This window comes from Pelobates fuscus, chromosome 12, assembly GCF_036172605.1.
Source record: "Pelobates fuscus isolate aPelFus1 chromosome 12, aPelFus1.pri, whole genome shotgun sequence".
In the NCBI taxonomy this organism is placed as follows: domain Eukaryota; kingdom Metazoa; phylum Chordata; class Amphibia; order Anura; family Pelobatidae; genus Pelobates; species Pelobates fuscus.
In genome coordinates, this window is record NC_086328.1 from 125,880,652 (window position 1) to 125,989,758 (window position 109,107).

Sequence of the window (109,107 nt, forward strand, 5' to 3'; positions counted from 1 at the left end):
CGCCGCAAGTTTATGGCTTGCGCCAAACAAATCCGGCCATCCATCACAGTTTTGTTTTATTATTGTTTATAATTTAATATAGTTGTGGACATGCTGTGTAAGCAGCAAACGTGAAGCATATAACAAAGAGAGATTATAGTCTGAAGAGTGCTCGTCTCAAACCTTATTTGGGGAGCATACTCAGATCTGCTTAATTGGAGGCAGTGGTCAGAAAGAAAACGGGATGTGGTGGAAATTAACAAGGGATGTTGGTGAATGATAGCAAGAAATGTCAAAGAGCCAAGTATCTTCTGTACGTTTAGATAGTGTATCAGTCTGGTTTTGTTCCTTGTGTACAGTTGTTTGAAAGGGATTTGTGCACGTTTCCTAGATTATTGTAGCTGTGTTGTTCTGAATAGACTGTAACCCGTTATGCTCACATATAAACCTATGTTGTAGACAGTAGACCAGATCAATGGTACTGGTTCAGTGACTGCTCTTTGAGTCCGTTTTACCTGGACGCTGTATTATTTTGTGTACTTGTAGTATTTTCTGCTAGTCTATTTGTTTTTGCTGCAGATTGGGGTTTTAATGAGAGATTATTGCCCATGATTACGCTAGGGTTCTTTACATTTGTAAAGATAGTCCAACTGTCTCATTGATTCACACTAACCAGAAAAGTAGATGTCCTGTAGCTACAGTATCAGAGAATGGTTGCAAAGTAGCAGTTTGGGTAGGATTGGGAAGCTCCTGACCCGGTGTATTAGGAAGTTGTCTGCCTATAGCAGTATATCGAGGGATTGGACAGCTTTTGGTTCAGTGTATTTATTGTGGTCCATGCAGAGGTAGGAAACATTCATCACTACAGATGTTGTGGACTAGATCTCCAACAATGCTCTTACAGCAACGATGCTAGCAAAGCATCATGGGAGACGTAGTCCACAATAACTGGGTGCCGAAGGTTGCCTACCCCTGCACTAGTGGATCAAGACCTTAAGCATTGCTATTTCCGTTATATTGAAACATAAATGTGGCATCACCTGGTACATATATGTATTCACTAACTCCAAAACCCACAGGGTTCTAAAGTGAGAGAAGCCGAACTGGAAGCAAAGCTGAATTATAGAAAATTTCCAGTTCTGCTATTTTGCCCTTAAATTTGAAATTCAAATGGTATTGACTTTGAATTCTCCCTTTAGTGAATAACCTGCTTGTGATGTAGGAGAAGCCTGGGATGTAATTGACAAGTCTGCTGATTGGATCATTGTATGTCCTACGAAACCCAGTTACACCAGATAAAACATGTTAAAATAGGGACTCTTGAGGATTCTCAGATTTCAAGCCACCAAAGCGGTTTCTGTTTTCTTATCGAAGCTCTGGGAATAGGAGGCTTTTTCTAGAAGAGGAATTCATGAAGAGCAATCACACATAATCTATCAAACCATTCATCTTTTTTCTTAAAGCGAGTCTAGTGAAGGTAATATTAATCACTATTGTTTGGACCGTCTATGGAAGCAGTGGATACGTAGAGCAAATGAGCTTTTGTTTGAGGCTAAACAGTGGAGAAAACACTAGTTTTCCTGGCACTATAGCTACACCCTCTGTCAAGGCCCCTCACCCCCTTACCCTCCCCCCCCCCCCCCGGTCCTTTACCCCGTGGTCACTTACCTGGGTCCAGCTCCACCTCTGCTCCACCCCTGGTGACATCAGCCGGCGGGGGAGAACTAATGCGCATGGCCGTGCTCACATTAGGATTTCCCCATAGGAAAAGTTGCTTATTAACCCAGAAGTCCCTCTAGTGGCTGTTCGGTAGACAGCCACTAGAGGTGGAGTTAACCCTGGAAGGTAATTATTGCAGTTTAGAAGAACTGGGAGTTTGCACTCAGACCACTTCAATGAGCTGAAGTGGTCTGGGTGCTTGCAGTGTCCCTTTAAGACCTAGTTAACAAAGGCACATCTTACATACAGTCAGTTGTCATGCTGTGAAAATGAACACAATTAAGTACGAGATAAAGACACACTGAAGATCCTTTTTGGGGGGAGAGAAACCGAAGCAATATGTATATTAGTGGAGATATTTTTTGTTTGTTTCTTTAAAAAGCGTTCTCTGGCATTATTCACTATGCTCTCCCCCCATTTAAAACCTGCAAAGAAAAGCAATAATTCCCTTTAATCCAGGGCTGGGCGAAGTTCCCGGCGCTGCTCTCAATGCATCCATCCACTGTCATCCCTGCCTTCGGGAGGTCCAATAAAATACTTCTCAAAATGAAGCATATGATTTGGACAATTTCACTGGCCCAGAGCGCATGCAGGTAGCGAGGGAAGGGAGTGAGAGAGTGGGGTAGAAAATAAAGAACTGGCAATAGAGGGAGGCTGGGGGAAACAAGGTGCGAACCAGCTTCCTGCAAGGGAGAATCTTAATATGGCTGTTGCTAGCACGCAGTGCGCGCTGATGACCTGTATTTTGGCTGCGAAGAGGGTTCTGGGCTGCCTAGTAACTTGTGCTGGGAGTGCAACTTGTGTCCAGAAGAAAAGTGAATCTATCTGGCTGTACAGAGCTTCAAGCAGAACCACTGTACATACAGACTCCTACTACTGTGACCCCTTCTCAAAAGAGATTGCAGTAACCCTTTAATGACTAATCCCTTTTTGTTACAGGATAATAGTAAATACAGGTTTGATGGGCTGAATCAGCATATCACCTCTGGTTTCAGGGCAAAAATATACCATAAAAGAATTACCCCAAAAAAGTTTACTTCCGACTGCACTGCAGTAAATGCACTAAAACCCAACCATGCCACCGAGCAGCAAATGAAGAAGAGGATAAAGGCGAAAGAAAATCCTAATCAGAAGGAAACAGGAGAAACCCAAGGAAAGGTGGCCTGCAGTTTCTTCAAAGTGACAAGTACCACAGTGGCTACTGAACTGTAGCAAAATGAAAATTGAATTGCAAAATTTAGGCTAATGTGGCCAAGCAAATTTAGAGAATTTTTCCAAATGACCTCTTTTGTCCTAAAATAGTAAATTCATTACAATTCATAGTGTTGTTTACCAAAAGAGAATTCAAAATAAATGTAAAATTTGAGGCCAGAGTAGCCAATCTGAAAGCATAACCAACTAACAGATTTTTCTTTTCCAGTTCAGCTATGTGAACCTTAAATTTGATATTCACTTTGAATTCTCGCGTTAGTGTATAACCTTGACTTCTAAATTAACCATTTCAAGTTTTTTCGGGAATCAAAAAGCTCCAATACTATGGTCTGCCGACAACTGGAGCTGTAAATTGAACGACCGGTGAAGTTAGATCATAGAAAGTGGCCTGGATATGTAGAATACTTAGCGAGGGGGGGGAGGGGCGGTTCATATAGTCTATAGTGTAACGTATGCAAACATAAATCATTTTCCTGAATTGTGCAAATGCTACATGACAATAAAGATGTGTGTAAGAATACCAAAGTACCTAATGCTTTCTCCAAATGTTTATGCAATTTCAGTGTATGTATATCCGTGTGTGTGTGTGTGTGTGTGTGTGTGTGCAATCTAAGTTCTCTCTCCCCAATTATTTCTCACTAGGCCCCGATTCCCCCACCCTAGTCACCCCACTCTCTATCTATCCTATCCCTCTATAATCACGTTTATAACGCCAATTACATTTTCCTATCACCCCTATTTTTTCTCCCCATCATCTCTCAGATTACCCACCTCATCATGGCATCATTTTGCTACAAAATGTGACCCAGTGTGTCCTGCTGGCCACATCTTTTTTTTTTTACAGTGCAATCAGAGCAATCCTTGCGGGTTGAGACATATCATCACAAACATAAATGGTGCATCGACAGATATTTATGGTGCATGTCGAGAATACTGCACATTTATATCTGGTGACATCTTTGACGTAGGACTTTCCACTCTTTTTCCGATGTGAAAATTACGTTGTGCATCATTCTGGCCTCAAGATTCACATGACCACTTTTCTTGTACCCAATATGACGCAGGCATGGCATTAACATCACTCTGATGATGCAAAATACTAGAGCTTTATATACTCACTCCAACATGAGAACTGCACACAGTTGTGGTCTCTAGTAGCTCAAATGTGCATTTGTTAGTGTCTTGATTATTCTGGTTGTCGACTTTGGCTTGTATTCCGAATATTAGGACTTTTCCAACACTGACCTCGGCTGGTTCATGCTCTCTGTTATTTTGTAGTTCCTTGAACTCTGCTTGTCTTGTGGCCATTCCACTTCTGGTTTACACATTAGCCCAGTCACACATTACTCTTTCTAAGTGCTGCAAAATCCTGACAGTCTCTCTCAGTAAAACATCATCTCGTTAGTCATCCTTAAAGCAGTTCTGTCACTTTTGGGGATCTTTGCATATTTTGCAAACACCCCTGATGGTGACATCACCGCTTCCGGTGAGGTGGGCCAGGGTGCACAAAGGTTCCTGCAAAGGTGCACTGAGGTCTATGGAGGTTCCCGCAAGAGATCAAGTCTCACAATTACGAGAGGCAAAGCCGGAGTCCCACAGCAGCCTCTAGTTATAGCTGTCAAAACGGAACAGAGGAAGCTCCACCTATTGTCAAGTGTTGTCAACCTCTGATGTTTACCAACTTTAAATACAAATAAAATAAATGTATTTGTCCTGAATAAAAATTCCATGCTTCGTATGAGAGAAGCCTACACCAAGATCAAATTATGTAAACAGAAGCCAGTTTGACTTCCAAGAGCTCACAGTACTTGCCAATTCAAGGTCTGTTGTGAAATCTGTAATGTAGCCAGTAAAAATCAAGTCTTTCTCGTCATCTTTAATTTGGTAACAGATTAATTTCAATCAAACAAACGAACTAACAAACAGGAAATAAAAACATACATAATCAAAACATAATGCTAAAATCATTGTGCAAATAACAGTCCGATGGCTTTATCCCTTAAAGGCCAATAACATTCTTTAGCGTCACCACAACCTGGCTCCTAAAACTTTATTCCACTATGGGATTTCTAGCTTTTTGGCATCACCAACTCTGTCAATAAATCAGTGGGATTTTCAGTTTCAGAATTGGAAACCTGAAGACTAGATTGTAATGAAGGCATAGACTTTCACTGGCACTTAAAGGGGTAATGTGTGTTTGGCCTTTTTTTTGACAGAAAAAGAAAAAAAGAAAAAGTCAAGCTTACCTTTATAAAACTTGCAGCGTCTTCTGATATTACTGCATGTGATGTGCACATACACAATGTTCTAACTGACTGCCTTTGATTTCAATTACCCTCCTAGCATAGAAAGGAGGCAAAGAACACTAGACATATTTCCAATACCTGCTCTACAGTGTATTTCAAAAGGTTTGTACTGACAGTAGCAAAACACAACTGTAAAATAGGCATTTCTTGTTCCATAATCTAGCTACATTTTTCTAATACGATATGAGGTCAGTGCAGAGCTAAAGGGATACGATCAGTGCCAGGAATACAAAGCTGTATTCCTGCAACTATTGCTCCCTCTGCCTCCCCCTCCCCCCTCCCTTGCACCACCCACCCCTGCTTTAAAAAAAAGGGTAAACCATTTATTTACTTACCTTATCCCAGCTAGGATGCTCCGCCCCTCTGTCCCGTGGAGTCGGTGCTAATGCGCACACATTAGACTTCCCCATAGTAAAGTATTAAATCAATGCTTTCCTATGGGGGAAAATCCGACGCTGGATGTCCGGTCCAAAGGTCCGTTTCGATCGTGGAAGCACCTCCTGTGGCTGTCTGTGAGAGAGCCACTGGAGGCAGACTTAGTGCTGTAATGCAAACATTGTAGTTATTCCAGTTTCTCTGGAACTGCAATGTTCAACAGTGCAGCACTATGTGCGATAGGGACACTGCACCCAGACCACTTCAATTAGCGTTAAGAGAATCTTCTATGGTAGTGATATTCTGTAAAAGTGCAAAGAGCACGTAAAGTGTTTGGGGAAAGGTTTACAAATCCCTTCCCTAAAAGTATCATAGGGAGGCCAAAGAGGAAAAACAATATGTGGGGGAAATGGTTCTACTTACGTAAAATGTAATAAAACTCAGTAGCACAATGACTGAGTGGGTAATTCGCAAAGGCATTTATTCACTAAAAAACAGCTACTTGGGCTGAACTACATAGAACCAGCTACAGTCCTGCTTCAGCTTAAAGTGCATGTGTTACCTTCAGGAAATAAAGGGGGGGGGATTTATCAAACGGTCCTGTTCTAAACTTGAAGCGATCACCATGGAAACCAATATAATCAGCAGGTAAATTCCAACGGCAATTACTCCACCTGTACGAATTTGTACTGCTTTTCTGATCAAAGCATCTTAATAAATCTCCTCCTAAGCCTCGATATGCTCACTTTTTAATGACTAAACTTCAATGGTTTGTTTTTTTTCCCATTCAAATAGCCTAACAGATTGGAGAAATATTGTAAGGGTTAATTAGCAACCATCCTTCTTCCTTTTTGTGAACACGGCAACGGGGCTGCCCTTCTTAACTACGTTTTAGCTTCAATCTAGAGTTCTGCTGACAGTAATGGCATTTAATACGGCAGCATTTATTTTCTACCTAAACGGCTGCTGTTGCAATAGACGTTATTTGGTTTTCGATGTGAATGCTGTGTTGTAGTATTTAGTAAATAAATCCCATTGTTTCAACATTTGAAGCCGCTGCCTAATCCGATTCCCGTTTCAAGACCTTCTTTCATAAAAAAAGATTCCTGGGATTTTAATAGAATCTGGACTAATAATATTATCCTCTAACAGTCCTATGACTCGTTAGAAGTCATATCACTTGGTCCTTAACCCCTTAAGGACACATGACGTGTCTGACACGTCATGATTCCCTTTTATTCCAGAAGTTTGGTCCTTAAGGGGTTAAACAATCAAAATGCCAACACAGAAGGCACAGCCTAATTTCAAGTTAGCAGATCTACCTATAGCTTCTGATGCTAAATAAGCAGGCATTGGGTCTACAAACATCAGATGGTTATGGCATCGATTGATAAAGGGTTAACAATCTACAGCCTACTCTATAAAAAGTCAGCCAGTGCAGGTACTAAAATATGTACAGGTAATCTTAGGAATCCATAAACTTTGTAGGGATTCTCCCAAGCCGAGGTGCTTTGCTCTTACTGCAGTACTGGACACCTAAAAGAATCACAATTATATTATCATTCCAGTTCAACCAGACTAAATGTTTCCGAAGTTGTGTCCTCTGGCCACAACACTGCTGTTGCTTGTGTCAAGGTGATTGCTAGCATTTTAAGTGAATTCTTGGTGGGTGTCAGTTTTCTGAAACCAGCGCAAAGTTTAAAGAACAAGATAAAGATTCGTTCTGATTAATTGGTAACAATGGATATCTGACCCTTTTCCTTGGAAGAAAGCTCTGACTCATTTTGTATCTCAGGGTCCACCGGCAGGTAACTAGAAACTAGTGTTGGAAGGCAAAGACTCAGAGAGATTGAAATAGGTTACTGCAGACTTGTGATCATCCGATATCTTGATTTACACTGCATTATGCTACATCCAGGAGAGCATGGCTTCAGTCTTGTAAGTATTGCATTGTTGTGTTGCCAAGGAAACTCCTGACTGCAAGTTTCAATTTCACATGTTTCTGGTTGATCCCAAATTAAAAAAATAAAAATACTAAAATCATTGTTTAAAACGGAATCTCTAGAGAGAGCGTTTGGGGAGGGTGAAGGCATGGACGAAATTAGGTCTGTTCTTCCCCCATATCGGAGACATGATGGTACCCCACAGGCTGAGACTTCTGCCGTAACAGTACCCCGAGGAGCAGAACAACGAGAAGAAGAAGGATTGATCCACAGGCTACCAGACCGGTGATAACCTCTGCAGAAGAAGACAAGAAAGAGGTGTCAGGTTTCCATATAAATTCCATGTTTTCTTATTAGATCTCTTCAGCCTGGCGCAGTGCCTCTAACTTGCTGCATCGTTGCTGTCATTGCTGCACTGCCGGGTTGAAGAGATCTGATTTTGCTCTCAGTTAATTTACCTTCCTTTAAAATCAGCCTAGCTCTTAATTAGTTGCCAGAACACTGGTTCATGGTTTGGGTATTGTTTCAATGTCTAGCTGTTTTCTCCCTTTGTGCCAGAGGCCTGTTTCCTCGAGGCCTGTTCCCTAATTCCTTAGGCCTGCCTTGTATCCTGTATCCTGAAGGCCTGTTCCCTGATCACTTAGGCCTGCCTAGTACCCTGTATCCTTGAGGCCTGCTCCCTGATTCCTTAGGCCTGACTCTTATCCTGTCTCCTCGAGGCCTGATTTCTTGGGCCTGCCTCGTATCCTTGTAACCTCGAGGCCTGCTTCGTAACCTGTCACCTCGAGGCCCGCCTTGTAACCTGGCACTTCGAAGCCTGCCTCGTAACCTGAAACCTTGAGGCCCACCTCGTATCCTATCACCTCGGGGCCTGCCTCGTATCCTTGTAACCTCGAGGCCTGCTTCGTAACCTGTCACCTCGAGGCCCGCCTTGTAACCTGAAACCTTGAGGCCCGCCTCGTATCCTATCACCTCGGGGCCTGCCTTGTATCCTGACATCTTGAAGCCCGCCTCATACCCTGTCACCTCGAGAACTGTCTTGTACCCTGTCACCTTGAAGCCTGCTCCCTGATTTTATATGCCTGCCTTGTATATGGTCTCCTCAAGGACTGCTCCCTGAGACCTACCAATATCGTGAACCTTTCTGCTTGTCTCCATTCTGATTTTTGTTCCATTTGATAAAAAAAAGTTTTATTTATAATTTGGTAGTGACATTTGCTTGCTTTTGTGTTCTCAACGTTAATATATGTTTCACTTTATCTCACTGTGTTGTGTCCCTATATAAGGTTCCACCTTAACTTTCATTGCAGAGATACTGTATTAGCACCCCCTTCAGACCAATCTCTGACAAGAGGTTGAAATGCTGTTGGTTCTGTTTCCAACTCTCTGGCATTATATACCAGTGAGGGCTAACTCTAAGCATTGAAATTACAATTGAGAACAATTCCCACAATGCCCTGCCAGCCATTTACTTGCACAGCATTGTAAGAAATGTATAGTATCTCAAACAAGTATAGTGCCACAGGATAGACATCACTGGTGTATACAGAGCATAAAACAGAGTATAAAAATGGAAACCATCTGCACAGCATTTTCTAATTTACACCTCTTTATTTCCTTATTCGCATCAAATTATCACTCACTGTGCCTCTTCTATCATTTAAATCACATTTCTTTTTCTTTTTGATTCAAAAAGTTGCTTTTACCAGGTTCCAAAAGATAAAAAAAAAACAAAAAAAAAACCACAAAAGTGCCTTTTTCTTTCTGCCAAATTTTCAGACAGGTAAAAGGTGTGACTGTATAAAGCATGCAGTAGCAGATTATACAGAAGAAAATGTTGACTGCATACATAATGTCTATTCTAGAGGCCTGCTTAATGAAATCCTCTCCTCATAGCTCATTTTTTAAATATTTTTTTCAATGAAGGGACTTCTACGCTTGAGCACGGGACATGTCAGATGCTCCAGTCACCGACACTCATTTACTGCTGAGATAGATAATATAAATAATATAAAAAGAAGAGCCTATCAAGGCCCTAATTACTAATGCCATTTAAAGACTCTTGTTGCTGATTGGTTGATGTCAGCACACACCTCCAGGAGATAGTGCTAAGCAGCATTTAGTAGGGAATACAGAGCATGAATCCCAAACCGGTACTGTTTCACTGGATGTCAAAGAATTGGACACAAAATATTCAGTGTTCTATAATTAATGAAAGGGCAAAGACCTGGTACAGGGAGGTAGCTAATCCTTTATGAGGCTGCTTTATGATTAAATAAGCAAATGTTTTGCTGCCTTAAGAGACCAGCTGCGCTGCTTCCTCAACTCGTTTTTGTACACTCACTTGTATCGTGGGTTGTACTGGCAACCTGACATTCTTGATACCAATCTTCGGTTACGACTTGCTGGAGCAATCGCTGGAAATCCTGGAACGGACAGGTCTGGTTACAGCCAGGGAGCGTCAAAGGGTAAGGTGCCTTTCCACTTTCATTCCTAAAGTACATCTCCACCGTGAGGTTCCTGGGAAGAACGAAAAAAGAAGTGAGTTTAGTGTGGCTAGATGAACTGTGACATGAAATTGAAATGAACATATGAGAGAACTGGCAGAATTAGAGCAGGATGAAAAGGAGGGGAAGCAAGGATACCAGCAGAATGTAAATGGGTATTACTAGGAGAGCGGCAATGGGAGGAGGTAGTCTGATCACAAGATAAACACAGATAGTAATATATAGAAAGAACGGCTGACTACACACTGCTAGATCGATTTCAGGTATTGTACCGGAGGATTGGAGGAAGGCAGATGTTGTTCCTATACTTAAAAAGGGTTCAAAATCCTTGCCTTGAAATTATAGACCTGTGAGTTTAACTTCTGTGACTGGGAAAATATTTGTGAAGGGCTATTAAGGGATAATATTCAGGAATTCATTGGGAAGAACTGTGTTATTAGCAATAATCAGCATGGTTTTATGAAACATAGGTCATGTCAAACTAACCTAATAGCATTCTACGAGGAAGTAAGTAGAAGTATAGATCAGGGTGTTGCAGTGGATGTGATCTACTTGGATTTTGCCAAGGCATTTGATACGGTTCCTCACAATAGGTTAGTGGTCAAACTCAAAGAAATTGGTCTAGATGAATATTCATGTTCTTGGGTAGAACATTGGCTTAAGGATAGAGTACAGCGAGTTGTCATAAGTGGTACATTTTCAAGCTGGACAAAAGTGTCCCTCAGGGTTCTGTTTTGGGACCGCTTCTATTTAACATATTTATAAATGATCTTGAAATGGGCATTGAAAGCCATGTATCAGTGTTTGCAGATGACACACAACTTTGTAAAGTAATAAAATGTGAGCAGGATATTGCCTTGCTGCAGAGGGATTTGGATAGATTGGGGGACTGGGCACTAAAATGGCAGATGGAATTTAACGTAGAAAAATGTAAAGTTATGCACTTCGGGGCTAAGAATGCACAAGCAATTTACACCCTAAATGGTAGTGAACTAGGGATAACCACACACGAGAAGGATTTGGGAATTGTTATAGACAACAAATTGGGTAGCAATATGCAATGTCAATCTGCCGTTGCTAAGGCCAGTAAGGTTTTGTCATGTATAGATAGGGGCATAAATTCTCGAGATGAAAATATAATTTTGCCTCTTTATAAATCGCTGGTAAGACCACACATTGAATACGCTGTGCAATTTTGGGCACCTGTTCTAAAGAAAGATATCATGGCACTAGAAAAAGTGCAGAGATGAGCTACAAAATTGATAAAAGGAATGGAGCAATTTAATTATGAAGAAAGGTTAAAAAATGTAAATCTCTTCAGTTTGGAAAAACGGTGCCTGAGAGGGGATATGATAACATTATACAAATATATTCGGGGCCAGTACAAACCATTATCTGGAAATCTATTCATAAACAGGGCTGTACATAGGACACGAGGTCACACATTTAGGCTTGAAGAAAGGAGATTTCATCTAAGGCAAAGAAAAGGTTTTTTTACAGTAAGAGCAATAATGATATGGAATTCTTTGACTGAAGAGGTGGTTTTGTCAGAGTCTATACAGATGTTTAAACTGCAATTGGATAAATACTTGCAAAAACACAACATACAGGGATATAATTTTTAATTAGTGGGGTAATAGCTGCTTGATCCAAGGAGACATCTGACTGCTACTTTGGGGTCAAGAAGGAATTTTTTCCTAGTTTGTTGCAAAATTGGAAGCGCTTCATACTGGGTTTTTTGCCTTCTTTTGGATAAACAGCAAAAGCATATGTGAGGAAGGCTGAACTTGATGGATGCAAGTCTCTTTTCAGCTATGTAACTATGTAATAGAGGAACCAGGGATTAGAGGAAGTGTAAAGACTGAAAAGAGAAGAATATTTAGCAATAAGTGTCACATTGTATTTATGAATATAAGATGAAGGAAAACCGGAATAAGGAAAGATGTGACCAAAAAGGACCACGAGAAAGGTGGAGGGAAGGAGACAAGAAACTACAGCAGGACCTTGGGAAACGGAAACAGCAACCTAATAGATCCATACCCAGGGCTTTCCTCATACAGTTCAATGATATGGCAGGCAGCGTATGGAGACTGCTTTCCATTGTAGACATTCAGAGCCATATGCAACGCTCCGAGAGTGGTGTCATGCTAGGGAAATGGACAGGGGAGAAGAAGCAACATGAACATTACTCGGTCACAGTTTCAGCCAAAGCACTAAAGCACTAAAGAGGTACTGACCCATCGAAAATAACAACAGGAAACATGCTATATTGTATTCCAGTGATAAAGTACATACAATTCCATAGAAAGGGGCTTATATTGGTTTATACTTGTCCTTGCATTGTCTGGTTATTGGCCATAACTTGCATTTTAACTGTATTCTGATTGGCTGGAAACAAACAACCAACCAAATAGCCAATCCAAACACGTCTCTGATGAGACCCTATTTTGGAAGCAAGCTCGCCATGTTATAATTTGTAACCATTTTCGCATGCTTGGAACCTCAAGGCTTAACTTTTATCCAATTCGAAATTGGTTTGCTTACCTCTGTCCCTTTGTATTCTCCTATAATTACATCAAAGTAAACTTGAAATAAAAAAAAAAAAGGAAATCCAAATAAAATGACTGAATTCCTGTGTTTCTGCTGTCTTTACCTGTAGCTTTGATTACTTGATGTCCCTTAAACGTAGGGCTAAATGCAGGTTTGCCCCCAACGTGCATTTATAAACTGGTATCTGTCTAGGTTACTTATTAAACTGTGAACTTACCAAGGAATTGGGAATTTAAGGCCACAATAGCTGTGCTAGATACATAGGGGAGATTTTTTTTACAAAATCAGCTATTTTGGCCTTAAATTTCCAATACCCTGATAAATGTCCAACAATATATTGAATACCCCTATGTGTGTTTTTTTTTCCCATTTCTATTAAAGCAGTGACAATCACATGAATAATACTCAATGAGTGAGGGCATAATGTAAAGGAGATTGTCTAGTCATTGAGCTGGGTCAGTTCATGCACCCGCTTGTGGAGACACCTACTGCTGAATATGCGATGAGTTTCAGTTCATTAGAAGGGTTGTGTAGTATAGCTGACATATTCTTCAGAATCTGGCCCACCAAAACACCTGCACAAAAAACAGTGTGAGCATGAACCCAATGTAATATATCCTGAAACATTTTATCTCAAATTCACCATTATTGCAAACTAGTCCATTGCTTCTCTAAGAGGTCTGAGATTTATTAAAGGACCACTATAGTGCCAGGAAAACAAACTAGTTTTCCTGACACTAAAGGTTTTTAGGTCCCCCCCCCCCCCCCCCCACCCTCAGGGTCCCACTCCCGCTAGGCTAAAGGGGTTAAAACCTCTTCAGCCACTTACTTTTCTCCAGCGCCGGGCTCCCTCTGTGCTGGGGAACTCTCCTCCTCCTGCCGACGTCAGATCCGAATGCGCATGCGCGGCAAGAGCCGCGCACACATTCAAACCACCCATAGGAAAGCATTACTCAATGCTTTCCTATTGACGTCAGCGTCTTCTCACTGTGATTTTCACAGTGAGAAGCGCGGAAGCGCCTCTAGCGGTTGTCAGTGAGACACCCACTAGAGGCTGGATTAACCCTCAGTGTAACAAGGCAGTTTCTCTGAAACTGCTATGTTTTCAGCTGCAGGGTTAAAACTAGAGGGACCTGGCATCCAGACCACTTCATTGAGCTGAAGTGGTCTGGGTGCCTATAGTGGTACTTTAACCCCTTCACGACTGCGGAAGATTCAGGACAGTCATCGGAAAAATCCCCTTGAGGACCGTTGACGGTCCTGAACCGTCATAACAGAAATCTTTACTCACCCGGTCGCCGTTGTTCCCCTGGCGGCGTACGGCGTTGCTCACAATTTGGGGAGCCAGGCAGTCTCCCTGCGGCAAATTAGGACCCCGTGGCCACGTGATCACTCAATAGAGCGGTCACATGGCCACAATAGGTTGACAATAGGCTGACAGGCAGTCTCCCTGCATGTGTAAAAAAAAATAAAAAAATATTGTTAATGTTAATAAAAAATATAATTATATATTTGTGTATATATATGATATATAGACATATATTATATCTATATAATATATATATATATATATATATATATATATATATATATATATATAATGTCATAATAAGTGTATTTTTATATTAATATATGTATATTAATATAAAAATACACTTATAATTAAATTACACACGTATATATATATATTAAAAATATATATAATAACAATATATATTGTATATATATTATTATAAAATACAATAAGTAAATTAAAATAAAAAAAAATAAAATAATTAAGATGAAAAAAATTATATATCTATCTGAAATTTTATTCTAACTGTATTTTGATATTAATATATATATATATTTATATCAAAATACACTTAGAATGAAATTATATATACATCTATGTATATATAAATAAATCAAAATAATACGAAATATATATATATATCTCTATCTATATCCATATACAAAATTACATAAATAATTTCATAAATATACACGTAGACTTCAAATATATAAATATGCATATATATTTAAATTCTATGTGCGTATTTATGTAATATTTTTACATAATTAAGTAATTTTATTGATTGCAATTTGAGGGACCTGCCTGAGAACCCAGGCCAAAAGTCCAGAGAATTGAATTTGCTAGAAATGTATTTAACCCTGCAACTTTCTATGACACCCTAAAACCTGTACATGGGGGGGTACTGTTTTATTCGGGAGACTTCGCTGAACACAAATATTAGTGATTCAAAGCAGTAAAACATATCACATGGATGATATTGTCAGTGAAAGTGAATTTTTTTTTCACACACAAACGGTACTTTCACTAATGATATAAGGCTTAAACAGCCTTATATTAATAAAAAAATACACTTAGTATGACGTTATATATAAGATATATATATATATATATATATACACACACACACACACACATTTTTTAAAATTTATTAATTTTATTTTAAAACTTTTGAAATCTTTTTTCACCAGCAGGGGGACTGCCTGTCAGTTCAGGCAGTCCTCCTGCAGGCAGTACTTTGGACGCCTATTGTGGCCATGTGACCGCTGTTTCAGAGCGATCACATGGCCCGCGGAGACCTAATTTGCCGAGTGGGGGCTGTCTGGGCTTTCAGACAGTCCCTCCAGAATGAGAGGAACGCCGATCGCCGGCCGTAGAACGGCCAAGATCGGGTAAGAAATTAGGAATTGCCACGGACGTGCCCAGTACGTCCGTGGTCACTAAGGGGTTAATTACATACAGGAGGGTCTAGCAAGCTATTAATAGAGCAGGAGAGTATAAATTCTAAATTAATCAGAATTTGCAATAAAGGAAGTGTAAACATTAGATGACTTATTACAGGAAGTGTTTAGGAAGGCTGTGCGAGTCACATGCTGCGAGGTGTCCCTAACACAAAAAAAAAATTGATTTAACCTCTAAATGGCATAGAAGTGAGCAGTGAGACTGCAGGGGCATGATGTATACACCAAAATTGCTTCATTAAGCTAAAGTTGTTTCGTTGACCATAGTTCAGTTGATGAATTAAAATCCCATAGAATGTAGACTACAGAAAAAGAGTAGTATGTAGATAGAGTGTACTGAAGGTTGTGATAAGAATGGCAATCTCATTCTCAGTCTTGAATGCAGGAAACAGAATGAGATTTTGATCTACATAGACACAGTTTTATTTGCTTACAAGTAGTGAGCTACAACTGGAGAAGATTAGTTAGGGAAAGATCAAGGGCAGCAAGCATGCTAAAGTATACGTATATGCTAAATAAAGAAAGGAGGAACTAGTTATGAGTACATTTTATCTTAAAGACGTATAGAGTTTACAGGTGTTTGGATACAGTTAGATATGTTAACAGCATAGTGCCCCATGGTTCTTGGATCTCTTGCCCTGTATCTGTCAGGATTACTGTTTGATCCAACACGTAGAACTGTACAGCACGGATGACAAATAAGTAACGTATTACCGATCCTTAGAATGGCCGGATTTAACGTACAAAGAATAGTCAAAAATACTAGCCAAGGTCAGGGAACACAGAAAGGGACGCAGCGATGAGGAAAGCCAGGAGTCAGGATACCAGAATATAGAGAAGTCAATAAACAAAGCCAAAGTCAAAAACCAGGTAGAAAACTATAAACAGGAACGCGCTCTCGGACAACCACAAGGGAAACCACGACAGGGCACTGAGCAGGATGAGATTTGGGCCTAAATACCCCTCCTCTAGATCTGATAGGCTGTAACCGGCCTTTGACCCCAAAGTCAGTTACCAGGTTTCATTTGCATAATTGCTGCTCGGCATTAACCCTTCTGTGGATTAGGTTGCTGCTCGGCACAACTTTTCCTATGTGGACAGTAAATGTCATTAACCACATTTTTATAAGCGGATGAATACGTGACAGTATCAGAATAAGGATGGATTCAGGCAGATAGTCTACTTACCTCCCTGCAGACGAGCTTTTTGAACCCGATCGCGGATTCCAAAGAGGAATCTGAAGCTGAAATCCTTTAAGTCACTTAGTCGAGCCAGGACATCAGGAGTTGCCCAAACAGGGAGGCTTAGGTTGTGCGTTTTCTAAGTGGAAAAGGCCCAAAATAGTGAAAAGTTAAAAACAAGTAAGAACAGGAATAATTTAAACTGAAATTGCAGTTAAATCATGTAGAACAAACTAAACTCACCATTTGTTTAATATAGTAAATGTTTAAAATATAATATATTCTATTTAAATATATTAAATTTAATATATCAGATATTGCATTTATTTAATATAATGCACAAGGAACACAATGTACAGAATCTCTGCCTGTTCTAGTGATCTATGGGGTGCTTGATTGGGCTTTAAATAACAGCTATAGCTTCTCAAACTAGGAGAAGAATTTATTGCCAATCACACTGACCTACTGACACACAGCTTAATGGCCCTTTAAATTATGGGGTTTTTTTTTTCCTACTTTTATTTTTTGGGGGTGAGGAAGGGTGTTGATCAAACAACAATGAAAAAACATTTGTAAGGCACAAAAAATAGTTTAATATGATTGCTTATATATAGTTTCAGTTACAGGGTATCAAATAAAGCGTGATTGATTTTATAATAGCATACGATAGGCAGCGTAAATCAAACTGAGGAATGCAATATCCTTGGCGGGATTGGAACAACGTCATTAAAAAAAACTGGATAGGAGATCCCCAGAGACTTGTACCGTATTTAATTAATCTGCCCTTGCTCACAGAGCTGATATATCTTCTTCGTATAAGAAATAGTTCCATCACATGGCTGCATCCCGTCAATGAGCCCGTGGGATCATTGAATCCAGCCCATTTCTCTGTTTTATTACTGACCTCACAGAAGAGGGTATCAGAAATGCTCCACACTGATTCCAGGGAGTAGTCAGATAACCCGGTCTCATTTGCTACCATCTGAAGGAACTCCTGCAGCAGAGGTAACAAAGTGTCAAGGTGACAGCACAGGGATTGAGGTAAACTGGCAAAAGTGGAGCTCATGCACCAGAAAAGTGGAGAAGAACAACTGCAACAAATATTCTGCTTACTTTGTTGTCCTTTGTTTTTTGGATGTACTCTGGAGAAAGACGCGTTTCTTCCTGCAGCTTCAGGTACTTAGGGCAAGGGAGCAGAGGGTACTTCAACAGCTAAAACAGAATCCATTAAAAAAGGGTCAACAAAAGACGATGTGCTGTACAGACAGACCCCCTAGAATGATACGCCTCCCCACTTACATGGTCTTGAGACTCGGGCAAGGTGTGCACTGGGATCGGCTGCCATGATATGTTGGGGTTGAAGACCTGGGAACCTGCAGGAGGGTACAGACCTGCAAGGTTAGCTTCGGCGCTCATCAGCGTACGGTCCACGTCTGTGCTCCGTACATAGATCTGAGGAGACAAGTGTGAGAAACGGATAGCTGAATCCGATACACAATCAGCAGTAAAGTAAATGGTAAAAAAAAAAAAAGGTCCCATGCTGTTTAATTGAAAACAAGGTGATCAACACTTGTTCCAATGTCATCTTTAAAACAAAACTTCATAAGTATTAATAATTTCAAAAAAGGTGTCTCCAGATTGTCAGGCTTGGATGTGGACATCTGCAAAAAGAACTGAGAAAGGAGAGACTCTCTGCATTTAGTAAATAAAATGTATCCGCTAAGTGTCAAAATCCAAGCGTACAGAAAAAAGAAACATCATAACACATATATTAAAATACAGTTTATTGTACTAAATAAAATGACTTCCCAATGCTTTAATTTTACTGTCATGTCATTTTTGTGGGAGCATTTATTGTACAGCAAATTGTAATTTTTTTCCATGGTAGTTTTTCTGGTTTTTAATGCGAACGCTGTAAAATCAGATACAGAAAGATCTCTTATATACTGAGAATACCAACTTGGGCCTCCATTTATTTTTTTGAATCAGAATCAGAAATTATTACAATCCGTTAGAAAAACCTTTCAAATGATTTATCTAATGAAATTCCCGAGATTGATCTACACAAATTATATTGTGGCCTCGGTTTGGTAAACGCAGTAATGTGCCATACAAATCAGGCTTTGATTTTGGCACAACTTGTCATAGCAGAACACTATATTTACTATGTATGTTTGGGATATTATTTGTCTTTTAAAACGATCCAGTTACTACAGAAGTGGAATAAAAGAGGGACAGTGGTGGAAAATAGCTGATGACTTTAGTAATCAGCAGAATTGTTTGTAATATGTTTGTGTTAGTTCGGTAAAGAAAACAAAATGCTTTGTTTATAGAAAAAAAAAAAAAAAAAAAACACATTTATGGAAAACTTTCTGGGCAGCTTTACTAGGGCATCGTTAGCCAGCCTCAAATAAGAGCTCCGGGCTGACTAATGTGGATTCTGTGTATATTTGTTATTTATTGCCAGACATAGCATGTTGGTGACAGACAGACAATGGTGGGCCGTGCCCGCACTGTCCTCCCCAGAGCGCTGCCCCTAACTGACATTGTTTCCCTCTGACATCACTGGTGGAGCATTGGGCCGCAGGGAGAACTTGGCCTCAGGGCTTGGGAGGAATTAGCGTTTTAGCTTCATTCTTTTTTGAGGGGGCTGAAGTAACCCTTTAATTGATAGATGTGTAAGGAAAATAATCGCTTTTGGAGAACTGAATTCCCACTGCCCCCCAGTCTCGCACCTCGTGCCTGTTGTACGACTCATTAAGGAATCCACTGTAACGTTTCCGTAGCTCTTGTCCCAGATCCCAGTGTTGCTTCATCCCAACCTGAAGAGAGAGAGAGAAAATAACGCCATCAGTCAGGCAGAATACTCACAGGGATATTTACTAACGTGAGAATTCAAATTGAATTTAAAGTGATTTTCAAATTTAAGGCCAGTGTAGCCGAACTGACCGCATAGCTGACTGAATTTTATCAGTTCAACTATTTTGATCTAAAATGTGAAATTCACTTTGAATTCTCACGTTAGTGAATCACCGTGTTAGGAAATAAAAGGATGAATTTAGCAATGGATAAAGATGGATCTCAGCGCTACGCAGACCAAACTGTAAGAGATCGAGTAGTCCTGCTATAAAATATCCCAAAATTCTGGCTTTTTGTAGCAATGACAACTGAAAAATGTCAAAGGCACAGCAGCCAAGCAAACTTTGCTTGCTATCTATACGAGACTGAGCTTACATGGGGAACAGCCTTCTATGACTAATAAATAAAATGGGCAGAGCTAAGGCTCGTTGAGAAATAACGGAGAACAAATGGCACAGAGCTGGGCTTGATGGGGTTCTGCTACACATGAGCATTAGTTAAAGAAGAAGAATATGGAGATACATCTTGAAAAGGTCAGAGATGACAGACAGAGCATGGTTCACCATAAGCTGACCATAGGGATCAACTACTATACATGGACCATGGAACCACAAATCGGCTTGGCCCTATTCACCATTCCATTTGGAGAATGAACAGGGGGCTCAAATCAGTAATCTGCCCAGGGCCCTGTTGGTTCCTAATCATTCTCAAGCGATAGACTTCAGACTGAGAGGCGCTGTAGTATAAAATGAAGGGAGCAACATCTAGAACAGGGGTAGGGCAGGCAACCTTCGGCACTCCAGACCAGATGTTGTGGCACAATGCTCTTACAGACATCATTCTGGCAAAGCATCAAGGGACATGTAGTCCACATCTGTAGTGCCGAAGGTTGCCTGCCCCGGATCTAGAGTATGAAAGAAGGCTGCATGTGGAGTGATACAAACAGTTTTACCTGTGTGAGCTGCCCAAAGCCTTGCGGCCAGGCACTCTCCTGATGCACATCTTTGGGATAAGCTTTTACTGGAGATCGGTCACCGTGACGATAGACCTATAACAGACAGAGGAAGGAATGAATGAACCGAGTAAAGAGGACCATACTGATATACCTCAACTCCTATGATTTTCTTCCTGGTGACTAGTTCAACATTAAAAATAGTGGTCTATTTACCAAGCAGAGAATTGCTGTGCTGGGGGAAATTCAGGACCAAAAAAAAAAAAAAAAACCAGCATTTCTAACTCTACTGAAATTATAAAAAAGTATTGACGCAAGCAGTCTGATATTTTAAGAAATATCATTAGTTGGAGCTTGTTTGTGTTTCAAGAACAACGCTCATTTTCTTATTTATATTTTTATGCTATTGGTGATATGCAACATTGATTTGTGAGCCGATGAATGCAGTAGAATTAAGGAAAAACACATTTAACGGTTTAACACTGTGTGTAGTAGTTGTAGTTGCTGGAAATATGGAAAGATATTTTTTATCAGCAGATTTCTGTTGGAAGATCTCACAACCTGTGGCGGCCCTATTCAAATCCACGAAGAAGCAACTTACTGCAATTTTGCCACAAACTGCTTGTGCTCAGCAAGTGTGAGCAGTAAAACGAAGGCTTAGAAACTGACATTTATTTGCCAGAGTTAATATTACAAATACAAAAAAACTTGATACTGCTCCCTATGTCTACTATCTTATAATATGTACTTTTTTTTGGATATGTGTATATAATTCTAAAAACGTTCATTAAAGGGACACTATAGTCCCCTGAACAACTTTAGCTTAATGAAGCAGTTTTGGTGTATAGAACATGCCCCTGCCGCCTCACTGCTCAATCCTCTGCCATTAAGGAGTTAAATCCCTTTGTTTATGAACCCTAGTCACACCTCCCTGCCTGTGACTTGCACAGCCTTCCATAAACACTTCCTGTAAAGAGAGCCCTATTTAGGCTTTCTTTATTGCAAGTTCTGTTTAATTAAGATTTTCTTATCCCCTGCTATGTTAATAACTTGCTAGACCCTGCAAGAGCTGCCTGTATGTGATTAAAGGGAAACTCCAGTGCCAGAAAAACGATCCGTTTTTCTGGCACTGGAGGGTCCCTCTCCCTCCCACCCACCAATCCCCGGTTACTGAAGGGGTGAAAACCCCTTCAGTCACTTACCTGGGACAGCGGCGATGTCCCTCGCCGCTGTCTCCGCCTCTGCGACGCTCCTCCTAGTGATTACGTCGGCCGGTGGGCGAGACTAATCTCGCTCACCGGCCGAGGAGACCTAATGCGCATGCGCGGAAATGCCGCGCATGCGCATTACGTCTCCCCATAGGAAAGCATTGAAAAATCATTTCAATGCTTTCCTATGGGGAATAGAGCGACGCTGGAGGTCCTCACACAGCGTGAGGACGTCCAGCGACGCTCTAGCACAGGAAACCTGTGCTAGAAACAAGGAAGTGACCTCTAGTGGCTGTCTAATAGACAGCCACTAGAGGTGGAGTTAACCCTGCAATGTAAATATTGCAGTTTATGAAAAACTGCAATAATTACAGTTGCAGGGTTAAGGGTAGTGGGAGTTGGCACCCAGACCACTCCAATGACAGGGCCGGATTAACATAGGGGCTGATGGAGCTGCAGCTCCAGGCCCAGGCCCATGCAATAGGCCCATTGGTTTAAAAAAAAAAAAAAAAAAAATTTTTTTTTTTTTTTTTTTTACACACTACTCTTAGGGTTGCCAGGTATTTCTCATGTATTTCTTAGGGTTGCCAGGTATTTCTCAGAAGTATTTCTCAGGTATTTGAGGCTGCCTAGCCGGTGCCGGTATTGCAGTAATACCGGCAATACAAATGTCTGTCTCAGTATAAACATAGATTATTCTGCAATACCAGCGCCGGCCCGTAGGGGTCGCTGTTTGTGTGGAGAGAGGCAGTGATAAGAAGTTACAGCATCTCCCTCCCTGCCTCTCTCTACTCACTGATCCGCGGGGGAGCAGCTCTGCACAGAGAGTCCAGACAGCAGCTCCGAGACATGGGGACGCTGAGACATTGGGACACTGGGGAACATGGGGACCCTGAGCATGGACGTCCGCAGAAATTTTTCGGGGGGGGGCATAATTGTAATGACATCCATGCTTGGCCCCTTTTTGACAGTGTCATGAAAGGGAAGGAGCATAGTCCTTTTCACATAAAGCAAGGATGAATAGCGTTTTCACAACTATGGTGTCAGGAATATATGTTTGTATTCCTGACACTATAGTGTTCCTTTCATCAAATTACAGGAACATTCTGGTCACCATAACAACTTTATCTAAATGAAAATGATGTGATGCAAGGAGGCCCCTGGGTGCTCTTTCTTTGAAGGGGTGAAACCGCTCTCAAATGGTTTACCCCCAAAGGCTTCCTTCAGCTCCAGATCTCCAGGTCGCTCAGTGGTATTCGACTTCTGAAACAGAGTGTCAGGAAGTGCAGATTGACGTTGGGCATGGGTGCCGCTGATTGGCTAGAGTGGTCAGCTGACACTCTAAGCCAATCGCTAGTTCCCGATTCATACAAATGTTTTACGTTTTTATGAATGGGGAGCTACTGATTGGCTTAGAGTGCTAGCTGACCCATCTAGCCAATCAACGGCACCCCTACCCAGCGGCCCTCTGTGTTTCCTGACACTCAGTAAATAAAAGTGAACACATTAACACTGATATTGTTTGTTTTTACCTGGGGAGATGAGAATGTCCAAAGTTTCCCTTCAGATTCTTCCTGCCCCTTCCTGCTCCTTGCTGCCCCTTCCTGCTCCTTGCAGTGCAGACCCTTCCTGCTCCTTGCAGACCCTTCCTGCTTTTTACAGACCCTTCCTACTCCTTTATGCCCCTTCTTTCTCCTTGCTGCCCCTTCCTACTCCTAGCAGACCCTTACTACTCCTTGCTGACCCCTCCTGCCCCTTGCAGACCCTTTGTACTCCTTGCTGACCCCTCCTGCTCCTTGCTGCCTCTTCCTACTCCATGCTGCCCCTTCCTACTCCATGCTGCCCCTTCCTGCTACTTGCAGACCCTTCCTGCTCCTTGCAGACCCTTCCTGCTCCCTCTTCCTACTCCTTGCTGCCTCTTCCTACTCCTTGCTGCCTCTTCCTACTCCTTGCTGACCCCTCTTGCTCCTTGCAGACCCTTCCTACTCCTTGGTGACCCCTCCTGCTCCTTGCAGACCGTCCATACCCCTTCCTGCTGCCCCTTCCTATTCCTTGCTGACCCCTCCTGCCTCTTGCAGACCCTTTCTACTCCTTGCTGACCCCTCCTGCTCCTTGCTGACCCCTCCTGCTCCTTCTACTTTACCCCCCCATCCCTCACTTACCTGCTCTGTAGGCTGCCTCTGTGCTGCTCCCCTGCGGTTTCAGTCATGAGAGAGAGGCAGCAGGAATAAGCTGTAGCTTCCTGCCTTTCTCCATTCACAGCGCCACCTACTGACCAGCGCTGGTATTGCACTGTATTCTCACACTAAAACGAAAGATAGCAGCACAAGCTGAAAAATCCGGGGGGAGGGGGGTACCTCCCTTTAGCCCCCCCATTCGGATGCCCATGACCCTGAGACACTAGGGACACAGTGGCCCCATGTCTCCCAGTGGCCCCTAGTCTGTGTCCCCATGTCTCCCAGCCACTGTCCCTAGTGTCTCAGTGGCCCCATGTCTCCCAGTGTCCCCATGTCTCTAAGTGTCCCCTAGTGTCCTAGTGACATCAGGACACTGGGAGACATGAGGACACAGACTCCAAGGGACACTGGGAGACATGGGGATACACACACTAGGGGACACTGGGCGACATGGGGACACTGAGAGGCATGGAGACACAGAGAGACATGGGGACACTGGGCGACTTTGAGACATAGGAGACATGGCAGTGTTCCCATGTCTCCCAGCCAGTGTCCCTAGTATCTCAGTATCCCCATGTGTCCCTGGTGTCTCTCAGTGTCTGTAGTGTGCCAGTGTCCCTAGTGTCTCAGTGTTCCCTAGACTCCCAAAGTCCCCTAGTCTACCAATGTCTCTGTGTCCCCATGTCTCCTAGTGTCTCAGTGTCCCCTAGTATAAAAGAAAAAATCTCAGGCACTCACTGTGATAGATTTAGGCAGGTTTATTGGACACCGCAACGTTTCGACTTGTACCCAGGTCTTTATCAAGTCTCCAATGTCCCCTATGTATCAGTGTCCCCTATGTATCAGTGTCTCAGTGCCCCATGTCTCTCAGTGCCCCATGTCTCTCAGTGCCCGTAGTGTCTTTGTGCCTGTAGTGTCTCTGTGCCCGTAGTGTCTCTGTGCCCGTAGTGTCTCTGTTCCCGTAGTGTCTCAGTGTCCCCTAGTATAAAAGAAAAAGATCTCAGGCACTCACTGTGATAGCTTTAAGCAGGTTTATTGGACACCGCAACATTTTGACCTGTACCCAGGTTTTTATCAAGTCTCCAGTGTCCCCTATATATCACAGTGTCTCAGTGCCCCATGTCTCCCCGTGCCCCCTCGTGTCTGTCACCCAGTGTCCCCGAGAGTCTCAGATTTCCTAGGTCTCCCAGTGTTCCCTAGTATCTGTTTCCCCATGTCTCCCAGTGTCCCAATGTCTCTCAATGTCCCAATGTCTCCCAATGTCCCCTAGTGACATGGGGACACTGGGAGACATGAGGACACAAACACTAAGGGACTAGGAGACATAGGGACACAGACATTCCCCCTTTTTGTGTATGTTCGCCCTTTCGGCCGTTCTGGTTATGAGATTTGTGTCAGTATCCCACCCTTTTACCGCATCCATAGACTTCCTGCTTTACTGGACACTGCTGTTAGGGGGCATGGGTTTACTTGAAAGATGAAAGCATGAGATTAGCAAAGGGTATGTGTTTTCTCATAGTTGCATCCTATGAGTTTCCCTACAGAATCATCTCCATCAGATACATGACGCTTAGGAGGTAGGACTGTTTTAGTGTTTTTGGTCAATAAGATTTTGTAATTAGGCCCATCATAATTATCAGCACCAGGCCCACTGGGCTCTTAATCCGGCCCTGTCCAATGAGCAGAAGTGGTCTGGGTGCCTGGAGTGTCCCTTTAAAGTTCAATTTAGAGATTGAGATACAATTATTTAAGATAAATTACATCTGTTTGAAAGTGAAACCAGTTTTTTTTTCATGCAGGCTCTGTCAATCATAGCCAGGGGAGGTGTGGCTAGGGCTGCATAAACAGAAACAAAGTGATTTAACTCCTAAATGACAGTGAATTGAGCAGTGAAATTGCAGGGGAATGATCTATACACTAAAACTGCTTTATTTAGCTAAAGTAATTTAAGTGACTATAGTGTTCCTTTAAATAAATGTATAGATAACCATGTGGTTTTATTCTTGCATGAACTATGTGTGTAGTCTGTTTTCTAACCATCAGAAGGTAAGATCTTGCCCTGCAGTCAGAGAACTTGTTGTCACATACCCTAAATGCGTGTCACAGTCACACGTCTTGAGAAAATGGGACTTCTGCAATAAATAGCTGGATAGTTACTCTTAAAACTGAAATGGCTAATTCTGAAATTGCTGTAGAGGATGGTAAACTACACCTGTCACAAGGATCTGTCACTCACTAAGCATGATGGGAAATTTAGTTCCCAAACATTTGCAGTGCCGAAGCTGGCCACGATCACTGCTTCCATCCGGCATAGTAACAGTGTCATATTATCTCTAAAGCCAAATCAAATTAAAGACATGTCTCCTTAAGATTCACATAATTACAAATGCCATCTGTAAATATGTATATAGTGATCGCTGCCAGAAACAGAACCAGTTTAACAACTGTGACTATATATTACGATAGCTTGGCCTATTTAAAATGTAGTTAAAGTTAGGATTGCCACATGTTGGGATTTGAAGCAATATCATTTTAGGAAGTAGCGTCTGCTGCTGTAGCAATAGTCCAGGCTTTAGTGGTAATAAAATGCAGACAATTACTTTTTAACATAATCCCATATATGGTGGCAATAAATTGCTGTTGTGTCTGCATTTATGGATATATGAAACCAGAGAGGCTGCTCTCGCCTAAACATGCAATTATAAGGCAGCTGCTGGGGCCAATTAATACAACACATTCATATGTTTATATACATTTGGGATCCTGTGGCTGTGCACCCCACCCTGTCACAGGTGTCTCATTCCATGGCCCTATATATTGCACCGCAGAGAGTCCCAGGAGGAAGGATCTCCCAAGTAAGTGGGTTAATCTCATAAGAGCAGGCATAAGGTTTTTTTGTTTGTTTGTTTTTTACTAAAAATTGAGAGCAGAGACCTTCCCCCTAGTGCCCATTAGGGCACAGTAATCCAGAACGGTCCCTGCTCAAAAGGGTTATAGTAACCCTTTAACAATGTATGTAACTAAAATGTAAAATAGAAAAAGAACAATGTATCGTATTTACACGATTTCTAAACACATTTATTGTAGTATAAGCTGTAAAAACACATTACTGGGAATTTGATTGCTATGAAGCTCTGTTATACACTCAGGCACACCAATAATATGGAGCTCCTAGAAAAGAGGGACCTTAGGACAGAAAAGAGAGAGCACAATTTGGGCTAAAAATATGGACACTTATGGACATGCATTCTCTTCTACTTCTAAACCGTTAATAGCAGGATACTGTTTTTTAACCCCTTTGTGACGTTATGGCACGCTACTTTGCCCTACAAAAGGAGGGCTTTAACGCCGTTAGGGCATACTCTGGCCCTCCCTCTGGCAGCAATTGAGACACAAATATGAATGTTTTGGAGCAGTAAAATGTATAGTGACAGCGAAAGTGCAGTTTGTGTGAAAAATGCAAAAAAACTAATATGAACACTAACTTTGGCCAGGGTTTGTGACTACGTGGATACTAAAAAAGACTAGACAGACCCCATTTTGAATATCTTTGGTTGTCTACTTTTGCACATGGTTTGCCGTGATGTCGGGAAATCTCATTCCTAAGCTGCCATACGGTCTAAAAAGCAACATAGGCCCAGCAAACTAAAACTGGCAAATGTAATTGTGTAAAAACTGTAATTGACAAGCCTTATATGTGACCCTGTAAATCTCCAAATTACCATGAAACACGTACAAGGAGGGCATCATAGCATATGGATATTTGTATTTTATTGCAGTAAAAGCGGACAGTATTATGACACCCAGCTAAAATGTCATGCAGAAAAATGACATTTAATAACTACAACTTAATTTCTCAAACCTTTTATTTTTTAGATGAAATTATTTTTCATGTACAAATATTTGATGTGAACTGAAAGCCCTATTTCTCCCTTACAAAATCACATAGAATAAGTGTGGGTGCTCTTAGTATGAAAAAGGTAAATTATGGTTGAACAGACATATAGCGCAAATTCCAGATTTTGTTTTGATTCAGAACGTGTAGTATTACCTCCGTTCTTAAGGTGTTAAGATACACATTTACTTTAGTAAATACTGTCACAAGGTGAAAAATCAGAGCTGCGATGGAGGTTTAGTAAATCTGTCCACTTGGAAGATCATCGGTTTGCTGGAGTTACATACGATTCCTGAGAGTTTACCATAATATTCAGACAAAAAGAAGAGGTGGAGGGTGCAACAGGGAACAGAAAGGAACTGGACAAACCCAGATAAAAAATATCCTAATATAATATTGGTATTAAACTTAACATTTAATCAATAAGTTAAAAAAGTCCCACAATGGACTAAGAAACAAGACGTGTTTTTTAGTCCATTGTGGGACTTTTTTAACTTATTGATTAAATGTTACGTTTAATACCAATATTATATTAGGATTTTTTTTTATCTGGATTTGTTTCTTAGTCCATTTTGGGACTTTTTAACTTATTGATTAAATGTTACGTTTTATATCAGCATTATATTAGAATTTTTTATCTGGAGTTGTCCAGTTCCTTTCTGTTCCCTGTTGCACCCTCCATCTCTTCTCGTCTGTACAATTACACCGCAGTTAACCCCCTTTAGGAGGTTATGCAACGTAGGCTCCATCAGCTATTTTCTTTTCAGTTCTTTCCAACGAGATACTATTATATTCAACTTCACAAAACACAGCAAGATTGTTTTCCAAGTAGGAAGATTCACTAAATATCTCTGATTTTTACCTTAAAATACCAGCTAGGTGGAAACCCAAAGTAATATAGTATGTGGTAGCCCATTACTCTCCTGCAACTGTCAAAAATTACCTATTAAGCCCTCAGCGAATACTTTTCTAACATCTTACTTCGTACCCCTACTTCTACCCTTTGTGTCACTACACCCCACTCCCTCTAGAATGTAAGCTCATGGAGCAAGGCCCTCCACCTCTCTGTTCCTGTACGTCCAGTTGTCTGGTTGCAATTACATGTCTGTTAGTCCACCCTTTGTACAGCGCTACGGAATCTGATGGCGCTATATAAATAATATAATAATAATTACATTACTAAAAAAAAATATATATATATACACACACACTTGTATTTCATATTCACTAAGATATAAAGGAAAACAATGTGATGATGTAATTAGAAAACAAATCAGTGCAAGCAGCTCCCAGTTATTAAAGCCTATTGTGATGATTAACCCTAGGAGTCCTCCTGTATAAACCAGCCATTGTTTGCATGGGCTCAATGATCCTCCCCTATTCACCAGGTGGGTCTCCCTTTTTATGCACACCCTCAGACCCCTACTTTGCACTCACTTCCGGGATCCCACTCCATTACTAATGATGGCAGAAGGTACCATACGTCACCGTCACAGGGGGGACTCACTCACCAAGGTAACCAAGCGGAGCTCCCGGGCCTGCGTGCAGGGAGCCGTGACGGCAAGCAGTGCCAGGAGCAGCACGGTCAGGGTCCTCAGCGGGTGGCTGGAAGTCGGGCAGCTCCCGTCCGCCATGGTGTCTGAAAGTGGCCGGCCCCCGGAACTCCTTGCGCGTGTCTCACCTCCCGAGGGACCCGTTTCATTGTGACACCGGAAAGCCGGGGAGTACTAAAATGGCGATTAAAAAGTGTACCAACATGGCGGTCTAAAAATAAAAAAATTAAAAAAATTAATCCAGAAGGGCTAAAAAAAAGTACATATTAATACAGTAATAGCACGCCTGCTTCAGTGTTTATAATGTAATAATGTGAATTCAATAAACAATGTTGGTGAATTTTAATTGCATAAAATGGCTGGTTTGGGAAGAAAATCTAATTCTTGGCTATAGCCACATATTGGCTGTTCTAGGCTGAATTTTGCAATCCATGTATTAGTTCACCACTGTTTACTGAATCAACTCATCAGAGGTAAACACTAAAGAAAATTTCAAGTAAAATAGCTAAACTGAAAACATGTCTGCCTTGATAAGTTTCTTTCTGACAGAATGGAAAAAAGAAACAAAACATTTACATTTTTGTAAAATAAATGAACATTTGATCTCAAGTTGTTATAGTGCCAGGAGGTCACCATCTTACTGACTTCTGACCAGCGGTAGATGGAACCGGGCAGAGTGGACCATTCGTAAACTGTTTAACCCCATCAGGTTAAACAGGATCTTTGGGCACCATAGTAACTTCATTAAGCTAAAGTTGTAATTGTGCTGGAGTGGTCCTTTAAATCAGGGGTGCCCAAAAGGTGAGGGGGTGCCCATGATGCTTGGCGTGCCTTTAGATTGGAAGTTGTAGTTTTAAAACATCTCGGGATCTATGTTTTGGGCACCCTGCTTTAAATCGTCAGATTTTTTTTTTACAGATCCAGTCTAAGTACCAAAGCTCTACTCTAGCCTAGTGTACTGGTTATGATGTAATGTTGCATTGTGCGTGTGACAAAAAAAATGTGTCACTCTCCATCACATAAGCACAAAAAGTAGATTCCTATACAACCGCAACTCCCGTGATGCTTTGGAATGCCTTTTATAGGTGCGATAAATGTAAAACAGACTGGGTCAGTATACAAATATCACAATAATCAGAAGAAGCACTATTAGCGCATCAAAAACCACAAGAGGGAACGGAGTAAAGGAGCTGCCATTTATAGTGTGAAGGAAAGTGGTGTCCAAGTGTTCCAACTTGGAATCCGCAAAATGCCCGCTGTTTCGTGACTATACATTCTAATGCCTCATCATTTTTTCTGCACAAGATAGTGATGCCATTTATTTTGCCTTTATATACCAACCTTTCCAACAGTATTGTGTCCTGTTGTAAATTATGTTGGCGGACAGCACGTTCCTTGGTTCATAATTATTTGTGGAAATACCGTCGCTTGTGTAATGCTTATCCTGTCTTCTAGTATCTCTGACTCCCAAGTTTCTATTTACTTTTCAAGCTTCGGTTACGGTTTGGCCTATGTTTTGTGAGCACAGTCACTATGTATCCCGTGCTTCTTCTAGCACTGATAGACATAGTTTCCATACAAATCTTGGTGTAGTGCTAGCATGGTGACACGATAGTGACCAAAACAACTTTAGGTTAAAGAAGCAGTTTTGGTGTATAGATCATGCCCCTGCTTTCTCACTGCTCAGTTCTCACCAGAGCATGGAATCCCTTGAATCTGTGTTCGAAAAAAATTCCCAAAACATAGACCAGCTCTCTAACGTGGGGAATCCCTTGAACCCTCACTCTATAGGGCTAGTTGTAAGTCCGAGACGTTGTTTTATAGGTAAGTCGCAAAGTGAGAACTACTTGTAGTCACCAAAACTAATTTAGCTTATTTAAACAGTTTTGGTGTATAGATCATGCCCCTGAAGTCTCACGGCTCAATTCTCTGCCATTTAGGAATTAAATCACTTTGGGGCCCTATTCACACCTCTCTGCATGTGACTAACACAGCCTTCCTAAACACTTCCTGTAAAGATCCATCTAATGTTTAAACCTCCTTTGTTGCAACATTTGTTTAACTTAGAATGTATTATCTCCTGCTCTGTTAATAGCCTTTTAGACCCTACAGGAGTCTCCTGTGTGTGACTAAAGTACAATTTACAGAGCAGGAAATAAAAACATCTAAAGTAAGTTAACATCGGATTGAAATCCTTTTATGCAGGCTGTGTTGAATCACAACCAGGAGAGGTGTGGCTAAGGCTGCATAAACAGAAACTAAAGTGATATAAATCCTAAATGGCAGAGAATTGAGCAGTGAGACTGCAGGGACATGATCTATTCTATACACTAAAACTGTTTCAATAAGCTAATGTTGTGTTGGTGACTATTGTGTCCCTTTAACCTGTACTAAAGGACCACTGCACGGCTAATTCTCACTGGCAGTGACTCTGAGCTTGAAAACTCTGTTAACCAGACAGCCCCAGCTTCCCTTCTCCCAGCTGCTGCAGTGTATGTGACTTTCAGCAAGCCTGTACACACGTTGCCAGGGCCCAGTATTCATAGTAACTGGGCATCATGGAAAATGCAGTTCAAAAATACGTGGTGTGCCAAGAATATTTGTTACTGATATATAGCCTACTTATCAAAGAAGAGCGCCACTAGGGATAGATTACTGCATAGGAAGTGATTATTGTTGAATCACAATTGTTCTGCTCAGCAGGCAAGGGCTAGAATAATAATTCCAAGTGCTTCCACTACATGCCGGATAAAAATTACAGTCAGACCAAATGAATACTTGCGGTTATACAGCACAATCTGATCACACTACATGTGGCGAAACCGACCTCGCCACGTGTCCTTGGAGGGGGCTGCTTGCCTGCCTCTTGCCTTTGGACTATGGACCAGACTTTATGGGAATGTGATACCCCAGATAGCCATACCATGGAGCCTATTCATATAATGGAAGACTATGGGAAAGACTTTAGCTCCATGGCAATTGTACTGTGTGAGTAGGATCTGCGCGCTATTCGGTAGTTTTGTGCGCGCAGATCCCCGCTATCTGGGGATAGGTGAAATGTCTGTGTGTTATGTGTAAATGTGACTTTATGTATTTTAAAGTGTTTTATGTCGTTTTGCAACCATGTGGTTAATGGAGTCTGCCTCTAGTCCTGGATAATTGGATTACTTCTCCAATTAACTCCAGGGCAGAAGGGAGGAAACCAGGGTGCATTGTGGGGATGTTTTTCTGCCAGCCAGGAGGGACAAAATATACTTTTAGTAACTTTTGAACCCCTGGTCGGATTCATGCCATTTTTTAATATGTTGTTCCCCTGAATGGATTGATTGTGGATATGTATTTTTATGTGAATGTGATGTATGGTTTTAAAGTTATGAAAGTTGTGTAAAAGTATATTTTGAACTGTATGCATAATGGGATTATGTGTCACACTAAGGGGAGGGGATGTGTGGGAGGTAACATCTATGTCATTGGTTCTTTTATGCCTCCCCCTAGGTGTGGCCTGTATGTGTGAGTTGGAAATAAAAGCCAGGCTGGGTGAGCCAGTCGAGAGTTCCTGTTTAACCCTCAAAATGAAGTGTCGTCTCGTTCTTGGGGGGAATTGGATTGTAAGCTGACTGCCAGGAGTGTAAGCGGATTGTATGCTTTTCTTGTTCAGCTGTTCCAGTTCGGAGTGTTATTTCGTATCCAGATCGGGAGTTTGGTGTTCTGCAGTAGCTGTGCCTGTCTCTAGGAAAGGGGATTATCGCCTAAACAGATTTTATTCCCTTTTATGCTGAAACGGTCCGTTACACTACACAAACACACACTCTGCATTCACTATACACACACTACACAAACACACACTCTGCATTCATTATATACACACTACACAAACACACACTCTGCATTCATTATACACACACTACACAAACACACACTCTGCATTCACTATACACACACTACACAAACACACAGTCTGCATTCATTATATACACACTACACAAACACACACTCTGCATTCACTATACACACACTACACAAACACACACTCTGCATTCACTATACACACACTACACAAACACACTCTGCATTCACTATACACACACTACACAAACACACTCTGCATTCATTATATACACAATACACAAACACACACTCTGCATTCACTATACACACACTACACAAACACACACTACACAAACACACACTCTGCATTCATTATATACACAAACACACACTCTGCATTCACTATACACACACTACACAAACACACACTCTGCATTCATTATATACACAAACACACACTCTGCATTCACTATACACACACTACACAAACACACTCTGCATTCACTATACACACACTACACAAACACACTCTGCATTCACTATACACACACTACACAAACACACTCTGCATTCACTATACACACACTACACAAACACACACTCTGCATTCACTATACACACACTACACAAACACACACTCTGCATTCACTATACACACACTACACAAACACACTCTGCATTCATTATATACACACTACACAAACACACACTCTGCATTCACTATACACACACTACACAAACACACACTCTGCATTCACTATACACACACTACACAAACACACACTCTGCATTCATTATATACACACTACACAAACACACACTCTGCATTCATTATATACACACTACACAAACACACACTCTGCATTCACTATACAAACACACACACTGCATTCATTATATACACACTACACAAACACACACTCTGCATTCACTATACACACACTACACAAACACACTCTGCATTCATTATATACACACTACACAAACACACACTCTGCATTCACTATACACACACTACACAAACACACACTCTGCATTCACTATACACACACTACACAAACACACACTCTGCATTCATTATATACACTATACACAAACACACACTCTGCATTCACTATACACAAACACACACACTCTGCATTCATTATATACACACTACACAAACACACACTCTGCATTCATTATATACACACTACACAAACACACACTCTGCATTCACTATACAAACACACACTGCATTCATTATATACACACTACACAAACACACACTCTGCATTCACTATACACACACTACACAAACACACTCTGCATTCACTATACACACACTACACAAACACACACTCTGCATTCACTATACACACACTACACAAACACACACTCTGCATTCACTATACACACACTACACAAACACACACTCTGCATTCATTATATACACACAATACACAAACACACACTCTGCATTCACTATACACACTACACAAACACACACTCTGCATTCATTATACACACACACTCTGCATTCACTACACAAACACACACACACTCTGCATTCACTATACACACACTACACAAACACACACTCTGCATTCATTATATACACTACACAAACACTGCATTCACTATAAACACACTACACAAACACACACTATGCATTCATTATACACACACTACACAAACACACTATGCATTCATTATATACACACACTACACAAACACACACTCTGCATTCACTATACAAACACACACACTGCATTCATTATATACACACTATACAAACACACACTCTGCATTCATTATATACACACTATACAAACACACACTCTGCATTCATTATATACACACTACACAAACACACACTCTGCATTCACTATACACACACTACACAAACACACACTCTGCATTCATTATATACACTATACACAAACACACACTCTGCATTCACTATACACAAACACACACACTCTGCATTCATTATATACACACTACACAAACACACACTCTGCATTCATTATATACACACTACACAAACACACACTCTGCATTCACTATACAAACACACACACTGCATTCATTATATACACACTACACAAACACACACTCTGCATTCACTATACACACACTACACAAACACACTCTGCATTCATTATACACACACTGCACAAACACACACTCTGCATTCACTATACACACACTACACAAACACACACTATGCATTCATTATACACACACTACACAAACACACTCTGCATTCATTATACACACACACTACACACACACTCTGCATTCACTACACAAACACACACTCTGCATTCATTATATACACTACACAAACACTGCATTCACTATAAACACACTACACAAACACACACTATGCATTCATTATATACACACACTACACAAACACACACTGTGCATTCACTATACAAACACACACACTGCATTCATTATATACACACTATACAAACACACACACTGCATTCATTATATACACACTATACAAATACACACTACACAAACACACACTCTGCATTCATTATATACACACTACACAAACACACACTCTGCATTCACTATACACACACTACACACACACTCTGCATTCATTATATACACACTACACAAACACACACTCTGCATTCATTATATACACACTACACAAACACACACTCTGCATTCACTATACACACACTACACACACACTCTGCATTCATTATATACACACTACACAAACACACTCTGCATTCATTATATACACACTACACAAACACACACTCTGCATTCACTATACACACACTTCACAAACACACACTCTGCATTCATTATACACACACTACACACACACTCTGCATTCACTACACAAACACACACACTCTGCATTCACTATACACACACACTACACAAACACACACTCTGCATTCATTATATACACTACACAAACACTGCATTCACTATAAACACACTACACAAACTATGCATTCATTATACACACACTACACAAACACACTCTGCATTCATTATACACACACACTACACACACACACTCTGCATTCACTACACAAACACACACTCTGCATTCACTATACACACACTACACAAACACACACTCTGCATTCATTATATACACTGCATTCACTATAAACACACTACACAAACACACACTATGCATTCATTATACACACACTACACAAACACACTATGCATTCACTATACAAACTACTTACTGCTTGTCTGGCCGCCCCCTATCATGTGGGATTGATTTTTATACTTACTTGTAGACTTGCGCCCGGTAGAACGTCGTCCGGCATTCACCACAGCCTGCTAAGTTAGGACCCTTCTTTTTTTCACAGAAAGGGTAGTGTTTACATTGCCCTCAGGGACACCTCCAAGTGGCCACTCCTGGAGGGGCTTCCTGGCTCAGTGCTGCCCTGTAGACAGCTCTGCCGTTAAGCGACCCCACGCTCGGCATGGGGACGCTGAATTTTCCTCATAGCGAGGCATGGATTCAAAGCATCTCTATGAGGAGGTGCTGATTGGCCAAAACTACTTTTGGCCCCTCCCCCTTGCCGATTTCCGCCAATCCAATGCTGCATTGGATTGGCTAAAAGTGAGCAATTCTGATGTCACCAAGAGCTAGTGGTGGTGGACCTGCACGGCGCTGGAATTAAGGTGACTTTTAAATGCTTTTAACCCCTTAAGGACACATGACATGTGTGACATGTCATGATTCCCTTTTATTTCAGAAGTTTGGTCCTTAAGGGGTTAAGGGAGGGCAAGCCACCTAAATGGTGGGTTAAACACTATTGGATAAGGAATACATGTTTGTGTTCCTTTAACGTTTGCAAATAATTAACTAGAACAAGAATAAAATATGCCTACCATACAATTTATTTATATAATTTCCTGCTATATTGCTTGCAAACATATAGATTAACAAATGTAGTTTTTTGTAAGTTAAATAGATTTACAATTACCACTTTAAAGATTAATAGTTCCGAGAGAGGTAATCCTTGAAAGATTTGCCTCTGATGTTGGGGCTTCCCTAGTTTTCATACTTGAGTTATTGTGAGATGCCATCTTTAAAATGTAATATTGGACAAAAACCCACTAACTTTCATGTGATGGAGTATGTAAATGTAGGTTTAACTGGTATTTAGAAAGAGGATTGATATCGCTGCAACTGCTCTTATCCATAACTTGGTTATCCTTTAATTGCATAATTGTGGTATTTAGAAGGGCAGATTTAACAATGGTTTTATCCACTTGTATTTTGCTTAACCCCTTAAGGACCAAACTTCTGGAATAAAAGGGAATCATGACATGTCATGTGTCCTTAAGGGGTTAAAGGGACATTTCCAGCATCAAAACCGATATAGGTTAAAAGAACACTATAGTCACCTAAATTACTTTAGCTAAATAAAGCAGTTTTAGTGTATAGATCATTCCCCTGCAATTTCACTGCTCAATTCACTGTCATTTAGGAGTTAAATCACTTTGTTTCTCTTTATGCAGCCCTAGCCACACCTCCCCTGGCTATGATTGACAGAGCCTGCATGAAAAAAAAAACTGGTTTCACTTTCAAACAGATGTAATTTACCTTAAATAATTGTATCTCAATCTCTAAATTGAACTAGTGAATCACATACAGGAGGCTCTTGCAGGGTCTAGCAAGCTATTAACATAGCAGGGGATAAGAAAATCTGAATTAAACAGAACTTGCAATAAAGAAAGCCTAAATAGGGCTCTCTTTACAGGAAGTGTTTATGGAAGGCTGTGCAAGTCACATGCAGGGAGGTGTGACTAGGGTTCATAAACAAAGGGATTTAACTCCTAAATGGCAGAGGATTGAGCAGTGAGGCTGCAGGGGCATGTTCTATACACCAAAACTGCTTCATTAAGCTAAAGTTGTTCAGGTGACTATAGTGTCCCTTTAAGGCGGATATGTCACTCTTCAGCATTTCATAAAGATATATTCTTTAAAATTCTATGAAATACTGATTAAGCCTGCATTGGAATTCCACTGGAGGCTGGAAAGTGATAGGTCCGTTTTAATAGTACACTATGGTGCTCCCCTCCCCCTTTGTCACTTACCTGATTCCAGCGCTGATGTCCCTAAGCGCTGTATCATACGTTAAGCAGGCAGGGGGACCTAATGCGCATGTGCGGCAAGCGTCGCTATCGCCTTAGAACTACCCCATAGGAAAGCATTGAATTAATACTTTCCGATCAGGTTTTAGATGATGCAAATTGTGAGGAGGCCCAATGTCATTTAGCAGACACAGAAGCGACTCTAGTGGCTGTTTGGTAGAGTTAACCCTGCAATGTAATTATTGCAGTTTCTCAACTGCAATAATTACAATTGCAGGGTGAAGGGTACAGGGGCACTGCACCCAGACCACTTAAATGAGCTTGTGACGGTATGCCCACGAGTAGCTGGGTTGTCACTACCAAGTCCCCTTTCCCTTGTTACTATAGCCCAGAGTGATTAAAGCTCCTTGCCACTGTCGTATCGCTGGCTCACCCAAACACTAGCCGAGACTTCGTGAAGAACTGGTTTATTGTCACACATATCACACTTTTAATAACTGGGGTCTCAACAGGATTCCCAGGAAGAACAACAGAATTGCAACATACCCGGCGCTTTGGTGTCTGTACCTGAATATATAATGGAATTAGCAACCAGTCACCTTGGTAACCAGAGGGGACTGATACACAGGGGGGGGGGGGGGGCGGTATACAGAGGGGGTTGATACACAGGGTGGTGGGTGGAATACAGAGGGGATTGATACACATGGTGGCGGGCGGTATACAGAGGGGATGGATACACAAGGTGGCGGGCGGTATATAGAGAGATGGATACACAGGGTGAGGGGGCGGTATACAGAGGGGATTGATACACAGGGTGGCGGGTGGTATACAGAGGGGATGGATACACAAGGTGGCGGGCGGTATATAGAGGGATTGATACACAGGGTGCGGGCGGTATACAGAGAGGATGGATACACAGGGTGGCGGGTGGTATACAGAGGGGATAGATGCACAGGGTGGCGGGCTGTATACTGAAGGGATGGATACACAGGGTGGCGGGCGGTATACAGAGGGGCTAGATACACAGGGTGGGGGGGCGGTATGTATACTGAGGGGATGGATACACAGGGTGGTGGGCGGTATACAGAGGGGATAGATACACAGGGTGGCGGACGGTATACAGAGGGGATAGATACACAGGGTGGCGGGCGGTATACAGAGGGGATAGATACACAGGGTGGCGGGCGGTATATAGAGGGATGGATACACAGGGGGGGGGCGGTATATAGAGGGATGGATACACGGGGGGGGGGGCGGTATACAGAGGGGATGGATACACAGGGTGGCGGGCGGTATACAGAGGGGATAGATACACAGGGTGGCGGGCGGTATACAGAGGGGATAGATACAGGGGGGGGGGGGCGGTATACAGAGGGGATAGATACACAGGGTGGCGGGCAGTATACAGAGGGGATAGATACACAGGGGGGGGCGGTATACAGAGGGGATAGATACACAGGGTGGCGGGCTGTATACTGAGGGGATGGATACACAGGGTGGCGGGCGGTATACAGAGGGAATGGATACACGGGGGGGCGGTATACAGAGGGGATAGATACACGGGGGGGGGGCGGTATACAGAGGGGATAGATACACGGGGGGGCGGTATACAGAGGGGATAGATACACAGGGTGGCGGGCGGTATACAGAGGGGATAGATACACGGGGGGGGGGCGGTATACAGAGGGGATAGATACACAGGGTGGCGGGCAGTATACAGAGGGGATAGATACACAGGGGGGGGCGGTATACTGAGGGGATGGATACACAGGGTGGCGGGCGGTATACAGAGGGGATTGATACACAGGGGGGGGGCGGTATACTGAGGGGATGGATACACAGGGTGGCGGGCGGTATACAGAGGGGATTGATACACGGGGGGGGGCGGTATACTGAGGGGATGGATACACAGGGTGGCGGGCGGTATACAGAGGGGATTGATACACAGGATGGTGGGTGCAGTGGCGGTATACTGGGGGGAGCAGAGAGCGGTATACTGGGGGGGTGAAGCGGGCGGTATTGTAGGGTGTAGCAGGCAGTATACTGAGGGGGTGTAGCGGGCGGTATGCTAGTTGGGGGGAGCAACAGGGCGGTATACTGGGGGGGGGGGGGGTGCAGCTGGCGATATACTAGTTGTGGGGAGCAGCAGGGCGTTATACTGGTGAGGGGGTAGCGTTATACCCCAGAGAAGCGGCCTACGTCATGACGTGCGGGCAGTGCGTGCGTCACGGTGAGCGCTGTGGGGGTAGGTAGGTGCGCGTGCCCGCGGTGGGGGTGGCCTGGGCGGGTTCGTGTTATCAGTAAAGGCCCGGACTGAGTGCGGCATAGTGACAGCACCGCCGGCAGCACCAGGTAAAGGCGACCTCCGCCATGTCCTCCCTGTACCTACCTACCGGCCGGTCAGACAGACACCTACCGTCACACCCCCACCTGCACCCCATCATCTGTCACTGACACCCCCCCCCCTGCACCCCATCATCTGTCACTGACACCCCATCATCTGTCACTGACACCCCCCCTGCACCCCATCATCTGTCACTGACACCCCCCCTGCACCCCATCATCTGTCACTGACACCCCCCCTGCACCCCATCATCTGTCACTGACACCCCCCCTGCACCCCATCATCTGTCACTGACACCCCCCTGCACCCCATCATCTGTCACTGACACCCCCCTGCACCCCATCATCTGTCACTGACACCCCCCCTGCACCCCATCATCTGTCACTGACACCCCCCCTGCACCCCATCATCTGTCACTGACACCCCCCTGCACCCCATCATCTGTCACTGACACCCCCCCTGCACCCCAACATCTGTCACTGACACCCCCCCCTGCACCCCAACATCTGTCACTGACACCCCCCCTGCACCCCATCATCTGTCACTGACACCCCCCCTGCACCCCATCATCTGTCACTGACACCCCCCCTGCACCCCATCATCTGTCACTGACACCCCCCCTGCACCCCATCATCTGTCACTGACACCCCCCCTGCACCCCATCATCTGTCACTGACACCCCCCCCTGCACCCCATCATCTGTCACTGACACCCCCCCTGCACCCCATCATCTGTCACTGACACCCCCCCGCACCCCATCCTCTGTCACTGACACCCCCCCTGCACCCCATCCTCTGTCACTGACACCCCCCCTGCACCCCATCACCTGTCACTGACACCCCCCCTGCACCCCATCACCTGTCACTGACACCCCCCCTGCACCCCATCACCTGTCACTGACACCCCCCCTGCACCCCATCATCTGTCACTGACACCCCCCCTGCACCCCATCATCTGTCACTGACACCCCCCCTGCACCCCAATCATCTGTCACTGACACCCCCCCTGCACCCCAATCATCTGTCACTGACACCCCCCCTGCACCCCATCATCTGTCACTGACACCCCCCTGCACCCCATCATCTGTCACTGACACCCCCCCTGCACCCCATCATCTGTCACTGACACCCCCCCTGCACCCCATCATCTGTCACTGACACCCCCCCCTGCACCCCATCATCTGTCACTGACACCCCCCCTGCACCCCATCATCTGTCACTGACACCCCCCCTGCACCCCATCATCTGTCACTGACACCCCCCCTGCACCCCATCATCTGTCACTGCTTAACCCTCTCACCCATAGTGAACCCATCACACAGCTTAAGGACTCCTGTCACTGGATCTCCAACCCTCCCCAATATATACTCCTGTCACTGGATCTCCAGACTCTCTTGCAGTATATATGCCCCCCCCCCCCTCCCCTAATATACTCAGTCAATGAATCCCCAGGCCCACAATATGCACTCCTGTCACTAGATCCTCCTCTCAAATCCTCCATCTGCCCCCCCATCCCCACCCCCCCTTATACTCTATACATCTGCTGCTACATAATTCCTTTCAATAGCATACAATTCTCAAATTCACCACCTTCCTGTCACTGGGCATATTTTGCTTGTTGCTGGATCCATCATTTTTCCAGCGATTCTTCTGGTCAAATAATAGCCAGTCCTTTCGTGCTCTTTCTTAACCTGCAAGATCATCATTTTACGTCTCCTGATCCTGTCGTAGTATTTAACCAATTCTATATCACTATTTACTACTGTCTCTGAACCCCCAAATCCATCATCTTCCGTTCACCATGCAAGCATGATACTATTTATCTATTCCTGTCTCTGAACCCCCAAATCCATCATCTTCCGTTCACCATGCAAGCATGATACTATTTATCTATTCCTGTCTCTGAACCCCCAAATCCATCATCTTCCGCTCACCATGCTAGCATGATACTATTTATCTATTCCTGTCTCTGAACCCCCAAATCCATCATCTTCCGCTCACCATGCTAGCATGATCCTATTTATTCCTGTTACTGAACCTGCGAATCAAGCCCCCCTCACAGCTTGTTTAACAAGTGCTATAAATCATTTATATTTGTTTGTTTTCCAATTGCTCTGCTCATTCACACTATTTAACCAGTTACGGTATGTAAAGCCCTGCACCTGCTTATATCACTGATACCCCCGTTCTCCAAAACCGCAATCCACTCTCTTAATATATTGATTTCCAAGCACCCCTAAACCCACACTGAAGACCATGCCTTTTACTCGTGCCCTGCTCCTGCCCTGATTTAACCAATCTCTATTCTCTGTATCTTCCTATATATCTGAACCCCTAAACCATCATATCACAGTTGCTGTGCTTCTATCATGCTATCTGACAAATCCTGCAATGCCCCTTTTAGTGACCCCTAGATTATGGATCGACCAATATACGGTAATTTGTTTTTAGAGCCAATACTGATTATCGGTTGCCTTTTGTGCCGCTTGCTGATAACTGGTATTGATATTCTGTACATTTAAAGTATTGAATTAACATAATCTCCGCACACATGTGCTGTTACCTGAACATGATTTAGTTAACTGTCGAGTAATGCGGCATGGCCTTACGTTTGATTACTGGGGTGGTAAGATGGACTGTTTAGAAGGGGAGGGCTTGCAAAAGCTTCAGACAAAATATCTGGAGTTTGTGTTCGATATACCCCTAGTGAAACAAATATATCATTAAATGCATGCATGTTTTCATTTGGATTATATGCCTATTAAACAGTGGTTTTTATTTTTAAAAAATAAATCATTTTGGGAGAGGGGGGGTGCAGCGGAGTTTCCCTGCTCATATCTCGCTGTCACTTACCATCTGAAGTTCACCAGATCTATCATTTTTGGTTGAACCTTAGCCCAGTTATATAATTTTTGTGTGTATTCTGTTGCTCTCATGTTTTAACAATACCTGCATCTGCCCCTGTCACTGGACCTGCAAGCCATCTTACTGTCACCATAGCCCTCTCTAATACACTCCTGTCACTGGACCTGCAAGCCATCTTACTGTCACCATAGCCCTCTCTAATACACTCCTGTCACTGGACCTGCAAGCCATCTTACTGTCACCATAGCCCTCTGTAATACGCTCCTGTCACTGGACCTGCAAGTCATACTGTCACCATAGCCCTCTATAATACACTCCTGTCACTGGACCTGCAAGCCATCTTACTGTCACCATAGCCCATAGCCCTCTGTAATACACTCCTGTCACTGGACCTGCAAGCCATCTTACTGTCACCATAGCCCTCTGTAATACACTCCTGTCACTGGACCTGCAAGCCATCTTACTGTCACCATAGCCCTCTGTAATACACTCCTGTCACTGGACCTGCAAGCCATCTTACTGTCACCATAGCCCTCTGTAATACACTCCTGTCACTGGACCTGCAAGCCTTCTTACTGTCACCATAGCCCTCTGTAATACACTCCTGTCACTGGACCTGCAAGCCATCTTACTGTCACCATAGCCCTCTGTAATACACTCCTGTCACTGGACCTGCAAGCCATCTTACTGTCACCATAGCCCTCTGTAATACACTCCTGTCACTGGACCTGCAAGCCATCTTACTGTCACCATAGCCCTCTGTAATACACTCCTGTCACTGGACCTGCAAGCCATCTTACTGTCACCATAGCCCTCTGTAATACACTCCTGTCACTGGACCTGCAAGCCATCTTATTGTCACCATAGCCCTCTGTAATACACTCCTGTCACTGGACCTGCAAGCCATCTTACTGTCACCATAGCCCTCTGTAATACACTCCTGTCACTGGACCTGCAAGCCATTCCCAATTCCCAGGGTTCTGTCATTTGACTTCTCTCTCTCCGCTTCCTGTCATTGGATCCCTAAATTCATCTTCTCCACGTTACTAAACACCCCATCCTCCTGTAACTGTAAACCCACCCCATCTACCACCCTGGTCATTGAATTTGTAAGTGCATCCCACCCCCATTTGTCCTCTTTTTATTATGTATAATGATGACCCCTTCTCCTTTGTGGTTTTCACATTGCCAACCTCTCATTTAAACTACTTGTCATTCTCACCTTGTGACTACAGACCGGCTCTCCGGCCAAACTATTAATCATTGATTCTGATTCAAGTCCTTTATGTTAATTTGCCCTTAGAAATGCCATCTTGATATTCCTTCGCTGCAGGTAAGAGTCCATGATTTGCGTGCCTTGCCACCTGTCCGCAAAATAATACACCATAAGATTATCCATTTCAAACCCACTAACCGTACACCATCCAGTGATTTATTGCAATCTTAATGACCTCTCTTGTCTCCACCCTTGCTCTGCCCAAATATCCCTTTACCGACTTGCATTCTAAACATTACTCTCCACCTGTCAATGCTACATTCTTTCTTTACAATACTTCCTCCTCTTGACTTGGAATTCTCAGATTTCTATTTACTGTGCCCACTCCTTGTCACACCCACTCAGGATTTCAGATCCCTGCTGAGAGCTGGCACTACATAAGGGGCATTGGTGTTTCTGTGTCGTCAATTTGCCATGTACTAGTCTGGCACAAATCATATGCTGGTCGCTCGGCGCAAATCTTGTGCAGTCACAGTAGCCACACAAGATCTGTGTTCCTGTCTATAAATACAGCGATGACTGATACACAACACTACTGCGGGAGCCCTTGAATAAACAGAGCATTCCTTTCTGTTTGTAAATGGAGGGGTGTGTGTAAAACAGGAGGTGGTGAATGGTTTGCTGATTTAAACAGGTTTCATTTGGTTCCAAGGGTGAGAATTGAGAGGCGCATGCACTATAATTGACAAAGAACACTATTTATAGAGCTGGGAATAATTATCTGTTGGAGATGAAAGATGTTTGCTGTTGTTGATGCTGGCCCTGTTTTGTGTGTGTGTGTGTGTGCGTGTGTGTTTTAAAAGATGACAAGAGGCACCTGCTAACAAGCTGTATGGACATATAAAGAAATTGAGGTGGGGGGAATTTTATGGACAGGACAGCTTGCAGTGAGACATAGCCCAGTGACTGCTGCGTGAACAGGAAACTGGCAAAAGATACAGTAACGCTTAGAGCCTGAGAGTACTTTAGAGAGGGTGGGATAAACCGACGTAGAGAGAACTGCTTGTCTGGGGAAGCGGTTTCTGTGCTCGGAGGGATTTACGCAGCAGCAGGAGATCAGTGTATTAGGAGGGATATGGTGAGATGCTGCATCAGAGGACTCTACCAGAAATAACAGCAGAATAAGATGGCTTGCTACAGCTATTGCTTTGTGTTTCTCCAAGGAAAGGATACCAGGCAAGATGTGTTTTCCAGTAGGGGGGACTGGTTGTACTTGTGGAGAGAAGAATGAGGCTGTTGGTGTGCACCGGAAGAGAAGTTAGATCAGGCAGTTGGTGTGCACTGGAACAGAAGGTCAGTCAAGGACTGTTGGATGTGCACGGAAAGATAATTTAAGTTGAATCGTTTGGATGTGCTCAGGAAGAGAAGATGGCTGGGGGGCGGTTGGATGTGCTCAGGAAGAGAATATGGCTGGGGGGGCGGTTGGATGTGCTCAGGAAGAGAAGATGGCTGGGGGCGGTTGGATGTGCTCAGGAAGAGAATATGGCTGGGGGGCGGTTGGATGTGCACAGGAAGAGAAGATGGCTGGGGGGCGGTTGGATGTGCTCAGGAAGAGAAGATGGCTGGGGGGGCGGTTGGATGTGCACAGGAAGGATAGATGGGGAAGGAGTGTGTGTGTGTGTGTGTGTGTGTGTATTGAGATGGGACAGTAGATTGTATCTGGGCAAGATGGATACATTAGGTTTATGGTCAACTATGGATGATAAGTGCTATAATTGGTTTTAGTGGAGAGAAAGTAAGTTATATTTAATTTTTTTGCTGAAAAAGGGAAGATTTGTATGTGAAGGATAGATGACGGGCACTAGGATGTGGTTTGTAAAAAGATGTTGCTAGTATGTTGTGCTTGGGGCAGGAAGGTAATGTGTGAATGGCTGTTGGGAAGGGAAGATGGGGCTGTTGGGAACACTCAATATGGTGAGAGCAGTTTATATTTTTGGGAGAGAAGATGGATCTGTCTTATTGCTACATTCCAATATATGTGTTGTGTTTTGCTTTTTCTTGTTGTTGTTTTTTTTTTTTTTTCATTTTGTTTAATTTTATTTCTTTCAGGTTTTTATTCCGATTTGGGAAGTCTAATATGCCAAAAATGGGTGAATAATTTATAAGGATCTGTGAAATGACAAAATAGGAAGTCAGGATCATGGGACAGAAGAAGAAGCCATGTCCCCGCTTGCTGGATTACCTTGTAATCGTTGGTGCCAGGTACTTCCCTTATTGTGTACATGCCAATATTGAACCCTAAATAGTGGCCGTTATTATGAATTGTTTTTGCTTCCTCTAATAATGCTTTGCACCTTTTCTCTGCATTGTTCCATTTCCTGTGTTGATTCCTTTTGTTGTGTCTTTACACCTGTTTGTCATCACACGTTAGCTGTGGTGAGTTTACAATTGATTTGCAAAAAATTAGGACAAAATGTCTTCATTGTAAATCATTTTCTCCCATTATTAATTCCTGTCATGGATCCATAGCCCCGATGTATTCCCATGTCGCTGGCTTTGATACTTCTTTTCATCTCTGCTGTTTTAGTCTAAATTTTGCTGTTCAGTTGTTCTACAATAGCTGAATAAACTTCACCTGTGTATATATCTAACCAGGCTGCAAATCTATTGCGTCCTCTATCTTCTTCACATGTGCCGATCCATGCCTCTGGCTTGATTCCATGCAGCGCATGCCGATCCATGCCTCTGGCTTGATTCCATGCAGCGCATGGCGATCCATGCCTCTTGCTTAGTTGCGTGCGGCGCATGGCGACCCATGCCTTTGCCTGCCCGTGCATGTCTTCTCACATCTCCTACTTTTCATAACACTTCTCATTGTACTCACCATGTCTTAATCTTTAAGCCCTTGCGAATTTGTTCAGTCTATCAGTTTCAGTTTTAAGTCTGTATGTATTTAAAAAAAAAATTTAAAAAAAATTACTCGGATATAACAGTTTTTTTTGTTGTTGTGTTTTTTTTTTTTTTTTTATTCTTTATTTTTTCTGTGCACGAAAGAGACATACAGTTTTTCAATGCCCCAACAGCTTTTACAAGGTTAACATTGGTCAAGATGATACGTTTGTAGGACATGGTGAAGGGTCGCACATTTTTTATATTTTTAACAAGCTTGACCTAATAGTAATGTTGTCAGAATAAGATTGGCATATAAGTTTTTATTAGAGGAGTAGAGACCTCCTCTTGATTTATCTTAATTTCCTTTTCTTTACTGTTGATCTCCTTTGAGTAGTTGTTGTTGTTGTTGCATTTAGTGGCAGGTTAGCCATAACCAATATTCTCTCTCTAATCTCTGCCAGACAACCGAGCAGTGACAGTGTTGCTCAGACCCCAGAGCTTCTTCGGCGTTACCCACTTGAAGACTTCCCTGAATTTCCTCTGCCCCCTGATGTGGTATTTTTCTGTCAACCAGAAGGATGCCTGAGTGTTCGGCAGAAACGTATGAGCCTAAGGGATGACACCTCGTTTGTCTTCACACTTACCGATAAAGACAGTGGAGTCGTCCGCTATGGAATCTGTGTTAATTTCTACCGCTCCTTCCAGAAACGTATCCCAAAGGACAAAAGCAGAAAGCCACCCAAACCAGCACCAGAAAATGTGTGTGAGGGCAGTGATGGAGGACATTCCTTGCAGACTGCAAGTGCAGAATCCACCCCTGATGTCAACCATTCCCCTCGTGGGACACGTCTGTCTAAAGGAGTCCAACGATCTCGGAACAGCACCCTAACTTCACTTTGTATTATCAGTCATTATCCATTCTTCTCCACCTTCCGGGAGTGCTTGCACACAATCAAACGGCTGGTGGACTGCTGCAGTGACAGGATGGTCAGCAAGAAGGCTGGGATCGCAAAAGGTGTACAGAGGTAACATGCACCTTTTAATTCATTCATTACAAATAGTATATTTCAGAACAGAAATAGTATATATTTTTTTTATAGTATTTCTATGTGATTTGTAGTTCACTTGTGGAAGACCATGTCGGCTTCAGGTGACTCACAATGTCTAGTGCATACTTAACGTTGTGGGACGTGACGTGAAAGATTGCGCACTGGTAGTTAATGTTCAGTGGGTTCAAATAACAGGTGTTCGCTTAAAGGGATACTTCAGTGCCAGGAATACAAAGCTGTGTTCCTGGCACTATAGCTCCCCCTGTGCATGTGTATATTTATTTTTGGGGTGTGAGGGGTGGTGGTGTGGTAAATTGGGAGTTATTAAAGGAACACTATAGCGTTAGAAATGTGAATGTGTATTCCTAATGCTGTGGTACCATAGTCCCTGTGTAGGTGACTGGACCCCCGCTGCAAGGGTTAAAAAGGAGATTTAAAAAAAAAAAAATTTATTTGATTTCCACTCACCCTTAACGTGACCAAAAGTGGAGGTTTTCAGCCCTGCGTACGCCATGGGTTAAAATAGACAAAGGGTTACATTTTGATGAGGTCATGTGAGATAAGGGTGGTGGGTACTTTTGGGGGAAAGGTCGTCGTGTGCCCCGCCCCCCCCCCACCCGCCCCCCAAAAAAAAAATGGAACATGAGTGCAGTATAATCTGCTTGAACAAAATGTAGACGGTATGTTGAGGTAAGATTTCTCTGTTTTGACTGGTTACTTAGAATCTCATTCTGCATATGGTGGAGTGCACAATGTATCTTGTCTCCCTTCCTTCCATTGAATCTGGCAAAGCTTCAAACATCCACAATGGCATATTTTGACAGCGGGAAAATGTAAATTTAAAAATGTAAAGAATAAAGTGTTGGATTGACAACTTGGAGCAGTTAATGCTAACCGTAACACCCCAGAGATGTCAGACACTTTTGTCCAGAATCCTTTGTTTTATTGATCTTAAAATATATGTGCCGCACTCTCAGAAATTGCCAGTGTGTTGGCCTGAAATGTACCACTTTAGAGGGTGACGGTGAATTTGGAGGGATAGACTGTAACCCCCTGCCTAGCTGTTGATTAACTACAACTTGCATGATGTTTTGTCAGCTATAAAGCTAAAAATTGGTCACTGCTGGGATCTACCTTTTGGCAAGCCCAGGTAGAGCTAAAGGCTTATTTGGTTGGCATATACTTTTCTCTAAAAGTGCTGCTGTTATTTCGGTGTGACACGTATATGTTTTAATGGTTCACCCCAAGTAAGATGACCATTTCACTGATATGAAGTAGACATGTTGCTGCTTGGAGTCTGTATGTGCGGTGTTTTTGATGCCAGGAATGTAACATCATTAGCCAGCCTGTGGTGAGCGTTCCAGGCTGCGTCATGTTAAATCTTGTGCATACTTGGTGTCGGTCGTCAGCAAGAACAGAATGCTGGCGACAAACGACCAATGGCGGCATGGCAACTTTTCTTTCTGTTGGGGAGAGGGGGACACTTGACCAACCCCTTTTGAGATCAAACAAAGCTGCAGTAATTTGATCTATTTTTCCACTTTTAGAGAATCCTAATATAATTATTTTTTCATTGTGGAGGCATTGAAAAAACACATTACACAGTAGAGGGAGTTCTAACAAACAGGCAAATGCGTACTACAATAACTTATCCATGGGAATAACATGAGAATTACAAGATGAATAAAACACATGGAAATAATCTCCCACCTAAGTCTGCCTCGTTTTTTGTTTTGTTTTTTAAACCTGCAGAATTTTATAGCATTCAAGTTAGGCATACTTGTCCAAACATAAATGATTTTCAGCAGATTAATAATGCTGGTACTTGTGTTGTCAGACAATTAAAGGTCACTGGATCTTAGTACACAGTCATCTTACCACACCGTCAAAACAAATTAGAGAATAGGGGAGATCACATCAAATAAAATCAAAAAGCGGTAGAATGGGATCTACTAACAGCAGTGGTGCATACACATTAGGCTGTAAGGCGGCACTTGGTGGAGGAGCTTTTTATCAGCCAATTCCTAAGCTTGGGAAGTGTCGATTTACATGCCGAGTGAGCGATGGCAGTGAAACTGGAGTGAGGTAAGGCCTCCAGCCCCAGGCCTGTGTGAAGGCCAGCTTCTGTGAGCCACTGACTTGGGGGATCTTTGAGTCCAAGTCTTTCCTAGCCAGGAAATAGCAGATGGTTGTTATCACCATCCTCCGCCTGTGTGGGCAATGCAATGGGGCCGAGCCTCGAATGGCCTTCAGCCTAGGAGGGCAGTGGAGATAAGATTTGTTACTTGTGGGAGTATAATGCCCGAGGGAGGCCCCCTCTCCACCCGCTTCACGTTACTCCGATCTGCAACCTGAGGCCAAAACCCTGATGTTACTGCTGGCTCCTCCATCAAAGCTTTGCTCACAGATTAGGCAGGAGTGGCTGTCTGAGGGTGGATGTGGCTTCGGATCTTCACAATGGGGACCGGGGTCACCCCCACTGTCCCATAGGGGAGGGGGGGGATACGAGGCAATACAGGTCCACTGCAAGGACGTAGTGTCTTGCAGACCAAGAGAGCGGCCGCCTCTCCTGCTCGACGCTTCAACCAGGCCTCACTGAAGTCTGCAAGAGACTCGATGGCTGGCACTGTCTGGTACCGGTCCAGAGCATGCTGTTAGGTACTGAGAGTGGGTCGCCAATCGTATCAAGAGAGTGTTGTGTGTCAATGGGCTTGCTGCAAACAAGAGCTTAGTAAGGAGCTCTCACAAGATATGTCTGGCTGCTATGAGCCCCCCCCCCTGTAATGTCTCTTAATACGTATTGGTCATAAACAGGGCTTATGTAAAAATTATAATTGGACCTAAAATGTCGTGTGTTTTTTTTTTTTTAAATAAAAATACATTTTAATTTTGTATTTTTTTTTATTGATTTGTGAAAAATGTATAAATTGCATGGTTGCTCATTATGTGATTCTGTTTAAAATATTTAACCATAAAGCAATATTTTGATTGGATTTTATGTTTTCAGCCACTATCTGTTACCCAAAAATGCACTGGTGACAATAAATTAATGGGAGCAGTTAGAGTAAAAATAAACCTAATAAATAATAAAAATGTTGAGATTTATAACGAAAACACCACTTTTGAATCTTAAAAGCTAAATTACAAAGTCTCGGCAAAAGTAACCAAACTGTGGAGAAAATAAATCCCTTAGAATTGAATTGTGGTCACTGGTATAAACTGCAGTTTAACTGAAACATAATTTGTTTAAACCCCTTTGTTACAGGGTCACTCACATGTGACAGAGCCAGTTTTCTAGATTATGAGCTTTTTTTCTCATTGCTTTCCACTGCTTCTAAATGCATCAAGTGATCTGGCACACTGGAATTATCGGTGGTACATGAAATGTCATGAACTGTCTGTAGTTAACAAGAATTAAGTTGTAACAGAATGTGTTTGCACACTTGCCTAATCTTTGGTTGCTTCCTCTATGTCCTAAGGCATTGAGTTCCATATCTCCATTTCCCAATAGTAAGCTTGAAAATGACAAAAATGTACAGGGACTATCTAAGCACCATGGCGATTTATGGTTTATAGCCATCGTTGTATGCAAGCGTCTGGGCTCTGCTCCCCTTCCCTTTTTGTGAATTATTTTTTCGGTGGTTTGAAAATAAATTAGGGCATAACAGGCTCCTAAAGTTCAACAACTCTGCAGCCATTGAGATAAGGAGGAATTTCACTAGCTCCGTTACCCGTGGAAAGCCATTCAGACTTGGATGGCAGTATTGGTCTGAAAGCGCTGTGGGTGTGGTTAGACCAGCACTTAATATGATTTCTATCACCCAAGTACTCATTGGATCATAAAGCAGTAATCTTCTAAGAAAAACAATAATTGAAGTTAACACTTTTTTGTAATTTTTGGGGGATTTCGGGTTATCCACTTTTGTAGCCGAGGTGCTTTTTAATAAAGTGCACTTGATCATATATATGTTTCTATAATCGTTTTTAAAGGCAACATGCAAGCAAAAATACAATCCTTACAAGTTTAAAGGAGCACTATAGCAATACCAACCTGTGTTCCCAGTGCTATAGTGCCGCTGTCCTTGGCTGTATTAATATGGCCCCCCCACCCCAAACCCGTTTATCCTAAAAATTTATAAAATTATTTGCTTACATTTTTCCAGTACTGAGGAACGCTCTGCGGCGATTATCTTTCCACCTTCTGCAATGTCATGGAGGAGGCATGGACTCCTTTGTGATGGCCAAATCCAGTGCTTCCTGTAGAGGAGCATTGTGGACATAATGCGCATGTGTGATGAACGCTTGTCGTACGTTCGAGCTTGCCCATAGGGAAACATTGTATTTAATGCTTGTATATGGATTTTTTTTTTTTAACGTGAACACGTCAGTGCAGCAGAAGCACCTCTAGTGGCTGTCCGGATGACTGCCACTAGAGGTGGCTTTAACCATGGAATGTAAACATTGCAGCTTCTACGTTACAAGGTTAAAAGGACAGGAACACAGACCGTTTCATTGAGATAAAGTGGTCTAGGTGACTGGTGTCCCTTTTTAGTTTAAGCTTTTTAATGGACATTGTTTTAAACTGTTCATTAACCTTAGAACTAAATGGTCTTTAATGCCCAAAACATACAATTTTGTTATTTTTTGTTTTTGAGAGATAGTGTTGCATGTTTGAGAAGTTAAGCTACTCTGGTTCTAAAATAAGCTTGCAGGATTCTTTACTATGTTAAAAGTGACCTCTCAGATCATGGATATCTGCAGGTAGCTCTGCGGTTAATGCTCTGATTGCTTTGTAGAGCGTTTCAGTTGTCTGCAAGTTCAGATCAGACGTTCAATACCTTCTGAAATCCCAGTTACCATTGAATCGGGAAATAATTGTAACTAGAACCCAGGACGTACCTCTTTTAAAAGTAAGAAAAGCTCAATCTACTATTCCCATCTATATCCTTACCACAAGCAGTTATTAGGCCGACGGTAGCGAGGGGTGCTCAATGTTTGGATTGTATTTTTCCCTTCTATCCTCGTATCACAATAGTGATTGGGGGGAAATGCAATATGAAGTTGATTTGTTAACACCTTAAAGAGTCCATCAAGGGTTTCTCTGTTTAAGTGCCTCCATACTTAACAATAATAATAAATAATAATAATGATATCATAATTATTTGGGTTGTTTTTTATTTATATATATATATATATATATATATATATAATTTTATTAAAAGGACCAAAAGGGCTTTTTAAAAATAATTATATAATATTAAAAGAAGCCCTTTACTCCTTGGTAAATCAAGCAGAGCGCCATCTACAGGCTGTTGTCAGCATGACAGGGAGATTTCCCTGTTATGGTAAAATGCCAGCATACTTTACAGGCTGATTACATCGTGATCATTAATGGGCAGCAGGCACAGCACAACAGCGATCACAATCTGCATGGACGCATCATGATTTGTTCGGAATCTGGGTGTCTACCTTAAGCAACTGCAAACTTGGAATCCCCACAGCTGAACGCGATATGTAAAACTGTACTTGGTGTATGAGTTGCCCAGATTGGCTGCCCTTCCAGGCAGCCAGTAACCCTGGCACACATGCCAGGAGGGCATCCCGTTTATGAGCGGATACATTTCTGTTGCTGTTAAGTGCATCATGCGCATGCCCTCCTCTCAGTCATGTTTGACTTCCGTCTCCCAATCACTCTGCATAGTCTACTTCTATGCATTTTATTCCGGAAGCCTGTAGATGGGGCACATCCTGATTTATGTTCCCAAATACCAGTTAAATGACTTGTGCACTTCTAGGACCGGGAGCCATAAGCTTCTAAATGCCTGGAGCTACATCCTCCTTTTATTCCATTAATTTCATATTAAGCCAGAGTGTGGGTGGTTTATTAAACGCTGAACTTCATCAATTGTGTATGAGTGGAACATCGGCGCTGAGCCGCATTGTATTGATAGAGATTGCCTGCGTTTTATCTTATACAAAGCTGCATCTGTTGACACACACAGCCTCGGAGCATTGTTTGTCTGTTTGACATACTTATATTGCCATGGAGCTCTCTGGCTCTTCAATGGATAACTGCTGGCGTCTTATGTTTTGAGTATTTTATATTCAATTTAATGTATTATTCTCTTTAGCTGTGCTATCTTCTAGATGTGTTCTTTTCCTAGTGAGCAAGGGTCCGTATTCTAACCGTAAAAAAGATGAGATTATTTTGGATTTGAGGCCTCCAAGCTCTGACATCATAACACACTGTAATTTTTTTATTTTTATAAAGAGAGATTGGGCATTTCATATTTACCTTTTCATAGTTCTCTAGTATTTGCAACAAGGAATGATGTTTATTATTTTTTTTTTTTATTATTATTTTTTTTTTATTATTATTTTTTTTATAAAAAGCAATATTTTTAAAAAGTAAATCTGACTGCAATCTATAGGTCTTTATCACCCAAATCATGATTGACTGCGAGTTGATATTGGCAACGGACTTGTAAGCCACAATGGGAAAGAATATCCACCTCTGCTGGATATAAACCTATATTTTCCCTCAGGGCACCATAACAACTTAATCGTAATTAAATAATTTTGGCACTGGCTTACCTTTAGGGGTTGAGCCGTTCATGGACTGTTTAACCCTAATTTCTTGAATCCAGTGGGGTTTAGTGTAATAGACGCCATTCTCTTATGTTCAGTTGTCCGTACCCCCTGGTTCGTCTGCCGAAAGGTGAGTGTGTGTGTGTGTGTGTGTCCCCTTGTTATGCCCCAGTAAACACCGACCGCCCCTGGCTGTTAATCACAAATTCTCGACTTAACACCTGTGCTTTAGTGCTTTCCCTGGGTGGCCGCCATTTGTATAACCGAACGCACGTAGTCCAGTACATGGCGGCTATTTTGTCTCCCGAACACAGGCAGCTGTACTTGGTCGTCAAACGCATGGAACTGTTTTTGGCCTCGCGAACCAGCACAGAGATGGTACAGCTAACCGCCCCACTTCCCGACCACCTAGGCTAACAGCATTCGGGGAGATAGGATCTTCCGAACAGGGGGAGCATTCGCTCCATAGCAGCCAGGGTGAGCATTGGTCAGTGTTCGCACAGGAATCCCAAAAGGTCAGTCAAAACTGTGTTCGAGAACTTTCATTCTACCGAACCGATCTTGGCGCTTTTTGGATATGTTGTGCGCTCAGATCGGGGCTTTCTTGTGGGGTTTCTGTACTGTTTTCATGTATTTTGGGGGGTATATTAAAATATCTGCCAGTTTCTGTATTTAAGAGATAATTCAGTTATATTAATTGGAGCTCAATTATCTCTCAAACACAGAGGCTCTTGTAAAATAAAACTTTGTATTCTTGACTTGGTGCTAGGCGCAATGCATTAAAGCAGTGTGTGGCAGAACTGTGTGTCGTCCAGTGGCTGGGGAGGAGGTGGGGTATTTACTTGGTATTTTCTTGTTCCTGATTCTTCTCTTGGAGATCCAGCGGAGGAGAGTCCATGCCAGGACAAGGGCTCCGCTACATTTAGCTCTTCCCCTGCCATTCCGCTGCTCTCAGATTCTTGAAATAGGAAACCTTGGAAACGGGTGACTTTGATTGCGTAAGAGCTTCAGGTGACCTTATAAGCCAACCAGTAGCTCCCTATTCATAAAAACAGCTTGAGAAAAATGTGTGTGTTTTAAAGGCGAGGTTTGCTGTTTAAATAATTTGGGAGCATAAAGGCAGTGTTAAATCAAAGGTTCAACCTCTAAAGGTAGTCCAGGGACCTCCTGACACCATAACAACTTTATTGCAGTGAAGTTGTTATGGTGTCCGAAGTGTTCCTTTAAGCCTTGAGTGCTGATGTCACAGTTACAGGAGTGAATCTCTCCTCCCAGGGCTACATATTCACTCACCAATGGCTAGTGATGAGTGGAAATTTTGAGCCGTGTGTATTTCTACATATAATTTTTTGGTGCAAGTCTTTTGTCAGTTACTGTAAAATCTCTGGTGAATAAATAAACCTTACGTGTTTTCCTTCTGTGCTGTTAAAAGTACACTCCAGACCCTTAAAGGAACATTATAGCGTCAGAAACACAAACCTGTATTCCTGACCCTATAGTGTTTAACCCACCATTTAGGTGGTTTGCCGCCACTCCCCGCCTCCTTAGTCACCTTAAAAGCAATTAAAACTCACCTTATGTCCAGCTCCGCGCGGGTTTGCTGGCACTGGCCCCGCCCCTTGGTGACTTCATCAGAACTGCAGATTTTTAGCCAATCCAATGCTTTCCTGATTTGCTGAAATCAGGAAGGGGGCGGGCCAAACACCATTTTGGCCAATCAGCGCCTCTGATTGATGTTTTGAAAGAATGCATGGCTTTAAGAAAAATTCAGCGTCCCCATGCAGAGCACTGAGCCAGGAGGCACCTCCAGTGGCCATCTGAGGAGTGGCCACTTGGAGGTGTTCTCTGAAAGGCAGTGTTTTGCATGAAAATGCCTGAAGGCAATGATTATACTCACCAGAACAACTACATTAAGCTGTAGTGTTTCTGGTGATTTATAGTGTCCCTTTTAAGCTCTTTAACTTGCTCAAAAGCTTTGTGTGCAGAGTGGGTCCTTTTTAGTTTTATTCTTTTCATTTTACAAAAAAAAAACGTTGATTTCAATAGAAATTGGCACTTTTTTATTTAATTTTTATAAATTAACCTTGTTACACCCCCTTTGGCTGTCATTCAGACAACAGGTCCTGCTACTTCCTGCTTTGTTTAGCTCAGTGCAGTTGAACTCTAGAGGCTGCAATTTCTCAGAGCACATGACTCTCAAAAACCTCTCATTGAGCTGCATTAGGAAGTCTGTGATAGGACAGCCACACAAATTCTGGGCGGGGCTAGAATGGGAGGGCTTTCAAAGGCAGCAGACAAGAGAACTACATGTTTTGCAAGTTGTATTTGGTAATACCTCAGTGAAGCTATGCATGCATATTTCCCTTGGGGTAAATCTACTAAATTAGTGATTTTTTTTTGTATTTGGCCAGTGCAGTGTCCCTTTAAGCCTGTTTTCTTTTTTTTTTTTTTTTTTTTATTCTTTATTTTTATTCGTGCATGGAGTAACAGTAAAGCGTACAGCGCCACAACAGCTGCTGCAAGCGGTTTGTCATCATTTCAACATGTGGCTTGTCATACAGCACGATTTTTATATTTTAGAACATGAAAATAACAAGATGTAGGCAGTTGCATAAAAATACAAAACGTGGTAAACATGCGATTTAAATTATGCAACACTCGGAATTATGTCTAAGGCAGTAAGACACGATAGGGTTACAGGCTTGCTTCGGTAGACACATATGCCCCTTCCAAACATGTGAACGTACGCTGTCTCACCTATGAGGCAGAAAAATATACAGATAGCTTGACTTTTTAAGCGAGTTACAAGCGTGGGTTAATGGTGCTAATTAAACCTGCTGGGTGTGCATTGCTTGAGGTGCAGGAACAGGTATGTTAAAAAGGATGTATGCACAATTTTGACATCAACACTGTCAATATTAACAAGCTGAACAGAGCTTATTGTGTGCGTTAGATATGCTTGACATCGATTTTTAGAGTATATCATCTATCATGCCAGGCCTTACGCGTATAGAACATTGCTAGCTGGGCTTAGGTTTAGATAGGGCTAGCTAGTAACAAAGTACGGTCACATTATACATATGTAGGCCATGACGTGAAAAGCTTAACCCCTTAAGGACACATGACGTGCCTGACACGTCATGATTCCCTTTTATTCCAGAAGTTTGGTCCTTAAGGGGTTAAAGCAAGGTAGCGCATAGCCTGGCAGAAGTTCTCAGTAGAATCAAAGCCTGTTTTCTTTAGTCCTTTCTTTTTCTGTGCGATGACTTGGCTGACGTAACTGGTCTTCTGGACGTGCTGTCTGGGGAAATAGAACTTAAAAGATGATTAATTGTGTCTTTTTGTAAAATCTTCTAGCCACCTGCTAGGTGCTCAGGGAATCTGCCATGTCTCGCTGAGATTGACCTTTTACAGCGTTTTATACTCTGCTCGATATCCCATGTAACTATTCCTCCACCCAATGCTGTTATGATATGTTTAGTTGTTTTACTGGTGAACAACCAGTTTTTTTTCAGCTCTCAGTCTATGCTTCATCATTTTATGTATTCGTTTAAATATATTGCATGGTTATTATGCGCATGAATTTGGGACCGTTCAGGGTTTATAGGGTGTACATGTATTTGGGATTAAATCAAGCCGCTATGTCTGCCAGTTACCATGGCCGATGGCAACTTTTTATTGTCACATTATTAGACTGCCAGCAGTTTCAATTCTTGGATATTTAAAGTTTCATTGACTGGTCATTGGCGTCTCTTTTCGATAGAGCGTAATAGAAGCCATTTCAATGTAACAGGTGATAGAATGACTGCCTTTTGCTGTCTGACTAAAAATATGAAGTGTCTCTAGTGGTTTTCATTCGGAACACTGCGTGCGCTCAATACATCGTGGTTATAAAATCCAAGGCTTTCCATGGTACCTGTAGCTTGCCTCCTCTGCAGACACAGAACTTGATAAAAATAGGGGCTGTTGGAGTGTGTGTGTGTGTGTGTGTGTATGTATGTGTATATATATATATATATATATATATATATATAAAACATATTTTGCTGTCCTGTTTTCCTAACTTTACCCTATGAGTATAGCTTGCCCTATATGGTATAGTGAGAGCAGACTGCTACAGGTTTCTGACCTACCTAGAGAAAGTGAGTGTGTGTGTGTGTGTGTGTTATGTTATTTGAATTGTGATCAAGCAATATGCTATCTCATCCAGTGCTGTTCTAGGCGTGTAAGGTGAGTGTCAGTGCAGTCCGGTAAGGAGCCCGCTCTGTTGGAGATCTTCAATGTGATCTATCTCCTAAAGCAAACTGATAAAATGCTGTTGCTTGAGCAGACCCCTTGGTAAATCACTGCTACACCCCCTGATAACAGTCCTGATTGGGAGCGACATTCCGACGAAACAACTGCTGTATAGTTGTTTTGGTCTCCAATTTGAAATCCCTGACAATTCACACTCATTCACACGGCTGTCCTGTATGTATATAATTGGCATGCTCATAGGTCAATCCGATAAATAATGTTTTCATAACCTCTGTTATCTTCACCCCAAACACTGGAGATTTATAGTTCATAATATTTAAATTATTAGCATGTCATTTCCCTTTTCTGACGTAAACCATAGTTAAATATAGGGAGTGAATTCTCGATCTCATCCGGTAGTTTTCATCCTGAGATTCTGGGTGAACCTATTTCCCCACCCCATAGCAGGGAGTAGGATTAATGTTCTGATGACGTTCAGTGGGATTTCAATTGAATTTGCCCTTTGTTTTGTGTCTGGTATTCCAAGCCCGGATTATGAAACAGGCCTCTAGCAGACTGACTTTAGCTTATCTTAAGCGTTTTTGTGGCTTTGTATGATACTGTACAGTGTATACGAAGTTACTTGGACAGGAAAGGGGCAGTGTAATTACCATGACTACTTCAAGGCTTTGACGCTGTTAGACTGCGTGCACCATCTGGGTTCTGGGTCAAGCTGTTGAACTTGTATTAATCAAAATCATAACTACTTGTAGTGGTTACAAAGTTTAGACATCCCCTTTAACACCCTGCATAATGTTTGGGGGGCTGGGGGAGGCATTTTAATCTGAGATAAAAACCAAAGGCTCATATATTTTACATATTTAAATGGTTTATTGCCAAAGAGATTTAAATGGTGTCAACATATGGTGCAGCACTGTACAGTAGAAATATTAATAAATGAAAATCGAACAAGTTAAAATGCATTGAATTACTAGAATGTGTTTACAATCTCAAGGACTCGAGACTGAATCGGTTGTTTTGTACGATGCATTGCATAAAATGCTTAAACTAGTCCATAGAAAGAGCAATTAAATGCAGACCGCATCCACTGTCATCGGGTACCCCGGGGGTGGTGAGCGCTGTGTGTCCTACTTTTTCCAACAGTATGTACTCCTGTCACAGCTGCGGTGCTATACTATAACCATTAAAAGGACAGGTATCTGACAATAAAGCTTCCTTGAGGCTGTTTGTTGCTTTCACTAGAGTGACCTGATCCGTAATATTGAATATCTTTATAGAACTATTTAGGAATGCAGACTATGTCTTCCGAAGTCTCTGGACGTTCGTCATCTGGGTGGCATGTTGTACTTTTCTCTGCTGAACCTGTAGCTGTCTAGCGGCATTCTTTGGCTGGTAGAGAATTGTGGGAGCTGTAGTCGGGAACTACCTGAAGGATCATAGTTTGATTCTCATAACGTCACCTAAATTTTGGGGAATTTGAACAGGGGTGTTCACTAAACATGACTAAACGTGACTATGGCAAAGCTGGTGAATTTTTCCACATTGGCTATATAAAAAAAATTAAAATTCATTTTTGTTGTGCAGTGCGACAATCTTAGATGCTGACAGATTGATAGGATATTTTGACAGTAGCATAATAATAAGGTAATACGTGTGCAGAAAGCAGCTGATTAGGCTGCACATTTTAAATAATAATGGAAAACGGCAAATAAAGAATATAATCTTGTCTTGTGCATAACATAAATTATCCAGATTGCTCATATAGTAGTTCATACTAACTTGTAAAAGGTGATCTAACCCATAGGAAGTTCTCCTATATGGTATATAGGGTTAATACTTTTAAACCGAAATTTCAAGGCAATAAAAGGCTGTGAATGGGGTCAACATGGCACACACTGTAAGGAATCCAGGTAGGAGAGAGTTTTTTTTTTTTTTTAAACCACTTGAGAAAGCCCTAAGGAGAGAAATGCGTTGTGGAAATTTTAACAAACTATTTTAATAAAGGTATTTTGTCCACTTTCTTTGTTGTGAGTTAGCCATTTTATCTTTTTTTTTTTTTTTACCATTTTTATTATTTTACTACCTGGCATCTGAGTTTTACTTGTTCCAGAGAGATACTACTCCAAAGCATCCTTGGTGGTGATTATACCACTTACTCCCTATCATTGAGCAGTGCGTCTGCCCAATTAAATGTGAGTAACCATTTGGTATTTTTATACACTCTCCTGGTTTTATCACAGGAGCACTATTGTTGTTTTTTTTTTTTTTAAGTTGCATATAGTCCCCATCTGACGAGATATCTACTTAAAATACTCCCTCACGTGTCCCATAAGTGGGGATTAAACCACTGTATGCTGTTTATACTAGAGCTAGTTTTTAGCTCTTAAAAATGTGAGTAGAACCATATAGACTTTTTTTATTGGCTGCTACCTATTTGGGTTTTATTGCACTATAAGATTTTCTTTTCACTTTCAAACAGATCCCACAAACCCCTTAATCCCACTACTCCATAGATGTCTACCTCAGATAGAGCTGTGATTGTTCTCTCATCCAAAAGGTTTTACTGGACTCTTTTTGGACTGAGTGTATGTATGTATGTATGTGGTGTTGTTGTTGTTCTCTCTCTGTATTATATATCATTGTTTATTTCTATATTACTACTTGCTTATATTTCATTTTATATATTATCTCTGTGGCGCCACCTTTCTCTCCTTCCTTATACCTTATATCTATAGGGCCTGTGAGGGAGCCCTATCCTTTAGGTGTGCTGCTTTTTTAAGTATTTTTTTTTTTTATTCTTTATTTACTCGTGCAGAAGTGGTACATAAGTACCTAGTCTGCCACAACAGCAGAGAGATTATAAACAGGCATTCATTTGTATGACAGAGAAATATTAACGATTCTATAGCACTTTTTCTTTATATCAACTGCGTTTGATAGGGCATGCCGGAGGTTAGATGAGTGGCTTTTGGATTAAACAAGACATGTCCATGCTCATGAGAAAAACAAAGCCTAAAATTGTGGTTCTGAGACTGGGTATGGAGATAAGATGCGGTTGTGGGTAAGTGTTATTAGCTCAGAACCATGTTCCTAGTAAACGATACCTTTCAGGACCTTTGACTAGGACTGCTACCGGTGAAGGATGCTGTCTGTCCGTGTTTAACTTACATGGTGATCATGTGTGCGAGTGCTATCCCTACGGCTGTATTCCTGTCTCAGTGTGGTGCTCAGTGGCATATGTTTACTGTTTAATACCCCTAACCAAGGGAGCCAGCGGGGGGGTTGGGAGGGTTGTTAGCTCGCCGGTTAATTGTCTGTTAGCGGGCTCGGTGGGAGGTATCTGTGGTGAGTCCGGGTGCCCTTAAGGGGTGCCCCAGTGTGCCAGATAAGTACAGGTAGGAGACCCTATCACTCATGCTAAGATGTACAACTTATAAACTGGTAAACAAACATTCGTATCGTTATCGTCTGAGACCAGGTACTCATAGTCTATATGCATCTATCGATGCAGCGCGGTTTCCCAAGTCGGGGTGTGGGTCTGGGGTGGTGGGATCTGGCTTGATTCTCAGGATTAAGGCGAGATAGTAAAATTTGGTGCCGGAGCTGTCAGAAATGACGTCTGATTGGCTTGGTAGTTAGCTCCGCCCCCAGCCTTTATTTAAGTTTTTTTTTAAGCGCTGATCCTTCTGTACACTTTTCGCGGTAATGAATCAACCTATGCCCAGGCTAGGTAAGGGTATATCACCACTGTGACGTTCAGCTGCCAATACAAAGCAATCTACACGTCAGCCTGGACCCAGTAGCAGTATTTGCTCAATGCCCATCCCTGCAGTGGGATCGTACAGGGACCTGGGAAGCAGACCATGGTGTCTCCATCGGATCCTCCTGACAGTCCGCACCTGATGCTTGTATCACAACTAGATGCGTCGGGCTCTAGACGGGGGTTCAGCCGCAACTCCTTACTAGACCGCAGATGGGCTCAATAGCAACAAACTCCAGCAAAATTGAGGAATCTGCTTCCATTTAGCCGTGAGTGAGTTTATAAGAATTCCCAGATCATTTTGCACTTGCGGACCTTGGGTAAAATAGTCGCGTTGTGCTAAATGCAATAACCGCTGTGGAGCTATCTAACTGGAGTTTAGTGGATGACCTTGAAAGTTAAGTTCTAATTTTACGCCCAAATAGCCAGTATTAAAAATCTAGCTTGTTTATCCTATTACGGACCACAATGTTCAGTTAAGAATCACTTGGAATTCAGTAATTCCCTCTGAATAACCTTGACCACTCCCATCTATGGCTGACATTGATGGGAGCAGTCCTGACTGACACTATTTAATAAATTAAGTGTATCCAGACTTTTTTCATCTCTAATTCCCTCTGCCCTCGGATACTTGGAACCTGCTTGCTATGCAGTCTGAGGTGTCTACACACCATGATCTTGGGACTGTTCTATTTCACCAACCGTTGATTTGTTTGGTGGAAAAGCGTTCGCTGACCAAAGGAACAAGCATGTTGGTGACGAAATTATATTTACATAATCCATTTATAAAAATATAACTTTACTGCAGTTTTAACCAGACCTAACTCAAGTTATCTAAAAGTGTTACTCTTAACAAAAATATATCGTTTTATTCATTTTCATTTCATCACCAAAGAAGATATATTCTATCTCAAAATATCCACAAACCCACTAACCATTGCCAAGTAAAAATTCATCCCTGCTGATTGTTTTGTGGACACTCCAGGAAAGTGGCAAGTAACATGGAGAATCCAGAGCACGTACAACATTTTGTATAATGAAACCTATATTTGTTTCCCCAGAGACACCATGTGGAGGATCTTCACTGGCTCTCTGCAACTTGAGGAAAAGTCTAATGTTCTACTGCATGACCTCCGTGAAATTGAAGCCTGGATCTATCGCCTGCTGCGCTCCCCTCCCCCAGTGCCAGGACAGAAACGTGTTGATGTAGAGGTCCTGCCCTTGGAACTCCAGCCATCCTTGACCTTTGCCCTCCCTGATCCCTCACGGTTTTCACTGGTTGACTTCCCACTTCATTTGCCTTTGGAGCTTCTGGGAGTAGAAGCCTGCCTCCAGGTTCTGTCCTGCATTATGTTGGAACATAAGGTATGAGATTCTGTGCTTAGCCCATGAGGTTTCTACTAACTCGTAAAGTTACGAATTACAACTTAGTGAACACTTATTCCTCTTAACAAGTGTCTGGAGTTTCTTATGGTGCATATCTTTATACCTTCACATGTAATGGTTCAAAATATTTTATTTAGAGTAATTTCATATTACACTGTTTTGATACAATCTTTGGTCCAGTGGATTGAATGATACTTTGTTACAGGTGGTTATGCAGTCCCGGGACTACAATGCTCTGTCAATGTCAGTAATGGCATTTGTGTCTATGATTTATCCGTTGGAATACATGTTTCCTGTAATTCCCCTGCTGCCTACATGCATGGCTTCAGCTGAACAGGTATGACACATGACTTAAATCATACAGAGTTTCTACGACGTAGATCTTTACCTGTTCCTTACCTTAATTTTATATTCTGACCACACTGGATAAGAGGGCTGTATAACAAATGCAAGAAATATGTTGTATAATTAATGGAATCCTGTTTCCTTGTGTAGTTGCTGCTGGCGCCCACCCCATACATCATTGGGGTCCCTGCAAGCTTTTTCCTCTACAAGTCTGACTTCAGAATGCCAGATGATGTGTGGTTGGTGGATCTGGACACTAATAAGGTGAGGGCCCTCCACCTTTCTGGGTATTACGGATTCAGCACTTTTCTACTGCTGGATGACAATGTGAGGCTTCTTTTATTCCCCATGACAGGTTCTTGCCCCCAGTAATGCTGAGATACTCCCTGTATTACCAGAACCAGAGGCATCAGAACTCAAAAAGCATCTTAAACAGGTGAGCGGAGGTCACCAAATGCATATTGTCTCACAAAGCCAAAAGGTGCCGTATAGCTGTTATGCTTGTACTTTGGGTTTAATCAGGGTGCCCCCCTTTATACAACATTTGTAGATTTATTTTCTGCCTCTTTTTTTTTTTTTTTTTTGTTTCCCGACTACAAGTCCTGCTTTATTTCCCTAATATTTTCATTTTTAAGTTCTGTCTTTTCTTGTTGTCTTTGCATTCACGTCTACCCCTGTCCTACCACACCCTCTTTGCACATTAACCTCTGGCCCCCTCCCCTTTTCACAATAACCCTCAGCCTCCTCTTTCCGTATTCACCTCAACCCTACCCTCTTTCAGCATTGACCTCGATCCCACCTTCTTTCAGCATTGACCTCGATCCCACCTTCTTTCAGCATTGACCTCGATCCCACCTTCTTTCAGCATTGACCTCGATCCCACCTTCTTTCAGCATTGACCTCGATCCCACCTTCTTTCAGCATTGACCTCGATCCCACCTTCTTTCAGCATTGACCTCGGCCCCACCTTCTTTCAGCATTGACCTCGGCCCCACCTTCTTTCAGCATTGACCTCGGCCCCACCTTCTTTCAGCATTGACCTCGGCCCCACCTTCTTTCAGCATTGACCTCGATCCCACCTTCTTTCAGCATTGACCTCGGCCCCACCTTCCTTCAGCATTGACCTCGATCCCACCTTCTTTCTGCATTGACCTTGACGCATTAGCCTTACCCCCGCTGGTTCCGCATTATATAGTTTGTTGAATCTTCTGCTGTCTTTATAATAAAGTCAGACTTAACCAAAAGGCTTGGATGCTGTTCATCCTTTTTTATTCATTGTTGAATTATCTTATATAGTATTTCCAATAGTCTTTCACAGTGTTTAGAAATGGAATTAAGTTTATTATGAGAAGCACTGTTTTAAGCACCATTTATACAAGTTTTAATCTCAATTACCAAAAGTTGTATAAAAGGGGTGTATTTCCATTTTACTGCAATATTGTTAATTCTCTCATTTTATGCTTTTTGTATATATATCTATATATTTTTTACTCTATTGAACTTTTTCTCTTGCTTTTTTCTTTTTCTTTTTTATTTCTTTATTTATCATTTCCCCACCTTTTCTCCCTTTTATTTCTTTCACATCTTGTGCTCTGTAATTTTGTAAATTTTTTTTCCCTCCTCCATCTGTCTCTCTGTGCTCATGTGTCCGTCTTGTCTCTGATTGGCCGCTGGTGTTGTCATGTGACGTCCTCTCAGTGTCTGCACAGCATGTCCGTGATCACGCAGCAGCGCCTTCTCGCCTCAGATAACAAGGTTCCTGACATTCCTTCTTGTTTCTGGATTCCTCGTTTCCCGGTTTTCTGCTCGCAAACATGCACAGTGGCCGCTAGTGTCTGCTGGCTTGCATGTTTGCACTTCCTGTCGCACCACACAGGAAGATGAATGTATTCACAGCTTTTTCGAAGAGCGTGATCTTTTGTGTGTCTGATCGTGGCTGACTGACTAGTTAAACCGTTCCTGTTGTACAATCACCTTAAATTTCTGATTACATGGACCAATTTTCATTATGCCCTTTAAGAAAAATAGCCAAGTTACATTCTGTTTAATATTTCATAATAAGTTCCTTGTCGCTTTTGTTAATTACTTTTATTCCTCGCTATATGTCCCTTATGTGTGTGTGATCAGTATTTAGCGTATGGATGGCCCGGTTTTATAGTGTCTTTACAGAGCGGTAACCATGTGCTTTTCTCAATCAGGCCCTAGCCAGCATGAGTCTGAACACCCAACCCATCCTCAATCTAGATAGATTCCACGAAGGAACTGATTCAACACTATTACGAGGTCCGCACGATGCGCAAGGCACACCCTCTACAGAATTCAATCCCTTAATATATGGAAATGATGTTGATTCTGTGGATGTAGCTACACGGTGAGATGGATCTGCCTTTGAAGCATGTCTTTTTATTATTTATTATAGCACCCAAAACACATTGTGGTGCCTTAAAAGGACACTATAGACAACCAAAATAACTTTAGCTTAATGAAGCAGTTTTGATGTATAGATCATACCCCTGATGTCTCAATACTCCCATTTAGGAGTTAAATGTTTCTGTTTATGCATCACTAGCCACACCTCCCCTGGCTGTGACTCACACTGTCTGCATGAAATAAGGGTTTCATTTCCAATTAGATGTTAACTTGCTTTAGAAGTTTTTGTTTTGTTTTTTTAATTCTCTCTTGCCCTGTAAAGTGAACTTTAATCACACATAAGAGGATCCTACAGGGTCTAAAAGGCTATCAACAGAGCAGGAGATAATACATTTTAAATTAAACAGAATGTGATATAAAGAAGGTGTAAACATTAGATCTCTCTTTACAGGAAGTGTTTAAGAAGGCTGTGTCTAAGCCAGGATAGGTGTGGAAAGGCCTGTGTAAGCAAAGTGATTTAACTCCTAAATGGCAGAGAATTTAACAGTTAGACAGCAGGGGCATGATCTACACACCCAAACCACTCTATTAAACTAAAGTTGTTTTACTATAGTGTCCATTTTTAATGTATTTGGGGCCCTGATTCAAAAATTTACATCAGTTTTGCCTTTTCTCTATTTTCGAGTTATGGCATCCACCTTATATGCTGATTCAACTGGTCGTCCGTCAGAATGCAGGATCCTTAAGGCTTTAGACACCAAAATAATAGTAAATACAAAAGGTTAAAAAGAATTACAAAAATGCTACAATCACCCAGTGTAGGTCACCCAAACACAAAATTAGTGAATTAAAGGAACACTATAGTCACCTAAATTACTTTAGCTAAACAAAGCAGTTTTAGTGTATAGATCATTCCCCTGCAATTTCACTGCTCAATTCACTGTCATTTAGGAGTTAAATCACTTTGTTTCTGTTTATGAAGCCCTAGCCACACCTCCCCTGGTTTTGATTGACAGAGCCTGCATGAAAAAAAAACTGGTTTCACTTTCAAACAGATGTAATTTACCTTAAATAATTGTATCTCAATCTCTAAATTGAACTTTAATCACATACAGGAGGCTATCGCAGGGTCTAGCAAGCTATTAACATAGCAGGGGATAAGAACATCTTAATTAAACAGAACTTGCAATAAAGAAACCCTAAATAGGGCTCTCTTTACAGGAAGTGTTTATGGAAGGCTGTGCAAGTCACATGCAGGGAGGTGTGACTAGGGTTCATAAACAAAGGGATTTAACTCCTAAATGGCAGAGGATTGAGCAGTGAGACTGCAGGGGCATGTTCTATACACCAAAACTGCTTCATTAAGCTAAAGTTGTTCAGGTGACTATAGTGTCCCTTTAAAACTGTAAAAAATGGTGAGAGCACACTAGTGGTGTACATATAATAGCATATACATACAATATTACCATAAATGAGTAGATACCTGACAACCTTTGAAAGGATTGCTACCCGGGAAGGCTGGCCTCCAGATCAGTGGATAAACCCACGCATTATATCTTTGGGCTCGCACTGCAGGTGTAACTCCAAGCCGTGTTAGTATTCCTGCTTTCAATCCGTCGTAGTCTTGTGCTTGGCTGAGAGGCAAATCAGCATATGCTTTTTGGGATTCTCCACTGAGGCAAGGGGCTAACAATCCTGCCCACTGATCTGGAGGCCAGCCTACTTGGATGGCAATCATTGTATGTATATGTTATTATAGGTACACCACTAGTGTGCTCTCACCATTTATTTACAGTTTTAGACCAAACCAACTTTAGCTTAATGAAGCCGTTTGGTGTACAGAGCATGTCCCTGCAGTGTCACTGTTCAATTCTCTGCCATTTAGGAGTTAAATCACTTTTGTTTCTGTTTATGCAGCCCTAGCCACACCTCCCTGGCTGTGACTCACACAGCCACAACGTAAAAAAAATAGTTTCATTTTCTATCCGTACAGTGTGTTTACTTCAGAAGTTATCTCCTGCTCTGTTAACTTGAATCCCACCAGGAGGCTAATGCAAGCTATTAACAGAACAGGATATAAGACGTTCTAAATTAAACAGACTGCAATAAAGGAAGTTTAAACATTAGATCTCTCTTTACAGGAAGTGTGTAGGTTACATACAGGGGAGGTGTGACTAGGGCTGCATAACTATTTTTTTTTTTTTTTTTTAAACTCTTAAATGGATGTATTGAGGCGTTTAGCAGTGTTATTATTGTATTATTATTGGCACTTTATATAGTACCAACATATACTGCAGTGCTTTAGAATTGTAGAAAGGGAATTTTTACAGCTGACGAAGGCCCTGCTCAATGAGCTTACAATCTATGAGGATGTGAGGCAGCTTGAGAGATATATCTATATATCTTGCCCAATATTTAAATTTTTATTACTGCTATCTGCAGAGGTACTTATGGTGCTCGTGAAATCTGTGGCGGTAATTTGCATAAAAATAAAGCAAAATCACAATTCTGTAGGAAATTGAAGGAAAAAGGGGTGGGGGGGAGGGTGGGGGTGGGTATAAAATATAAAAGGGAATATTCAGCTTCGTAGTTGCTAGATAGCATATTCCTGTATTACTAAACCTCATCAATAACTATCACAGTAACTTTGAGGTAGCCAGAAAAGTACACCCTCTGCTATTGAACTGCTAACTCCCACAATGCATTAATAAACCAAAAGGAATGTAACTATACATGGCAAGTAGAATGGCAGCTGGAGGGACCACTAGTTTAAAAAATGTCGTTATGGGGCAGGGATTCATGAGCCAATGAAATAACTCTGTAGATAGATTAGTTTGCCTTCCATCGTTCTATAATATGTTACCCTAGGATGTACTTGGAAACTAGAGACCAATTAATGGACCTTTTTTGATTAAATAATTTACATTTGTTTCCATTTAAATCTAAACACTTTAAATTGTGTCTGCCATTTAATTACAGGGTTGCCATGGTTCGGTTCTTTAACTCCCCCAACATGCTACATGGATTTCAGATGCACACGCGCATCTTACGCCTCTTCCCTCGCCCTGTGGTGGCATTCCAGTCCTCCTCCTTCCTTGCTTCACGCCCCAAGACTTGGAGTTTTTCAGAGAAACTCTCCAAAACGCAGGCTGTGGAATACTTTGCTGAATGGTCTTTGAATCCCACTAACTTTGCCTTTCAAAGGATTCACAACAGTAAGTCATTCATCTTTCTCTACAACGGCCTACTTTATGTTGTCACGTTTTGTTTTTTTTCTGTCATATGGTGGCAGTCACATATGGGTTTTGCTCCTCCCTGTGGACAAGACTTTTAACAAGCTTATTAAAAAGGATCCTCCCCCTTTGGGTATAAAGGCTCAGACCGCAAAACCTACCCCAGTCTTCTTTCTTGTCCCGATAGGGATGGACAGGACTTCGTCGTTGGTGAGACACACAGGTTGCTGTCTGGGGGATCCGGTCCGAGAGCTGCCCGGGTGGTAAGCTGAGTGGCCCATGCTTCGTTTTCTTAATCGTTACGGAGCATACTGAGGTCTGTAATTTATGCCGAGAAAGTTTCCGGCAAATACTTCCGGGAGGCGGAGCTCGCTCTGAGCAAGCGCACAGCGGTGGAACACACGCCCGGGTGGTGTTTGCGTTCCACCTAAGCTTCCGGGTGCGCAAAGACGCATGCGCAAACGGAAGCTTAAAGAGATATTGCAACAAAAAAAAAACCGCGAAAATTTGAATTTAAAAGCTGTGCTAGTACCCACTGACAGCATGATGCAGATCAGAAGAGGTACGCCGTGTCACCTGCCCCCCCACACGGCTCAGAGGTATTTTGAGGTAAGATTTACAGAAAATAGATCTTTACTTTGAAATACTTTCTGAAGGAGAAAATACTTTCTAAGGAGTATCCGTTTAATTTTTTCAGATATGTCTAGTCCACCTGAGATGGATAAAGAGAAACTAACTCCCACGCCTAGAAAGGCTACAGTGAAGTCCAAACATATTGTTTGCAGCGAATGTGCAACTCCCCTCCCAGACGGGTCTAGGAAGAAAATATGCAGTCTGTGTACTGCAAACTCGTTGGAAAGAGAGAAGCAAAAGGATATGCAATCTTTCCTATCCTGGTTCCAGGAGAGTTTGTCCCAGACCTTGGACACGATTAAGGATTCTAAGAGGGTAGAAGCCCCCAGTCAACGAAAGATCAATAAAAGAAAAAGAGATTCCTCATCTGGATCATCTTCAGGGAAATGTTCTTCTTCTGTCGAACAGAAGATTCGGGTTCCTCATCCAGTGAACCAGTGGGTTTTCCATCAGAGGCAATCCGTAAATTTGTTAAAGAAGTGAATCTGACCATCCTACCTCAGGGAGCAGAAAATCCTAAGAGAGGTTTTTTTGTACAACAGAGCCTAGTTGATTCTATTTTTAGGGAATGGAAAAACCCGGAAAAACGTGCCTTTATTTCCAGACACTTCAAGGACATCTTTAAGCTGGCTAGCGACGTTATGTGGGAAGATCTCCCAAAAGTTGATGTTCAGGTGGCACAGATTGCCAAGAGAACCACGATCCCTATTGGAGAAACTGCAGCATTAAAAAATCCCATGGATAAGAGAGCCGAAACCTCGTGTAGGCGAGCTTATCAGACAGCCGGTTTCCAATGTAAAGCCCTTCTGGCAGGGGCAGCAGCAGCCAGAGCGAATGAAGTTTGGCTAAATCTAGTACAAGAAAATTTTTCATCTGGCCAGGTCGTTGATCTTAGTCACATGTTTCAGAACATGCATTTAGCGAATGAATTCCTTTTGGATATGTCAGTAGAAGTGATAAAATTGGCCTCCAGGATCATGGGTTTGACTTCGGTGGCAAGACGTGCCCTATGGTTGAGGTCTTGGTCGGCAGATACGGCGTCCAAGGCAGTCCTTTGTGAACTTCCTCTGGAAAAGGCTAAATTGTTCGGCGCTCCCTTAGAGGAAATCATACGTCAGATGTCTGAAACCAAGAAGGCACTTCCTCAGGATCGAAAAATTTCCTGGAGAGCAGGCTACAGGAATTATCAATCCAGGGGTAGACGAAAGACCACACTATTTTCAAAGAAAAGAAAAAAACCGAAAATTTGAACAGAGTAACGAAGTCAAGAGAAGCTTCAGAGACAAAGGGAAGCGTTTTTGACGCCAGAGGTGTAGGAGGACGACTCCAATATTTTTTACCGACATGGGAACAGACCACAAAGGATCCTTGGGTTCTAAGGATTATCCGAAAGGGACACATGATTGTTTTTCTGGAAAAGCCAAGATCAAGGTTTCTACTTTCATCCTACCAGTCCAGAAAGAAATCTCGAGCTCTAGATTGTCAGACCAGGATGCTTCTTCACAAAAGGGTAATAGAAAGAGTGCCACAGAAACGGGAATTTCGAGGAGTCTATTCAAGACTGTTTCTCGTTCCAAAACCAGACCACTCATTTCGGCCCATTCTGGATCTGAAGAGGATAAATCAGTTTATCCCTTATCACAGATTCCGTATGGAATCAATCGCATCAATTTTTCCCCTATTGCAAAACGGAGACGTTATGGTAAAAATCGACTTAAAGGATGCCTATCTACATGTTCCGATAGCCACTACTTCAAGGAAATATCTAAGATTTGCAATAAGAAGAAGAAGTCACACCGTTCATTTCCAGTTCAGGGCTCTACCTTTTGGTCTGTCCTCCGCTCCAAGAATCTTTACCAAAATCCTGTCTCCTCTAACTGCTCATTTAAGGGAAAAGGGTGTTTCTATTGTCCCATATTTAGACGACTGGCTACTGGTGGCACATACCGAAGATCAACTGCACGAGGATCTGCGGATCACTATAAAGTTTCTTCAGGACCATGGTTGGATTTTGAATCTAAAAAAATCAGTTTGCATTCCAACAAGAGTAATAGAGTTTCTCGGGTTCAAGATCGATTCAACCACCATGTCTATTTTTCTGCCCAGACGGAAGAGAATAAAGATCCGAAGATCGATTTCCAACCTCCAGAGAATGAAAAGTTGTTCATTCAGAGAGGCCATGAGTGTGTTAGGGCTTCTTACGGCCACTTTTCCCGCAGTCAAATGGGCAAGATCAAAGGTCAGACCTTTACAGTGGAACATCCTGACGTCTTGGTCAAAGAAGGAGGAAGGTCTAGACGAAAGATTCCTACTGTCCCCTCAGGTGAAAAAGCAGCTAGATTGGTGGATAACCTCAGAGTGCCTGTTAAAAGGCTTGTCCTTTCTACCAAAGGTCTGGCTGATAGTCACCACAGACGCTTGAAACTCAGGTTGGGGAGCCCACTTGGGTTCCACCATGTTCCAAGGAAAATGGTCTTCCAAAGAAGCAGAGGAATCCACAAATTTCAAAGAATTGTTGGCGGTTCTGTATGCTCTTCATCACCTCAGACCTTGGTTACTTCAAAGAGCGGTCAAGATACAGTCGGACAATCGTACGGTAGTCTCTTATATCAATCGACAGGGAGGAACCAGAGCGAGAAGGCTTTACAGTCTTTGTACAGCCGTTATGGAATGGGCGCAGAGAAATCTGGAAGACATTACGGCGGTCTACATAAGAGGCAGCGACAATGTTATAGCCGACGATTTGAGCAGGGGAAAGTGGGACCAAAAGGAATGGTCGCTAAACCCGGACGTATTCAGAATCCTAACTGTGAAATTCGACGTACCAGAAGTAGATTTGATGGCAAGAAGATCAAACAAGAAGGTTTACCACTTCGCCTCCCTATTCAGAACGGATCGACCCAGTTGGATAGACGCTCTATCAATAAGGTGGGATTTTCAGCTGGCTTACATCTTCCCACCTCTGCCCCTGATCCCAAAGGTTCTCCTCAAGATACGAACGGACAGGGCAGGGATATTGGCAATAATCCCTTATTGGCCAAACAGAGTCTGGTTTGCCGCCCTAATAGAGATGACCATCAGCTATTGGGAACTTCCAATGTCAGCTCATCTCATTGTGAACAGGAACCTACCCTTGAAGGTACTAGAGATGTTCAGATTGACGGCTTGGCTACTGCAAGGCTGATCCTTCGAAACAAGGGATTGCAGGATGAGAGAATAGCTGTCTTACTCCGCGCCACTAGAGTATCGACTTCTAGGATATACTTTAGAATTTGGTCCAAGTTTCTGCACTGGTGTAGGGATCACCGGTTCCCGATCTTACAACCATCAATTGATAACATTCTTCAGTTTTTACAAGAAGGCTTTGACGCTGGCCTGGGAGTCTCAACTCTCAAGGTCCAAATATCTGCTTTGAATTTTTTTCTTCTAAAGGATCTGGCAGCAAATGTTTTTATCAGAAGGTTTTTTAGGTCTATCAGCCTCAGGAGGCCTCCTAAACGATCAGTGTTTCCATCATGGGACTTAGCCCTAGTCCTTCAAGCCCTTAGTGCTACCCCGTTTGAACCTTTGGAGGAAGTTCCTTTAAAAAATTTTTTCTCTTAAGGTTTTGTTTCTGGTGGCCATCACCTCAGCCAAAAGAGTGGGAGAACTTCACGCCCTATCCTCCTCAGACGAATTCACTATTTTCCATGAGGACAAGGTGGTTCTTTACCCGAGACCATCTTTTCTTCCTAAGGTTTTATCTTCAAAGAATGTGAATCAACCTATTATTTTACCTTCCTTTTTTAGTGCGCCCTCATCCCTTCAAGAACACAGATGGCAAAAGTTGGACGTAAGAAGAGCGTTACGTATATATTTAAACAGAACAAAGGAATTCAGAGTGTCGGATCACCTGTTTGTTAATTTTCAGGGTCACTTAAAGGGTAAGGTATCTTCCCGTGGTACTTTATCTCGTTGGCTTATTCAGGCTATCGATTTGGCATATTCTTCCTCAGGTCTTCAGTCGCCTGCTGCTATCAAGGCCCATTCTACTCGAGCTATGGCTACCTCATGGGCAGAAAGAGCACTTGCATCTCCAGAAATCATTTGCAAGGCAGCATGCTGGTCATCTTACAACACCTTTATCAAGCACTACCGGCTAGACATTTTCTCTGCCTCTGAAGCTGCCTTTGGGCGTAAGGTGTTACAAGCCGTCGTGGCATAGTTCCCGCCCAGAGGGATTCTTGCTATATCCCATATGTGACTGCCACCATATGACAGAAAAAACAGAAATTTTTACTTACCGTAAATTCTTTTTTTCTTAATATGGTGGCAGTATTATAACCCTCCCTCTTTATTAAAGTAATTTTGCATTGGATATTGGATTTGTCTGATTTCTTTACTTGTCACGTACTGGGGTAGGTTTTGCGGTCTGAGCCTTTATACCCAAAGGGGGAGGATCCTTTTTAATAAGCTTGTTAAAAGTCTTGTCCACAGGGAGGAGCAAAACCCATATGTGACTGCCACCATATTAAGAAAAAAAGAATTTACGGTAAGTAAAAATTTCTGTTTTCTACTTGTCACTGTCCCCGTTTCCCTACAGACATGTTTGATCCAGCTCTGATCGGGGATAAACCCAAATGGTATGCTCACCAGCTCCAGCCCATTCACTACCGGGTGTACGATGCAAACTCACAGCTTGCTGATGCATTGAGTGTCCCTGTGGAGCGTGATAGTGACTCTGAACCTACCGATGACAGGTAAAGAGTGCCATCTGTCCAAACTGATATATTCATTGATTCATTTTATCTTCTATCATAGTCTCTATGACCTCTTCTTAATACACAAGTCTTGCATTTCTATAGTTCCTTTATTTATTTTTTTCTTTCATATAGGCCATTCATTTCCTTATCCTGTTTTTTTTAGCTATCTATTATTATTTATTATTATTATTATTTATTATTATTATTTATATAGCGCCAGCAAATTCCATAGCGCTGTACAATGGGATCTATCGATCTATCTCTTATGTGCATGAATAGGAAAAGTACAGTCTGTATGTGCTGGGCATGGGGTGGTACAAGCACAAGGAAATAGATATTGCGTTAGAGGTTCTGTGATTGGGTGGCTAAATATCTGAAATTTTCAAAGTGAAACTATTGGGTAAGAATGCATAAAGATAACGCATACAAAAATGACCCATCTTCAAGTTTCCTTTGGTGCACCATTTAGTGGGTACTTGCGCAGGAAGAGACTCTTATTCTGTAAAATCTGCACTTCAGATGTTTCTGGTAGTTGAAGACCACTTCCACTCATCCCTTAGGAAGAGTGATATTACACCATGAACTTGTAATAGCTAAATGCATCGCCCTGGTCACTGGTTCAGAAAACCAGGGTGTGCAGCTCTCGGCAGAGCCACAATTTGCTGTTCTGTTTAACATTTTGCTGCAGTTCTCTACCACTCCCAGAGCACACTTGTGATAGTTCTTAGTAATCCTTTAAGTTGTATCAAGTCTTAAGAGTTATATCACATATGACTTGGGCAAGCGAGCGTCAGCCACAAGAAGGAATTATGGCAATTTGATGTACATTTAAAAAGTTTTATTTGTAAAATATATATATTTTTTATTTTATTTTTGGCAAATCTATTTGTTTTTAGTTACCTTTCCACCACTATAGCTCTTTGGGACATATGTATTGTTCCCAGTCAAAGGGACACTAAATGATTCTGGACGTCCTCGCGCTTTGCATGAGGACATCCAGCGTCCTCTAAAACCCAATAGAAAAGTATTGATTCAGTGCTTTCCTAATGGTAGTCCTAATGCGATCGCAGCACTCACCGTGCATTAAGTCCCCCTGCTGGCTGATGTTGGGGGAGGACAAGCAGAGAGGTGGAACCTGAACATTGGAGCTGGAATCGGGTAACGTATAAAAGGATATTTAAAAAGATCTATAGCTATGGTGGGGGGAACGGGACCAAAGGAGGGGTGCATTGAAGGTAACTATTGTGCTACTAATACAGCTTTGTATATTTGTATTCCTAGCACTATTGTTTTCCTTTAAATAAATAGCAGAGTAAGTAAGTGCGTGAGAGATTAAGTGTCTGTTGTGTTTAAAATGCACAGAGCAATAGAAGAAGTGTAAATGCTTGTTCTTGTTCCAGTGGCAGTGATAGTGTGGATTATGACGACTCCAGCTCCTCATACTCTTCTCTCGGAGACTTTGTCAGTGAGATGATGAAATGTGATATTAACGGCGACACGCCAAGTAAGTAAACGTTAGTGCGCAGTTAGATAGAAACGTTTTGGGAGGAAGCGTTTTGTGATGTTTCACTTTGTTTAATAGTTGTGGACCCGCCTGAGCACGCAGCCCTTGGTGATGCCAGCGAGGTGGAGTTTGATGACTTCCAAGAGTACTCTGGGGAGGTAGAAGATTCTGCGCAAGACAGTGAAAACTCCCCCGATAACAACCACCAACGCTCTGGATCTAGCACCACTGCCAGTAGCAGCCCCAGCACAGTCATTCATGGGGTAAACACGGTGAGATAGAGATTAGGACCGCTTGATAACTGCCGAAAGAGCTAACTCCTTGAAATGCTAGGGAATTAATTGGCTTCACGCATATTTCAGTGCCGTTATTGTTTACAATAGAGATGTGAGCTATTTCCGAAGATTAAATGCTGAACGTTTGTCATTGTTCATTCAACAGGAATCCACTGACTTAACGGAGACAGATGAGAAGGTCCTAGGAGGATTGCAGAATCACTTGCCGGCTCTGCCACCCTCGTTCAACCGCTTGGTTATGGAGAGGCGAGAGAGTGAAGCGTCTGTTGGAACTGTGGGGGAGACTCGGAGAAGGGAATATGATAACCCCTACTTTGAGCCACAGTATGGATTTCCCCCCGAAGAGGAGAGTGAGGACAGAGAGGAGAGTTATACCCCCATGTTTGCCCAGAATATTAATGGAACACGGTAAGAGGGCAGTATGGTCTAATCCTTTATCACAAATCATTTCAATATTATACACACAACTGATATTTATTTGTACATTGCACATTTCAGTATTCTAAATATTCCTTAATAAATCTCTATTCTCTCTAAGCACCCCAAATTACTTCATCTTAAAGGAACACAATAGGCACCCAAACCACTTAATCTCAGAGAATTATACAATTTAATTAAAAATAATGTAACTTCCTAAAGGAACACTCCATACCTTAAAGCACTTGCTTGCAGAGATGCTTCAGGTGTCGATAATGACCCCTCTTCACCACTTCAGAAAAATGCAGATCTCAAGAATAGTCAGTACTTTATAAAGTAACAAGGTGGCACCCTCCTGGTTGTCAAACTCCTAGGTGATGCATTTCCTGTTCAGGCTTGTGGTATTCTTGCGTGGTCATTATAACATGTGGGAGACCGCCCATGCTATAATCATGTAGTGCTTTTCAAACCTCTGTATAGTCCTTTCTGTTGCTTATCAGGCCACAAATCACTGGTCTTGCCCTTTTATTTATTTGTAATCGCTGTTTCAGCTCCCAGAAGCCTCTGCTCCGTCCCAGCAGTCTTAAGCTTCCAAGTGATTCCGATGCAGAGACCGATTCCAGAGGGAGCTCCCCAACTTCAACTGTGTCAAATGCCAGCAGCAATAATGAGGGCTTTGGAGGAATCATGTCATTTGCAAGTGGGTACTCTGTGCACAATATAAAGCTTTAGTATGCAAGGAGTGGACGTTAATAGCAAGACGCTTGCTTTTGGTGGTGGTGACAGTCCATTAAGTTTTTTACAATAAGATTAAGTTCTTCCCATCAGGAAGAACCTACATCCTTTTCTCTGTAGACCTTTAATGTGGTGCTACATAAATATATGCACTTATATTGGTTGTGGAACTGTGAATTCAAAATGAGAGGCAGTAACGGGGAACTAGCCAAGCATGGTGCTTTGCTCAGTCTGTTTTCCCTTTCTTACTGTAGTAGAAAATGTTTCGATATCACATTTTAAATAACCATCCAGCCAGGCCATTGTTATTGCTTAGCAGTGGGCCTTCCTGCCTGGAACAAGGGCGCTAGATGTAATCTGAGCACACGATCATTGTGTGTACAGTAAACTAAACCTACAAACAATCCCATCCATTAACGGTCTGTGTACCACACCTGAGCCTGACGCCTAGTATCTAAATCATCTCATATTGTCAAAGTAGCCACTATCCATCACTAAAACACAATCGAAGGAGTGGCCTCGAGGACCATGCTTCTTTCTGGATTGGTTGTACATGTCTGTTTCAAAATCAACTCTGGACAAAAATCTAATTTTAATTGTAAATTGTATTAAATGCTGGCTCGCCAAATCTTTTTATTTTTTGGGAGGAAGAAATCTTTGTTTAAGCTTTCTTACCTGCACCCCTGTCCTGTGAAATAAATAAAATAACCGAATACTGCAGGGTTTTTGTTTTTAGTAATTTCATTTAAGAAGATAAATGATTCCGAGTTAAACTGGTCAGCGGGCCAATCAGGATGAGACAGAGTGAGGAAGGGGCCAAAAAGAAAGCTAGAATTGAAATTTCTGTGTGGACCAGATCTAAAACATATTCCAGTGCTTCTACAATGAACCTTGAAGATTAGATTAGTAGAACCAACTACTATTTATTTTATTTTCATTTTATTTTTACACATTCTTTTTTTGTCATACTTTTAACTTTACAGAATTGTAAGCAAAACATTCTACTCTGTTTGAGAAATGTGAACGTTTGGAAGTGGCAGTTAGTCTCTGCGAGTCGTTGGGAATCCACTAATTACTGCTTTAATAAAATCCGTTTTCCATTTCAGGTAACCTGTACAAAAGTCACAGCAGTACTTTCAGCTTGTCCAGTCTGACCCTGCAAAGCAAGAGTGGACGAGATAAGGCGACCCCCTTTCCCAGCTTAAAAGGTGAGTCCTCTGTGAGGGTCTTAGAGAGGTATAGAGTGGTATTCCCTACCACAGCTTGAAAGGTAAGTGCCCTTAACTACAGTAGAGGATAGTGGTAGATGGGACCGTTCTTTCCATGTTACAGTAAGTAAGTAGCCCATATATGAAAGGGATTTTTGGAATGATGCGGCTTACTGTATGTCTGCTGCGTTGGGTGGGGCCTTCATTTCCATCAATCACTCCATCGTATCCATTTATTTCCCTTTATTTTTGGGGGGTGGGGGAGGAGGGTTGCCTGCAACATGCTGGATGACATAGGTCATTGACGCTTTTGCCATTTCCTCTCAATTGCTGCATGGTTCTACCACTCTTGGTCAAAGGCCAACTGGAGATGTCTGGGATAGTGGAAAAAGGTTAGTATGACTTCCTCTGATATTGGTAGCTGCACCCGCAGTCCTCGTCTTCTTTTAGTTGTGTAAGAGTGTTTTTGATATATACTGCTGTAAGAGTGTACCTGTTTGATGAATGTGTAAAGGAGGAGATTACATTCGTTGTATATGGACCGAGGCAAAATAGTGCTGTTTGTTCTACGTACATTTTAAATAGTTGGTCAGATTCTAGAAATCCATACTGGCTGCAAGTGTTTGGGTTTTTTTCTTCTGAAAGGAATGGAGCATTTTAGTTATGAAGAAAGGTTAAAAAATTTAAATCTCTTTAGTTTGGAAAAACGGCGCCTGAGAGGGGATATGATAACATTATACAAATATATTCGGGGCCAGTACAAACCATTATCTGGAAATCTATTCATAAACAGGGCTATACATAGGACACGAGGTCACACATTTAGGCTTGAAGAAAGGAGATTTAATCTAAGGCAAAGAAAAGGTTTTTTTACAGTAAGAGCAATAATGATATGGAATTCTTTGACTGAAGAGGTGGTTTTGTCAGAGTCTATACAGATGTTTAAACTGCAATTGGATAAATACTTGCAAAAACACAACATACAGGGATATAATTTCAAATTAGTGAGGTAATAGCTGCTTGATCCAAGGAGACATCTGACTGCTATTTTGGGGTCAAGAAGGAATTTTTTCCTAGTTTGTTGCAAAATTGGAAGCGCTTCAGACTGGGTTTTTTGCCTTCTTTTGGATCAACAGCAAAAGCATATGTGAGGAAGGCTGAACTTGATGGACGCAAGTCTCTTTTCTGCTATGTAACTATGTAAGTCTGACTGTAGGCACCAACAATAAGGATGACCGCTGTGCATCTGTACCTGGCCAGTACAGCAAAGGAATATTTGTCATATTTGCAAGCCCAAAAAGAACAATAAAAGAAGACTTTGTAATTTAGTTCAGAGATTGAATTCAATGTATTGATATGCACAGAGAATGTATTGACTGCTGATTTAGGGCACAGCTGTAAAAGCGTAATGCGCTACCAATAAGATTGCGTGGGTGCTTCTGTGCCCGCCGAGTTACAGGTTTCACTCCATACCAGTGTTTGTCTTCACCACCTACACACTATGAACTTATAGACTGCTGTGCTATAATAGGATTATACCGGGCTTAACACTTTAAGTCGTGCTCTACAAACCAGTTACCTGCATGGGTGGAATTTTCACTCAACGTTGGCTAGTGGTAATTTTGAGCCGTGGGATTATAAAAATGTTTATTGTTGCATTGAATGTTTGTTGTAGATAGAGGTGATTTCCTTAGTTCCCTTTTTCTTTTTCTTTTCTTTTCTTTCCGTTCTGTTTTGTTTATTGTGGCAAAAGCACGAGGATAAATTGCATTCATCTTTAACATATCCGTCCCCTCACCGTGCCCCACTGACATACATAATTCTAAGTACATTTCAGGGCTATGACCAGCCATTTCATCCAATCATAATCATTCCATTACTTGGGTCCTTGGGGCAGTCTATTGTGTGATCTAATTTAGCGTAAACAGTAAGTGTTCCAAGTGGTTGTAAAGTGTGAATCCCGAAAGGAAATCTGACTGTGTCCCTTGATTTATAAGGTGGGGAGCGGTAGAATGTCCTTGATTTACCGGCCTGTTTTGGATTCTCTTGACTCTTTATTTTTTATATAGGGAATTCCAAAGTACTGTTACTTGTGTAAGATCAAGCTGCCATATTGTAGATGGACCCTAGCTGGCAACAGAGCCAGGTTAGCACCGTAGCTGTTAGTTATTACTGATGATTGGCTGTCACTAACCTTGCATTTTGTGTCCCAGTATTTGGGCTTAATACTATAATGGAGATAATTGCAGATTCCGGGCCTGCCCCTACAGAAGGTGGGTGCCTGAAGCATGGGCTATGCATGTTACAACATTCCCAGCATCCTCTCTGCCTCCTCATTAGTTCGCCATGATAACACAATGCCTTGTGCTTGACATGTTGGTGTTTTTGGCTGTGTCTCAGTTGTCCTCAGGCACGTGACCATATTCTTCCGCCTTCATGCATTTCACAGCTCATGGGGTCCCAGGAGCCTTGTCCCTGTTTTGTTTGTCTCTTTGCTGAATTTTAGTTTTTCTTTTTACTTGATGTGTTTTACTGCCGTGATGCCTGCTGTTACTCCCTCTCCCTCTGTATAATAGCTGCTCTGAAATTATTCTCCCACAGCCAGTAACAGACGTGCGCTGGTAGATCAGAAATCATCAGTCATCAAACACAGTCCAACAGTCAAAAGAGAATCTCCGTCTCCTCAAGGACGAGCTAACAACTCCAGGTATACAGCCAAGCACTTAAATTGGGTCGGTTATTGCTATTGAATTGACAGGTCTTCATTCCCTTGCCCAAGTAAATGCTTTTGACCTGCTTTATTGACTGACTTACTGGTATTATAGTATAAATATCTCATAAATGATTTAACCCAATTAAGGTTGGATGTCACGTTGGACCTCCAAGCGGCATAGCAACTTTAAATGAGATTAAAAAAAACATTGCGAATCTCTTATTTTTGTAAACAAAAGTTTGTGATGCTCCATCTTATTCTTTAAAATGTAATTTAAAGATTTAGCGATTGACGTCACCATCCAGTTAAGTCCTTGCACAGCCAGTTAAATTGGAGCAGGAGAAAGAGAAACTCCTTTAAGTGGCTACTAAGACCGGTGGCAGATTTTACATGCGCTTTCTAAGGTGCTAAATCCATATATTCGTCTCCTGTTCAGAGACTGCTGCGCAGCTTCAGGTGTCAGGCTGGTTACATTTTTGTTTCTACTTCGCAGTGAGAACCAGCAATTCCTGAAGGAAGTGGCATTGAGTGTCCTGGATGGACAGGGAGTAGGCTGGCTAAACATGAAGAAAGTACGGCGCTTGTTGGAGAGCGAGCAACTCCGCGTCTTTGTGCTGAGCAAACTGAACAGGTCCATCCAGACAGAGGAGGACAATCGGAATAATGTCATCCCAGAAGTGGTGAGTGACAAACGTCATGGCTGTTAAAAAAAAAAAAAAAAAAAAAAAAAAATGGTCCGATAACTGCAAATGGCCAACTCTCTCTTAGTCTGCAGCTGCCTGGGGGTTTATCACTAAACCGCGATCTTTGCTAGTGTCCGTTTGGGCCAAATAGAAAAAGGGAAAATACTTTACTGTTATGACTTAGATCACGTGTCGCTGTTTTATCAATTCTGTTTTCATCTTTGGAAAAAGTGGAGTTCCCCCTTTCTTGGTGAAATTTGAATAAATGATATGTATGTTAGTAATTATTGTAGTATATCTAATATATTCTACTAAGATTATTAATAGCATAATTCTCACGAATCAATAATTATGTCAGTAAATTTGTTATTTTGTGTGTGTTGCGCAAAGCAGTGATTGCAGATTTCCGTATTCCTCCTGTACTTCAATGCAAAAAAAGTTAACATTTAAAATAAACAAACCAGCATCTACTCTACACTGAATAGAGTCTGATTAAAATGTATGTAATTGCCTGTAAGATGGGAGCAATTAAAATAGCTTTTTTGTCACTTTTGTCTGCAATAGTGTGAAAGCTGATCTGAAATATCTAACAATGTGACAAATATAAGCGTAATATCGATTTAAAAACGAAACACTACAGTAATAATGGATGCATAAATGGGCAAACACTGCCATCTTGTGACCAAAGTAGATAGACGTCTTTGTGTTAAACAGGTTTAGGGTTTTTTAATTTTGTATCCCAGAGTGAATCCAATTGCAATCTAGATAGATAGAAACGTATAGAGATAAAGAGAGAGAGCTATAGATTTAAAAAATACAAATAAAATAAGAAACACAGGCCCAGAGTGATTCTCCGGCAGTTCTTTTTGTTGTATAAAGGGATGTACACCTCTCACTTTCTTCCTCGCTTTCACATTCATTTCCAGTCTCCTTTTTACCTAGTAAGTATTGGGTTATCATAAAATGTTAAACTAACAAAAATTTACAGGAATTTACCATGTTGTATCAGTGGTTATGGTGATTGGATTATTGAGGTGCAGTCTCTGTGATGCAGCCCTCCTCTCACTGCAAGCTTGGCCACTTTGAACTGATAACACTGAAGTGAAATGTGTGCATTTCCTCAGTGGTAAATGACAGCCCAGGCTTTGGGTGCCCATTGAGCCTTGGTGTTTGTCAAACCGCTCCAATGATCTAACATGATCGGATGAAGACTCCTTGCACTATAACTACTATAATGAACTGTACTGTCTCCCAGTACATTGGCAGAGACTGCCTAACCACTGTTGGGCACTGACTTTGGGCGCTCTTGTCAATATAGACAAAGTATGTCTGCCAGCAAATATGCCAACTGTGTGCCACACACAGCATTCGCCTTATTGACCTAATACATGTTATTGACTTCATTGTAAAGTTGTGGAACAAATGCCCATTTCACTCAGTCATTTAACTCCGTGTTTTGTTTCTTGTACTCAGGAGATCAACAAGAAGGTCTACAAGGGGATGCTGGATTTATTGAAGTGCACAGTGTCCAGTCTGGAGCAGTCATATGCCAATGCTGGGCTGGGTGGCATGGCAAGTGTCTTCAGTCTGTTGGAAATAGCGCACTCCCACTATTACAACAAAGGTAAGAAATACGGGAGAACCACTTCTCAAAGGGGGAGTAGGAGCAAAGCGCTCAGCACGTGGGAGGTTCCTTTAGCGTTGTTTACATTGAGAGGAATGCTGTTATGATCAATGGAATAACTCATTTTACTCTTTTTTTCCATTCCTTCACCGTCTTTTCTTCTGAATCTTTCTTTCTCCCTCCCCTTGCTGTCTCTACATCTTGTCTGCTGGTTTAATCCTTCACCCCTATCTCACTTTGCTCTCTTCTCTATGCATTCTCTGTCCTGCTCCTCCTTTTAAGAACCTGAGAAAAGGAAATCAAGTCCTTCTGGAGATGGCGCTGTTACCCCTATGTCTAGGGATCCTGTTTCTGCCCTGAGGGGAGAACTTCGGCCTACCCCCCAACTACCTGCACAGCAGTTGTTACCCCGCCAAACTAGCCCTGCAGGCAAAGGGGCCCGAGAGTTTGACACCCGGAGTCTTAAAGAAGAGAATTTTGTGGCTTCAATTGGTGTGTATAGATCAGCAGAAAAGGGTACATCAGGCATCGCTGCCAGGCTCCCACTGCATCACCCACCTTGGCATCACCGCTCGTCCCTGTCCACCCCCATTATTCGCGTTCCGAATCACCCCATGGCTCTATTATTCTTTGGGATTCCTACTGTCCAACATGATGATAATGCATCTATTGGAGAATATATATATATATTATATATATATGTGTGCGCAATGTTATGAAAATATATATAGAAGGTATAGAATGGCTATGAAGCTTGGAGGCTAGGTGCGGTATAACAGGCAAAGTTTGTGTGACCCATTGCTGCTTTGATTAGTAGTGCTTCTCCAAAATTCTACAGATTTGGAATTGGAAAAATGTTTGTAGCAGTCTACCACCTTCCTTTTAACCCTGTGCAACCCTGTTTTTTTATTTTTTTTATTTATTATAATTTCTGTCCTTTTATTAAGGCAGTCACGTGGTCACAAGACAATAACATGGCTGATTGGAATCAATGCAGTTGATGTCACTGAATCATGTTGGGCTTTAAGCTGTTAGTTGTAGCTTCCAAGGTGTCTCTAGAATGAGTGGACTTCGGTCATGTCTGTGCAGTGTTTCACTTACAGAGAGTTCCATCTCTGTATGAAAGAGAAATACCCAAACCCATCCCTGGTGGTTGTAATCCAGAGTTTTAGGATTTCCCCAAATGTAATAAAGACTATGAAAGCGATGTGTAATCAGAAGTCTCGTACCAGCCATATTTTCTTAGTAGGATAATGACAAGAAAATCATATTGAATTACAGTCAGGAGTACACAACCCCACCAACTTACCGTAAATTGCTTTTGAAGAATAGATTCTGTGTTGAGCATGTTGGGGGGGAATATTTACAGGCAAAGCCGTTTGAAACTTGCTTAGCCAGTTTGAAGTTCCAAGATGAGAGAGATCTATATCGACATGTATAAAACATACAAAGATTTCCAGGTGTTGACATTACATTCATTTACTAAATAGCGTGTTCATGTTGTCAAAATGTTTTTGAAATTTTTCTAAATATAAATGTTGCAATTCTGTACTAAACCCCCTGCCCACCCCCCACAAACTATATTAAGTAATAGTTATGATTTAAAACATTGTGATCTGTCTGATGCTATTAAAATCGGTAGTTTAAGTTGTAACGCTGCTATCATATAACATTAGCCAGTGCTATATGATTGCATGTTTATGTTACCAAATGTTATTTTTATTTTGTTTATTTCTTTCTTTATTTTTGGGGGGTCACATTCCTGAGCAGAAATTTCCACAGCTCATTAATTCTGGCATCACCGTTTGTTACTTGATTGTAAACTGCTCTATTTCTACATACATATATATATATATATATATATATATATATATATATATATATATATATATATATATATATATATATATATATATATATATATATAGTGCTGTGTGTGTGTGTGTGTGTGTGTGTATACATACAAACATATATGATAAGATATTTATGTATACATGCATAAATATATATGTTGCAGCTACTAATCGTGCCTTTTCTCTCTCTAACACTCTCTCACCATCATCCACGCGCTCACACTGATACATGTCTGAAGGTATCTTGCATCCTCCCCTTGCTCCGATTTGGAGAAGGGTGGGGGTTTGTCTCTGTACCCATTTTTTAGCCTGTCTGATTCGCCTCTGACTCTCTCTCTTTCTTTCCTGCTTGCAATGCATCTTGGGTAGAGTTGTGGAACAAGCACCTGGAAGTGAAAAAGCAAAAATCTATGGAAAAACAGAGTAAGAAACCCTGGAACCCCCTCCTCAAACCTTTCCCAGATCTGCCAGCAAGGCGGCCCCAGGCTCATATACCACATTAAAATGAATTTGGTATGGTTTAATGTGTATATGACTCTGTGTCCATACAGCAGGGACCTGCAGCTTGTTGTAGTGTATGCAAACCTTACGATTTGGAACCAAATGATTAACTGTTGCCAAAGAGGTAATTTATGCAACACAATAAAGGATCATGCTGTATGTCCTGATGAAGCTTTTATTGGTGCACAGCGCTGTCACCTCTGTTCTCTTATGCTCTTCCTGCCATGGTGTTTCAGGCTAGACCATTGAGGGGTCCATTCACAAAGGATTGATGGTTAATGTTAAGTCTGCGGAACCCTACTGAGTTCAGCTGAATTTGGTAAAATCTCTTCTTATAAAGCCCCAGCTTCTGGGTAGATGAAACATACCAGAAATGCTGACAAATCTGGTTGAAACGGATGAGGTATTGAGGCGCCTCCTCAGTTAGAGGAGTCTAGAGGTGTCTACAGGGCTTGCTTTTGTGTTCAGTAGACTTTCAAATAACCCTTTTGGCGTTGGAGACTCAATTTGGCCAAAATAATCAGTCTTTTCCCAGCTCCGTGAATAGAGATATAAGCTGTTTTTACCTGCAAAACGAATCGACCCCTGAATGTCCATAGTCCTGATATCTAGATGTTAACGTGTGTGTGCTGTGAGAAAGGGATCCACCTTTTAAGAGACTTTTCAGAACTTGGATAAAGCCAACCCATTCTGAAGACTCTGGGGTGTGCTGGCAGATTTGTGATTGGAGAATGATTTTGTTGGGGGTTTCTTGGCTTGAGGTAGTAACTGTAGTGGTGAACTCATATCTTCCCCCTGCCTCACTCCTCTCATTAACCACTCCCCCTTCCTAGCGCTTTATTTCCATTTTGTCACTGCACTCATATCACCCGTCACCATAGATTGAGCATGCGGGCTCTGTATACCAATGTCTCAGCCTCGTTAAACCCTGGGATAGCCTAGCTACGCAAAGATTCAACATGTTGGAATGTAAAACCTCAACATTATTATTTTTAAATAAATCAACGAATACAAAATAAAAGCCATAGGTAATCAACGTACCGGTCTGTCACTGTCTTGGTAAATGTTAGGTGAAAATGCTCAGAATTGTATGGGCAGCTGCCATAAGATAAAATTGGGTATATTGGTACACAGTGTTAATATACACTGTGGTTGCGTGCTACACTTGTATTTTGTTTCATCAACGAGCCTTTAATTAAAGTTTTGCGTTAAATGATGATAGAAATTTGCTGGTCCTAATGTAGACCTTAGACAACATTAGAAGACTCCCACAGGATACATGCACTTCAAGCTGGGAAACTGTGTTCTAGATTCACCAGGATATAGTTCAATTTTTATTTGTTTTACAGGTAGAATAACCATTTGACACATAATGGTAAATATCCAAGTCCTTGTTTTAGGTATTTTTGTTTTAGAACCTTTCTGTCTAGGTTTCAAAAGCCACCAACGAAGCTCTTTGTTTACAAGTCTTTTGGGTTAAGAGTATCCAACCATTATGTGCCTCCATGTCTCCCTTTAAGCCGGTCTTCCTCTTGCCTTACACAGGTACAGAGCAGGCTAAACATTTCTTTGACATCGGGGACCCAGAGGAGAAGAGGTCTCAGATCAGTGCAGACAGTGGTCTGAGTGTTACCTCAGGATCTCAGGTAAGCTGCAAACATTCCGGAAGTAATCAGTTTTGTAGGACAGGGTAAAGATTTTTTGAGTGTCCTTGTTTGAATATATTTTGAGGAGGATTTACAGTTAACTTGTATTGCTAAATACATTCTTTTTAGAATAATTTGAGTTTATATTTCCATTCACAAAGGGTCTTTAGAGTTTGGGTTGCTTTTACCTTGATTAATGCATTGTGTATTCATTTATTTTTTTCTGTGGAATCAGAAGAGTGACATAGATGGTAGCAGTGTGACACCTTCAATTCTGATCCGAAGTAGCAGCCAGGATTCGGAACTCAGCACAGTGGTAGGAACAGAAAAGGCTTGATATTCTGTCTGATAGAGAGAATGTTTAATGGTTCTCATAGCAGGAGATAACTGAATACTTGATGCTTCCTTTGTTAATGGTGATGGAGAGCTTGGTGTTTGTTGTCGAAAAAGAGGCTTGGGAATGGTTGATATTTCTATTAGAGATTAAGTGGCTGCTGAATGCCTTTTATTTTCTCTGAAGATAGTTGCGATCTAAGAAAGCTAACTGATCCACCAGTGAATGCTTGATCCTTGCTATGGAGAAAGTGATGGTCTGAGAAAGCTTGATATTTCTAGTTGAGAGTGAGACCACTGAATGTTTTCTCTGGGAAGAGGGAGAGGTAATTAAATGCTTAATTCTGCCGGTCTTTGAATGTTTGATGCTTCCTGAGTAGAGAATCGATTTCTGATAATGCTAGATGGTTTGTAGCAAGAGATCCTTTAAACATGACAAACGTTTCTTTTACAGGTGAGTAACAGCTCAGGGGAAACCATGGGAGCTGACAGCGATTTGAGCAGCAATGCTGGAGACACGTTGGGAGGAGCTGGTGGAGGCCACCTCTCCGGATCCAGCGGAGCTGTATCGGACAGTGAAATCCAGATGAACTCAAACACCGGAGCTATATTTGTAAGGGGCAGAGCTAGTATTCCTTGACCTTTATGTTGATTTTCAAAGTAATCTAGATTTTGGAGAAAGGACTGTTAAATTCTGTGCAATGACTTCATTTCCAGAAGAAAAATGGTGTCTCTTGATTATAGTGACACTAGTTTGGGCGGGATATAATACTCCAGTTCTAACTGCAGGTTATAGGTGATGAGCTGTTCTTTTGCCCGCACAGTTCTGACAGAAAAAGTACTCAATCGCTCTGTGTTTGTGTTTTTTGTTGTTGTTGTTTTTTTGGTGGGGGTCGCTGTATATTTGGATTATGATTGTAGCTCTAACCATTATTGCTCACGATAGAATATCAGAACAAAACCTGAATGGAAAACTCCAGTAGTTCTGGTTTACTCGTGTGTAAATGTTATCTCTCTATAGACTGTAAGCCCGTTGGAGCAGGGTCCTCTTTAACCGATCGTTCCTGTACGTTTTTTCTAATTGTCCTACTTACAGTTAAATGCCCCCCTCTTATAATATTGTATAGCGCTATGGAATCTGTTGGCGCTATATAAATGGCGATAATAATATTATATTGTTCTTTCCATCATAGGGGAAATCTCAGTTACTGCGTCCAGGTGAGAAGGAGATCATTGTTAGTCCGGGACGCCCACCTCAAGACCTGAGTCTGCGTATCTATCTATATGAAGGCCTGTTAGGTAAATCATTTTTATTTTTTTGAAAAGCAGCAATAAGTGTAGTACGCTGTAGTGAAACCCATTTAAATTGTCATAATCCAAAAACTAATGACATCTTGCACCTTTCTTATATCACCATCAACACTTTTAGCCCTCTGTCAGTGATTTCCATCCTTCCCTGCCAAAACAAAACAAAGGTCTATCTCATTCTGTGCACTTTCTCTTGTCTCCTCAGCACTTCAGGACCTCATCCCTTAAATGACATTATCTCCCTTCCATTCCCTTCAGGATATAATTTCAAATTAATCCACAACTTCTCCCACCTTCCCTTTAGTGGCCTCCCTTTAATAACCTATAACTTCTCCCACCTTCCCTTCCGTGGCCTCTCCTTAATAACCTGCAACTTCTCCTACCTTCTCTTCTTTGGCCTCTCCTTAACCTTTAACTTCTCCTACCTTCTCTTCTTCGGCCTCTCCTTAATAACTTGCAACTTCTTCTACCTTCTCTTCTTTGGCCTCTCCTTAATAACCTGCAACTTCTCCTACCGTCTCTTCTGTGGCCTCTCCTTAATAACATGCAACTTCTCCCGTCTTCTGTTCCGTGGCCCCTCCTTAATAACCTGCAACTTCTTCTACCTTCTCTTCTGTGGCCTCTCCTTAATAAGCTGCAACTTCTCCCACCTTCCCTTCCGTGGCCCCTCCTTAATAACCTGCAACTTCTCCCGTCTTCTGTTCCGTGGCCTCTCCTTAATAACCTGCAGCTTCTCCTACCTTCTCTACTTTGGCCTCTCCTTAATAACCTGCAACTTCTGCTACCTTCTCTTCTGTGACCTCTCCTTGGTAACCTGTAACTTCTCCTGCCTTCCCTTCCACTTCCTTCACTTCAGTGACCTCCTTCCCCAGATAACACATGACCTCTTCCACCTCTCCGAGTCACTTCGCCATAAATGAGCAGTCTTCACTATTAAACCATCTTTGTCTGCAGTTGGGGGATCTACGTTGTGTTTTTTAGGGCTTTCAAAAGGCCTCTCTGATTGATGTTTGACAATAAGCACTCTCTTACTACATATAAATGGTATTGAAAACATCCCCGCTCAATGTTTTAACAAGAGCCTCCCTTCCTTTGTGCCTTTCAATATGTACTGCTTGTTACCTTTGCCCACTTCTTGTTCCTATTTCTCTTGTGTCTCCTACTTTTCTCTTGTTTTCACGCTGCCTATTGGTGTTGGCTTCATTACACAGGACGAGATAAGGGCTCAGTCTGGGATCAGCTGGAAGAGGCAGCCATGGAAACCTTCTCGCTGAGTAATTACGCCTGCCTTACCAACTAGTTGCATTGCCATGCTTGCTGCGTGACTGCGTTATACCCCTGCATGTGTCTTCTTGTTATCACCCTGTCTATATTGGTTTTCATTGTACTTCCATATACAGTACTGCTTATATCCATCAGTATGTATCCTATTATGACAGATTTTATTGCATTTCCAATTATACTTAAAGGAGAACTGTCACTTATCTGGGAATTATTCCTGCTTTATTTTTATAAGGTGGGGAGTCATATTAAGTCAGATGTTAACTTGCTTTTAAAGTTCTTATCTGCTCTGTAAATTGAACTTTAATCACACACGGGAAGCTCCTGCAAGGTCTTGCAGGCTCTTAACAGTGCAGAGGATAAGAAATTCTAAGTTAAACAGACTGCAATAAAGGAAGTGTAAACATTAGCTGACTCTTTACAGGAAGTGTTTAGGAAGGGTGTGCAAGTCACATGCAGGGAGGTGTGGCTAGGGCTGTATAAATAAAGTGATTACACTCCTAAATGGCAGATAATTGAGCAGTGAGACTGCAGTGGCATGATCTATACCCCAAAACTGTTTAATTAAGCTGAAGTTGTTTTGGTGACTATAGAGTCCCTATTAAGCACTGCTAACCATTTGAATGTTTTAATCAATCAAAGAGCATACGTTACTTAAACAAGAGCTTTACTTTTCATAACAGTGTATGTTCCTTGCATAGTTTATGGTCTTAGTGGCCATACAAGTGCTTATTTGGCCAGTGGCTCCTTCATTGCTTCTTGTAGTGGCGCAGGTTCTGTAGTAGTGTATCTGGCTCTATTAATGAAACCATGAATTATACTAATGATAAGTTGAGAACACACAGAGTGGCTTTTATTAGCTTGGCAAGCAGTTCCGTTCACATTTTGTGATGAAAAGATGTTCTGCACTCCCAATGAACATGATCGGATAGAAAGGACTTGCAGGTATCTATTTATCTCCTAATGAGCGTAGTCCTTAATGCAGGAAGTTGGATTTCTGTGCACTTGTACCAATTCAGGAGCTTTCTGCTTGAAGTCTATTTAAAGCAAGGGGAAGGATGGCCCCTGGACCAGTAGTATGGTGTAAAAACAATGCAATGAGACCACATTCTTTAAATCTCCGCAAGTCAGGGGAGGTGTTTTCAGAGTTCTTCATCCAATTTTAGCGTGTCTTTGTGTAATGGGTGCCCTCCAGCAAGGGATTCTGCCAGAACAGTGCTCCTAGTTTATTATGTTTTAGTTCTGTGCTTGTAAAATGGCAAAAATACCGCTGGCCTAACATGCATACACAATTTAATCTCCTGTGCACGAGCCTTGTTTAAATGAATAGCGTTGGGATATGTCGCAACCCGTTCCCACGTGATCACTCACAGAATCTAGTTACGGTGGATGATCTGTATGTTGCTGGATTGTGTACCCAGAAGGCAGGGTTCTGTTTGACATTCAGAAACAGCTGTTTGCTTTCTATTCTCACCCTACCTGTTCACTGAATTCCATAAGTTTTTAAAACATACCTTCAAAAATCTCCCTAGACGATTCTCTGGCACTTCAACGTAGGTTTGATACAGAGAGGGGATGCATTTGCATTCTGATTAAATCTGGTGTGAAAAAAAACGCTGTTTTGATGTTTATGCACTGTCCCATTCCTTCTAAATTAGGGATACAAAACCTATATCTAACCCAGTTGTACTGAAAAACAAACCATGACAGAGGCTGTTTAACACCTTAAGGACCAAACTTCTGGAATACAAGGGAATCATGTCACACATGTCGTGTCCTTAAGGGGTTAAATGCTTCTCTCTCCTAACCAGTGACACATGCAAATATATTTCTGAGTTGAAACCGTGTCCACATTTAAGTAATAGAGGGTTATTCAGACGTGAAAGAAAATTCTCGTCTACGCCTGTCTTCCATTTTATCACTTCCCCACCCTCTTTGGTCATGTGACCACGGCTTAGTGAATTCCTGTCGTTTATCTGGTTTCTGGAAAGTCTGCAATTATCCAAATTTCTGTTAAACTATTGCTTCTTGGTTTGCCATAGACCTGTAGAGAGACCAGACACTGTTTGGTGTTGGTATAGGGTATCTCTAATAGAACATGCTGATTGGCCAGGCTGTAATGTGTTTTTATTTTTTATTATTAGAACCCTTTCTAATGAAGCTAAGGGGGGGGGGGGGGGGGCGCGCAAGTCACTTAAGTGGTGTTTTTAACACTATAGGGTCAGGAATACATATTTGTGTCCCTGACCCTATATTGTTCCTTTAATTAATACATCCGAAAAGGTGAAGATATGGTTTTGGGACACTCTTAGCCATGTTGTAAAACAATATGATGTCGAAGCTATAGACCTATTCTCCTAAAGAAGCCTTTCATTAAATTAGTTTTATGTTGACATGATATCTTGCATCATGCAGTTCCATGCACAAGGCAGGATTTAGTACTACAAGCAAAGATGTAAGGGGAAAGGTGGTATCTAGTTGTTAAAGGACCACTATAGTGCCAGGAAAACAAACTTGTTTTCCTGGCACTATAGGGTCATTAGGTCTCTCCCACCCTCAGGGCCCCCCTCCTGCTGGGCTGAAGGGGTTAAAACTCATTCAGCCACTTACCTTTCTCCAGCACCGGGCTCCCTCTGCGCTGGGGAACTCTCCTCCTCCCTCTGCCGACGTCTGCTCTGAAAGCGCATGCGCTACAAGAGCTGTGCATGCGTTCAAACCGCCCATAGGAAAGCATTACTCAATGCTTTCCTATGGACATCCAGCATCTTCTCTCTGTGATTTTCACAGTGAGAATTGCGGAAGCGCCTCTAGCGGCTGTCAGTGAGACAGCCACTAGAGGCTGGATTAACCCTCTCTGAAACTGGATTAACCCTTCTCTGAAACTGCTATGTTTTCAGCTGCAGGGTTAAAACTAGAGGGACCGGTACCCAGACCACTTCATTGAGCTGAAGTGGTCTGGGTGCCTATATATCGTATATCAAATCGTATATTGGCAAATATTCTAAGGATTGGAGTAAACTCTGATGTATTTATGGTAATTATTTTGTTATGTGGTTTTGCATTGCTTTTAATCCTAGCAATAGTAGCATCCGTTCTCCTGTAAAAGCAACAGATTGGTAGCAGCAGTACAGTGTGAGGAAATTCCTCGTACGTTGAAACTTTGTGCAGATACTAAGGACAAGTATCAAGAAATCCAGCCCTGCAAATTTAGTGATGTGATGCAAATGTACTTTTTGAGACGTTTTGTTTAGTGCATCTTAGCTGTTTCTCATATTCATTCGGGGCTTGTACTGTTTGCGTTTCGTGCATGAGGTAATGTTTTGAGTGCCTGCATGGTATGCAGTAGTTTCGGACCAGCACTGACTTCCATATATATTGCAGGCAAAGAGAGGTCCACTTTGTGGGACCAGATGCAATTTTGGGAAGATGCTTTCCTTGATGCTGTCATGTTGGAGAGGGAAGGCATGGGTATGGATCAAGGACCCCAGGAGATGATAGATCGGTGAGTCTTCTGTTGTTGGTTCTTCTTCTGTAAACCATTTAGTGTGGACCCTGATACTGGACGTGCTATCCTGTCTTTTAAGATACTTCTCCCTCGGTGATCATGACCGTAAACGTCTTGAGGAAGATGAAGATCGTCTCTTGGGAACTCTACTGCACAACATGGTATCCTACATGGTGATGATGAAGGTTAGAGCTGCATGTGCAATCTTTACACCTTTAGTATAAAGTTGTAACACCTTTACACCTTGGCCCAAGAAGTTATCCTTCTAACCTTATAGCATATTTAGCACTCTATGAGCCTCTTGTAGAAGACAGAAAGTGTACGCACGTGTGTGTATGCTCTAAACAAGAGTGAATACCAAATTGTCCTTTTGACCTAGTGCATGAGTCTGTTTTTCTGCATTGTATAATATTTACAGTTGCATGCTTTTAAAATTTTGACAAAAAATAAATACAATTTGGGGCGTTGCAGAGCTAATAAGGGAATGGTTTCCAGATTCAATAATACATTATTTTTAAATCTGCAACAATCAGATTTATTCTGTCACAAGGTAACATCAAGAACCGTTGTACCCATCTAAGATCTTTGTCACACCTTGTAATAGACACCAAAATTGTCTGGAATACAGTAGCGCCTGCCTTTACCCTTGGACATTTTTCTTCTCTGTCTCCTTTAGGTGAATAAGACAGATCTCCGGAGGAAGGTCAGGCGTCTCCTCGGAAAATGTCACATTGGCCTAGTTTACAGCCAAGAGGTCAACGACCTCCTGGACAAAGTGACCAATTTGGTAAGAAAGCCATGGTTTGTGAGAAGCAAGTCATGATAAATATGAAGTGTGTGAAACTGTATGAAGCAAAGAGTTAGGAAGCTGTTCTTCACTAATTATCTCAAGAGAGCATTACTCTGGTATTTAATGGATTAAGCCATCAAAGTAGAGACTTGCTTGATCTTGTCAGGGGCTAGTGATCTGACCAAACTAATTTTATTTCTCTGTTCTAAAGTGGAACATCTCCATTTGGTGAGAACTCACTGTGACCCAAAAAACTGTAATTAAAACAATACTAATTGTATATGTTAATTTAATCATTTTTAAATTCTAGGAATTTTGTAGTCCAGTAGCAATAGACATTTCTACTTGAATATATCCGGGTAGTGTCCTTTCAATCCTGTTGAGTGCTGTAATTTACTCTTGATTCACAGAATGGCCGCGAGTTAAACGTTCGCCCAAGCGGAAGCCGTCACATTAAGAAGCAAACATTTGTGGTGCATGCTGGGACAGACACAAGTGGGGACCTTTTCTTTATGGAGGTGAGATAATTAAGAATCCTATTACTCTGTGCTATGCTTACACTGCAATTTTAGATGTAGTCCACACCATCTGGAGTGATTGATCCCTTATTGTAAAATGTAGTAGCATAAAAAGGAACACTCAAGGTGTAAAGTGATATATGTTTTCTAATATGATATATAGATAGTACATTAATAATATACAGAAATGAATTTAAAATGAAGGCCTTTTATGGTTGCACAGGTAAGCAGCAGTGAGCTTTGCTTAGACCAGGAAGAGGCTGTGCCAATCAGAGACCCTCATTTTGTTCTATGAGGTCTGATCTAATCCCATGACATTTATGGTGTATTTATAAACATAGTGTATCTCATCTGAAGAATAGAATTTCTGCTGGGGAATGACCTACGTAACCCATGAACCCCTCTTGGACAGGGGAAACATGGGTAAATCTTGTATGGGGGAAATAAAAGGAAAAATCTCTTCAATACTAGGTACAATGAGACCAGGGCAGATGATCTCCCTGAGCAACAGCTGTGGCATTATTCAGAGTAACTCTTGGACATTATTGTTATTTAAGTGTTGATACCATGTTACCCAAAGTATTTTATGGTTTTGTCAATTATCTTCCCTGATCTTCCGATAAGCTTAGCAGTCTATGATCAGTCCTTTGCAACTGGCAGTCAGCATAGTGAAAACGCACAGAGAAGAGGAAAAATTAAACAATGTTTCTATTTTTCCTCCTCATTTGCATTGTGTGCCTTGGCTGTGCCTGGAATGAACAGGTTTGTGATATAATTTGCTAAATCTTTAATACCAAACATAGCATTACATGTAAACGGTAACAAAGTGATTTTCAGTGGTTTAATTTCCAGAGAAATTAGGGTTCCATCTCCATCCCCTCACTAAAACGATTCCGTTGACACCAACCAACACCAAGACATGCATCCATTCAGTCTGTTCTGTTTTCTATGTCTCCCAGGTCTGCGATGACTGCATCGTACTGCGCAGTAACATCGGAACAGTGTATGAACGCTGGTGGTACGAGAAACTCATTAACATGACCTACTGTCCCAAAACAAAAGTGCTGTGTCTGTGGAGGAGGAATGGACAGGAAACACAACTCAACAAGTTCTTCACTAAGAAGGTGGGTCCCCATTCAGACGGAGATAAATGGCTAATAATTATGCTAATTGAGAGAGAGGCGGTTCGTAGGGACAATTGTTGAGCTAGCAGAGCTTCAATTCCCATGTTTTGTAATATTTGGCACTGGGAAACGTATAAAATCACTTACTGTATTGATTTACATTTTCCTATACATCATTAATGTTTTAAATTCTTTCTCCCCCATTTCAAATAGTTTACTGCATTAAATTAATAGTTGCATCATTTTAGTGAGTTAAATAGTGCATTTTTGAGCCGTCACTCTTTAATATTCTATTTACTGACCTGTATATCAACAAAGTGTTTGTGAGGTTTAAAACGTTACAAATAAACGTAGAAATAAACAGCACTGTTAGGGGTAATCACTAAAGTTAAAATTGCTGCAAATTCAGAGTGAAATTAAAATGTATGGCCAAGACAGCCAATCTAAAGACCACTGATTTGGAGAATTTTTTAAGTTGCCTTTTTTGGCCTTAATTTAAAAATGTATTTTGAATTCCTAGCAATTCTCTCTTTAGTAAATAACCCTGTGTATTGTTTTTTTCATCACATCACATGGAGTAAATGATGGTACCCTTTTTAAACGGTTCTAAAAAATCGTCATGATGGTAATTGAATAACATAATTTATTGTTCACGTTCTAAATCTTAGATCGGAGTTCTAGTTTCACGGAAGGTTTGATTCTGTTCTTCCTTGTTTCCCCTTTCAGTGTCGAGAGCTGTATTACTGTGTAAAGGAAAGTATGGAACGAGCTGCAGCGCGGCAACAGACTATTAAACCAGGTGAGTCAAACACAATTTCTTTACTCTGTAGATGGAATGATAAAACCTTTTGTTTAGAAGAAACCTTATTTGTAAATTCTCTCCTCCCCCTGCCATCAAGTTGTGATTTATCTTTTGGAGCAATGACACCCACACCCCTCTCCTGACACCGGTGCAGTACGGTTATTGCTTATTTCTAGGGGTATGCTCATTATACCTGATGATGGGGTTTGTGAATTGACTCTCTGATTGCCAGAGGTGCTCTCCAAAAGGTTAAACTTGTCCTGCCGGTAGAGCGTTGGTGACCAGCACTTGCATATTTTTTTCTCACTGAGTTGAAGGGAACATTAATAGGATTTTCTTTTATACTCCATTATATTGTAAGGACATGGCATTTAGAATGATTCACAGGACCCTCTTATCTCCAGCATTTGCAGGCTGTCCTTGCTGTTCCGTTTTTGGACAGCTTTGGATGTATAACACCGTTTGACAGTGGACAGGTTGATGGCACCGAAAGACTCCTAATATCATATTACAATAAGCTGTAGTGGTTATGGTACTCTGATCTTTAAAATCTCAGCTGTTGCAGTCTCTGGAAGCTTGATATCTGCAGCAATGTACTTGCTCTACAGCCCCTGTCCTCCTTTGACCTTTTGTTTCTTTCCATTTCTATTCAAGGCCCAGAGCTTGGTGGGGAGTTCCCTGTTCAGGATATGAAGACTGGAGAAGGGGGGCTCCTGCAAGTTACCTTGGAAGGAATTAACCTGAAATTCATGCACAGTCAGGTATGAGGGGAGCGTGGAACTGGGAAGAGCAGTTGTGTGTGATTGAGTTCAGGGTTGACTAGGGGGTGGAAGGAGGCAGATCAAGGTGTAGATGTGAAGTTGTGTTCTGTGTGTTCTCCTTTTTATGTGCATAAATCATGGAGGGCCGGATCTAAAAGCGTTAGTGCTTGCTTTGTGGAGTTACTGTTCGCTTACCATTGTATGCATGGTGTTTGTGTGTCTCCAAGGCCTGGCTGGGTGATTTCAGCATCATGGAGTATGGATTCAGTCTGCTGCTGCCGCCTCTGATATAGAGTGATACCTGGGTGTGTATGCAAGAGGGTGTGTTTGGGTCATGCACTGCATTCTGGGTAATTGTGCTAGCTGCAGTGTGCCGGGTACCCCATGTTTTAAGATCCCTTTTACCTCTCAGTCTGTTTCCTTTGCTTGCTGAAGCTGTGTGGCACTCGTGCTGTCTCTGCTCCATCTTGCTCTCTGCCTGCGGGAAGGGGGGAGGGCGATGCTGTCTCTTTGTTAACCCTTTCCTGGCTCAGGCTGACCTCTCCCAGCGCTGACACTCCATATACAGCTCATCTTCAAGTCACCTGTGAAAGGGAGGGGGTGTAAATTTCAGGTCATTGTTTGGGAGGAGGGGGGGATTCTGCAAGTCACAACAATGTCACCCAGGGAGCAAAGGTCTTTCAGTAAAATTTAGAAAACCATTGAGATGTTATTTTGGAAGACAAGAGCTGGATTATGAAACACCATTGCTTAGTATTAAAGGGGGATTAATCCAGAGGACTGTAACAGGCCCACTTGGATACTAGTAGTTCATTGTGTTACAATATGCTCTTGAAACAGACCATAATGGCCCCCTCAATGCAGTAAGGGCGGCGCCTGCGCTCCGTGCTGGGTGAGGAGCAGGGACGGATTTGACAATGGGGGCTTCGTCTCCTGGCTCCCCATGTCGATGTCTTGGTCTGGGCTGTGTGTTGCTGGGGTAGGAAGTTGTGGTATCGCTGTGTCACTAACCGTCTCATTTCTCTCCCATGCTCACTCCTCCTGCAAGGAGCGGAAGGTACTCACTCTGCCGCCATCTTTGCTTCTCGCTGCTCCCCCCCTTTCCCGAGCTGTCTGTGCTGCCTCCTGTCTAACCTTCAATTCCTCCCCCCCCGGCTTTAGTTATGGTTTATCTCCTGATAATTTTGCTGTGTTAGGATGCGTCTTCCCCATTATTCCAAAGCTGTTTTCCCTCACACATCAACTCTGTTACAGAAATGTGAATTCCACTGGATATCCCAGACATCAAAAATTAACCTGTGCCTTCTGTCTCTCTCCCTGTTCCTCACAAACTTTCTCCCTGTCCCCTTCCTGTCCTTTTCTCATCCTATCATCTCCTAACACTCTCTTGCTCGTCCTTCATTCATCTTCCCATGTTTCATTTGCTTCAATCCTTCTCCTGTCTGATGCTCATTTTCATCATCTTAATTACTATAATTTTACTGGCATTATGGTCTGCAATCTCTCTATTTTTAATTTTTTTATACCTTCTCTCAATGCTTAAATCTCTCCCTCTCTGTTTTAATATCACCCCCTCAAACTCCAATGTAACCCTTTTTCCGTTTATCTCTTTTAATATCTCCCCTTCCTCGTATACATTGCCTCCATCTTTACATCTTCCTCTCTCTGTCTACCCACTCCTAATGCCTACATCCCTCTCAAACATGATATTTGTCTTCACAATGCTACTCTTTCGTTTAAACATTCTCCAATCTGTCTATCCTTTGTTTAAATTCTGTTCTCTCTCCTTGCAACACCTCTGATTTGCTTTTAACATTCTTTTATCTCATCCCTCCTTCACTCTTCCTTCTAATTCTTGCAATCTTTTACTTCCCCTCTCTTTCCTTCCCTCCTCCTCCCGTCTCTGTTCCTGTCCCCCTCTCTCCTCTAGGTTTTCATACAGCTGAATCACATAAAAAAGTGTAACACTGTACGGGGTGTCTTTGTCCTGGAAGAATTTGGTAATTACCATCCTTTTGCTGCTAGGTCTGTATTTTCACGGCAGTAACTCAGGGTCCGAGGTGCTAGACCTACAGAGGATGTGGACTGTCTCAGGCCGGGATGTTCACGTGTGGGTTCTCTGAGTTACTGCTGTGGTTTTTATTTTTTATGCATAACATCCCTGTGGCAGCCATGAAAACCTTCCTTCTCCAGATCAGGTAATGTTCAGCCTGGAAAGTGCCCCTTCTTCCATAGGGAGCACTCAGTTTGTTAAGAATACCAGTGAAATTATTGCACTATATATGATACACGCATGGTACCCCTTAGATAATCTCTGCTGGACTTTCTAGGTACAAACAACTTTACATTACTCACTAGACAGCGATTTTAATGTAGATTCAACCATTCAATATGTCTGAGACTAGGTCCCCTTATTTGTTCCCTGGCATCAGCCCCAAGTATCAATGAGGGTGGCGACCCTCATTGTGTTCTGGAGTTAGACAGGCTCCGTGACTATTTACTGGCGTAGTCACAGGTTATAGTTGGTGTCAGATACGTATAAATTGGGATACCCTGAATTAAATTTAATTTATAGATTTACCAGCCATTCGATCACCATTAACGTTCCGTTCTTATTATTCCAGTTACATTAAATATCCCAGGGATACACTAATGAGGAATTTAGATACACCTGTTTATCAAGGCAAATGGCTAAATCATTCCAAATGCAGCTCAATGCACTATATAAAACATACAGCGATGGTCAGGAGGTTTAGTACTAGACGATCATTGTTTAGCATTGTCATTCTGTGCGTGATGATTCTGAAAATGGAGACAATCAATTTTCGAAACATCTGAAGGACAAATGTCACTTTTGTCGTTTCACAGAAACATCAATGTTTTGTATTGTCTAAAAAAGGAAAAACATCCATGCACCAAAACCACCACCACTTTAAAAAAGGGATCACTGCGTGCATATCTTAACTGCTGAATTGTTTAACCCCTTAAGGACACATGACATGTGTGACATGTCATGATTCCCTTTTATTCCAGAAGTTTGGTCCTTACGGGGTTAAGCCATTTTAACACCGCAATGGTAGAATTATTCACTCTATTGATTAATGTGAAGTTGTTCTGGTAACCGGTTCTGCATAAAATCTGCAATAGGGTTTTTGCAGTCTTTTTTACTTTTCTTCGAAAACCAAGTTGCTAGAGAACCACATTAAAATAAATATTTCTTTAATTTAATTTATATAATTGGGTGTACTTGCTCTCGAACTATTAATGAGCCCCAACGTACATGTTCTTCTGCAAGGTGCAGAGAATCATGGGAAGAGCTTTTCTTAATCTCCTGGGGAACATTGGGTTGTCTAACTCCGCTCTGACATCTCTAGATCTTGTTTCTTACACTGGCTTAGGGCCAGCACAATGTTGTCCGTTTCAATACCATAGTCTATCATGTTTACCGTTAAATATTCACTTTGCTTATTTGACTAAATTTAACATCACTGTTCATTTTGTCAATCAGATCTGAATGGATAACAAAGGTATCTCTCCTTGTCATTAAATAGAATGATGTAAACAGAGGGATTACAAATAAACAAAACAGAATTTATTGATACTACCCTCATAACTTGTGTATTATTTAATATTCTTACAAAAAACGCTTGAATTGCAAAGCTCTGGTTGAATGTTTAATATAGTGGTACTTTTGTATATTTTAAACATTATATTTTTGAGGTATGAAAAATAAATCTTTATAGGAATCCACACCTGTCCATCCTGCAGTGAAATGCCCCATCTAAGCTCAATTGCCATACTTGTTAGCTCTGCCCCTTACCCCTGGCAGTCCGCATACAAAGAGCACACAGTGGATCGTGGGGATAGCTGAAATTAAGCAGTGTTTCTCTTTATTTTTTGCCATGTGTGCCCTGGCTGTGCCTTGACTGAACTTGATTGTGATGTCCGTTGCAAAATCTTTAGTCTAAATTTCATCACATGAACAAAAAGTTTAACACCCGTTCTAGATGATTTATCAATGTTTTAATCAGTGCTATAATCTCCCAGAGAAGTGACCGTTACCTTTAAGTGAACACACAGACTATATCCAATGTTCCCTTTAAGTTGATCATTGCAGTCATAATGGAATATATATCCAGATCCCGGGAGATTTATTCCACAACTGCAGTACTGTTTGGGTTATGGTGAGCAGTCCAGCGCTGATGTATTTAGATAATTTTCATTCTATAAACACCTAGAAATAACTGCACAGCAAGCTCTGGAAACTGCCTTTGACATTGGATGTAGTATTTTAACTACATCCCAAGAGGGAACTCATGTCATATTTCCTGATACTGTGTTTGATAGCCATTCAATATTCCATTGCGAGAGACTAAGACTTTGTGTTATAATTGACCTTGCTTTCCTGGGTGTATTGTTCTACTTGCTACTCTGGGGACTTGGATCTCCCAATGTTGTCTTCTCTGTGACTGTCTTCTCCCCTGGGTATGACTCTGTGGCCTATCCCCTTTCCTACTCCTGGTTGGGACACCTACTGACCTGTCTTCCACTGCTGCTGTCTGTTTTCTCTCTGTGTTTTGAACTCTCTTGTTTTGTGTCCGGTTTTAGTTCCTGAAACTAAAGAAGTGGTGAGCCATAAATACAAGACCCCCATGGTAAGTAATCACCGGCCCCACCAGCATTGCCGTACTTCGTCAACATGAAACTGTGTGAGGGGAGTTATCATAAAAATGGGGTTTAGCGACAATTCTTTTAGTGGAATGAAGTATTGGGGCATTTTCCTCCTTGTTACCAATGACAAATGGTTTCTTTTCAAAGCAATTGTATTCATTGTTTAGTGATAACCAAGTGATGTTTCACAAAGAGGCTAATTCTCTGCTTAAAAAAATAGATTGTGAAGGCTGATGAGAACCAATCGGCCCATCTAGTCTGCTTGCCCTAAGGATACCAGGTATTCACACTGCCTTCCAGCTGTAGAATGTGCCAGTGATTACATGGAAACCATTTATGAAAAGCAGTTCTTGGATAAAGTTCTAAAAGTGGAGCTATCGCCTTGAAGGCCAGTTTACTGTTCTTGTTGATTGCTCTACACGTGGACATTTGTCTCGGAACAATGTATTTATTATTAATCTCTCCTGTGTGATCTCGCTCAAGTTGTGCTGAGCATATAATGGAATCTTAACCATAGTCGTACAAATAGTAGTCCCCACATGGAGACTGGATTGTCGGGCTGGGGACCTACCTATGGAGATAACACAATCAAATAACAAATGTCCAAAATACCCGACTGGGCATGTCAGACAATGTGAAGCCCATCTAATGGCAAAAAATAAATGGTTTATTGAAAAGAATATAAAATAAATGTAAAGGGACTCACCATAAATACCAAACCGTTAGTTAATGGGGAGGTGGAAATGCATGCAGATAACTAAGGTACATACACTTAACCCATATAGAGGTCCTCTAGACAAGAGGGTTTCTTGTAACTAAAAATGGCATTAAATAATTTCACAGTAGGAGCAATTCACGTGAGCCAAGTATGAGTTACCCCCTTGGGCTACAAAGAGCTGCAATGTATCTCTTAGTATAATCGAGTACAAATTGTATCCTAATTACTGAGAGAGCTCTTCAAGTGATATCCAAGTGGAAACCATACAGAATAACATGGCTATATAAGCACAGACCCGTTTAGGCTACCTGTGTGATGTCATCTGCTATACCTCATATGTCTGTCTGAGAGAGAAGGAGCAAAAAGATTCAAAATGACTATATATGCAGTGAATCCCATGGTCGCTCCTAAAAAATAAATCTCTCAAATACCACCCCTGCCAGACAAAATATGGGGATTTAACTTAAAGGGACATTATAGTCACCAAAACAACTTTCACTTAATGAAGCAGTTTGGGTGTGTAAACTATGCCTCTGCTTAATTCTCTGCCATTTAGGAGTTAAATCACTTTTGTTTCTGTTTATACAGCCCTAGACACACCTACCCTGGCTGTTACTGACACAGCATGCATGAAAACAAAATGGTTTCATTTCCAATCAGCTGTAATTTACTTTAAAGTTTAATTTACAGAGCAGGAGATTAAAACTTTTAATTACACACATGAGGCTCCTGCAGGGTCTAGCAAGCTATTAACAGAGTAAAAGATAAGGAATTCAAAATTAAACTGAATTTGCAATAAAGGAAGTGTAAACATTACATCTCTCTTTACAGGAAGTGTTTAGTAAGGCTTTGTAAGTCACATGCAGGGAGGCGTGACTAGGGCTGCATTAAAAAGTGATTTAACGCCTAAATATTAGAGAATTGAGCAGCGAGACTGCAGGGTCATGATCTATACATCAAAATGGCTTCATTAAGCTAAAGTTGTTTTGGTGACTATAGTGTCCCTTTAATGCTAAAGTTCTCAAAACACAAGTGAAAAATTGAAGGAACATAAATGCCCACATTTTCAATAAATTGTTTGTTTTTTCATTAGAGGGACTTATTATTGTCTGACGTGCCCAGTTGGGCATGCTGGACATTTTGTTATTTGAATCCTCCTCCCCCAGTTCGTCCATTGACAAAAAAAGCGTGTTTATCAATGAAAACTACTGGCATATATCTCTGTATATTGCCCTTTGAAAATATAACTGAGAATATACCAACCACTTTCAAACTTCAGAGTATATAGTGAATAGATATGTACTATTGGGTCAATAAACTGTTGCATACAGATCTTTTGTTTGACTGATGGGCTAGAAGTGTAGAATTGTTACTGGAATGAAGTATGACTCTGTGTTAATGTGGTGTGGATATAGCTGGGGTCAAGATTTCAAGTCCTGTGCTGCTAGCCAGTCCTAAAACTTTTCACAGTAAGCCTTGAAGGATCATGGCAAACTCACTTCACTTAATTTTCACTTCCCATTGGCTAGTGACAATGTTGAACCATAGATGTAAGACCTTGGGTGTTTTTCCAACAGTAGGGAGTGCTGAAGATTTATTTTTTTAAAGGGATACAAAGTGTGATCAGAAACAGTCTACTACAGCTGTAATGCCCAAGGTTATCCCATGCTGTGAAGTTTAGTTGCCAGGTATAAGGAGAACTGCAGGGTTCTTCTGTACTGGGTCGGAACTTGCAGCTACAGAGACCTGAGTTAAGTCACGTAGGTATTCAGTTGCAGAGACTTGTTTGAAACCAAAAAAAAAAAAAATGATTTGTTTTGGGGTATAGAAATGGAGAGACTGGAACTATCTCCTCACTGTAAATTGTTCCTTCTTGCTTTTCTCAGGCCCACGAAATCTGTTATTCCGTCCTTTGTCTCTTCTCCTACGTGGCGGCCGTCAGAGGGAAGGAAGCAGAGATAAAGAGCAGACCCCCGCGACCTGTGTCCAGCTGACCTACCCTTTACCAACACAACCTTGGAACACATATTACTCCCTGTTGCCCCCTCCCACGAGCCGGTTCTGCTGACCACTGCTACCTGGGTTTGCTGTTGATGACATTCCCTCCTGTATTGACTACTCAGCATCACTATTGCTTTAGTGTTGTGTGCTTTGTGTGTTACTGGCGTCTGTGCAAGGACTACAGCTCAGCTCTTCCAGACTCACGTGTTCTCTCTTTCCATGGTTCCCCCAACCCCCTTCCTCCCTTTACTCAAGATCTTATTGTGTATTAGTGTTATTTGTGCTGACTGGTAGCATATAGAGTCACATAAGGCTGCTTTAGGGCGAGAGAGGGAAACCGCAGGCTTTGCCCTGACACCTGCGCGCACACACCCTGCGTCTCTGCTCTGAATGGTTAATCCACTACAGAATACCCACCTGCTCGCTCGGCAGTATCTTCCTGGGTTCCCTGGGAACTTAGTGGGTTAACATTGGCTGCTGATTTTGAAGTAGATTGGGACCCACATGGTGCGCTTTGTAAATATTCATTACATAAATCCACCAGCTGTCCCTATCCCTCGCACTGCCCGCAGCTTTATGGGCACCGAGATGTAAATATCCAGGTCTTTCTTATTTATAGAAATCTGTACAGTTCCTGAATGTGCAATAAACATGCATCTTGATGCTTTTTCTGTGTGTGTTTTGCAATTATTGTTTGGTTTTATAAAAAAATATGCTTTATTATAATTCAGAATAGGAAAGTGTTAGAAATGTTTGTACCAAATTAATGTGAAATAAGTTTTTCCAAATACTGTTTAATAAAAATAGTTTAAAAAGACAAAAAATATAAAAAGGTGCACCCTTCTATCATTGTTTGATAGGAACAAGTATTTTACATGGAAACCATCGCTTCCCAGGATTTTTTATATTTTTAATGACTTTTCCTGTACAATGTAGAAATGCACAATGCCGTATTCCCCTATATCCCTCCATCTTGGCTTCCTTAAATCATTGTTCTAGTATCTTTTGAACCTGTTAATCAGGTTAGAGGAAAATGAATTCTAAAATGGCAAGGTCACTCAGAAATGTCTTCTTACTGTCACGATAGTGACCCCTTCTCACAGAGTGTAACCTAGAATAGAACGTATACCGGACCTTAGAATGGCCGGACTAATGTTTAGAGTAGTCAAAAGGAATAGCCAGAGATCAAGGGAGTACGGAAGACGGATAAACGATAACCAAGCCAAAGTACGGGGAACCAGAGAGTAGAGTAGTCCATAAGGAAAGCCAATAGTCAATAACCAGGAAAGAATCCATAAAGTAGCTTAAGAGCACTTGAGGAACCAACAAGAACCACACTAGGGCGCTTTTCCACTGTCAGGGGGTCCTTTAGATAGTGTGGTGTATATTGCTTTCAAACCACGCCCCCAAAAGGTCCGGGGGCGTGGCCGCGTACGAATCACGTAATTCCCTTGCCGGCTATGGTGCGCATGCGCCGTATCATAAGAAGACGAGCGGTGTGAGCGGCCGGAGTCAGAAGGGCTGTGCCGCTCACCGGAAGAGGATGCCTTGCTGCGCGGGTCCGAGGAGGAAAGGTAAGGTATCGTTACAGTATCCCCCCCTCTAGAACCGCCCCCAGGGCGGGCAGAACACCTCCTTTCAAATAAACGAACCAGGCGAGGGGCGTGAACATCAGATGCGTCCACCCATGAACGCTCTTCGGGACCGTAACCCTTCCAATCCAAGAGATATTGAAGTTTCCCTCTAGAAATACGGGACTAGTTAATATAAAAGTATATAATGCAAATAGTTTAACATTTTCAGCATTGCAAGCTTATAGTAAGTTTTGCTGGAATTATCACATGGAGATCTTTCAACAGCCTCAGTGGCCATTGCTGATAAAAAGAAAACAAGGCTGTAGAGATCCTGTGATTTCAGCAGCCAATCAGAGTCTGATTTGCAGAGTAGCTCCCAGCATGCCACTCTGCAGAAAACAGGAAATGGTTCTTTAAAATCTCTAAACATGCTAAAAGCTAGCTGATAATACATGCATACAATGCAAAACTATCAGCACATGTGGGACAGACCTTTTTGCTGCAGGTATTCTCATTTCTAGAACATCAATTAATTCCAATGTGCAATAAAGCCAAGTACTTTGTGTTTTACACACCTAAACAAGTCTCCCTTAACTCCTTAAGGACACAACTTCAGAAATAAAAGGAAATCCTGACGTAATATTTCCGTCATATGTCCCTTAAGGGGATAATTCAGCTGGATGTTTGAACCAGTTAACCAGGGTGTTTTATAACCTCATTGGGAGTTATTTACTAAACATTGAATTTTAGTAAACTGATTTTTTTTGTTTTCTAAATCA

At 41.8% G+C, this 109,107-nt stretch overlaps 2 protein-coding genes across 19 annotated transcripts; one reads left to right on the plus strand and one right to left on the minus strand.

The window, feature by feature from the left end:
• Window positions 1-6,860: 6,860 nt before the first annotated feature.
• On the minus strand, window positions 6,861-29,289 carry ACP2 (acid phosphatase 2, lysosomal). Its single transcript, XM_063437682.1, has 11 exons — window positions 29,129-29,289; window positions 20,338-20,433; window positions 19,262-19,348; window positions 17,826-17,978; window positions 17,640-17,738; window positions 17,431-17,520; window positions 16,533-16,665; window positions 13,081-13,166; window positions 12,082-12,188; window positions 9,879-10,054; window positions 6,861-7,829 (listed from the first exon to the last, which is right to left on the minus strand). The coding sequence occupies exons 1-11, from the start codon at window positions 29,249-29,251 to the stop codon at window positions 7,693-7,695; spliced, it is 1,287 nt and encodes a 428-aa protein (XP_063293752.1). The 5' UTR covers window positions 29,252-29,289; the 3' UTR covers window positions 6,861-7,692.
• Window positions 29,290-40,355: 11,066 nt separating this feature from the next.
• On the plus strand, window positions 40,356-107,421 carry MADD (MAP kinase activating death domain). 18 transcript variants are annotated; one of them, XM_063438191.1, is made up of 37 exons: window positions 40,356-40,435; window positions 46,617-46,769; window positions 47,861-48,424; window positions 64,115-64,418; window positions 64,645-64,776; window positions 64,935-65,048; window positions 65,140-65,220; window positions 66,483-66,539; window positions 66,983-67,155; window positions 70,134-70,369; window positions 75,603-75,759; window positions 77,163-77,266; window positions 77,345-77,538; window positions 77,708-77,970; window positions 78,531-78,679; window positions 79,821-79,922; window positions 80,282-80,314; window positions 82,524-82,629; window positions 83,129-83,315; window positions 84,792-84,942; window positions 85,225-85,434; window positions 87,165-87,218; window positions 88,842-88,942; window positions 89,178-89,258; window positions 89,730-89,888; window positions 90,469-90,574; window positions 91,795-91,857; window positions 95,246-95,366; window positions 95,449-95,554; window positions 96,046-96,156; window positions 96,570-96,677; window positions 97,637-97,801; window positions 98,528-98,600; window positions 99,258-99,364; window positions 101,295-101,364; window positions 103,973-104,019; window positions 106,640-107,421. In XM_063438191.1, exons 2-37 carry the CDS (start codon window positions 46,708-46,710, stop codon window positions 106,745-106,747), a joined length of 4,959 nt encoding a protein of 1,652 aa, XP_063294261.1. In that variant the 5' UTR covers window positions 40,356-40,435; window positions 46,617-46,707; the 3' UTR covers window positions 106,748-107,421. The 18 variants fall into 18 exon arrangements, with proteins under 18 accessions (XP_063294261.1, XP_063294260.1, XP_063294265.1 ...); XM_063438190.1 differs by lacking the exon at window positions 80,282-80,314 and adding an exon at window positions 82,136-82,195; XM_063438195.1 differs by lacking the exons at window positions 80,282-80,314; window positions 91,795-91,857 and adding an exon at window positions 82,136-82,195.
• The last annotated feature ends 1,686 nt before the right edge of the window (window positions 107,422-109,107 follow it).

Bases quoted from the DNA above. Each gene is read 5' to 3' on its own strand.
- ACP2 (XM_063437682.1), bottom strand. From the start codon at position 29,251: ATGGCGGACGGGAGCTGCCCGACTTCCAGCCACCCGCTGAGGACCCTG. The intron at 17,979-19,261 runs GTGCGAGACTGG...TTGTCTCCTCAG, and splicing joins AGTCGTACAACAGGCACGAG to ATCTATGTACGGAGCACAGA. The intron at 13,167-16,532 runs GTAAGTAGACTA...TTTTTTGTGCAG, and splicing joins AAAAGCTCGTCTGCAGGGAG to GTGTTTTGGTGGGCCAGATT.
- MADD (XM_063438190.1), top strand. From the start codon at position 46,708: ATGGGACAGAAGAAGAAGCCATGTCCCCGCTTGCTGGATTACCTTGTA. The intron at 83,316-84,791 runs GTGAGTGACAAA...TCTTGTACTCAG, and splicing joins ATAATGTCATCCCAGAAGTG to GAGATCAACAAGAAGGTCTA. The intron at 89,889-90,468 runs GTAAGGGGCAGA...TTTCCATCATAG, and splicing joins CAAACACCGGAGCTATATTT to GGGAAATCTCAGTTACTGCG.